At 40.8% G+C, this 125,082-nt stretch overlaps 1 long non-coding RNA gene across 1 annotated transcript; it reads right to left on the bottom strand.

Annotated features, from left to right (window-relative positions):
- Positions 1 to 7,323: 7,323 nt before the first annotated feature.
- LOC134809228 (uncharacterized) lies at positions 7,324 to 64,994 on the bottom strand. Its single transcript, XR_010154418.1, has 3 exons — positions 64,773 to 64,994; positions 39,917 to 40,716; positions 7,324 to 8,692 (listed from the first exon to the last, which is right to left on the bottom strand). It is a non-coding gene; the product is annotated as an uncharacterized LOC134809228 (long non-coding RNA).
- Positions 64,995 to 125,082: the final 60,088 nt, after the last annotated feature.

The following is a 125,082-nucleotide window of genomic DNA, read 5'->3' as shown; positions in this document are numbered from 1 at the left end:
AAGCATCTAAGCAATCTGTGACGCCATTCTGACAAAGAGAAAAATGTATTCGTCCATTTATTTCACAGGTAAAGTGAGATAGGCAGAAACAAGTTTACAGTCATTTGGAGACACAGCCATGTTGCTGGCCCACCTCGTGAGACTAGAGGATTCTTCAGGCCTTTGCCAGGTGATGCATAGCATGCTATTCATAAATCGACGTTTTATTCTTTCACATCAGACTCCTTCTTGAGGACAGGATTTTTTGGGTGATATATTTTGTTCATTTTTTTTTAAGTCAAGAGTAATGTGTAGTTTGGAAAGTTTTCCTGAGCAAGGGTGTGTTTAATCTTCTGCTTTTAGCCACCAGACTTCCAGCTCATCTCTCTCCACCCTCATCTCCTGCACGGTGTTATGGATGGGGTAATAGGCAGCTGCCAGCCTGTCTAAATCCAGGGACAAGAGCCATCTATGACAACACGATGGGCCCTGAGGCAAGGGAGGAATGTCATTTGTTAACTACCTTTCTAGCTATTTCTGCCTGATTCATTACACTCACTCTTTCGCAAAGAAATATGGACAAATAGATTACAATAAGCAAAACAGCCCATTAAAAAATATGTATGTGCTTGGAAAAAAATTGATTTCTTTTGAATGTTAGTTCTTGAGGGCAAAACCATCTATGATGCTGTACAGCACTCAAATGACATAAAGTAATTTGAAGCTTTGAAGGCCTCATTTAAAAAGCAATACAAAAATAGCCAGGGGAATGTAAAATAGTGCTACTTCTATGGACAGCAAGTTGGCAATACCCATCAAAACCTAAAATCCAGTAAAATGTGAGCCAAAAGTTAAACTTATAGGGCTTTATCATACTGGAAACTTGGCTCTGTAAAAGGTTAGCCAATAAAGTATTGTTTGTAAATAACAATTTTTAAAAAGAATTAGAAGCAACAAGAATGATGTGAATAGGGAACTGGTTAAGTAAAGTATAGCCATAGAGTACTTGGTGATCAGAGCAAAGAATAAGGAAGCACTTTATCCCCTTCGATATGGAGAAAGCTTCATAATATACAGTTGGTGACGAACTAAAATGACAGCACAATGTGATCAGTATTTTACAATTAAAAAATCAGAAAAAAATGTCTGTAATCTCAGTATTCTGGGAGGCCAAGGTGGGAGGATCACTTGAGTCCAGGAGTTCGAAGCTACAATGAGCTATGACTGCACTGCTGCACTCCAGCCTGGGTGACAGAGTGAGACCCTATCTCAAAAAGAAGACAAATCAGAAAAAAAAGAGTTTATACGTATTTTTATTTACAAAAAAATACACCAAAATATATGGCTACAAAAGAAACATAACCTTGGCAGCTTCCAAGGAAGACAACTAAGGGGCTAGGACATGAGTTGGGAAAGACTACATTGCATATCTTTTTTATTCTTTTAGATTTAGAGCTGCATAAGTGTATTATCTATTAAAAGGTAAGTGTATTAAAATGATAATTTTAAACAGATTTTTAAAAATAACCTGGGCAACAGAACAAGACCCCAACTCTAAATAAATTGCCTAAAATATAAACTAGAAATTCTAATTTATCTTAATCATTCTGAAGGACTTCAGTTTTGAAGTTGTTTTTCCTAAAAGCTCAGCATAACTTTTACATTCTAAAAAAAAAAAAAAAAAAAGGGATGATCCTGCTAAGAAAAATGGGATGATCCAAATATCCTTCTTTACCTTTACCCCAAAGAGACAAAGCCATAAGCCAGTTCCTTAGTTCATTTGGGCTGCTACAACAAAATACAATAAACTCTGTGGCTTTTAAACTACAGAAATGTATTTCTCATAGTTCTGGAGGCTGGCCAGTCCAAGAGCGAGATGTTGGCAGATTTTGTATTGATGGGGGTCTGCTTCCTAGTTCAGAAACTGCATCTTTGCACAACATCCTCACATGGTGGAAGGGGTGAAGAGTCTCTCTCTGACTCTTTTTATATGAGCATCAGTTCCATTTGTGAGGTCTCCACCCCCATGACCTAATCACCTCCCAAAGTTCCCCACCTTCAGATACTTTGGAGGTTAAGATTGGCATATGAATTTTAGGGGGACACAAACTTTTAGACCACAGCAGTCAAGGTAGAAAATCACTGACACAGTGATCACGAAAAAGGAGGACAATATGTAAAAGTGTGAAAGGGAAGGGTACATTAAGCCCAGTTATTTATTTTTATTTCCCTTGTTTCAGAAAAATAGTCATTGGACTTAGTAAATTATATGCAACACAAAAATGAGATGTCTCTAAAAATAAACCAGTTGCTCAATAAAAATTATTCACTAAGTGGATACACAATATTTTTATAATGAAATCAAAGAGAAAGTCAGCACATGTGACCTTGTAAAGAAGACACATGCCCTGTAATGAATAAACAACATCTTCACACTAATGATTATAAGTTCCCAGAGAGGTTACTTAGAATATGTTTAAATGTAGGCAGAGGTCATAATAACAGAACATAACTGAGTAAAAGCCACTGTACAAGGGACCAAAACAAAGGAATTCAAATGAGCAGCCCTGTGATTATCTGTTTAAGGATGGATTTCAGATCATCTGAGAAAATAAAGGACTACGTATTCTTTTAAACTGTCCTCCATAAATATTACTCTTCTCAGCAGACTTTTGCATGATACTGAGTGGCTGTGAATTAATGTTCTACTTCCCGACAAGTGCGTGGAGGTATTATCAGGTGCTGTTGTCGGACAGAATGATGGGTTTTAATCATCAGCAAAGTTAGCACTGAATTAGCATCCTTTAACAAAAGCTGAAGAGCCTTTCTGTCTGACATGGGAATAGAAGATGTAGCTACTTCTGCATAAAAGTGAACTGATGAGAGGGCCAAGCTTTCCCTTAAGAACATTTTAGGCTCATTTCAACATATGCGTAAATGAGAAATTGATCAAAATTTGACCAAAGTTTAATATTTTTGCCTGAAATAAATAAAGCCAAGCAAGTGTTATCAGAAGTCCACCTTAGTCACCTTTTTAAAGCCAGAACAGCACCCAGAGAACATTTAGATTTGAGCAAATGACTTTATGGTGAAGGAGTAAAAATAAACTGGTTACAAAATGTATGTCTTGATAACTAAATCAGTTGACTTGCAGTACATGGGTGTAAGCAAAAAAACAGTTAAATGTTAGTGGATGCTTAAATAAGAAAGCTGATTTGGCTATATTTTAGCTGAAGTTATTCTTTCCGGCAATATATCAGTTAGAATAAGCTTCACCCTCATTTAACAGAAGAACCAAAATAACAGTGGCTGAAACAAGAGAATTTTATTTCTCTCTTATATAAAAGAAGTCTAAAGGTAGGCCATTCAGGACTGGTGCAATGGCTCCATAATTATCAGGGACTAAGGTTCGTCCTCCCCTTTTTCTGAACGTGCTGGTTGGTTTCCATCTTCAAGGTCACCTACATGGTCCAAGATGGCAGCCATGGCCTTTGCAAACATACCTGCTTCACAAGTATGAAGAGGGGAGAAGAAAGTGGGCACAACTCTCAACTGAGTGTTGGGGAACTATAATTTAAAAAACAAATATTCTCTCAATCCAGAAATCCTCTCCACAAAAGTGATAGAGGAAGAAAGCCCTTTTATTTTTGAATAAGCGTGAAACCAGAATGTAATGCACATCACAGGCAATTTGATAAGAGATTGCACAGAGAGAAATCTCACCCTTCATACACCCAAGCACATACAACCTGTTGCATACACGTTCTCAAGATAAATCATAACTAGTCTTCAAGTGAGAGGTCTTGACAGCACCATTTCATTACACTTAGTTTATCCTAAATTTACCTGGTAATTGTGGTGATCATCTGCGTAAGTTAACTGGCTTTATACAAAGGAAAAATAAACTTCTCATATTGTTTGGACAGGAGGTAGTTTTACAACTTGGAGTCAGGCTAAAATTACTCCCCTACTCTCCTACTGAAACTAGGAGATAGGAAGCTATCTTCCTTGAATGTTTACATTCAAAGAAGATGGTTCCTTCCTGAGTTCTTGAGAAAGGCATTCTAGGGTCAAGTTGACAAAGGGCCTATCTACTTTTCAAAACAATTTACATACATTTCTAAGAGAGCAGAAAGTACTTGCAGTTATAAATTTCCAAAATAAACACTCTAAGGAAAAGGAGGAGAGTGATGTTATCTTCCCTTACTTTTAAGAGGGAGAAGCTAAGACTCTTTAGTCTGTATTTGTCTAAGATGAGTCAATTCCCTTTAAGGAACATTTTTAGAAACCTCACATAAAAATTTCCCTTTGGGCCAGGCACGGCGGCTCACATCTGTAATCCCAGCCCTTTGGGATTATATATTTCAAGACATCATGTCATACATGATAAATATATACAATTTTATCTGCGAATTTTAAAAAATAAATTTTTTAATGTGATGGAGAGAATGTTTTCCTAGAAATGAACTTGTTTTAATCTACTGTGTGGGATTAGCTGACCCAGTAAGAGGCCATTCTTACTGCTGCGCTACATAGGAGTCGCTTCTATTGACATTAGTAACCAGTGATCGTCCCATTTACAATAGCGTAGGGTCAGAAAGATGTGATACATTTTCTCACCCATCATAAGGGTCACAGCTGACACTCCTCTAACAAAAGGCAGGTTAACAAGAGAAAAGCATAACAAATGTATTTAACCGAAGTTTTAGGTAACACAGGAAACTTCAGAATTGAAGACCCAAAGACCCAGGGCTTAGGTCCAATGAAGAGTGGATAGCTGTGGAGAAATGTGATTAGACAATGGACACGATCTAATGGTAATAGAATGAGAGGGTGCCTTAATTCATTTGTGTTGCAATAAAGAAATACCTGAGGCTGGGTAATTTATAAAGAAAATGTGGCTCACAGTTCTGCTGGCCATGCCAGAAGCATAGCACTAGCATCTGCTCTGGCAAGAGCGTCAGGCTGCCTCTACTCACGGCAGAAGGCAAAGGGGACCCGAAGTGTACAGAGGTCACACACCAGGACAGGAGGCAAGAGGGAGAGAGGAGGCGGTATCAGGCTCTTTTCAACAAACAGTTGTTTTGGGAGCTAAGAGTGAGAACTCACTCACTCCTGTGAGAATGGAACCAAGTCACTCATGAGGGATCCACCCTCATGGCCCAAACATCTCTTACCACACCCCACTTGCAACATTGGAATCAAATTTCAACATAAGACTCAGTGGGGCCAAACAAACCATATCCAAACCACAGCAGGGGGGACACCAGCAGGCCTCTCTGTTCAGATACTTCTTGATTTCTCTGTGAAGGATGCCTTTTTCCCAGATATAGGGGAGGACCTGCATCTAATAAGGGTCTTAAGGGAGAAGGGAGAGAGTGACATTTATAGGTTTTATGATTTGATTTGGGGTAGAGGGGTTCAAGTTTTTATGACCTACCTGGGGGAAGAGGAATTCTGGTTTTTAAGACTCACTTAGATTTAGGGGAGACAGAGGAACAGGAGGATGGGAGAAGGTCAGAAAGAGCTTGCTTCTGAGGCCTTTCCAATTTCCTTCAGTCCAAAGTATTCAGCCTGCCAAGGTGCCATACTATGGGGTATTGCATTCCAATCCCCAGCAATAGCAACAAAAATTATAGAATACTTAGAAATTATCTTAATAAGAAATGAACAAGAGCTAAAGGTAGACAATTTTAAAACCCTCTCAAGGACACAAAAAAAGAATCGATCAAAACCAGTTATGGTGGTGCATACCTGTAATCCCAGCTACTCAGGAGGCTGAGGCAGGAGAATCACTTGTACCTGGGAGGCAGAGGCTGTGAGAGGTGACAGTGTGCTGGCAGCCCTCACAGCCCTCACTCGCTCTCGGCGCCTCCTCGGCCTTGGCGCCCACTCTGCCTGTGCTTGAGGAGCCCTTCAGCCCGCCGCTGCACTGTGGGGGCCCCTTTCTGGGCTGGCCAAGGCCGGAGCCGACTCCCTCAGCTTGCAGGGAGGTGTGGAGGGAGGGGCGCAGGAGGGAACCAGGGCTGCGTGCCATGCTTGCGGGCCAGTGCGAGTTCTGGGTGGGCGTGGGCTCCGTGGGCCCTGCACTTGGAGCAGCGGGCCGGCAGGCCAGCCCGGGCAATGAGGGGCTTAGCACCTGGGCCAGGAGGCTGCGGAGGGTGGGCTGGGTCCCCCAGCAGTGCTGGCCCACTGGCGCTGCACTGGATTTCTCGCCGGGTCTTAGCTGCCTCCCTGCCGGGCAGGGCTCGGGACCTGCAGCACGCCATGCCTGAGCCTCCCCCTCTCTCAGTGGGCTCCTGTGGAGCCCGAGCCTCCCCTAGGAGCACCACCCCCTGCTCCACAGCGCCCAGTCCCATCGACCACCCAAGAGCTGAGGAGTGCGGGCACACGGCGCGGGACTGGCAGGCAGCTCCACCTGCGACCCCAGTGCCAGATCCACTGGGTGAAGCCAGCTGGGCTCCTGAGTCTGATGGGGACTTGGAGAACCTTTATGTCTAGCTAAGGGATTGTAAATACACCAATCAGCACTCCGTATCTAGCTCAAGGTTTGCAAACACACCAATCAGCACCCTGTGTCTAGCTCAGGGTTTGTGAATGCACCAATTGGCACTCTATATCTAGCTCAAGGTTTGTAAATACACCAATCAACACTCTGTATCTATTATCATCTAGTGGGGTGGTGGAGAACTTTTGTGTCTAGCTCAGGGATTGTAAACGCACCAATCAGCACCTTGTCAAAACGGACCAATCAGGTCTCTGTAAAATGGACCAATCAGCAGGATGTGGGTGGGGCCAGATAAGAGAATAAAAGCAGGCTGCCCAGGCTAGCAGTGGCTCCGGTCCCCTTCCACACTGTGGAAGCTTTGTTCTTTTGCTCTTTGCAATAAATCTTGCTACTGCTCAAGCTTTGGGTCCACACTGCCTTTATGAGCTGTAACACTCATCGTGAAGGTCTGCAGCTTTGCTTCTGAAGCCAGCAAGACCATGAACCCATAGGGAGGAACGAACAACTCCAGACACGCCACCTTAAGAGCTGTAACACTCACCACAAAGGTCTGCAGCTTCACTCCTGAGCCAGCGAGACCACGAACCCACCAGAAGGAAGAAACTCCAAACACATCCAAACATCAGAAGGAACAAACTCCAGACACGCCGCTTTTAAGAACTGTAACACTCACCGCAAGGGTCCGCGGCTTCATTCTTGAAGTCAGTGAGACCAAGAACCCGCCAGTTCTGGACACAGCTGCAGCAAGCTGAGATCAAGCCACTGCACTACAGCCTGGGCGACAGAGTGAGACTCCATCTCAAGACAAAAAAAAAAAAAAAGGAAAGTCACACTTTTTGTTAGAATGAGAAAAAAAATTGATACCATAAAAATTTTAATTATCCACAGTTTTTTATTCTCTTAATACAACTTCAATAAAATACGGTTTTTTAAACCAGGCAAGTTAACACTGACATTCATTTGAAAAGATAAATGAGCAAAAACAACCAGGAAAATTATAACAATGAAGAGCAACGCAGGAGGATTGGCCCTTCTAGATATGGACATATAACACCTTAATAGTTAAACAGCTGACACATGAATAAACAGACAAGTCAAGTCGTAGAATAGGATGTCTAAAACTAGACCAAAATTCATAAGCAGGCCAGGCTGGGTGGCTCACGCCTGTAATCCTAGCATTTTTGGAGCCCGAGGTGGGAGGATTGCTTGAGTCCAGGAGTTTGAGACCAGCCTGGGTAACACGCTGAAATCCTGTCTCTACTAAAAATACAAAAGTTAGCCTGGCGTGGTGATGTGGGCCTGTAGTCCCAGCTACTTGGAAGGCTGAGGTGGGAGAATCACCTGAGCTCAGGAAGTCGAGGGTGCAGTGAGCCGAGATCATGCCACTGCACACTCCAGGCTGGGTGACAGAGCAAAATCTTGTCTCAAAAAAATAAAAATAAAAATAAGCAGCCTGGGCACGGTGGGTCATATCTGTAATCCCAGCACTTTGGGAGGCAGAGGTGGGAGCATTCCTTGAACCCAGGAGTTGGAGACCAGCTGGAGCAACATAGAGAGACCTTATCACTACAAAAAATTTAAACATTAGCCAGTCATGGTGGCACATGCCTGTGGTCCCAGCTACTCAGGAGGCTGAGTGGGGAGGATCACTTGAGCCCAGAAGGTAGAGGCTGCAGTGGGTTGTAATTACACCTCTGCACTTCAGCCTGTATGACAAAGTGAGACCCCTTCTCCAAAATCAATCAATAATAAGCAAATTTAGTAAATGTTAAGGATGGCAATTCACATCAATACAGAAGATAGAATATTTAATATATGCTGTTGGGACAACTGGGTAGCCATTTGGAAAAATGGTAAAATAGAAAACAAATTTTACAATGTACACCTGAAAAAATTTTTAAGGAATAAAAAATTGGGATTAAAAAAAGGAAGCCACCAGATGCAGTGGCTCACACTCATAATCCCAGCACTTTGGGAGCACAAGGTTGGTGGGACATTTGAGCTCAGGAGTTCAAGACCAGCCTGGGCAATAGAGTGAGACCCCATCTCTAGAACAAATTTTAAAAGTTAGCTAGGCATGGCCACACCTGTAGTCCTAGCTACTTTGGAGGTTGAAGTGGGAGGATTGCTTGAACCTGGGGAGTCGAGGTTGCAATGAGCCGTGATTGTGCCACTGCACTCCAGCCTGAGTGACGCAGCAAGATCCTGTATCAAAAAAAAAAAAAAAAAAGGAGGCCATCAACGTACTAAAAAATAAATAAATAAAAATAAAAATAGGCAGACATTTCCAACTGTGAATCCATTATCGAGAAGCTATACAAAATGGATAAACTCAACTCTGTAATCAAAACTTTTGTGTAAAAACCAAAACAAACCAAAAAATAAAAAATAAACACCTATAAGCAAAAATAAAACTAAATGACAAATTGGAAAGGATATTGCAAGTTTATATTGTAGACAAAGAATCAATATCTCTAAAATATAAAGTATGTTTCAACAAATAAAAAAATTCTATTTAAAGTGATAAATAAACGATAAAGAATAATTCACAAAAAAGGAAATATAAAAAGATCTTAACTATATGAAAAACATGTATAATCTCACCCATAAGTGATACAGATTAAAACTACATTAGGTTGCTCATTTTTTCCTGTTAAATGGATAAAAAGTCAAAAGTTTGAACATACATTGTGTTGATTAAACTGTGGAAAAAGTCAACACTCCCACAATGCTAGTGGGGCTGTAACTTGGCATATTTACTAATAGAATGTAATTAGACATCTACAAGAATAAAAACATTCATAATATACCTTTGGAATTAGCAATTCCAATTTCAAAATTTTATTCTACAGAAGTACTTGGGCATATGTCAAATAATATATGTCACAGTTATTACGTCATATAAAGCATTATTTGTAATTACGTAAAATTGGAAACAACTCAAAATTCTACGCAGCTATAAAAAGAATACAGAGGCCATTTATGTACTGTTATATAATTATCTTCAAGATATAGTAATAAATATGAAATAAAACAAGATGTAGAATAATCGGTATAGGATGCTGCCTGCCATTTGCATAAAAAGGGCAGAAAAGTAACATTAGTATCTGCTTATATATTAACCGAGTTCATTTCTATTTCTCTCCCACTCCCTATTTGTATTCCTGTCTCCCTCCCTCACCTCCTCCAGACACACACTCACAACATATGTACCTACATACATACAAGGCACATGTATATATGTTCACATATGTGTATGTTGTAGGAGCAGAAAGGTATGATACATTTTCTCACCAATTATCAGGCTGACATTTCTATAACAAAAGACAGGTTAACAAGGAAAAGGCATAACAGGTGCATTAATCAAAGTTTTATATGACATGAGAGTCTTCAGAAATGAAAACCCAAAGACCCAGGGAAAACTGTTTCTTTTTATGCTTAGTTTTGATGAAGTGTGGACAGCAGTGTGGAAATGTGATTGCACAAAAGGGTATGATTTAATGGTAGTAGATGGAGGCAGGAAACCCAGCCCGGCCTGTCTGTCCAGATTCTTCTTGACTTCTCCACGTAGCAATCCATCCTCCTGGGTATGGGGCAGGACATTTCTGGAATGAGGGTCTTCAGGAGAGAAGAGATAAAGTGACCTTCCTAGGTTTTATGGCTTGATTTGGAAGAGAGGGGTTCTAGTTTCTATGATCCGCCTTGGGCAAGAGAAATTCTGATTACTATAACTCAGTTTGGGGGAGGAAGAGGGGTGGAAGACAGGAGAGCAGCAGAGGGTCAGAGAGACCTTGGTTCTGAGGCCTTTCCAATGTCCTTCAGTTTAAAGTATTGAGCATGCCAAAACACCGTACTTTGGGGTATTGTGTTTTGAACTCCCAACAATCTACATATATACATACATGCATGCATATACACACACATAAATTTAAAATCTCTTAAGTTAATGGAATAAATGTTACCCTATTGGAAAGATGGTGACAACTAAGGCAGCGTAGGACAGGGGTGGAAAGGAGCCTGCTCACTGGATAGATTGTATAGGTGTTTCTAACCAGGTGGATTCATTAATATTTTTAAAGTAACAAAAATTTTAAAAAACAGGAAGTGTCTCCAGTGGGCACATGCAACTTAGGCCACAATTAAGTCTGTTATGAGTTAAAATTGAAAAATAGTCAATAAAATCATAAATGCCTACATTTCTCCTGAAACATTCCTACACCTCATTGTTTAAATGGCCAGTAGGAGAGGCTCTGTGCTTAAAGCCTTTTCATTGAATATTTATCTGGGAAGCTCAGATTTGGAGTATATCAGGAAGGGAACAGGCATATGATTTGGATGCAGTATTTGGATGCAGTACCATTTAGTTAACATATTTATAATTTAGTAAAAGGGCTGCCCTACTACCAAATGTGATCAATTACTTTCTCAATTAAATCAGATGGAGTCACATTGGTAGAACTGATCTTAAAATCATTTTTTTTTTATTGGACAGGATCTGGCCACTCGCATTTAGAATATTCCCAGGGTACATTCTTTGAGATTTTTAAATTATGTATGAAATAGAAAGGAGCATAAATGGGACCCTGTTGGAAAGCAGCTCAGAATCTAGAAAGTTCTGGCAATGCACTTAATTATTGGATTTGGTAAAAGCCTTCTGAAAACTGAGACTTTATAGACCCTTATAATTTATAATTCAGGTAACCATTTCACAGAATTTGCCCACATTACTAGATCCTATGGTCTTTCTTTGTGAATTATTTATATATGAGTTTCTGTCTTCTAAGTCCACACAAAGTTCCATGTGAAAAATGTGAATGCAGTAGGATCCCTGTGCAGGAGCCAACAGGATGCTTGACGTGGTATAAAAATAAATTAGGGAAAGTCACCAGGAAGCAAGCAAGTCTTCTCCATTGCAGGAAGGATTTGAGTGATCTTTCTTAATTAGTAAATGTGGAGAGAATAGGCCTGATGGCGTGGGTGCAGGGCTCCAGAGCGTGAAAAAGAGTTTTTGTTATTCCAGCAAAGGTCTAGTGATTCAAGGAAACACAAGGTAACCAAAGCTGTCGCTTGGGAGGAAATGGATCTGCTTACATAAAGAATCTAGAGCCTTCTGGGAAGGAAGATATCAACAGTCCAACTCTGTTCCCAGAACCTTGAAGTTAGGAAAATTCTGTCAGGGTCAACAGTCACCTGGAGGTAGGCCTGCCCTGCAAGAGCTCCTGAAGGAATCACTAAACATGGAAAGGAACAACCAGTACCAGCCACTGCAAAAACATGCCAAATTGTAAAGAGAGTTGAGGCTAGGAAGCAACTGCATCAACTAACAAGGAAAATAACCAGCTAACATCATAATGACAGGATCAAATTCACACATAACAACATTAACCTTAAATGTCAATGGGCTAAATGCTCCAGTTAAAAGACACAGACTGGCAAATTGGATAAAGAGTCAAGACCCATCAGTGTGCTGTATTCAGGAAACCCATCTCACGTGCACAGACAAATATAGGCTCAAAATAAAGGGATGGAGGAAGATCTACCAAACAAATGGAAAACAAAAAAAGGCAGGGGTTGCAATCCTAGTCTCTGATAAAACAGACTTTAAACCAACAAAGATCAAAAGAGAGAAGGTCATTACATAATTGTAAAGGGATCAATTCAACAAGAAGAGCTAACTATCCTAAATATATATGCACCCAATACAGGAGCACCCAGATTCATAAAGCAAGTCCTTAGAGACCTACAAAGAGACTTAGACTCCCACACAATGATAATGGGAGACTTTAACACCCCACTGTCAACATTAGACAGATCAACGAGACAGAAAGTTAACAAGGATATCCAGGAATTGAACTCAGCTCTGCACCAAGCAGACCTAATAGACATCTACAGAACTCTCCACCCCAAATCAACAGAATATACATTCTTCTCAGCACCACACCTCACTTATTCCAAAATTGACCACATAGTTGGAAGTAAAGCACTCCTCAGCAATTGTAAAAGAACAGAAATTATAACAAACTGTCTCTCAGACCACAGTGCAATCAAACTAGAACCCAGGATTAAGAAACTGACTCCAAACCGCTCAACTACATGGAAACTGAACAACCTGCTCCTCAATGACTACTGGGTACATAACGAAATGAAGGCAGAAATAAAGATGTTCTTTGAAACCAACGAGAACAAAGACACAACATACCAGAATCTCTGGGACACATTCAAAGCAGTGTGTAGAGGGAAATTTATAGCATAAATGCCCACAAAAGAAAGCAGGAAAGATCTAAAATTGACACCCTAACATCACAATTAAAAGAACTAGAGAAGCAAGAGCAAACACATTCAAAAGCTAGCAGAAGGCAAGAAATAACTAAGATCAGAGCAGAACTGAAGGAAATGGAGACAAAAAAACGCTTCAAAAAAATCAATGAATCCAGGGGCTGGTTTTTTGAAAAGATCAACAAAATTGATAGACCACTAGCAAGACTAAAGAAGAAGAAAAGAGAGAAGAATCAAATAGATGCAATAAAAAATGATAAAGGGGGTATCACCACCGATCCCACAGAAATACAAACTACCATCAGAGAATATTATAAGCACCTCTATGCAAATAAACTAGAAAATCTAGAAGAAATGGATAAATTCCTCGACACATACACCCTCCCAAGACTAAACCAGGAAGAAGTTGAATCTCCGAATAGACCAATAACAGGCTCTGAAATTGAGGCAATAATTAACAGCTTACCAACCAAAAAAAGTCCACGACCAGATGGATTCACAGCTGAATTCTACCAGAGGTACAAGGAGGAGCTGGTACCATTCCTTCTGAAACTATTCCAATCAATAGAAAAAGAGGGAATCCTCCCTAACTCATTTTATGAGGCCAGCATCATCCTGATACCAAAGCCTGGCAGAAACACAACAAAAAAAGAGAATTTCAGACCAATATCCCTGATGAACATCAATGCAAAAATCCTCAATAAAATACTGGCAAACTGAATCCAGCAGCACATCAAAAAGCTTATCCACCATGATCAAGTGGGCTTCGTCTCTGGGATGCAAGGCTGGTTCAACATACGCAAATCAATAAACATAATCCAGCATATAAACAGAACCAACAACAAAAACCATATGATTATCTCAATAGATGCAGAAAAGGCCTTTGACAAAATTCAACAACCCTTCATGCTAAAAACTCTCAATGAATTAGGTATTGATGGGACGTATCTCAAAATAATAAGAGCTATCTAGGACCAACCCACAGCCAACATCATACTGCATGGGCAAAAACTGGAAGCATTTCCTTTGAAAACTGGCACGAGACAGGGATGCCCTCTCTCACCACTCCTATTCAACATGGTGTTGGAAGTTCTGGCCAGGGCAATCAGGCAGGAGAAGGAAATAAAGGGTATTCAATTAGGAAAAGAGGAAGTCAAATTGTCCCTGTTTGCAGATGACATGATTGTATATCTATAAAACCCCATCGTCTCAGCCCAAAATCTCCTTAAGCTGATAGGCAACTTCAGCAAAGTCTCAGGTTATAAAATCCATGTGCAAAAATCACAAGCATTCTTATACACCAATAACAGACAAACAGAGAGCCAAATCATGAGTGAACTCCCATTCACAATTGCTTCAAAGAGAATAAAATACCCAGGAATCCAACTTACAAGGGAGGTGAAGGAACTCTTCAAGGAGAACTGCAAACCACTGCTCAATGAAACAAAAGGGGATACAAACAAATGGAAGAACATTCCATGCTCATGGGTAGGAAGAATCAATATTGTGAAAATGGCCATATTGCCCAAGGTAATTTATAGATTCAATGCCATCCCCATCAAGCTATCAATGACTTTCTTCATAGAATTGGAAAAAACTACTTTAAAGTTCATATGGAACCAAAAAAAGAGCCCGCATTGCCAAGTCAATCCTAAGCCAAAAGAACAAAGCTGGAGGCATCACGCTACCTGACTTCAAACTATACTACAAGGCTACAGTAACCAAAACAGCATGGTACTGGTACCAAAACAGAGATATAGAACAATGAAACAGAACAGAGCCCTCAGAAGTAATGCTGCATATCTGCAACCATCTGATCTTTGACAAACCTGACAAAAACAAGAAATGGGGAAAGGATTCCCTATTTGATAAATGGTGCTGGGAAAACTGGCTAGCCATATGTAGAAAGCTGAAACTGGATGCCTTCCTTACACCTTATACAAAAATTAATTCAAGATGGATTAAAGACTTAAATGTTAGACCTAAAATCATAAAAACCCTAGAAGAAAACCTAGGCAATACCATTCAGGACATAGGCACTGGCAAGGACTTCAGGTCTAAAACACCAAAAGCAATGGGAACAAAAGCCAAAATTGACAAATGGTATCTAATTAAACTAAAGAGCTTCTGCACAGCAAAGGAAACTACCATCAGAGTGCACAGGCAACCTACAGAATGGGAGAAAATTTTTGCAATCTACTCATCTGACAAAGGGCTAATACCCAGAATCTACAATGAACTCAAACAAATTGACAAGAAAAAAACAATCAACCCCATCAAAAAGTGGGTGAAGAATATGAACAGACACTTCTCAAAAGAAGACATTTATGCAGGCAAAAGACACATGAAAAAATGCTCATCATCACTGGCCATCAGAGAAATGCAAATCAAAACCACAATGAGATACCATCTCACACCAGTTAGAATGGCGATCATTAAAAAGTCAGGAAACAACAAGTGCTGGAGAGGATGTGGAGAAATAGGAACATTCTTACACTGTTGGTGGGACTGTAAACTAGTTCAGCCATTGTGGAAGTCAGTGCGGCGATTCCTCAGGGATCTAGAACTAGAAATACCATTTGACTCAGCCATCCCATTACTGGGTATATACCCAAAGGATTATAAATCATGCTGCTATAGAGACACATGAACACATAGGTTTATTGCGGCACTATTCACAATAGCAAAGACTTGGAACCAACCCAAATGTCCAACGATGATAGACTGGATTAAGAAAATGTGGCACATATACACCATGGAATACTATGCAGCCATAAAAAATGATGAGTTCATGTCCGTTGTAAGGACATGGATGAAGCTGGAAACCATCATTCTCAGCAAACTATCGCAAGGACAAAAAACCAAACACCGCATGTTCTCACTCATAGGTGGGAATTGAACAATGAGAACACATGGACACAGGAAGGGGAACATCACACACCGGGGCCTGTTGTGGGGTTGGGGGAGGGGGGAGGGATAGCATTGGGAGATATACCTAATGTTAAATGACGAGTTAATGGGTGCAGCACACCAACATGGCACATGTATACATATGTAACTAACCTGCATGTTGTGCACATGTACCCTAAAACTTAAAGTATAATAAAAAATAAATAAATAAAATAAAAAAGAAAAGAAAAAGAGAAAAAATAAAAAACAAAAAACAGTCACCTGGAGGGGAGGTCAGTCTAGCTGGGGACCAGGGTCCAAGAAAGAATGTGGTGCTGCCTCCAAATCATATGCCTGTTCCCTTCCTGATATACTCCAAGTCTGAGCTCCCCAGATAAAGGTGTAGGAAGTTGTTGCTGGGTGAGAGGGAAACACTGGTTTGAGCACAGTGGGAAATTGATGCTAGACACACAGGCCAGGCCCAGAATCTCACCTCAGCAGTTGTGTTTGGAAAATAAGCCCTAAGCCTGGGAGGTGCACCAAAAGAATTTTGTAAGCCAGTGGTGCCATCAGTGTCTAACGGTGCCTGGAAAATCTGGTGTTTGCAAATAGTACCTACCTGGCTGGAGCGGGTCATTAAGAAGGAGGTTCTAGATTGCCTGCTAATAGGGCAACTGGAAACCAGAGAGGCAAATTGAACAAATAAGAAGATGTAAGTATCTTCCCCTAGTTTAGGAAGCCACTTGATGTAGCGATGCAAGCTTGAAAACATTGATTTTGGGTTTTTTACATCAGCTCACTCAGCTAGCTGCGCTTCTTCGTTTCTCAGGTATTGAGAAAGGGTCAAACTCCAGTGCCTTCAGGCATAAGGCTAGCAAAACAATTGTCATATAATAAGAAACACTTGTGTTGCAGCTCAGAAAATGATACCCTCAAATATGCCGCTTTAAACCTCAAACTGAGAGCACCTGGAAAGCAGCAAATGCAGGTAAGGGCTTTCTCTGATCTTGCCTTATCTGACTCAGGGAAGTTCCCCCAGAAAAATAGCAACCACGAAAGATTAACTCACAGAAAGAGAATAATAGTCTGATACCTCCTTCAGAGAAACTTGTACCACTGGCTATCATCTATTCTTCTGAGGGCTGCTGCCATAGAGACTTGATCTGCATAATAAGACAGCTTTTACTCGCTGTACAGTTCCTCCTCTTGCCCCCATAGCTTGTTGCCACCACCCTCCAGGGCACCCTAGCTTCGATTCCTTTCCGTGTGGCATAACAACTTTAGTCATCTGGTCTTTCTTTGACTCTTATATTTTGTGAGGCTTCTGTTCAATTGCAAGTAATGAACTGTATGCTTTTCCTTCTGTGAATCTGCCTACTATCAGTTTGTTCCAGGGATCCAAATTATTGAACCTTAAGAGAGTGCAGAGAAAGTTTAAAACTGGAGAGTGTACTTCTCTTCCAAGGGAATCTAAATTTAATGTTTTACAATCTGAGCTGATTAAGACCAAAAAAATTAATTTGTCTGCAGCTTGAATTCAGCCCCTCAACTGTTAACTTCGATACTCTACAACCCCACTGTGGCTACAACCGGTTTTAAATTACTCAAATCTGTTTCTGGGAAGATAAAAAACTGCCTTCTCATGGTCACTAAGGAAGAATTTTAAAGGATCTTATAAGGAACAGTAAACACTTTATGAAGCTATAAGTCAGGTCTGAGCTCTAGGTCCTAAAGACCCCGAGATGACTAAGCCAAGTTCCCTCCTCAGTGAGCTTCTGGACACATATTCAACATTGCCAATATCATTTGTTCAGTTTCCTGTCCCCTTGAATCATTAGAAATGCTTCCCTGTAACAGTGTGGGATAAATCCAATTTTACCTTCCTTAAAGCCAGATTTTATGTAATATTTATGAGACATTTTTACTGTAAGAATTAGAAGCCATTGATACTGTTGTCCACTTTCCCATGGTGGGGTTAAACACGTTACCCCAAAGCTGAAGGAATTTAAGAAAACCACAGAAGTAGAAAGGTCACTCTGATCTTGCCCTACCCTTTTTCCCTGGAACAGGTCATAACACCCTCCCCATACCCACAGGAAAGGAACATCCTTATATCTGAAGACACAGAGACACAAAAAAGAATCTGAACAAATAGACTTTACTAAGTTTTCCTCCATTGGTTACATTTAGTTTAAACCCTCTTTGTCCTATCATATTTCTCCATGATTGTCTACTCTTGATCAAACCTACTGTAAAAAGCTTCAGGTTTGTTTCTTCGGGTCTTCATTTCCTTATGAAGGCTCCCACGTCATGTAAAACTTTAATTGGTATGGCTTTTCTCTTATTAATGTTAGGGCTCAGAATACAACACCCCCAAATAAGGGCCTCAACAGCAGCCTCAGACGCAAAAGTTTTTCTCTGCCCTACTCTCAGTCCCATTTTCCCTGGAGACTAGCCATAGAAACTAGAATCCCTCTTCCCCACGGTGGGTCTTAGAAACCAGAACCCCTGGCCAGGCGCGGTGGCTCACGCCTGTAATCCCAGCACTTTGGAGGCCGAGGCGGGCAGATCACGAGGTCAGGAGATCGAGACCATCCTGGCTAACACGGAGAAACCCCGTCTCTACTAAAAATACAAAAAAATTAGCCGGGCGTGGTGGCGGGTGCCTGTAGTCCCAGCTACTCGGGAGGCTGAGGCAGGAGAATGGCGTGAACCCGGGAGGCGGAGCTTGCAGTGAGCCAAGATCGCGCCACTGCACTCCAGCCTGCGTGACAGAGCGAGACTCCGTCTCAAAAAAAAAAAATAAAGAAAGAAAAAAAAAAGAAACCAGAACCCCTTCTCCCCAAAGTTAGTTACAAAGCCTCAAACGATTATTCTAATTTTCCCTCTGCCTTTCTGTGTAAAAACTGACCACAAAGAAATTATCTGACCTACCTTGTTTGACTACAGGTCATAAGATCCCCGTTCCAGAAAGGATCCTGCCCCACACCCAGAAGAAAGGAATGTGTGCTCGGACAGGCTGAGAAGAATCTAGACAGACGGGGCTGGCTGGGTTTCCCCACTCAGCCTATTTACGTTAGATTCTATCCTTTTTGTCGAGTCACATTTCTTTTTTTTTTTTTTTTTTTTTTTTGAGACAAACTCACTCTGTCACCCAGGCTGGAGTGCAGTGGCACAATCTCAGCTCACTGCAACCTCCACCTCCCAGGTTCAAGCAATCCTTCTGCCTCAGCCTCCCAAGTAGCTGGGATTATAGGTGCCCACCACCACACCTGGCTAATTTTTGTATTTTTAGTAGGGATTTCACTATTTTGGCTAGCCTGGTCCCGAACTCCTTTTTTTTTTTTTTTTTTTTTTTTTTCGAGACGGAGTCTTGCTCTGTCGCCCAGGCTGGAGTGCAGTGGTGCGATCTCGGCTCGCTGCAAGCTCCACCTCCCGGGTTCACACCATTCTCCTGCCTCAGCCTCCCCAGCAGCTGTTACTGCAGGTACACACCACCACGCCCAGCTAATTTTTTTTTTTTTTTTTTTTGTATTTTTAGTAGAGACGGAGTTTTACCGTGTTAGCAAGGATGGTCTTGATCCCCTGACCTCGTGATCCACCCGCCTTGGCCTCCCAAAGTGCTGGGATTACAGGCGTGAGCCACAGTGCCTGGCCCCGAACTCCTGACCTCAAGTGATCTGCCCGCCTCAGCCTCCCAAAGTTCTGGGATTACAGGCGTGAGCCACCACGCCTGGCCATCCAATCACATTTCTACATGGCTATCTAACTGTTAAATCTAAACATAAAAATGGACAATTTCTCCTCTATCTTTGGCTCTTCATTCTGAAGATTCATTTATACCCATTAAGTAAATTTGAAGCTGGGCACAGTGGGTCACACCTGTATTGCCACTAGTTTTGGGAGGCCGAAGCAGGAGGATCCCTTGAGCCCAGAAGTTCAAGACTAGCCTGGGCAGCATAGGGAGACCCCATACGTAGAAAAAATATAAACAATTAGTCAGGCATGGTCCCTGTGGCCTGAGCTACTTGGGAGGCTGAGGCGAGAGGATCACTGAAGCCCAGGAGGTTGAGGCTGCAGTGAGCCAAGATCATGCCATTGCACTCCAACCTGGACAACAGAGCAAGACACTGTCTTAAAAAATAAATAAATTTTTATTTTATTAATCAGTCTGCCTCACGTCAGAGATTTCAAGCAAAAATTTAGGGGGCCAACGGCCTTGGCTCCTGTAGTTTGGTGTTACAAACGGGATCATCAAACTGCTCTGCTCTTCTAGAAGCTACAAAGATGAGAACCCAAGAACCTGACAAGCCAGCAAAAGGATAAGAATTTTTCTACCAGTCAGACTCCCAGCCTCTCTCTATGTATAATCTGGTTGAGCAGCCAATGAAAATGACCACTTGTCTCCTCTGCAAAGTTTTCATTAGTGGAAGAAAAACATTTGCATATGACTGGTCTTGGTATAGTGACTCTGGTATACCTTTTGGTACTTTGTGGTATGATTATTCATATTGTCTGAAATAAATTTAATGACTTTTTTGTTAGAAACATTGCTGATTCTTTTAATGTTTGGTTTTCCAGGGTAAAGAGAACTTTTTTTTCTTTGAAGCTATTCATAACTTACAACAAATTGGGTAAAATATACTTTTGCAAGCAAAATGAAAGCATTTTTCTCTCTCTACCAGATTTCTCCAGAATTTGACAGGATTTGTGAGTATTCTTAATTTATGCAATATAGTTATTTGCATAAATTCAATAAGAATCTGTTTTCTTTTGTAACAGGACACAATTGGAAACACTGGTTATTTTACCAAGGCTTTGACTGGAGTGGCATATGACCAGACTGCTTTGAGGAACTGAAGTGAATTAATAGAACTGATAAAAAGCCCCTTCAAAATACTGGCCTCATACCTTGCCTAAGCAATTTCTTTACAAAATTTCTGACCTGTGGTAAGTAAAGAATGTTACTTTCTTGACAGGCCCAGGAACCTCAAGTTATTTTGGGAACTCAAGAAGAGAAGAATTTACCCAATTTATACAGGTATCTGCAGGCACAAATAAATTATCAGCTTGGCTAACCTAGAGGGTCTTTTAAAAGTCTAATTTGAGGTTTCATATTTTAAAAGTTTCAGCAAAGCCAATTTAAAGGAGCCTATATGACCAATCACTACTCTTGCTGCACTTTATGCAAATCATCAGGCCAAGTATAATAAGAGTAAAACTTGTTTTGCAAATAAATTGGTTGTATTATGATTCATCCTTAGTAAAAATGGGAAACCAGAGAGAAAGAAATTATATTTCAGAAAAAAACTATAGTACAGCTATTATTAGATTATAACCTCATCTATTGCTTTTCAGTTTTTATTGTTTATCTACAATTTGGACTCAATCCTGAACTCTCCTGTAGTTACAAGTCTATACCTAATGTTTCTCATTTTTCCCCATATGTCTGACTTGGAATCACTGAAATTAAAACTGCTTTTTCCTAAAGCCCCACGAGCTGAAGCTAGACAACTTGATATAAATTTTAAGAGAAATCACTATAGCAACTAAATATCTGAACAGTCTTCATGCTTGTTGATGTATTGACTGTGCAGAAAGTTTCCTGGAATATCTGATGTAAACTGCAAACTAGATTGCCACTATCTTCTCTGACTTCATCTGAACATGCTTCAAGCTCAACATCTAAAAATCCTCTCAACTGGCTGACCTCTGGACTAAAAAACTGAGTTTATAGTTTGTTCTAACCATTAACTCTGGTTTTTCTTTGATATGCATAGAAGTTCTTCTTACTAAATATCCAATTGCTCAAATCACATAGAGGACTGACTTTGGGGGAAGCCCACCAACAACAGCACTGCCTGATTCACTGTTAACTATTTAACTGGACTGGCCTATTCTCTGGGCTGAAAAACTGGTTTAACAGCTTATAAGACAATCCAGCAACTCTATTTCTGGACTATGAAACTTCTTGGGAAAGTTTCACGATGGGGAATGTTGTGGATCAGAAAACAACAGCCCAAAATGAAGGCCTCAGCAGCAGCCGCAGAGGCAAGTTTTTCTCTGACCTTCTCCTGCCCTGCTATCTCTCAGTCCCATTCTTTCCCAAGGCTAGCCATAGAAACTAGAATCCTTCGTCCTTCCAGTGGGTCTTAGAACCAGAACCCTTCTCCCCCAAATTAGTCATAAAACCTAAAACTATTATTCTAATATTCCCTCCACCTTTCTATGTAAAACTAGCCATAAAGAAACTATCTGACCTACCTTGTTTGACTGTAGGTCATAAGATCCCATTCCAGAGAGGGCCCTTCCCCATACTGAGAAGAACGGAATGCTTGCTCAGAGAGGCTGAGAAGAATCTATACAGGGCTTGCTGGGTTTTCTGCTCTGTCTACTAACATTAGAGTCTACTCTTTTTGTTCCATCCTGTTTCTATATGGCTGTCCACACTTTGTTAAGCCTAAGCGTAAAAATGGACAATTTCTTCTGTATCTTTTGGTCTTCATTCTGAAAGCTCTCTTGTATACATGTTAAATAAATTTGTATGCCTTTTCTTTTATTAATCAATCTGCCTTATGTTGGTAATTTTCAGCAAAACTTTTTGGAGCCAAGGGCCTTATAGGGGCCTCACCCATGAACCTAAGATGAGTAGAAAAAGAGATATTTTCTTCCCCTCCGCCTACTCACACCTTACCCTGTTTGTCCCTTCTGTCACTTAAACCTTTAGACACCCACACATGCCAACTTACCTCTCTGACTGTGTCTTCTGCACTATGAACCCAGAAGAGTTTCTGGCCCATGGTGTGTTTTCCAGGCACTCCATAATTGGAACTGAGTTCAGCTGGCCTGGAATTCTGGTTACCCTTCCTGGCCTTTTTCTGTGGGAGTCTCTTGATACACACTTGAATCTTTGAAAATTAAATTCATTAAATCCAGACCTAGTTTCCTGGATTCTGAATCGTGCCTTCTCTTTAGCTTGGCATGGTATTTTGACTTTGATTTCCTTTCTGTAAGCTTGGTGCCCCTCCCGCTTTTTTCTCTTCTGTGAACAGATGTTTCTGTACTAAGAAGTAATTTCTTTTCTGCACTCAGCTCCTCTTGTTCCCTCCCTGCCCTGCTTCTTCTCAGTTTGTCCCATCTTCTTGCTACTCATAATTCTCCTGATACTTTTGAAGGTACCCTTCTGTAGAGCTGCTTTTATTAAGTGAATAAATTTAGAGTGTAAAAGTCGAATAGTAAAAGACATGAATCATGTACTGAAACTTCATCTTTTAGAGAAAATGTAATCCTCATAATTCTTTCAAAAGGATAAGGCATCAATTGGAAGATTTTGGCTGCAGAATAAAAATCCTTCCTATACCTAGCTTGTTCTCCCCACTCTGTTCCCCCATTTTTAGTTCCCAAATCACCAGTTTTCCTTTCATCAAAGAAAAAATATCCATATAATTATATGGTTATATGATAGACCATTTTCAGTCACTTAATCACTTAATTCTTACCAAAGAAGTTTCTATTTCCCCTAACAATTTATTTCCTGTGTGATTTCCACTTTGAGTATTTCATTTTAATTAATGAAATTCATCTTCATTCCTGAAGTCACAGGACCTCCCCAACCACCTGTACCTTCTGTTTCACATCCAATTACTTGTTACTAAATTCCTGAAGAGCATAGTGATTCAGGCTCAATAGACAACATTTCCTTTAAAAATAAATTTTTAAGCATAGATAACCTGACAAAACATTGAATATTTCTAAATCTGCTTTCCAAATGTATGTGTTTTAGAGATGGGAGTGGTAAAAGGGAAAGGTCAAATTGAAAATTATTCCCAGTCATCTTGATTCTGCATTTGTCACATAAGTATCCTTTGGCAAAATTCTAGAATTCCAACACTTTTGTAAACATGGGACAGGGCTACTCAAATGCCAGTCGACCGAACCTTGTGTTTTACTTTTGAGTTGATTGCTATACTATTTTGCAAACTCAGACAATGATGCCCCAAAGTATGGCATTGTGGTATGCTGAGTACTTTGAACTAAAGAAAATGGAAAGACTTCAGAAGCAGCGCAGAACCAAAAATCTCTCTGACCTCCTGTCTCCCATCCCTCTTTCTGCTTCAAAGCAAGTAATAGAAACCAGAATTCCTCTTTCCTTTTTTTAATTTTTAATTTTAAAAAATATACTTAAATAGAGAAAGGATCTCACCATGTTGCTCAGGCTGGTTCTAAACTATTGGCCTCAAGTGATCCTCCTGCCTTAGCCTCCCAAAGTGTTGGGATTACAAGCATGAGCCATCACACCAACCCCAGGATTTTTCTCTTACTTAAGGTGTGTCATAGAAACTAGAACCTCTCTTCAAAGCAAACCATAAAACCCAGAAAGGTTACTCTCTGCCTTCTCCTTTCTTCCTTGAAGACCCTCATTCCAGAGGAGTTCTGCCCCATACAGTGGGGTTCAGGGGAAATGCTACCCAGAGACATCTAGAAGAATCTGAACAGACAGACCTTGCTATGTTTCCTCTCTCAGTCTATTACCACTAGATGTACTCTTTTTGTCCAATCACATTTCTACGTGGCTGTCCATTCTTCATCAAACCTAAGCATAAAAGTAGGCCATTTTCCCCAGCTCATTGAGTCATCATTTCTGAGGTGTTCTGTGTCACATAAAACTTTGGTTAAATAAATTTGTTATGCTTTTCTCTTGTTAACCTGTTTTTGTTATAGGAGTGTTGATTGTTACCCTTACAATTGATTTTAAAAAAAAGGGATCACATCTTTCTGCCCCTACACTACTCATAGAATAGTAGTTTCGCTTGTTTCAAAACTGATACGTTTCTTAAAATCATAATCCATTTTGTTACTAAATTAATATAGATACTACATAAATATGAATAGTGCTGGAGGCCCAGGCAATTCCAGTTTTTCACAAATTACTATCCACCCTTCCTAAGTCAGTGTTTAACACACTTTCCACACAACCATTATCGTGTAACGATTTAGTTCTAAGGCAGAGGAAAAAAACCATTCAACCTTCCACAATGAATAAGGTGGTTTACCATGTGAATTCCCAAAGGAAAACACATTTAGAGTTCCAGTTCGTACTCTATCTGGAATGTCCATAAGCCCAGAGTTATGAAACTCAACACTACTCCAGCATCAAGAAAAGAGGGGTGACAAGACCAATTAGCGCCAGCAGTGGCACTAGGAAAGGGGGAGGTGGCAGGCATGTGTGAAGGGTTTGAACAGCCACAGGATTTTGTTAGCTGGACCAACAGAATAAGAAAGTCCCCAACACCAGGGAGGGAGAGGAGCACCATGGCAGCAGCAACAGGAAAATGCACATAACAGATATGTTAAATCAAACTAAATTTAAGCTTTAGAAGTCTCCATATGAGCCCTACATGACAACCTGCGACTTAACTTAATAGGGAAACAAACAGAAAACCTGACTTAGGAATTTGCCTTTGTAACAAATAGCTGAGTCTCGGCCAATCACGGCAGCAGAGCTTCAGTCAATCACAGGTGGCCAGCTATTCAAACCAGGTTCAACAGGCAAATACCAAGCTTTAACTAGTTGAGCCGTCTGTATCCCTCCTTCCATCTTCTGTTCTTCAATTACCTTTTTTTTGTCTGTAAACATTAACCAGCCATGTGGCAGCCTCAGGAGTCTTTAAGAACCTGTTCTGGTTCTGAGGATTGCCCGACGCACAAACAGTTCTTTGCTCAATTAAATGCTGTTACATTTAATTTGTCTAAAGCTTTTCTTTTAACAGATGTTTATAAGATAGATGTTCATAAGCAAGAGAATGTAACTCTATTTGCCTTTAAATACTTGTTATGAAGAAGTTATATTTGGAAAGTTCTAAGAAAGCTGCAATCACTTGCTGTTGCCGGAAACTGCCTTGTGGCCTGGCGTCCTGGGAATTTGCTTGGCTTTTTGTGGCCGCCATCCAAAACTGGGAACCACAAGTCAAAGGTAAATATAAACTAAAATTACATTACTTCCCTTCCTTGTTTATGCATTTCTGCCGAATGGGGACATTTTAGCAGTAATATTGCATTTATTAGGAGGATAGACTGTCAGAGCAAGTCAATCATAGCCGTGATAAAAACACAGAAACATTCTTATGCGTTTTTCCACAATTCACTATGTTCAGTTGGGATAAAACTCGGGCTCCTAGTTACATAACACTATAAATAGGTATAATTGCACTTTATCTCTAAATGTGAGTAGATATACGTAGAGATGACAGAAATTTGTTAATTATATTCAATAGCTTCCAAAGAACAACATCTAGATTTCTAGCTCCAAAAGGAAATTTGTCAAGATTAAACTTAAAACCAGTTTTATAACTTAAAATGAAGACTATTCCTCTAGAAATTGTCAAGGGAAAATACATAATGTTTTCAAAGGCGAGAGACTCATAATCAAACATATCAACATTCACGAAAATGGAAGGCAAAGGAATAGAAATGTTAAGTGTAGACACACTGAAGGTTCAACATAAGAGTCAAGTGTTTAGAAGAAACCTTTATCACATCTAAATCAGAGATTCTAAATCTTTTTAAAATTTCTACCAAAATTGACAATTGTACTTTTCTCTTCATGTATAATTCATCGTTCTGGAAGCATGCAACCCTTCTCACAGTTGTTACAGTTAACTGCATTTGGATATCAATTTAAGAATATTACTGGCCAGGCACTGGTGGCTCATGCCTGTAATCCCAGCACTTTGGGAGGCCGAGGCGGGTGGATCACGAGGTCAAGAGATCGAGACCAACCTGGCCAACATTGTGAAACGCCATCTCTACTAAAAATACAAAAATTAGCTGGGCGTGGTGGCACACGCCTGTAGTCCCAGCTACTCAGGAGGTTGAGGCAGGAGAAACGCTTGAACCCAGGAGGTGGAGGTTGCAGTGAGCCAAGATTGCACCACTACACTCCAGCCTGGGCGACAGTGTGAGACTCTGTCTCAAAAAAAAAAAAAAAAAAAAAAAAGAATATAACTACTTATGCAGGCATATAACAAAATCGAGGTTGTTGGTTACAGCCAGTCATTTTTCTGTGAGTAATCCCAGGCATGCTTAATTCTCTACATAAGTATCATAACTTGTTAAACTACAACATCCAGTGCCTTCTACTATGGGCCCTCGCTTAGGGTAGGTAAGAGGAATAGAGAAAATTAAATTCCGAGTATACTATCAAAAAGAAACTGCTACATTTTCCTATAGGTTGCAGCTATTTTACAGTGCAATATGGAGCAGTCATCGATAATATGTATGTAGTAAAAGAAAACTTGTGCACTAAGAAGGAAAACCAGGGCCAAATGCAGTGGCTCATGCCTATAGTCCCAGCACTTTGGGAGGCTGAGATGGGAGGATCACTTGATCTAGGAATTCAAGACCAGCCTGGGCAACATAGTGAGACCCAATCTCTACAAAGCATTAAAAACTAGCTGGGCCTGGTGGTGTACACCTATAGTACTAGCTATTCAGGAAGCTGAAGTGAGAGAATCACTTCAAGAGTTGGAGGCTTCAGTGAGCCACGATCACACCACTGCACTCTAGCCTGGATAACAGAGAGAGACCCCGTATCAAAAACAACAACAACAGGTAATAGATCCTTCCACCATTTACTTGCCATATTTCATAACTCAAATGAATCTTCTGTTCCTCTGTAATGTGGTTCATGAGAGGTTCTAGGATGTGTACATCTTTGAAATGGTTAAGATATTTATTTACAAACTATTTAACAAGGAGTTAAATATCAAGAGAAATACAAACAAGCGCATGAACAATCACAAAAAAGGATGATTTACTAAAGGGAAAGTTAGAGTTCTATGGACACACAGTGGAGAAAACCAACCTAAATTAGTAGAAGAGGAGGTCAGGAAGATTTTCCTGGGGGTTGAACGAGAGCATAGTATCCTAAAGGAGGAAAAGGAGGGGGATTTGGAGAGTGTTGACTGAAAGCCTTGAGAAGAGAAAGCAAAACCAGGGAATCCTCCAGGGACTAAAAGGAGTGACTACAGTGTCAATGATGGAGAGAGATGGGAAGGACAAGGGGGAAAAGCAGCTGGAGAGATGGCGAATAAGGACAGCAGGAGGGAATGCAACGAGCTCTGACCGGGAAAATAAGGGTGAACCAGATCTAACAGGGCTACATCTATTATCAGCAATTTTCTCCAGAATTTTGACTGCCCTCAAGGAAAGAAAAATGAAGCCAATGAAAAGCTTAAAGCATGTAGAACTGATACAAAGAGAATTATGTCTCAGAAATAACACTCTAGCTTTGTTGGAGATTATGAATTAGTCCAGGAGAAAAGCAGTAGTGGCTTGTACCAGACCCTGCCAATAGAGATAGAAAGAAATGGATGGAATAGACATGCATTTAAGAAGGTTCAGCAGAGTGTGGTGAAGACTGGGCTGTGAGGCTGAAGGAAGAGAGAGTTGGGCAGGGGGATTATTGAGAAGTAGAGAAATAATGGTCAGTAAAAAGATACATGGTCAGAGGAAAGCCAAGTGTAGAGAAAGGAGTGTGTGGACAAAGATTAAGTTTAAATACATTAAGTGCCCTCTGAGTTGTTGTCTTTGGAGGCCAGGACAAGATTTGCAGAGCCGGACCTTAAAAGAAAGACAGATACTGAGAGCTACCCACAGATTGGATTTGAGCATTTAGCTAAAAGAGCTCTTGAAAGAAGGGATCCTGAAATTTAATGAAAATTAAGCTCTCTTCAGTCATATTTTTCTCTATTTAGATATTTTTTCATAAGTATAGGAGAGAGAGAGATGGAGTGTGTTCTGATGGGAATTTTGTATAATCAAGATCTTGGATAGCCAGAAAGAAATAACACACTAAATTTTTTTGTAAGTCTAATGCCATTCAAGATAGATATCTTTGTTTGAAATAGTAAAAATAAAACTTGTTAGCAGGCCCTTTCCCAGATCTTGCTCAACTTGAAAAGTAAATATAGAAAGAAATAGGTTAATTCCTGTCCCAGTCAAAATACTGCTTTCTCCTTATTGTATCTGGGGACTGAAACTATAGGTCAGCATCCAAGAAAAGATTTTAATCTCCCTGTTCATCTAGACTTTTCCTTAAGATTCTAAATTCACCAAGTCCCATCTCTTTTCTCATCTACAATTCACATTTGCTTTTGTAATAGTCCTCTCTTCCTCTTTCCCTCTCTCCTTTCCTTCTTACCTCCCTCCCTCACTCTAAAAAAACAAAACAATAACAATAAAACCATCCCAATGTGTTGAGGATTTGCTGATCAGTTCTCTGTGGTATGAAGCTGTCAATGGACAGTTTTTCTAAAATATACTCTTTTCTGTCCAACTGGACTAGACACTGGTCTATCTGTCATCAAGTTCCAGACTCACAACCCAGTGCTTTTTAGACATCTTTCCATAATGACTGTGACAAAGAAGCAGCAGAGAGCAGCTCAGTCTTCTCCAGAGGTATCAGGACAAAGACAGGAGGCTGAATGCATTGTGGTGATTCTCAAAGGTACCTCATAAAGCTTGAGTAAGCAATTCTACTCTATGACAGGAGCATGCTAACTAGAATAGCAGTTAGAGTTGACAAGGAAATCAAATTGGAAAAGGAGGTTTTTTTTCCTCTCTCACACACACACTGCATTTTTATTCTGAATTACCCTTTTCATTAAAAATAAAATCCTCCCCCAATATGGGTTGGATCTGTGTCCGCATCTAAATCTCATGTTGAAATGTAATCCCCATTGCTGGAGGTGGGGCCTGGTGAGAGGTGATTAGCTCATGGGGGTAGTTTCTCATGGTTTATCACCATCCCCCTTGGAGATGTCATTGCAATAGTGAGATCTGCTTGTTTAAAAGTGTGTGGCACCTCCCTCCTCTCTCTTCCTCCTGCTCTGGCCATGTGAAGCACTGGCTCCCCTTTGCCTTCTGCCATGACAGGAATCTTCCAGAGGCCTCCCCAGAAGCAGAAGCTGCCATGCTTCCTGGACGGTCTGCAGAACCATGAGCCAATTAAACCTCTTTTCTTTATAAATTACCCAGTCTCAGGTATTTCTTTACAGCAATGTGAGAACAGACTAATACACCTCCCCCCACCTCAATCACCCCAATCTAATCATGAAAACACAAACTCAAACAAAGGAACCTTCTACAAAATACCTGGCCAGTACTCCCTGAATTCGTCAAGATCATGACAAATAAAGAAAGAGTGAGGAAGTATTCAGAACAGAACAGACTAAAAGACATGGCAACAAATGCAATATTATCTCCTGCAATGGATCCTGGAAGAGAAAAAGGACATTTATGGAAAAACTAGTGAAATACAAATAACCTAAGTAGTAAAGTACCAACGCTGGGTTTTAGTTTTGACAAATCTGTCGTGAAAATGTAAACGGTTAACATTAGAGAAACTGAATGAGGGGTATACAGAAACTCACTACTTATTTTGCTAATTCTCTATTAATCTTAGCTTATTCTAAAATAAAAAGTTTATGTACAAAATAAGAAATAAAACCTTCATCTTATTTTCTCCCCTCTGGCAGCTGCAATACTAAAATATAAAATAACATTTTATATTATGCAATGTATTCATCTCTGATCTATATGATTTTATTTAATACTCAGAGCAGCTACATGTGTTGCCAGGCTTGATATTATCGCCCTTATTTTACATGTGAGGAAATGGAAGTTTTGAGAGGTAGTGACTTGCCCATATTTCAATGTGTTGGTTAGGGCACAAGCTAAGCTATTTTTACGAGAAGATTTTGAAAATGCAATAGCTCAAAAAAAATTATTCCTTATTTTTCTCTCCTGAAACAGTCAAAAGATGTCATGAAATTGAGGGCCCAGGCTGCTATCTTGCTGTTCCCTTGGGTTTGCTCATGTCATTAGGTAAAAACAGGATCCACCACATCTGCACACCAACCCAGAGAGAAGGGGAAAGAAGATTAGGAAGAAGCGTCTTATTGTTAAGGACATTGTACACAATTGCCCACATCATTTTAGTTTGCAACCCATTAACCAAACTTAGCCACATGGCTACTCCTAACCTAGAGAAGGCTGGCGAATGTAGTCCAGCTGGGGGGCTACAACTCAAGAAGAAAAAGAGAGATAATTATGGGGACAATTAACCAAATCTACCACATTTCCAGGCATCTTAGAAGTGGAAGGGAGGCTTTAATCAAGACCTTCTGATTTCAGGTTTGATGCTATGCCTCTTGCCTGTTGAATATACATTTGTACTCTACTCATCTACATATAAAAGTAAAACAAACAGTAAATGCTGCTAATTTTTTATTTTACTTAATATCTTTCTATAACTAAATTTGCCGCTTAATAAAAATATTGAATTATTAATCATGTCTTTCTGGGTCACATCCTTCTGATGTTCATGTATTTTGTGACATCAGTTTAAATATGTGAATACCTTCTGGAATGCATATCCAATGTAGCACTGTGTTTAACATTTCTTTAAAGCTAGAGAAAGACTAAGGTACTGGGCAGAAGGCCAAAGATAGCACAGCTGCTCTGTGCTCTGTTGGCTTCTTTCGTCAATTGCTATGTGACCTTAGAAAAACTATTTATCTGATCTTTTCAGGATTCAGTCCAGGTTTTGTAGGAACTAAAGATTATACATGATTTAGAGACCCTCTTTAAGAAAAATACCCAATTATTAATCTAAAATTAAGTATAAAGGGAAATACTTATATGATAAATAAAATCAGAGCAATTAAAAAAATTAAATACAAAAAATTAGCCAGGTGTGGCCGGGCGCGGTGACTCATGCCTGTAATCCTAGCACTTTGGGAGGCGGAGGCGGGCAGATCACAAGGTCAGGAGATAGAGACCATCCTGGCTAACACGGAGAAACCCCGTCTCTACTAAAAATACAAAAAAATTAGCGGGGCGTGGTGGCAGGCGCCTGTAGTCCCAGCTACTCAGGAGGCTGAGGCAGGAGAATGGCGTGAACCCAAGAGGCGGAGCTTGCGGTGAGCCAAGATTGCGCCACTGCACTCCAGCCTGGGCGACAGAGCAAGACTCCATCTCAAAAAAAAAAAAAAAAAAAAAAAAAAAAATTAGCCGGATGTGGTGGTGATGGGCCTATAGCCCTAGCTACTCAGGAGGCTGAGGTGGGAAATCACTCGAGCCCCCGAGATCAAGGCTGCAGTGAGCCAAGATCATGCCACTGCACCCCTGCGTGGGTGTCAGAGTGAGACCCGGTCTCAAGATAAATAAATAAATAAATAAATAAATAAATAAATAAATAAATAAAATATTTTAAAATAAAAAAATTTAGAAGTTGATAAAAGCCACAAATACCAAGAAATTCTGAAAAATAAGATGTTTTTATTCTGCCTGACACTTTTCACGCTACATTTTTTGCTACATATTCATTGATATATTTATATGGTAACAGTTTCATAATATTTTCTAAAAGGAGTTTAAAAATTAGTTTTAATATGACTGACTGAAATTGCTTTTCTAATATTATAGTTGGGATTTATTTTTAAAAAGTAACTTCACATTTAGATGTACTTGTATTTCTATGACTCGTTTTACTTTATAAACACAAGAATTATAGTAAATTCTGTTTTGTCGGATCCCCATCAAAAAAGGAAAAATGGGGTACTTATCATTACAATGTGCTGCAAAAGGGAAGCTCCACTTTAATGAGGCTTCAAAAACAAGCGAATTCTTTGCTTGCAATTTTGCACATTTGATGATCGGAAAAATTTTCCCCAAACTAGTTTCTAATGCCCTCCATTCCAAGCTTTCTTTCTCTTCTGCTAACAGAACCAGATTCCATGAGACACATCTAGGAATTACTCCCACCTCGGAACAACTAGCCACAACTTAACCATACATGGAAGTGACCAGAAGCCCCCAAATGTATTCTGCTCTGTCTAAATGCATCCGCAACTCAACTTCCCTCAGCCAATTGCCAAAAATGACCAATGTCACCCAGCATGAGGTGAACCATGATGAAGGGGAAGTCAGAAAGGAAAGAGATTGCACCAGTCTGAAGATTGTAGTTTCTCTTGTAAAGTTTACAACAATATGTGATGATGTAATCACATTCTTAGGGCCCCTCCCAGAGTCTTAGCTGGATCCTGTGCTACTGAAAACAGCATGGTACTGACATAAAAATAGACACATTGACCAATGGAACAGGACAGAGAGCACAGAAATAAACCCATGCATTTATAGTCAACTGATTTTCAACAAAGGTGCCAAGAACACCCAATGGAAAAAGGATAGTCTCTTCAATAAATGACGTTGAGAAAACTGGACACTCATATGCAGAAAAATGAAATTGGACCCTTGTCTTACACCACATACAAAAATCAACTCAGGATGGATTAAAGACTTAAACATAAGACCTGAAACTATAAAGCTACTGGAAGGAAACATAAGGGAAAAGCTCCATCACATTGATCTGGGCAATGATTTATTGGATACACAGAGGCAACAAAAGCAGAAACAGACAAATGGGATTGCATCAAATTTACAAGCTTAAGCTTTTTTTCTCTCTCTCTCTTTTTTTTTTGTTTGAGACGGAGTCTCGCTCTGTTGCCCAGGCTGGAGTACAGTGGCGCGATCTCGGCTCACTGCAAGCTCCAGCCTCCCGGGTTCATGCCATTCTCCTGCCTCAGCCTCCTGAGTAGCTGGGACTACAGGCGCCTGCCACCACGCTCGGCTCATTTTTTGTATTTTTTAGTAGAGACAGGGTTTCACCGTGTTAGCCAGGATGGTCTCCATCTCCTGACCTCGTGATCCGCCCGTATCGGCCTCCCAAAGTGCTGGGATTACAGGCGTGAGCCATCGTGCCCGGCCTCTTTTATTTTAACATATGAAAAAGGGATAATATTGGCCTATCTTATGGAAAGGCTCCAATGGGGTACATATAAGTAAACAGCTTGAAAATGAAACACTCTTGGGAAAATAGGTACAGGTCGACTTGCCACCTCCCAAACCTATCATCTCAGTAAATATAAACGTAAGTAACTTTCTGTAACTTTCTGGTTTATCACACTATCTGTGCTGTTTTCCTTTTATCCCCACTTTTTTTTTTTTTTTTTTTTTTTTGAGACAGAGTCTTGCTCTGTTGCCCAGGCTGGAGTGCAGTGGCATGATCTCGGCTCACTGCAACCTCTGCTTCCCGGGTTCAAGCGATTCTCCTGCCTCAGCCTCCTGAGTAGCTGGGATTACAGGCACGTGCCACTGCTACCAGGCTAATTTTTGTATTTTTAGTAGAGACAGGGTTTCACCACGTTGGCCAGAATAATCTCGATCTCCTGACCTCGTGATCCCCCCCTTGGCCCCAGAGTGCTGAGATTACAGGCACAAGCCACCGTGCCTGGCCTTTATCCCTACTTTTATGTAGAATTCTGTGATCTCCTTCCTCCCACTTGGCTTATTTTTTTTCTTTTTATTTTCTGCTTTTTCTCTTCCCTCTTTTTTCCACCCTCCAGCCCCTCTCCTCCCACCCAATCTCCAATTCCTATTGTTTGTGTCCACTTATGTGCTAGCAGAGCTGCTCCCTTGGCCTTTTCTAAGCTGCTTTTCATACCTTTAAAACCTCCAGATGCTGGGAAATGCCATCAATCCAGAAGAGAAATGCAGCCACGTGATGCCTCACTCACCAGGAGGGATTGCAGGGTGACCCTGTCTGATTACCAGCCTCGACTTAGGAAATACAGCCAATGATGAAATTCATGGCAGGCAAATTCCCTGTTCAAGGTGGAGCAACAGCATGATGGATGAGCCAGCAGTGATGGATAGCCCCTCTGAATTTTGGTTCATGGGTTTCCTCCAGCAAGGACCGAGTTGTCCCAGAGATAACACTCTACCAGGGGCTGGGCTCTGGGCTGAATGCTTGCTTAGGGATAACACCCTCATTACCCAGTAAAGCAAATTATTATTGACAATGTAAGGTTTTAGTTCCTTTCGGTAATTTTTAAATTAAGCAGACAGCCTGGCATATGGATCAAGATTCCTTGAACTCTAAAAGATTCTCTCTTCCAAAGTATTAGTGAAACATAGAATTAAAGTAAAATGAAAGATTTATATATAGGATTTATATATAGAAGCTTCATAATCCTATTTGTCATCTGTTCATTCTTTTTGGGAAATAACTATGACAGCTCACTATAATCTTAATCCTCCATAGTCGTTTGCTTTCTATTTTAATACATGACCCTATTTTAGTATTAGGAAATGATTTAGAAATCTAAGTATGAAAAAAGTTGAGTGACTTTAATATGCCTAATAACATTATCTCATTAATCCTCATGTTGTTTCTGAAAGATGTATGCGATATATTTTATCTCCACTTTACAGAATGTGAAACCAAGATATCCCAAAGCGTTTTAACATACTTAAGGTCACATAGTGGCTCAGTGATACAGTCAGAAATAGAAGCTAGTTTTTCTAACAAGAAAGCCACTGAAAATTAATCAGAAACACAGCACGTCCACTCTTTCTTTGATGACTAGAAAATTCGTCTGAAGTTGAATACTGATTTGGGAAGGAATAAAGTCTTCATGGCTGGTGACTTATTATCTTTAGAAGATTTTCAGTCCAAAAACCTGTAACATAACTTGTAATCCTCACTTAGATTTGGTACATTACAGCAAAGATAGCTTAAAAAAAAAAAACCCTATAAAGAAAATCTCATTCTTCCCCACCGATCTCATTTATAAAATTCAGAGAGTTGTTCCTATGGAAAACAGAATCCATAGATCCCAATTAAAAAATACGTAGCTAGCTGGTATGGTGGCATGCACCTATAGCTCTAGCTACCTGGGAGGCTGGGCTGGGAGGATCTCTTGAGCCCAGAAGGTCAAGGCTACAATGAGCTATGATCACACCACTGCACTCCAGCCTAGGCAACACAGCAAGACCCCATCAGAAAAAAGAAAGAAAGAAAGGGAGGAAGGAAGGAACGGAGGGAGGGAGGGAGGGAGGGAGGAAGGAAGGAAAGAAAGCAGGCAGGCAGGCAGGCAGGCAGGCAGGCAAGAAGTTCCAATTCATAGTTCCAGACTCTGTAAGAAGACAGTGGGACCGTGGAGTATTTTGGAAATAGGACTCAATTACATCCGAGGGCTTCTGTTCCTGGTTCTGGAGCTGACATCATCAAGGATGAATAATAATAAAGGCCACATCTACATAAAAAGGTTATGGCAAAAATCATTCCTTTATCCTCAGTGCTTGGCTTAGCCAGATGACCAGGTAATTAATGCATAATCATTGACTGTAAAGGGGAAGGATATGTGAATAATTAATGATATTCATATGTGTCATTCTCACTCTGCCCCAACTTAACTCTACCTGGAGACAATCCTAATATTCCTGGAGTATTTCAGGTTTTTTCCACTACTTACATGTTTTTTCAACCAGGAGATTTCTTCCACGTTCCTTTAACAAAAAGAATTTCTCTGGTTGGGTGTGGTGGCTCACGCCTGGTATCCCAGCTCTTTGGGAGGCCAAGGTGAGTGCATCACTTGCAGTCAGGAGTTCGAGACCAGCCTGGCCAACATGATGAAACCTCGTCTCTACTAAAAATACAAAAATTAGCTGGGCATGGTGGCACACACCTATAATCCCAGCTACTCGGGAGGGTAAGGCAGGAGAATCACTTGAACCTGGGAGGCAGAGGTTGCAGTGAGCTGAGATTGCACCACTGCATTCCAGCCTGGGCAAAACAGTGAGACAACATCTCAAAAAAAAAAAAAAAAAAGGAATTTCTCATCTTTATAAACAAGGTCATACATTTGCAACTGCCATCACATTGCTTTGATTGAACAGATAACCACCAGTTCAATGCTTTTCCAATTTTATTGAGTATAATGATCACCAACGGTATATGTTAAACACAGATTCTCAGGCCCCCAGTGATTCTGGTTCCGATAGAAGGACGAGACTCACCATTAAATAAGAACCAGGTATTTCAAGGACCACTTTTAGGGAAAGGAAGTTCTTTATAATGACCTTATTCCACAGATAAAGATATTAAGGCTCCAAAAGTTTCTCGTCCAAGGCAACCGATTCATCCATTTAGTCAGTCATGCAGCCATTCAACAAAAACTGATTATGAGTATACATGCTCCGATGCTATTGGTTTGCACAGAACTGGAGCTTGGTGTGGTCCCCAGCCCATTGCTATTTCTACTTTGCCTGCTGCAATATGTTATCGAACTTCAAAACAACATGCAAGGCTGGCAGGGGGTGGACTTAAGAAAGGTTTTATGGAGCAGGTAGTATTTGGAATCAACTTTAAAGGGTGGATAAAATTTTAGCCAGCACGATACATAACGGGGAACTGGGCCAGCAAAGATATTGACAACGGTACAAGGGCTAGTGTTCAGAACAGCAGATTGCACCCACAGGACCAACTAAGTGAATCAACTATAGCACAGCGGTGATACAGCTCAGTGTTCCCCACTCAGCATATTTCAGAAGGCCACATGTATCTCCTAAGCGGTTCTCACTGCCACATTTAAGTTTGTTGGAATTCCAGGCTGGAGTGCAGTGGCGCCGTCTCGGCTCACTGCCAGCTCCGCCTCCCAGGTTCACGCCATTCTCCTGCCTCAGCCTCCCAAGCAGCTGGGACTACAGGCGCCCGCCACTACCCCCGGCTAATTTTTTGGTATTTTTAGTAGAGACGGGGTTTCTCCGTGTTAGCCAGGATGGTCTCGATCTCCTGACCTCGGGATCCACCCGCCTCAGCCTCCCAAAGTGCTAGGATTACAGGCGTGAGCCACCGCGCCTGGCCGAATTGATTTTAACAGTAAATAAATAAATAAACAACATCTATTATACCAACTTTTCAAGTAAGGAAACTGAGTCATGCAGCGATAAAATTACCCAAGGCCGTTGCTCAAAAATAAACATGAACATTTACTAAATCGAACTGATTTCGATACATGCAATAGAACATATTTCAATTATAGAACACTGCCATTTTTGTAGGTCAAAATTGTTGCATATAGGGAATTCCATGTGGCTTATCCTAATACATTCCCATCCCATCTTGTCTTTACATGTGTTTCTTACTCAATTGTTGCTGCTTAGATGTTTATGCAGGAAGTATAACTGAGTCGCATCTTTCTGTTGCTCTGGAATCTTTTTCCAGATACTAATTCTAACAAACCAAAATGTTCTATATTAAAATAGCAACTTGTCTTTCTTTCTATTTGTTTCAATCAGTTCTGCTTGACAAAGAGTTTAAACCAAAAGAGGCTGGGTAAAAAGTGGCCCTCCTTGACAACTAAATTAGACTAACAAGCGTTTATAGGACTCAACCTTAGCAGGAAGAACTGAGATTGACTAACCAGCCTCCAGGCTTCTGTGAGAACAAGGACAGATCTTGCAGCAAAGTAACAGAAAAAAGTCTGTAAACTTAATCTCTAACTTCTTTAATAAAAGCAGGATCCAAGAGTAAATTTTCTCCCCTTAGAATGTTAGGGAATCAGAGTATCCTGAAGGAAACTATGCTGGCTCTCCCATCAGTTCAATAAGTAAGACTATACTAAGAAAAGTTTCATTTGATTGTCATCTTATTAGCACCATATCGCATTGAATGGGACCATTTTTTACTGTCCCACCAGATTGCTTTGAGTAAGTTCCATGATGCCAGGGCTGTCTCTGTCTTATTCAGCTCCTCATAACCAGTGACTGCCACAGTACCCTATATTAGATAGAGGTCAACAAATATTCTGGAAAGGATAAATATTGTTATTAAAGTAGGAGTTGATGTAGTCATAGTACAAACAATTGCTGGTTTTCTAATCCCAATTAACAAAAACTGGCTATGTGATTCTGAACAAGTCATTTAAATTCTCTGTGCCTCCTTTTACCTAATGAGTAAAAGAGGGATTGGAATCAAATCCCTCTTCACCTCTATAATTCTAATGCACATAAGAAAGTGTGATTGAGTTACTCTTGTGAACAGTGTAGTTAACATTTCTGTTCTATTTCCCTATGTGTTCATTCATCTTCTCCATGCTTACCTAAAAGCACACCAGGGAAGGGCAGGGAATGCAGAATTAGAAAGCAAATTACAAGAATTCTCAGGATTCTGCTTGAAGTATCTTTGCTTCTTTGACTACGTGAGATTTTACAATAGCAAGGCTCACAGGAACAAAGCCTCTGTATGCACAAGTTATGTTCTCTTTGTGCATTGTCTGATTTCATTTAGGGATAATTTCTCAATCCTATTTCCTTCCATAAAGTCTACATCATGTTCATTGTAATTTAGTAAAAATTATATTCTCTCTTTGTAAAAACAATAGAAATTTGTTATTGAAAAGTGATTTCTCCCCAGTGGAAGGAGATCGGATAATAGCATCTTCTTAGCAAGGTCAGACTTTTGGAGCTTTGCTTCAAATGAATAAACTTATTGTCCCCAAGAATTGAAAATCTAACCCTCTGTCCTTGTGGAGAGATACATCTCCCAAAGGGTAAATGGCATAAGTCCTAGGATTACACTGTGTTCTGAAAGGAGGGAAGGAGGCCCCAAACACCACAGCTTTTAACCCTCTATTCGTTTCTATAAGGTTATATATAAGTTGGATCAAAAGGACTATAATCCAAGGGAAAGGGAAAAGAGGGGAGAAAACACAAAGAAGAGTACCTGGCACTCTCCATATCTACTCATCTAACAGAAAAAAAGGCTGCCATCTCCAAACATACGTCTTTATGTCCAGGCACATAACAGAAAGAGAACTTAGCCTCTTAGTTTCTCAGTGAAGTTTGAACTACATATTTAAATTGGCAATACATTTTGGGACACTTAGTTGCAGCATTCATTAAACAATTATGAAGAAAATACCACCACGTTGGGAGGCCAAGGCAGGTGGATCACTTGAGTTCAGGAGATCAAGACCAGCCTGGGAAACATGGTGAAACGCTGTCTCTACAAAAACATACAAAAATTAGCCGGGTGTAGTGGTGCGTGCCTGTAGTCTCAGCTACTTAGGAGGCTGAGGTGGGAGGATCACTTGAACCTGGGAAGTTGAGGCAGTGAGCCGTGATTACGCCACTCCAACCTGGGTGACAAAACATGACTTTGTCTCCAAAAAAAAAACAGAAAAAGAAAAAGAAAAAAAATACCAGCATCATCTTGGTCAGTGATTTAGAATGCTATGTACCTGATGTTTCCATGATTTATTGCTGTGTAATAGATCAATTCAAACGTTAGCAGCTTAAAGCAGGACTTGTTTTATTTATCTTAAGATCTTGTGTATCAGGAATTCAGGCAGGACTCACCTGGGTGATTTTTCCACTCCATGAGACATTGATTGAGGTTGCTCAGGTATTTGGCTGGCAGATATGTTGCGCGGAGGATCCAATGTGGCTTCATGCCCGTGTCTGGCACCCTGGCAGGGATGACTGGCAGGCTGGGCTCAGCTGGGGCCATGGACCAGAGCACCCATGCTGGCCTCTCTGGCATGAGGCCTCAGGTAGTTGCACTTCTCACATGGCTTAGGGCTCTTAAAGAAAGTTTTCTAAGAACCAGAATAGAACCTGCTAATTTCTTAAAGGCTGAGCTCAACAGGTAGTACAATATTATTTCCGCCATTTTCTACTGTTAAAGCAGTCACTGAGCCACACATTTTCAAGGCAAAAGGCCATAGACGTCCCACCCCCATCCAATCTCCTGATGGAAAGAAAGTCAAAGAACTTGTAACCATCCTTAAAGTGCCATATCTGCCAAGGTTTCTCTAAGGTTACACTTCTTGGAAGGACCAAATCTGTAATTTGGCAAGTCAATCTACAAAAAAGTACAAGAGGCCTGCCAGAAAGGGAGGGGTGAGAAACATTAAAACCAATGCCAGGATGGAGGGGTGTGAAGGTAAAGGGAAAAAGTCTGCAGCATAAGCACTATGTAATCCTGAGTCTGTTACACCTAATGCTGAAGACAGGAATGCCCTGAGTGGAGAGAAGGGCAGAGTTAAGCACGGAAGATTAAGATAGGTAAGTGTGATACTATGAAATGTCAGTGATTTTGTCCTCTGATCCTCCTGGTGAGGAAACTGGGGTCACCGTATTTTCAGGAGATGAGGGCTCTGAAAAACAGAAAGATATAGAAGTAGAATTACAACCCTTAGAGATTTGTTATCAAATTATCAAAGCTTTCCTGCTCAAGAACTTAATGAAAACAACTTTAATATGTTCTAAAGAAACTTTAATAACTCTTATACTTTTTTCCCTTCATATAAGTGAATATGCATGAGCTGTACAGATTCCCCTTCAAAACTGAGACGCTCATTCCCCCAGGCACTGGGAGTGTTGGTGGCTGATGGTTCTCCGCCCAGAGTTTCTCCCTGGGACTCACTCTATTCTGAAGAGAGCTGCTCCGACAGGCAGCCCTCAGCCCTCATCTAACAACTGGTCCTCCTGATGGAATTGCCTGATGTCTTTTTTGGTGACTGCATAACAGCTGAACTCCTCCCTTTGTATAATCGTACCTCCACTCCCCTCTAAGAGTTGAACCCAAGAGCACTCCCTAATAAGATTCTGCACACAAATTCTCATCTCAGACTTTGTTTCCCAAGAAACTCATTCTAAAACATAAGTATAGCAGCAATTGGGTAGCAACAGCAATGAAAGGTGTCTGTGTCTACTTTGGAAGTCCTGGGAGTGACCATGTTAGACTGAACTAGCCGTGTAAGGGACTTGCTGATCATACTGCCCCATTAGGGAAGCCTTGGAATAGCAACCACATAACCAAGGGAAATGGCTCTGAATGCTTCCTTGGAGTGGAGCCTTGTTTTTTATTCTATTCATGTGTTGGGAAACTGGCTCTGTAGGGAAAAATGGGGCCCCGACATATATATCCTTTGCCAATTTCTGTGGTGTAAATTTTCCTACTTTGGCTGATTTCAAGCTACCAGCTGTTTAACTGGGCTCATCAATTTCCTAAATATTTAACAATCAGCTCTTGGGGATCTCCAGCACGCTGCTGCATGTAAGCATACTGTCCTTCTCAGGCCTGCTTGGACCAGGAGAGCATCAAGCTCATAGGCAGCAAATATGATGATATGGGCCTGTTAGTGGCCTAGGCTTGTGGCGTGAGAATCAGAAAAAGACCACATTGTGATTAAACAAAGCAATAAAATTTGAATGCAAGATATATGGAGAATACGAGCAGCAGACACCAGGGAGTAAAAGCTAAGAAGGCAGCCAGCAGATGCAGTGATGCCACAGAAACCAGAAAGTGATGGAAACTGTGAATGAGCACTTCATATTGGGAGAGAACAAGCAGTGGCAAAAACAGAAATTGAAGGATACTCCAAGTAATGCAGGGACAGGAAGAACAGCTGAGCTGTCTTAGTGGTGGAGCCAGACACCAGAGAGCAATCAACTTGCAATATTGACACAGTGACAAGAGCTGCCTCAAGAGCTGCATTTAACTCCAGGCAACCTTGTAGTGCTCTGTTGTCTGAGTGGACTGCCTACCCAGCTAAGATCCCATCTACCTAATTTCCACATACAACCTTACAATCAAGCCCCCGCTATTTGAAATAACCAGAGAGGCTCTCTCTTGCTTGCAGAGACATGATTTTATTAACCCCAGGTCACCATCTGAGCTCAGCAGCCACAAGGCAGAAACAAACCCAGAGTGTGTGCAAAGGTTGTTAACATCAGAAGCAACCCAGAATAGAAGCAGCAGAATCTCTGCTGAACAGTCTGGGGAAACCAAAGCCATTTTCTTATAGAGAGTCTAAACATCCACAGGGCAACTTAATTAAATCATCCTTTTACCCTGTTAGTAAAAGAAAAGCCTGTTAAGAACTCGGTACCACTGATTCATTCATTCAACAAATATTTATTTATTTATTTATTCATCCATCCATTTATTTTTAAGGAAACCACACACAGGGGTGAAATGCCTCCAGCCAAAGAAGGCAAGGGATAGAGGTGTCTTACCACTACGGAACGTATCTAAGTCATGTGGCAGCAGCGAATCCAAAGAGTTTGCAACAAACTCGAGTCTTGCCTCCTAAGAGGAAAGAATTCGGCAGAGGGGCATAAAACAGAGGAAGTGACCAAGGCAAATTTTAGAGCAGGAGTGAATGGTGACGGGTGCCTGTAGTCCCAGCTACTCGGGAGGCTGAGGCAGGAGAATGGCGTGAACCGGGGAGGCGGAGCTTGCAGTGAGCCGAGATGGCGCCACTGCACTCCAGCCTGGGCGATAGAGCGAGACCCCGTCTCGAAAAAAAAAAAAAAAGTTTTTACCACAAATGGCAGGAATTAACGTACAACTGGAAGAGGGCCAAGTGGGCGACTTGAGAGATCCAAGTGCCTCAACAAATATTTATTAAGTGTCTCATCTGAAAACCCCATGCTATGTGGACTCTGGGGATGCAATGGCAATCAGAAACAGTCAGACACTCCATCATGGAGCCAATGGTCTTGGGAGAGACAAATATATGATTTTTAAAATGTGCACAGAAAACATAGAACTTAACTATGCTAAGTGCTAAGGAGAGACAGAGTTCCCTGAGACTTCGCACTGGGAATGGGGGGATTTGGCCTAGTCAGGAAGGTCAGAGAAGACTTCCACGAGAAGAGATAATAATTGAGATCTGAACAACGGGTTCAAGTGAAGAGAAGAGGAAAGAGTGTTGAGGAAAGCCAGGAACATGTGCAAAAGCATATGCCAAGGGAGCACGGAAACTGGCAAACCTTCGGATTCAAACAGAGTTTTGGACCATCAACCTTTGTACCACGTGGGAGCTAATCAGAAACGCAGACTCTCAGGCACAATTCCAGATTGACTTAACCAGAATCTGCATTTTAACAAGATTCCCTAGCAATCTGTCACATTTTAAAATTTGAGAGACTGAAAGAAGACCAATGTGGTTGGAGCTGAGGAAGTGAGGGGTGGGGTATGGTGTGAGCCGAGGCTAGACAAGTGGGTAAAGTCCACCACCCAGAGTTTCATCAGCCATGTTGAGGAGTTTGGCTTTATTCTTTTTTTTTTTTTTTTTTTAAAGAGATGAGTTATGTTGCCCAGGATGGCCTGAAACTCCTGGGCTCAAGTGAATGGGCTCAAAAGATGCTCCTGCCTCAGCCTCACAAGTAGTTGGGACTACAGGCACATGCCACTGTGCCCAACTCAAGTTAGGCTTTACTCTAAAAATATTGGAAAATCATTGAAGTGTTTTAAGTCTGGGCAGGGAGGGAGGTTGTAGGAGGAAATCTAACCTTAGAGTAGTAACTCATTAGACAGAATGAGAATTAAATGTGATTCGCATTTAGAAGGCTATTACAGATGTCCAGGCAGGAGAATATGAGAATTTGGACTCCAGAGATGAAGGTAGAGGTGGAATTGGAAAAAAAAAAAAAAGGAATGGATGTGAGACGTATTCAAAAAATGAAGTCAGCAAGACTTGATCATTGTTTGGATTTGGGAATGGGCGGATGTGATAACATATAAAATGCTTTCAGACTTGCACAAATGATTTTCATGGTTTTTCTTGATTTTCACTGTCTTATTTTGGCACCAACAATTAAGCCTAGCAATGCTGAATAAATGAATGAATGAACTGAATGGAAAGTTTGACGCAGAGTTTTAAGGGTGAGATCATGATTTGGGCTTTGGAATTGTTGATGGGGACTACTATGAGTTGAAGTGGGCCTCCCAAAAACATATGTTGAAGTCCTAATCCCTGGTACGTGTGAATGTGACCTTATTTTGAAACATAACAGACAATAGATGTAATCAAGTTACGATGAGGTCATATTCGATTAGGGTAGGCCCTAATTTTTTTCTTTTTATAAATTTAAGGGGTATAAGTGCAGTTTTGTTATGTGAATATATTACATAGTATTGAAGTTTGGGCTTTTAATATAGCCATCACTTGAATAATGTACATAAGTAATTTCTCATCTGTCACCACCACGCCCCACCATTCCAAGTCTCCAATGTCTATTGTTCCACACTCCATGTCCATGTATACATACTATTTAGCTCCCACTTATAACTGAGAACATTTGGTATTTGACTTTTTTTTTTTTTGAGATGGAGTCTCACTCTGTTGCCCAGGCTGGAGTGCAATGGCACAGTCTTGGCTCACTGCAACCTCTGCCTCCCGGGTTCAAGCAATTCTCCTCCCTCAGCCCCCTGAGTAGCTGGGATTACAGGTGCCTGCCACCACATGCAGCTAATTTTTTTTTTTTTTTTTTTGTATTTTTAGTAGAGATGGGGTTTCACCATATTGGCCAGGCTGGTCTCGAACTCCTGACCTCATGATCCTCCCGCCTCAGCCTCCCAAAGTTCTGGGATTACATGTGTGAACCACCGTGCCACGGCCTTGACTTTCTATTTGTGAATTGCTTCACTTAGGATAATGGCCTCCAGTTCCATCCTTGCTGCTGCAAGAGACATGATTTCATTCTTTTTATGACTGAATAGTATTACGCTGGGTGTATATACCACATTTTCTTTATCTAATTATCGACTGATGGACACTTAGGTTGATTTCATATGTTATTGTGAACAGTGCTAAGATAAGTATGAGTGTAGGTATCTTTTGATATAATTATTTCTTTACCTTTGGTTATACATCCAGTAGTGTGATTGCTGGATCAAATGGTAGTTTATTTTTAGTTCTTTGCGAATTCTTCATACTATTTTCCATAATTGTTATACTAATTTATATTGCCACCAGAAGTGTATAAGCATTCCCTTTTCTTCACATTTTCACCAACATCTTTTTTTTTTTTTTTACTTTTTAATAATAGTTATTCCTATTGGTGTGAGATGATATCTCATTGTGGTTTTAATTCGCATTTTTCTGAGATTAGTGATATAATGAGCATTCTTTCATATGTTTGTTAGCCATTTGTATGCCTTCTTTCGAGAAGACATGTCTTTTTATGGTTTTTGCCCACTTTTTAATGGGATTACTTGGATTTTTTGTTGTTCTTGAGTCATGTGAATTCCTTGTAAATTTTGGATATTAGTCCCCTGTTGGATACATAGTTTGTGAATATTTTCTCCCATTCTGAAGATTGTTCATTCTGTTGATTATTTATTTTGCTGTGCAGCAGCTTTTTAGGTTAATTAAGTCCCATTTTTCTATTTTTGTTGTTGTTGCTTGTGCTTTTGAGGTCTTAGTAATGAATTCTTTGCCTAGACTAATGTCCAGAAGAGTTTTTCCTAGGTTTTCTCCTAATATTTTTATAGTTTCAAGTCTTACATTTATGTCTTTGATTCATCTTGAGTTGCTTTTTGTTTATGATGAGAGATAGGGGTCCTGTTTCACTCTTCTGCATATGGCTAGCCAGTTTTCCCAGCATCATTTATTGAATAGGGATCCTTTTTCCATTAGCTTGTTTTTGTTGACTTTGTTGAAGATCAATTGGTTATAGGTATGCTGCTTTATTTCTGCCTTCTCTATTCTGTTCCACTTGTCTATGTGTCTATTTTTGTATCAGTACCATGGTGTTTTTGTAGCTTTGTAGTGTAGCTTGAAGTCAGTTAATGTGATGCCTCCAGCTTCGTTCTTTTTGCTTAGGATTGCTTTCACTATTTGGGATTTTTTTTGGTTCCATATAAATTTTAAGATTTTTTTCCCCAATTCTGTGAAACTCGATGTTGGCATTTTGATGGAAATTGCATTAAATCTGTAGATTGTTTTGGGCATTATGGTCATTTTAATGATACTAATTCTTCTGATCCATTAAATAAGATAGTTTGCCATTTGCTTGTGTCGTCTACAATTTCTTTCATCAATATTTTGTAGTTTTCCTTGTAGAAATATTTCACCTCCTCAGTTAAATATATTCCTAGGTATTTTATTTTTTTGCAGCTACTGTAAATGGGATTGCCTTCTTAATTTGGTTGTCAGCATGATCATAATTGGTATATAGAAATACTAGTGATTTTTGCACATTGATTTTGTATCCTGAAACCTTACTGATATGGTTTGGCTGTGTCCCCACCTAAATCACATCTTGAATTGTAGTTCCCATAATCCCCATGCGTTGTGAGAGGGACTTGGTGGGAGGTAATTGAATCATGGGTGTGGTTACCCCCATGCTGCTGTTCTTGTGATAGTGAGTGAGTTCTCATGAGATCTGATGGTTTTATCAGGGGCTTTTCCCCCTTGTGCTTGGCACTTCTCCTTCCTGCCATCATGTGAAGAAAGTTGTGTTTGCCTCCCCTTCTGCCATGAATGTAAGTTTCCTGAGGCCTCCACAGCCATACCGAACTGTGAGTCAATTAAACCTCTTCCCTTTATAAATTACAGAATCTTGGGTAGTCCTTTTTTTTTTTTTTTTTTTTTTTTTGAGAGGGAATCTTGCTCTGTCGCCCAGGCCGGAGTGCAGTGGCGTGGTCTCAGCTCACTGCAAGCTCCGCCTCCCAGGTTCAAGCCAATCTCCTCAGCCTCCGGAGTAGCGGGAACTACAGGCGCCCGCCACCACGCCCAGCTGATTTTTTGTATTTTTCAGTAGAGACGGGGTTTCACCGTGTCAGCCAGGATGGTTTCGATCTCCTGACCTCGTGATCCACCCGCCTCGGCCTCCCAAAGTGCTGGGATTACAGGCGTGAGCCACCGCGCCCAGCCAGGTAGTCCTTTATAGTAGCATGAGAATGGACCAATATACTTACTGAATTCATTTACCAAGTGTAAGAGATATTGGTGGAGTCTTGTGGATGTTCTAGATATAAGATCATATCATCAGTGAACAGAAATAATTTGACTTCTTTTCCAAAAAATGTCTTTTTTTTTTTTTTTTTTTTGCCTTATGTCTCTGGCCAAGGCTTCCAGTATTATGATATATAAGAGAGGTAAAAGTGTGCATACTAATCTTCTTCCAGTTCTTAGGGGGAATGCTTTCAACTTCTCCTCATTTAGTATAATATTGGTTGTAGGTTTGTCATATACTGCCTTTATTATTTTGAGGTATACTCCTTCTGTGTCTAGTTTGTCAAGTGTTTTTATTATGAAGGGATTTTGAATTTTATCAAATGCTTTTTTTTGCATCTATTGAGGTAATCATCTGGTTTTCACCCTTAATTCTGTTTATGTGATGAATCACATTTATTGATTATGTGTGTTGAACTGTCTTTGTACCCCTGGAATAAAACTCGCTTCATCATGGTGTATTATCTTTTTTTATATATTGTTGGGTTGGGTTTGCTAGTATTTTGTTGAGGACTTTTCCATCTACGTTCATCAGGGCTATTGGTCTGTAGGTTCTTTTGTTGTTGTGTCCTTGTCTGGCTTTAGTATCAGGGTGATCCTGGCCTCATAGAATGAGTTAGGGAATTGGGCCAGGCATGGTAGCTCACTTAAATAATCCCAGAACTTTGGGAGGCCGAGGCAGGGGGATCACTTGAGGCCAGGAGTTCAAGACTAGCTTGGACAACATGGCAAAACCCTGTCTCTTCCAAAGAAAAAAAATGCAAAAATTAGCTGGGCATGGTGGCACATACCTGTAATCCCAGCTATTTGGGTGGCAGAGGCATGAGAATTGCTTGAACCCAGGAGGAGAGTGAGATTCTATCTCAAGGAAAAGAAAAAAAAAATTTAAAAGAATGAGTTAGAGATAATTTCCTCCTCCTTGATTTTTTAGAACAGTTTCTGGAGGATGGGTACCAGTTCTTCTTTGTACATTTGGTAGAATTCGCCTGTGAATCCATTCAGTCCTGGTCTTTTTTTATTGTTGCTGGGAGGGTTTTTCATTACTGATCTCACTACTCATTATTGGTCTGTTCATAATTTCTATTTCTTCCCGGTTCAATCCTAGAAGGTTGTATGTTCCAGGAATTTATCCAATTTCTTTAGGTTTTCTAGTTTGTGAGCATACAGTTGTTTATAAATCTCTGATGATCTTTTGTATTTCTGTGGTCTCAGCGGTAATATCTTCTTTTTTATTTCTGATTGTGTTTATTTGGATCTGCCCTCTTCTTTTTTTCTTAGTCTAGCTAGTGGTTATCAATTTCATCTTTTCAAAGAACAAACTTTTTGTTTCATTGATCCACTGGGTTTTGTTTTTGGTCTCAATTTCATTTAGTTCTCCTCTGATCGTTGTTATTTCTTTTCTTCTGCTAGCTTTGGGTTTGGTTTGTTCTTGTTTTTCTAGTTGCTTGAGATGTGACATTAGGTTGTTAATTTGTAATCTGTCTATTTTTGTGTGTGTTTTGTGTAGGCATTCAATGCTATAAACTTCAATAGGCCCTAAATCTTATGATTGATGTCCTCATAAGGGGAAAGGGAGTTGAAGACACTCCCTGAAGACACACATAAATGGAGATGGCCATGTGAAGTTGGAGGCAGAGATTGAAGTGATGTGTCTATAAGTCATGAACGCCAAGGATTGCCAGAAGCTACCAGAAGCTAAAAGACAGGCATAGAGCAAATTCTTTCTCACATCCTCCAGAATGAACCAATCCTACTAACACCTGGATTTCAGACTTCCAACCTCTAGAACCATGAAAGAATAAATTTTTGTTGCTTTAAGCCACCCAGTTTTGTGGTATTTTGTTATGGGAGCCCTAGGAAGCTCATAGGGGAATGCCATTCCAATATCCAAAAAGCAACGCCAATAATTAGTTTAAAATTTTGATCTGAAACTGAGGAATTACTCTAGTAAAGGCTCTTAGCCAGAACCTGTAATGATTAGGATAAATATCCTTGATTATATCCCTCCCAACCATCATCCCCTAGAAAATATGGGTATCCACATTTGTTGTTGAGGGTAGTCTATGAGGCCAGGCACGGTGGCTCACATCTATAATCCCAGCACTTTGGGAGGCCAAGGCGGGTGGATCACTTGAAATCAGGAGTTCGAGACCAGCCTGGCCAACATGGTGAAACATGTCTCTACTAAAAATACAATAATTAGCTGGGCATCTTGTGCCTGTAGTCCCAGCTACTTGTGAGGATGAGGCAGGAAACTGCTTGAACCCAGGAGGTGGACGTTGCAGTGAGCTGAGATCATGCCACTGCACTCTAGTCTGGGTGACAGAGCAAGTCCCTGTCTCAAAAAAAATAGTCTATGAGATCTCAAATATTCTCTTTGGCAATCTGAGAATTGAGAAAAGAAAGACATAAAATTAAGAGATGTTAAAAAGCAAACAAGATATGACAGAGAGCATTGAGAAAGTTGTTTTATCAGAACACTCCAAATTCTGCTTCAAAGGGCAGAGAAGCTTTTATTATGTTTGAGATTGGTGTGTTATTTGACCACCTGACTATTGTAGCTGCTCAGAAGTCTCTTAGAGATTTCCTCAAATTCAGTCATCACTTTTTAAGAAGGTCTGGAAGATAACCTTTTAGGCCTTTTCTGGAATGTAAACATCATTATCAATTGCCTGTAAGAATCTAAAGGTCATCCTAATTTATCATGGGCCAGTCTACCTCCCAGGTCAACCAAATTGTTGCAATAGGTTCATCATCAGTGTTTTTCTCTACCCAGCACAACCTCCAGTATAAATGAGCCTTGAACCCAGGGAAGATTAACTGACTGGAAACTCAGACTACCCAGAAATGAAGATGTCCATGTTCATTTCACTTAGGCTTTTGTGCATGATTCATAGCCCAGTCCTCTCCAGAGCTGGCCAACAGGAATTACACTAGGCTGGTCCTAAAGAGTTTTGGTCTTGAGCGGGACTATGTATTAATATGATCCATTACAGGGCAAGGAAAAACAAAGCTGTTTTACATGCAGATAGTTTCAATTGACCAGTGTGTCAGGAGTTCACATCAAGTACAGTTGTCCAAGATGTGAAATTGCATCTTTTTAGACAGAATTCAGGGGTGGTGTTAAGGGGTGCCAACTTAGTTCACCTAAGGTAAACAAACTCACTGAATGCAAGTATACCTGATAAATGATTACTATATGAAACTTTATCCAAAGCTCCCTCTTGGGATTCCTAGAACATACAGACTGGCAAATCAAATCTAAGAGTCCTCTCCCCCTCCTCCTGATCCTACCTCACCCACCAGCTGTGCAATTGGAAGTATTTTCACCACTCTAAGACACATCAAACACAAATTCTCAAAGCAATACACAAAGATGAGCTTGTGCCTAGACAACTCTAGATGGTCAGGAAGAAATGCTCAAGAGGTCTCTGGCCAGACCTCCCTCACCCACTGAATTCTCACTTCTCTCCTAGGCTACTCTTAAGGCTAAGTGCTAACTAAATTTTTGTGCTAAATGGCTCCCCTCTCCAGGCCTAGACATGAACCAAAACCTTCTTTTTTCCTCTTCCCCTGGCAAAGGCAAAGAAAGATGAATATTTATATAAGGAAACTTTATCAACAAAAAAAAGTGAATATAAGAAAGTACAAAAGCATGAGTAAATGTTCAGTTAACATATCCTGCCTGATATGATTTGGCTATATGGGATATGTAACTCCCACAATTTCCACGTGTCATTGGAGGAACCCTGTGGAGGTGATTGAATTATAGTGATAGTGAATGAGTCTCACAAGATCTGATGGTTTTAAAAATGAGAGTTTCCCTGAACCAGCTCTCCCTTTGCCTGCTGCCATCCACATAAGATATGATTTGCTCCTCCTTGCCCTCCACCATGATTGTGAGGCCTCCCCAGCCATGTGGAAATGTAAGTCCATTAAACCCCTTTTCCTATATAGATTACCCAGGCTAAGGTATGTCTTTATCAGCACCACGGAAACGGACTAATACAGTAAATTGGTACCACAGTGGGGTGTAGCTGAAAAGATACCTGAAAATGTGGAAGTGACTTTGGAACTGGGTAACAAGCAGAAGTTGGAAGAGTTTGGAGGGTTCAGAAGAAGACAGGAAAATATGGGAAAGTTTGGAACTTCCTAGAGACTTGTTGAATGGCTTTGCCCAAAATGCTGATAGTGATATGGACAATAAAGTCCAGGCTGAGGAGGTCTCAGATGGAGATGAAGAGCTTGTTGGGAACCAGAGCAAAGGTGACTCTTGTTATGTTTTACCAAAGACAATGGTGATATTTTGCCCCTGCCCTAGAGATTTGTGGAACTTTCAACTGGAGAGAGATGATTTTGGGTATCTTGCGGAAGAAATTTCTAAGCAGAAAAGCATTCAAGAGGTGACTTGGGTGCTGTTAAAGGCAATCAGTTTTATAAGGGAAGCAAAGCATAGAAGTTCAAAAAATTTGTTGACTGACAATGCAATAGAAAAGAAAATCCCATTTTCTGAGGAGAAATTCAAGCAGTTGCATAAGAAATGAGAAGCCAAATGTTAACCCCAAGACAATGTGGAAAATTTTTCCAGGGCATTCAAGAGGTCTTCATGTCAAACCCCCCCATCACAGGCCCAGAGGCCTAGGAGGAAAAAGTGGTTTCATAGCCGGGCACAAGGTCTCCATGCTGTGTGCAGCCTAAAGTCAAAGCTGGAAAAGAAAAAAAATAAGCCAGACACAGAAAGACAAATATTGCATGATCTCATTTATTTTGTGAAATTAAAAAAAAAGGCAAATACATACGATAGAGAATAAAACAATGGTTACTAGGGATAGAAAGTGGAGGTTGAAAGTTGAGAAAGGAGAAAACGGGGAGATGTAGGTCAAAGGATACAAAGTGGCAGATATAGAGGATAAACAAGCCTAGAGATCTAATATAAAATATGAGGACAATAGTTAATAATATTGTATTGTATTCACCATTTTTGCTAAATTAATAGATTTTAGCTGCTTTTGCTCAAGAAAAACAAAACACATTTTAAAAAGCAGGTTACTAAGTGTGATAATGAATATGTTGATTTGCTTTACTATATTAACCATTTTGCCATCTGTATGTATAACATCATGTTGTCTACCTTTAATATATACAATATAAATTATTTTTAAAAATCAACAAACTTTGGTCGGGTTGCAGCCTCTCAGCTCAATTGATCTATATTGGGGAGGGGATGTGAATCTGCAGGGAACTGAGAGTATAAAGATAACAAGAGTGTAGCAAAGACAAATGATGTTAGTTCCTCCCTATCTATTTTCTGTACACAGTGTCCATGAAGATTTAAGAAAAATAGCAGCAAGAAGGAAGAAAAAGGATGAAACAGAAAGAGGGGGAGGGGAAGAAAGAGAGAAGGAAGAGGAGGAGGAGAAGGGAGAAGGAAGGAAGATAAAGGTGGAGGGTGGTAGAAGGAAGAAGAGGGTGAGGTGAGTAATGAGAAAAGTTATGAGGTTTTGAGAGTGAATGCTGAAACTCTGCCTGGCTTTCCCAGCCCCTGGATCTCCTGCTGTCTGCATCTGAAGTCTCTGATGATTATCTCCCACTGCAAGCTCTTGCTTAATCCCATTTCATAGTCAGAGAAAGGAGGTTACTTAATCATAGCCTCCCTGCAGATACATGTCAGAATTAACTCAGACTGCTACAACAGGGCCTGGTGACAAAGTAACTCCACAGTTGCTGACTGTTTCAGATTCTTTGACTACTAAACCACCCCTGGACTTAGTATGATTTGTTTTTGTACCAAATGTTTTGATCCAGTTGGCAGCTTTTTCCTGACTGTCAATCGTTTCTGACTGGCTATTTTCCTAATTCTCCAGCTCCTTCTTCTAAACCTGCCATCTCCAACTCCCACCCAAGGACTAGAATCTCCATCCTTCCTCCAACCAGTTCTCATCCTGTTCCTGTCATCTGTCCTTCTGTGTTGGGTCTCAAAAACACAAATGAAATCCTCAACAGAATACTAATAAACCAAGTTTAACAGCACAGCACATTGAAAGAATCACATACCATGGCCAAGTGGGATTTATTTCTAGGATGCAAGGATAGTTCAACATATTAAAATCAATCAATGTGACCACTACATTATCAGAATAAATGAAAAAAATCACATGATCATCTTAATTGATGCACAAAAAACCTTCAACAAAATTCAAAACCATGATAAAAACACTTAATAAACTAGGAATATAAGAAAATTACCTGAACTTTATAAAAGCCATATATAAAAAGCTCCCAGCTAACATCATACTGAATGGTGAAAAGCTGAAAGTTTTTTTGATAAGATCTGGAGCAAGGTCAGGATGACCACTATCACTTCTATTCAACATAATTCTACAAGTCCTAGCCAGAATAAGGAAGAAAAAGAAATAAAAGGCATTCAAATTGGAAAGGAAGAATAGAATGATCTCTTTCTGAAGATGATATGATTCCATATGTAGAAAACACTAAAGATTAAAAATAACTGTTAGAAATAATAAACGAATTTGGAAAAGCTGCAGAACACAAAATTAACACAAAAAATCAGCTATATGTCTATATAATAACAATAAACAATATGAAAAGGAAATTTAGAAAATCATCCTATTTACAATAGGATGATTTGGCCTTTTGGCCTTTTGGCTAAGACTGAGTATACAATAGCATCAAAAAAAAAAAAAGTACTAAGGAATAAACTTGACCAAGGAGGCAAAAGACGTGTACACTGAAAACTACAAAATATTCCTGAAAAGAATTAAAAGGACACAAATAAAAAAGCATCTTCTGTTCATGGACTGGAAGACAATATTGTCAAAATGTCTATACTACCTAAAGCTATCTACGGATTCAATGCAGTTCCTATCAAAATCCCAATGTTATTTTTTTAAGAAATAGAACAAAAATTCTAAAATTTATATGGAATCTCAAAGAACTCTGAGTAGCCAAAACAATCCTGAAACAAACAAACAAAGCTAAAGGCCTCACACTTTATAATTTCAAAATATATTACAAAGTCACATTAATCAAAACAGTATAATTCTGGCATAAAGACAAGCATATATATTAATGGAACAGAATAGAGAGCCCAGAAATAAACCCTCACATGTATGGTCAAATGATCTTTGACAAGGGCACCAAGACTACACAATGGGGGAAGTGTAGTCTCTTCAGCAAATGGTGGTGGGAAACCCAGACATCCAATTGCAAAAGAAAAATGTTGGATACCCTATAACATATATAAAAATCAACTCGAAGTGGATTAACCACCTAACCATAAGATCTGAAACTATAAAACGACTAACTATAAGAAAACATAAGGCAGAAGCTTTGTGATCATGTATTTGGCAATGATTTCTTGGATATGACCTGATAACCCCAAGTGATAAAAGGAAAAATAGACAAATGGGACTATATCAAATTTAAAAACTCCTGTGCAGCAAAGGAAACAACTAGTAAAGTAAAAAGTCATCCTAAAGAATGGGAGAAAAAGAAAAAAAAAAGAATGGGAGAAAATATTTGCAAATGATATATCTGATAAGGGGTTAATATCTAGAATATATAAGAACTCCTACAACTCAACATCAAAAAAACACAAAAACATGATTTAAAAGTGAGCAAAGGACTTGAATAGACATTTCTCTAAAGAAGATATACAAAGGACCAACAAGCAAATGAAAAGATGCTCAATGTCACTAATCATTGGAGAAACGCAAATCAAAAACCACAGTGAGATATCACCTCCTAACTATTAGAATGGCCATTATCCAAAACTTAGAAAATAACAAATGCTGGTGAGAGTGTGGAGAAATTGGAAACCCTGTGCACTGATGGTGGGAATGTAAAATGGTGCAGCTGCTACAGAAAACAGTATGGAGATTTCTCAAAACATTAACAGTAGAATTATTATGTGATTCAGCAATCCTACTCCTGGGTATTTACCCAAAACAATTGAAAACAGGATCTGGAAGAGAATATGCACACTCATATTAATTGCAATAATATTCACGATAGCCAAGAGGTGGGAGCAAACAACCTAAATATCCATTGATAGTTAACTAGATAAAGAAAATGTGGTATATACATACAATGGAGTATTATTCAGTTTTTAAAAAGAAGGAAATCCTGTCATATACTAGAAGTGCATGAACCTTGAGGACATTATGCTAAGTGAAATAAGCCAGTCACAAAAAAAGACAAATACTGCATGATTCCATGTATATAAGGTATCTAAAGTAGTCAGACTCATAGAAACAGAAAGTTAATGTGGTCACTAGAGGCTGGAGGGAAGGGGAAATAAGTAGTCATTCCTCAATGGGGTATAGACTTTCAGTTTTGCAAGATGAAAAGGTTCTAGAGATCTGCTATACAACAATATGCATATAGTTAACACTACTGTAGTGTACACTTAAAAATAGTTAAGATGATATGGGAAACAGCTCAAATGTCCATCAACAAATGAACAGATAAACAAATATGGGATATATTATTCAGCCATAAAAAGGAATGCAGTTCTGATACATGCTGCAATGAAGGTAAACCTTGAAACTATTCAAAGTGAAGGAAACCAGACATAATAGGTCATATATTATGTGACTCCATTTATAGAAAATATCAGAATAGATAAGTCCATAAAGACAGAACATATATGAGTGGCTTCTAGGAGCTGAAGGGAAGATACGGGTTTTTCTTTGGGGATGAGAATAATGTGTGTGGTGGGGTTTTTTGGGTTTTGTTTTTAGAGATGGGGTCTCACTCTGTCACCCGGGCTGGAGTGCAGTGGTGCAATCATAGCTCACTGCAGCCTCTAAATCCTGGGCTCAAGTGATCCTGCTGCCTCATCCTCCTGAGTAGCTAGAACTACAGTCATGTGCTACCACAGCCAATTAAAGATGAAAATATTTTAGCACTGAATACACGTGGCAGTTGCACAGCAATTTGGAATGTACTGTAAACTAAAAAGTATCTGAAACAGTCTCAATCAATTTAGAAGTTTATTTTGCCAAGGTTAAGGACATGCCCATGACATGCCTCAGGACAAGATTAACGACATGCCCGTGACATGCCCGTCCTAAGGACAGCCTCAGGAGATCCTGATGACATGTGCCCAAGGTGGTTGGGCTACAACTTGGTTTTATACGTTTTAGGGAAATGTAAGACATCAATCAATACATGTAAGATGTACAAAGACTCTGTTTGAAAAGGCGGTACAACTGGAAGTGGCAGTTGCCAGTGGGGAGGGATTCCAGGTCATAGCCAGATTCAAAGATTTTCTGATTGGCAATTGGTTATTATCTAAAGACCTGGAATCAATTGAAAGGAATTTCTGGATTATGATAAGAGGTTGTGGAGACCAAGGTTTCATTATGCAGGTGAAACCTTCAAGTAGCAGGCTCCAGGGAGAATAGATTGTTTCTTACCCAAGTTGAAGAGTCTGTTCTACAGAAAATCAAATACTGCATATTCTCACTTATAAGTGGGAGCTGAATGATGAGAACGCATGGACACATGGGGGAAACAACACACACTGGGGCCTGTTGGAGGGTTGGGGGAAGGGGAGGGGGGAGGGAGAGCATCAGGAAGAATAGGTAAAGGGTACTGGGCTTAACCCATTTATGCCTGAGGTTGAAATTTTTTGAATTTTTGCAATCAATCAGACCTTGGCAATGACCTTGAGCAGTAGGATATAAATAACTCCCACATGCTTAGTGTTCCAATAACGGAACAATAGGCTAATACCTAGGTGATGGGATGATCTGTGCAGCTAATCACCATGGTGCATATTTAACTATGTAACAAATTTGCACATCCTGCACATGTACCCCTGAACTTAAAATAAAAGTTGGACATAAAAATAGAGTCTTTGCTTGCTAATGGTCTATCAATTTTATTTATCTTTTCAAAGAACCAGCTTTTTGTTTTATTTATCTTTTGTATTGATTGTTTGTTTCAATTTCATTTAGTTCTGTTCTGATCTTGGTTATTTCCTTTCTTCTGCTAGGTTTGGGTTTGGTTTGTTCTTGTTTCTTTAGTTCCTTGAGGTGTGACCTTAGATTGTATTCTTTCGGACTTCTTGATGAAGGCATTTATGGCTATGAAGTTTCCTCTTAGCACCACCTTTGCTGTATCCCAGGGGTTTTGATAATTTGCGTCACTCTTGCCATTCAGCTCGAAGAATTTTCTAATGTACATCTAGATTTCATTTTTGACCCAATGATCATTCAGGTACAGGTTATTTAATTTCCATGTATTTGCATGGTTTTGAAGGTGGTTCCTTTTGGAGTTGATTTCCAGTTTTATTCCACTATGGTCTGACAGAGTGTTTTTCTTAAATTTATTGAGGCTCATTTTATGGCCTATTATATGGTCTATCTTGGAGAAAGTTCCAGGTGCTGTTGAATAAAATGTATAGTCTGTGGTTGTTGGGTAGAATGTTCTGTATATATCTGTCAAATCCATTTGTTCCAGGGTATAGTTTACATTGATTGTTTCTTTGTTGAATTTCTGTCTTGATGACCTGTCTAGTGCTGTCAGTGGAGTACTGAAGTCCCCAACTATTATTGTGTTGCTATCTCATTTCTTAAATCTATTAGTAATTGTTTTATAAATTAGGGACTTCCAGTGTTAGGTGCATATATATTTAGGATTGTAATATTTTCCTTTTGAACAAGACATTTTATCATTTATTTAATGTCCCTCTTTGTCTTTTTTAACTGCTGTTGCTTTAAAGTTTGTTCTGTCTGATATAGGAATAGCTACTCTTGCTCACTTTTGGTGTCCATTTGCATGGAATGTCTTTTTCCATCCCTTTAAGTTTATGTGAGTCCTTATGTGTTAGGTGAGTCTCTTGAAGGCAGCAGATGGTTGGTGAGTTCTTATCCATTCTGCAATTCTGTATCTTTTAAGGGGAGCATTTAGGCCATTTACATCAACATTAGTATTGAGATGGGAGTTACCACTTCATTCATCATACTATTTGTTCCCTGTATACCTTGGATTTTTTGTTTTTTGAGTGTTTTTTTTTTTTAGATTGCATTTTTGTTTTATAGGTCCTATGAGATTTATGCTTTAAAGGGGTTCTGTTTTCGGGGGGATCGTGTTTCCAGGATTTGTTTCAAGATTTAGAGCTCCTTTTAGCTGTTCTTGTAGTGCTGGCTTGGTAGTGGCGAATTCTTTCAGCATTTGTTTGTCTAAAAAATACCATTTTTCCTTCATTTATGAAGATTAGTTTCACTGGATACAAATTCTTGGCTGATAATTGTTTTGTTTGAGGAGGCTGAAGATAGGTCCCCAATGTCTTCTAGCTTGTAGGATTTCTGCTGAGAAATCTGCTGTTAATCTGATAGGTTTTCCTTTATAGGTTTCCTGGCGCTTTTGACTCACAGTTCTTAAGATTCTTTCCTTCATCTTAACTTTAGGTAATCTGATGACAATGTGCCTAGGTGATGATCTTTGTGCAATGAATTTCCCAGGTGTTCTTTGTGCTTCTTGTATTTGGATGCCTAGGTCTCTAGCAAGGCTAGGGAAGTTTTCCTCAATTTTTCTCCCAAATATGTTTTCCAAACTTCTAGGTTCCTCTTCTTCCTCAGGAATGCCAATTATTCTTAGGGTTGGTAGTTTAACATAAACCCAGACCTCATGGAGGCTTTGTTCAATTTTTCTTATTCTTTTTTCTTTGTCTTTGTTGGATTTAGTTAATTCAAAGAACTTGTCTTCAAGCTCTGAAGTTCTTTCTTCTGCTTGTTGAATTCTATTGCTGAGACTTTCCAGAACATTTAGCATTTCTATAAGTGTGTCTATTGTTTCCTGAAATTTTGATTTTTTTATTTATGCTATCTATTTCATTGAATATTTCTCCCATCACTTCTTGTATTTTTTTTTTTTTATTTCCTTAGATTGGGCTTCACCTTTCTCTGTTGCCTCCCTGATTAGCTTAATAACTAACCTCCTGAATTCTTTTTCAGGTAAATCAGGGACTTATTCTTGGTTGGAATCCATTGCTGGTGGGCTAGTGTGATTTTTTCTGGGTGGTGAAGAACATTGTTTTGTCATATTGCCAGAGTTGGTTTTCTGGTTTCTTCTCATTCGGGCAGGCTCTGTCAGAGAGAAGGGCTAAGGCCAAAGGCTGTTGTTCAAATTGTTTTGTCCCATGGAGTGTTCCCTTGATGTAGTACTCTCCCCCTTTTCCTAGGGATGTGGCTTCCTGAGAGCCAAGCTGTAAGGATTGTTATCTCTCTTCTGGATCTAGCAACCCAGCAAGTCTACCAGGCTCTGGGCTGGTACTGGAGGTTGTCTGCACAGAATCCTCTGATGTGAACCATCTGTGAGTCTCTCTGCCATTGATACCAGCATGTGCTCTGGTGGAGGTGGTGGGGGAGTAAAATGGGCTCTGTGAGGGTCCTTGGCTTTGGTTGCTTAATGCACTATTTTTGGGCTGGTTGTCCTCCTGCAGAAGGTGGTGCTTTCAAGAGCATCAGCGGTAGTAGCATGGGGAGGAACAGGTGGTGGGGGGCACCACCACCCCCTTGAACTCCCAAGAGTATATGCCCTTTGTCTTCAGTTACCAGGGTGGGTAGGGAAGGACCATCAGGTAGAGGCAGAGCTAGGCGTGTCTGACCTCAGACTCTCCTTGAGCGGTCTTGCTGCAGCTGCTGTGGGGGATGAGGTTGAGATTCCCAGATCAACAGAGTTATGTTCCTAGAAGGATAATGGCTGCCTCTACTGGGTCATGCAACTTGTCAGGGAAGTGGGGAAAAGCCAGCAGTCATAGGCCTCACCCAGCTCCCACACAACCCAAAGGGCCAGTCTCACTCCCACCGTGCCCCCAGTAACAGCACCAAGTGTGTTTCCAGGCAGTGGGTGAACAGGACTGAGAACTTGCCCCAGGCTACCCACTTTCCAGCTGTGAAAGCAATTAGGGCTTTTATTCTTCACCTGCCTGTGGAGTCCGCACACTGGATTCATGTCCTCCCCTGAGTTCTGGCCAGGGGGCTTCTCAATCAGTTCAAATTGTTAGCAAAGTTCAGCTGGAGATTTTCTTCTCCCTGTGGCCTTTTCCCAGTGCCTCTGGCCACTCTCCCCAAGGGCCCCTGTGAGGCAGGGCAGAAATGGCTTGCTAGGGAACCCAACAAGCCCACAGGACTTTTCCTGCTGCTTCCTCTACCCCTGTATTTCACTCGGCTCTCTAAATTGACTCAGCTCCAGGTAAGGTCAGAATCTTCTCCCATAATCTAAGCCTTCAGGTTCTCTTGTGCAGGGGTATGTGTTCTGGGGTGGATGATCTTCCTTTCTCGCTTCCACAGTTTGGGCACTCATAGTATTTGGGGTGTCTCCTAAGTCCTGCAGGAGCAATCCACTTCCTTCAGAGGGTCTGCTGGTTCTCTTGGCTTTCCTAATGTATTCCTGCAGTCATTCTGGAGCAAAAGTTCGTGATGCAAGCCTCCACATGCTGCTCTGTCTGTCTGAGTGGGTGCTGCAATCTAGTCCTGGCTTCCATCTGCCATGATCCCTGGATTATACATTTTAAATAAGTCTGGTCTATCAGCCTTAAGGTCTGTGTTGATGTTAATGGTAATGAGGCATGTCCAACTCCTCCTTCCCATCATGGCCTGAACTAGCTTTTCAGTTTAACTTTGGAATGTCTTTGGCCTAGAGGAGGGTCCATTCAGATGGTTGGAGGCGCTTAGAATTTTATTTTTGATTTATAGTACTAAATTCCACTGAATTCTTCACTTTAAAATGGTAATTTTTATTTATTTTATTTATTTTTTTAAGGTCCTTCCCCTGCCCTTAAAAAATGATAATTTTTGTTACACAAATTTTACCTCAGTAAAAAAAGTAAAATGTTTTTTAGAAAGCAAGTACACACCGCCGGGCGCAGTGGCTCACGCCTGTAATCCCAGCACTTCGGGAGGCCAAGGCAGGTGGATCACCTGAGGCTGGGAGTTCGAGACCAGCCTGACCAACATGGAGAAACTCTGTCTCTACTAAAAATACAAAATTAGCTGGGCGTGGTGGCACATGCCTTTAATCCCAGCTACTAGGGAGGCTGAGGCAGGAGAATCGCTTGAACCTGGGAGATGGAGGTTGCAGTGAGCCGAGATTGCTCCATTGCACTCCAGCCTGGGCAACAAGAGTGAAACTCTGCCTCAAAAAAAAAAAGAAAGCAAGTACACACCACATACACACACACACACACACACACACACACACACACATTCTGTGTTAGCCAGTTCTCACATTGCTATGAAGAAATGCCTAAGACTGGGTAATTTATAAAGAAAAGAGGTTTAATTGGCCCAATTTATAAAGAAAAGAGGTTTAATTGGCTCATGGCTCCACAGGCTGTACAGGAAGCATGATGCTGGCATCTGCTTCTGGGGAGGCCTCAGGGAGCTTTTACTCATGGCAGAAGGCAAATGGGGAGCGAGGCACCTAACATGGCGGGAGCAGTAGTAAGAGGGTCAAGGGAGGTGCTGGACACTTTTAAACAACCTGATCTCACAATAATTCACTCACTCACTATCATGAGAATGACACCCAGAAGATGACAATAAACCATTCATGAAGGAGCACCATCATGATCCAATCACCTCCCACTAGGCCCCACTTCTAACACTGGGGATTACAATTGAATGTGAGCTATGGGTGGGGACACAGATCCAAACAATATCACATACATACATATATCTACATACATGTGTGCACACACACATGAGCTCTCAGACCGGCAACCTTTTACTATCTAACTAGATTGAATAAAACAGTTGGGACCATCTACAATAAATTCCCTCAGTTTTCAACTCATCATCTTGCACTCAAACATGTGGACATCCACACTTTTACTTGCTTCATTTCATCCTAAGAGAATAAACTATCCTTCCTATTTTAAGATAACTGCTCCAAATCCCTTCATTTTTTCTTCCAAGCTCTCACTCCTTCAAATTTCACTTTTTCTCTTGAATATTCCATCTTTTTGTTCTATTGATTTTTTTCTCTTTAGCCTATAAATAGTCCCAAGTCTCTCCCACCCTAAAAAAAACCCATTGACCTTTTACTACTCACTGTAATTTGTCTCCTTTCATTCTCTGCCAACTTTCTCAGAAAGCAGTCAACATTCACTTTCTGATTCAGTTTGTCTCCCCAAGGTCACCAATGCCTCCACACTATGAAATCTAGTGGACATATTTAAGTCTTTATTATAAAAACAATTTGTGATACTGTGAAATATATATATGATCTTCCACCCATTTCCCGGCATACAATTCTTAAAATCCTTAGACTCTCCAAAGTGATGACTTCTTGTATGCTAATGTTGACTGATGGCTGGCAGCCCCTATGTAGCTTCAGGATGGGAGCTGGTCACAGAACGACCAAGGCATGATTAGAGGGTTGGGATTTTTCACTCTACCTCCTGACCTCTAGGGAGGGAGAGTGGCTAAAAGTTGAGTTAATCACTAATGGCCAATTATTTAATCAATCATGTCCATGTAATGAAGCTTCCATAAAAACTCAAAAGGACCAGGTTTGGAAAGCCTCCAGGTAACTGAACACTTGGGGGTTCCTGGAGGGTGACTGCCCGGGAAGGAGATGGAAGCTCTGCATACCTTCCCCCACACTTTTTTCTACGCATTTTTTCATCTGTATCCTTTGTAGTATCCTTTATTTATTAATTTTTTTTGGAGACAGTTCCACTCTTCTGTCACCCAGGCTGGAGTGCAGTGGTGCAATCTCGGCTCACTGCAACCTCCACCTCCTGGGTTCAAGCAATTCTTCCTACCTCAGCCTCCTGAGTAGCTGGGACTACAGGTATGTGCCACCAAGACTGGCTAATTTTTTTATTTTTAGTAGAGACGGGGTTTCACCACATTGGCCAGGCTGGTCTTGAACTCCTGACTTCAGGTGATCCACCCGCCTCAGCGCCCCAAAGTGCTAGGATTACAAGCGTGAGCCACCGCACCGGTCATGAATGTATTTCTTAAGTAATAAGACTTGAAATTCTGTAATGTCCTCTATAATGAACCAGTAAACTGTTTCCCTGAGTTCGTGAATAAATCAAACCCAAGGGGAAGTTAGGTGATAGAACATTTAAGGACTAAGTTCTGATTTTTTTTATCTTGCCCAAATTCCTATCTAAGGAGTCTGGGAAGTCATGCCGTACAAACCATAAATTCTCATCACTTGGGTTTTATTTAACCCTATATATTGTGACTTACTTTCCAACCTGACTCTGGCATAACATTATGAAACAAGAAAGAAAATAAAAATATTTTACCCCAAAACATGTTTCTTTGCCATATCTTGAAATGGCCCTACAAAGCTGTCCTTTGTAGGGGAATATTTGCATCTGTAAAGAATCTCTATTAACATAGAATCTCTATTAACATAGCTAGGCCTTTTTCTTCCAGGCCCTCCCAATCCTAAAGAGATTAACTAAAAGTCTAGTACCTTTTAAAGATCTGAATAGGAAACATTTGTCATCTACTGTCTCTAAGGGCAGCCATGATAATAAGACTTCAAAAGAACCTTGGTCTTGCAATCTTTTATCTTAACCTGAGCATTTCCTTTCTATAGATCTAAGGTCTTTAGACAAACTGAACAAATTGCCAAGCAGAAAATGTTTACATTTACCTATAGCCTGGAAGTTCCCACTTTGAGTTGTCTTGCCTTTCTAGACCAAACCAATAGACCAAACCAATGTATTTCCTAAATGTATTTGATTGATGTCTCATGCCTCCCTAAAATGCATAAAACCAAGCTGCACCTTGACTACCTTGGGCACATGTTCTCAGGACCTCCTGAGGGCCATGTCATGGGCTATGGTTGCTCATATTTAGCTCAGAATAAATCTCTTCAACTATTTTACAGAGTTAGACTCTTCATTGACACATTATAGTTAAATCACATTATACTAATTATACTATACACATTAGTGTAATGTGATTTAACATGTCTCAAAATGGACTCACTTGTGACAAGTGAGAGCCCAGAGTGAAATCGGAAATTGCTGACCCCTCAAAGTGATAAGCATATGTATGGTGAACTGAGGTGATAAGATAACACTTGCTTGGCCAGGCACCCCCCCAGACCCAACAAGAAAGTGAAGCCAGATCAGGTGCAGTGGCTCACGCCTGTAATCCCAACACTCTGGGAGGCCGAGGCGGGCGGATCACGAGGTCAAGAGATGGAGACCATCCTGGCCAACGTAGTGAAACCCCATCTCTACTAAAAATACAAAAATTAACTGGACATGGTGCCAGGCACCTGTAGTCCCAGCTACTCGGGAGGCTAGGCAGGAGAATCACTTGAACCCAGGAGGCGGAGGTTGCAGTGAGCCAAGATCACAACACTGCACTCCAGCCTGGCGACAGAGCAACATTCTGTCTCAAAAAAAAAAAAAAAGGGAAGCCAAAAGGCAGCTGTGATATTGACCGTGGACATACCAGAGGAGGGACATCAAAACAGCAAAGAAACTGACCATGTCCAAGATGCTTGCAGAAGCTCTGCCTCAGAATTCTGTGGCCTCTTCTCCATTGGCAGTGGCCACCAGAAGCTGTGGGGAGAAAAGCAGCAGCCTCCCACCCACTCTGCTGGTTGGCGTTTCCAGGGAAATCCAGACCTGTCCTGTTCATCCCTCAGCATGCTGGTCCCCTCTCTCTCTTATTGCTGCTTGTGTGTGTGTTGAATATATTTGCATGATTGTTGATGTGTGAAAGCCTCACAATAAACCGTGAATTCAAAAGCATTTAATTGGCCACTGAGTCATCCTGATACCTCCCAGCTCCTAAGTCAGAGTTAGCACAACTAGGCTGATTCGAACCTGACACAATATTGTGGAAACCCTGGTTTACAGGCAGTCAGAAGCCCTGGCAGAACAACCAGGGGCTTGGGATTGACATTGGAAGTGGGGCCAGTCTTGTGGGACCAAGCCCTCAACCTGTGGGATCTGACACTATCTAAGGTACACAGTGTCAGAATTGAACTGGATTGGAGCCATCCAGCTGCGGTCCACTGGAGAACTTGATTGCTCACTTGTGTGGGGAAAAGCGCACCCACAATTGGTCACAGAATGTGGTTTTCTGTGTTGATCATTGCTGAATGAGAGAGTAGAGAAAGCCCTTTGCATTTTTTTGTCCACAGACAATTCCTTTGATTTGTTTCCACATATCCTGTGTTGGTACTGTTATCTTCATCCACTCTTGAAATATTTGTCTTCCCAAGAGCCCATCCTCAACCCACTCATGCTTCACACTCTGTGTAATTTTAGCCACTCTTGTCGTTCTAACAATGACCTATAGAATGATGAATCTCTAATCTATATCCTTGAACGAGATGTTTCCCCAAAACTTCAGACACATATATCCAATTTCTCACTTAACATTTCCACCTGCAGCAGGGCACAGTGGCTCACGCCTGTAATCCCAACACTTTAGGAGGCCAAGGTGGGAGGATGACATGAGCTCAGGAGTTTGAGACCAGCCTGGGCAACATAGTGAGACCCCACCATCTCTACAAAAATGTTTTTTTAAAAATCAGCTGGGCTTAGTAGCACACACCTGTAGTCCCAGCTACCCAGGAGGCCAAGGTGGGAGGATCACCTGAGTCTAGTAGGTTGACGCTGCAGTGAGCCATGATCACACCACTGCACTCCAGCCTGGGCAACAGAGTGAGATACCATCTTAAAAAACAAAAAACACATTTGGGCCGGGCATGGTGGCTCATGCCTGTAATCCCAGCACTTTGGGAGGCTGAGGTGGGAGGATCACCTGAGGTCAAGAGTTCGAGACCAGCCTGGCGAACATGGTGAAACCCCATCTCTACTGAAAATATAAAAATTAGCTGGGCATGGTGGCACACATCAGTAGTCCCAGCTACTAGGGAGGCTGAGGTGGGAGGATCCCTTGAACCTAGGAGGCAGAGATTGCAGTGAGCCGAGATCGCACCACTGCACTCTAGTCTGGGTGACAGAACAAGATCCTGTCTGAAACACACACACACAGTTTGCAATCAGATGCCCCATGGAAATCTCAGATTCAGCATGTCTAAAATAAAACATCAACTTCCATGCAAAACCTTCTCCTTCTGTAGCACCCATATCCACCCAATTAGCTAAGTTGAAAACCTGAGCATCACCATTGAATCTTTTTTTTTTTTTTTTTTTGAGAGAGAGAGTCTCACTCTGTTGCCCAGACTGGAGTACAGTGACATGATTTCAGCTCACTGAAACCTCTGCCTCCTGGGTTCAAGCGATTTTCCTGCCTCAGCCTCCTGAGTAGCTAGGACCACAGGCGTCCACCACCACGCCTGGGTAATTCTTGTATTTTTAGTAGAGATGGGGTTTCACCATATTGGTCAGGCTGGTCTCAAACTCCTGACCTTGTGATCCACCTGCCCCGGCCTCCCAAAGTGCTGGGATTACAGGCGTGAGCCATCACGCCTGGCCCTCACCTTTGAATCTTTGAACGTCTTCACCCCACTCTCTCCTTTAAATGTATTTTTAGAAATTACCTAATTCTGAGAATGTTACCTCTTTAAGATTTCTCAGAATTGATTATGCCACTCCCTGCTTAAAACTCCAATAGCAGCCAGGTACGGTGGTTCACGCCTGTAATCCCAGCACTTTGGGAGGACAAGATGAGCAGATCACCTGAGGTATTCGAGACCAGCCTGACCAACATGGTGAAACCCTGTCTCTACTAAAAATACAAAAAATTAGCTGGGCGTGGTGGCACGCACCTGTAATCCCAGCTACTTGGGAGGCTGAGGCAGGAGAATCGCTTGAACCCAGGAGGCAGAGATTGCAGTGAGCTGAGATCATACCATTGCACTCCAGCTAACAAGAGCAAGACTCCGTCTCAAAAAAAATAAAATAAAATAAAAATAAAAATACAAAATAAAAACACTCCAAGGTCTGTCCACTGCACTTGGCATAAAAGGAATATTCCAAGGCCCCACATAATCTGCCCTGTGTCTATCTCCACCCACACTCCCCACAGCTTGGCTCCTCACTTACTGGGCTCTTGCCACAGTATGTCTCTTTCTGCTCCCCAAATGCTCCAGCTCATTCATATCTCAAGGTTGTGCCATTTGAGGTTTCCTCTTCCTAGAACTGTCTCTTGCCAGCTCTTTGCATAGCTAGTTCCTTCCTTATGTCTGCTCTCAACAAAAGTCATCTCTGAGAGCCCTTCACCCCATCTAATCCTACCCCTTTGCACCCCCACCCCTTGATAAGTAGACCCCTTTGGAGACATTATCTCTTATTTTCTTCATAGCTCTTATCACTGTTTGAATCATCTGATTTGGGTATTTACTTATTCTCTGTTTCCTCTGCTAAATTAAGAACTTATCATTTTGGAAATACTGTATTTGTTCAAATTGGTTTGGCCCATCTCCCCTGCTAGAATGTAAGTTTTATGAGAACAGGGAACTTGTATATATCTTATACATTCAACTCCTGTCCCCATTCTAGCTGGTCATGGGTTCCTCCCTCCCTCACCCTCCAGGCCCAGTACTACTAACATCCCAGCATGCTTTATGTCAAGCCTCTGAGCCCAAGCTAAGCCATCATATCCCCTGTGACCTGCACGTATACATCCAGATGTCCTGAAGCAACTGAAGATCCACAAAAGATGACATTCCACCATTGTGACCTGTTCCTGCCCCACCCTAACTGATCAATTGACCTATGACAATACACCCTCCCCGCCCTTGCGATAATGTACTTTCTGATATGCCCCTGCCCTTAAGAAGGTACTTTGTGATATTCCCCCACCCCTAAGAAGGTACTTTGTGATATTCCCCCACCCTTAAGAAGGTACTTGTGATATTCCCCTGCCCTTAAGAAGGTACTTTGTAATAGTCCCCTGCCCTTAAGAAGGTACTTTGTGATATTCCCCCGCCCTTAAGAAGGTACTTTGTAATAGTCCCCTGCCCTTAAGAAGGTACTTTGTGATATTCCCCCGCCCTTAAGAAGGTACTTTGTGATATTCTCTCCGCCCTTGAGAATGTACTTTGTGAGATCCACCCCCTGCCCACAACAAATTGCTCCTAACTCCACCGCCTATCCCAAACCTATAAGAACTAATGCTAATCCCACCACCCTTTGCTGACTCCTTTTATGGACTCAGCCCACCTGCATCAGGTGAAATAAACAGCCCTGTTGCTCACACAAAGCCTGTGTGGTGGACTGTCTTCATACAGACACACATGACACTTTATGCCTGATCTTAACTGAAATATGACAAATAAAAAGAAAGACAAAACATTCTTTCCATTCACCTTCTAAGAGGAGTCGTGCTCCCAGTTCTGAGTGGTGCTAAGTGTATCTTGACACTCAAAATGGCAGCACCATGCTCACATGGACGCCCAACATTTATTAGACACCTTCTATTTCCATTGTACCATATTGAAGGTTGTGTGAGTTACACTGGTGAATACAGGACTGTCTCTGGCCTATAAGAGTTCATACTTTTATCAGGGAAGACACAAGCAACTGTAACTGTGGTAATCAAGGATCTTACATTATCTGGGGCAATTCTGATTGCAGGATTATGTGTCCTGGTTTGTGATTCAGAATGTCTTAACCTTATAACTATAAATCTGTGTGATAAATACTTACCAATGGTATGAACAAAGCTTTTTGAAAGCATAAAAGAAGCAATTAATTTTGCTGGTAGGATCATGGGAACTCTCACAATGAATCAGTCGTTGGATCTTGAAATAAATACAAGATTTTTCTTCCCAAATGAAGAAGATAGGAAACAGCATTCAAATCAAAGCAAAAAATATGAGCAAATGTACAGAAGTGCACAGGATTATCACATACCAGAGAGGAGAGGAGCAATAAATAAATAAATAAGTAACAAACCTACAAAGCTGAATGGCTACAGAATGATAGGACCTTGGTGGTAAACAGCCTTGGGTGTGATGGTGAGGAATGTTGATTTTCCCCCTCTTATTCACTGGTTCCCCAGGCCTTGTCAAACCGACTACGTGGGAATCACCTGGAAAACTAGATTAAAATACATATTCCTGGGGTCGGATCTGCTTGGGTAATCTGATTCAGACCATTCATAATGGGTCCCCAGAATCTTCCCAAGAAATTCATATGATTAGCCCATGTTGGGAACTACTACTTTAGAGAATGGAGTAAGTCATTCTTAGTCTTTACCCGCTTGCGTTACCAATATCTAAAATGGGAGCCAGGCACAGTGGCTCATGCCTGTAATCCCAGAACTTTGGGAGGCCAAAGCAGGCAGATCACTTGGGGTCAGGAGTTCAAGACCAGCCTGGCCAACATGGTGAAAACCCATGTCTACTAAAAATATGAAAATTAGCTGGGTGTGGTGATGCACACCTGTAGTCCCAGCCGCTCAAGAGGCTGAAGCAGAATGTGGGGAAAAGAAAAAGAGATCAGATTGTTACTGTGTCTGTGTAGAAAGAAGTAGACATAGGAGTCTCCATTTTGTTCTGTACTAAGAAAAATTCTTCTGCCTTGAGATGCTGTTAATCTGTAATCTTACCCCCAACCCTGTGCTCCCTGAAACATGTGCTGTGTCAGCTCAGGGTGAAATGGATTAAGGGTTGTGCAAGATGTGCTTTGTTAAACAGATGCTTGAAGGCAGCATGCTCCTTAAGAGTCATCACCACTCCCTAACCTCAAGTACCCAGGGACACAAACACTGCGGAAGGCCGCAGGAACCTCTGCCTAGGAAAGCCAGGTATTGTCCAAGGTTTCTCCCCATGTGATAGTCTGAAATATGGCCTCGTGGGAAGGGAAAGACCTGACCGTCCCCCAGCCCGACACCCGTAAATGGTCTGTGCTGAGGAGGATTAGTAAAAGAGGAAGGAACGCCTCTTTGCAGTTGAGACAAGAAGAAGGCATCTGTCTCCTGCCCATCCCTGGGCAATGGAATGTCTCGGTGTAAAACCCGATTGTACATTCCATCTACTGGGATAGGGGAAAACTGCCTTAGGGCTGGAGGTGGGACATGCGGGCAGCAGTACTGCTGTTTAAGGCATTGAGATGTTTATGTGTATACATATCTAAAGTACAGCACTTAATTCTTTACCTTGTCTGTGATGCAGAGACCTTTGTTCACGTGTTTATCTGCTGACCTTCTCTCCACTATTATCCTATGACCCTGCCACATCCCCCTCTCCGAGAAACACCCAAGAACGATCAATAAATACTAAGGGAACTCAGAGGCCGGCGGGATTCTCCGTATGCTGAACGCTGGTCCCCTGGGCCCCCGTATTTCTTTCTCTATACTTTGTCTCCGTGTCTCTTTCTTTTCCAAGTCTCTCGTTCCACCTAACGAGAAACACCCACAGGTGTGGAGGGGCAAACCACCCCTTCAGCAGAAGAATCGCTTGAATCCGGGAGGCGGAGGTTGCAGTAAGCCGAGATTGCGCCACTGCACTGCAGCCTGGATGACAAAGTGAGTGAGACTCCATCTCTAAATAAATAAATAAATAAATAAATAAAATGAATAGGTTTGGCCTTGTAGAGTTCCTGAACGAGGCAGGAAGTGGGCTGGTTATCTCGTATCCATCAGAGTGCAGGCTCTGGGCTTAGTCCTGCTATTACTGTGCACTGCCTGAGTGCTTGGGCAGTTCATGACCACTGGGGCTCCAGCCTTCTCCCATCCTTCCCCACATGTGCCCAGTGTACATAGCTGGGCTCCTGACTCAACATCATCAGCAGCGACCCAGTCTTCCCCAAAGCTGGCAGCTGCAGGAAGAACTCTTAATTACTTGACTGGGGCCTAACGATCTGCCAAACCCTGACACTCCCTTTTCTGTGGGCTGAGTCCTGGCCGTTAGTGAAGATCTTAACCCAAAATATGGACAACCCCAGAGAAAACAGTTGTTGCAAACGAAGAGTTATGCAAACCAAGGTTTTCAGCAGGTGGATGACATTTTGGGGTTTATGTTTCAGGAGGATGAATTATTTAAAAAATATATGGGGAAATGCAGCAAAGCATTTAGAAACTGGTGTCGGCCGGGCGCGGTGGCTCACGCCTGTAATCCCAGCACTTTGGGAGGCCGAGGCGGGTGGATCACGAGGTCAGGAGATCGAGACCATCCTGGCTAACACGGTGAAACCCTGTCTCTACTAAAAAAAACATACAAAAATTAGCCAGGCACAGTGGCGGGCACCTGTAGACCCAGCTACTCGGGAGGCTGAGGCAGGAGAATGGCGTGAACCTGGGAGGCGGAGCTTGCAGTGAGCCGAGATCCCGCCACTGCACTCTAGCCTGAACGAAAGTGCGAGACTCTGTCTCAAAAAAAAAAAAAAAAAAAAAAAAGGAAACTGGTGTCATAGTTTAGGGAAAAAGACAGTGAAGGAAGAATTTCTCAAAGTAGTGGCAGAGAGAATGGAGAGGAAGGGACTGAGAACTTGGTCACAGATTAGAGGCAGACGGGACAAAGGCAAAGATGGCGCCAAGATATCTAGTTTTTATAAAGCAACACTTTAGCTAGATCAGCTATATGGCTTTTGCATCATTTGTTACCTATTTTTTAACCATACTTAAAATGTTCACTCATAGGGAAGTACTATTATTAACCAGTGTCGCTGTGTGTCATAGCCCATCTCTAGAAAGCACTGTAAGGAGAGCAGCATCGAAAACCTTTCTTCTGGCTTAAAGAAAGTTCCTCCACCATGGATGTCAAAAGTGCTTGGAATGGTAAAGCAATCATTTAACCACCAAAAGTAACACTATTATTTTCACTTCAAAATAATCCCTTGAACTGCTATCTTGTAAAAATAAAAACCAAGAGGCCGAGTGCAGTGGCTCACGCCTATAATCCCAGCACTTTGGGAGGCCGAGGCAGGTGGATCACGAAGTCCGAAGTTCAAGACCAGCCAGGCCAAGATGGTGAAACCCTGTCTCTACTAAAAATACAAAAATTAGCCAGGCGTGGTGGTGGGCGCCTGTAATCCCAGCTACTCAGGAGGCTGAGGCAGAGAATCGATTGAATCCAGGAGGCGGAGGTTGCAGTGAGCTAAGATCGCACCACTGTATTCCAGCCTGGGCAACAGAGTGAGACTTTGTCTCAAAAAAATAAACAAATAAAATAAAAAATAAAAACCATGAATACTTAGTTCATCTTTCAAGGTGCGACTCTTTTTAATTTCAGGATTGCTAACGTGCAAATAAAATCAAATAAAAAATAGTGGCAAGTCACTAATCTTTGTGTTGCCTTTTATTTTTCAGATGTGTACTTTTTAGCTTTATTTAATAACTGTATTCCTAATTTCAACAGATGTGCATTGCTTTGGTATTTGGCTTGGGAGTTTTTTTTTTTTTAGTAGAAATAATACAAATCACATTTTATTCTTGGAATGTTTATTTTTTCTGAGATTCTGAGAAATGTGCATAGATTTAAAAGAACACTTTAAAATTTATATTTACTTTTGGACCTTAGAAGTGTCATTCCATTTATAGAGGTTCCATCCTAAAAAAACACATGAATATCCAAATGTCCAATTGTCATATCTTGATTCCCTGAAGGAGTATAGCTGCTCCCTTTACTCTACTTAAAGTTGCTAAGCAGAACCAAAAGCAAAATTAAGCAGTAAACCTGCTGAAGTAAGATCCTTCATTGCTACTTTGCCTAATGCCTAATTATAAATTAGAATACAACAAAACCCTCAGGTTTTCTTTGCAAAGAAACTTGACTCATATGCTGAGTCCACAACCTCCAAAATGCAAACTTGGCTTCCTAATGCACCGGCCAGAATCACTGGAGAAGCCACCCCAGAGCAGTAAACTGAAGCAACTCTTTCTTTACCAGGAATTTTATTTTTCCTGGCTTTCTTCATTTAACAAAATAATAAAATGATTGCTAACCTCCAATTTTCTTCTGTTCCACAAAAACTTTCCTACCATGGAGGGAGCTTTAAAAACGTGCACTATGAGGCCGGGCGCGGTGGCTCACGCCTGTAATCCCAGCACTTTGGGAGGCCGAGGCGGGAGGATCAAGAGATCAAGACCATCCTGGCTAACACGGTGAAACCCCGTCTCTACTAAAAATACAAAAAATTAGCCGGGCGAGGTGGCGAGCACCTGTAGTCCCAGCTATGCGGGAGGCTGAGGCAGGAGAATGGCGTGAACCCCGGGGGGCGGAGCCTGCAGTGAGCCGAGATCGTGACACTGCACTCCAGCCTGGGTGACAGTGAGACTCTGTCTCAAAAAAACAAAACAAAACAAAACAAAAACATGCACTATGAAATTATTTTCCTTCTGGTGAGTTCATTCAGCACAGCACGTGCAAGAAGGAGGAACAACTCCTCCTTCCAAAGAGCAGATAAATAATTGCTAATGAGTAAGAAGAAAACTCCTGGCCAGAGGAAGGAGAGTTGCCAGCTCCTGGCTCTCTTATTACGTCTCCTGCCAGTAACAATTGGTAGGTGGCCCTGTAATTTTCCACACTCAAGATTCAGAGGGGCTAACATTGTTCTGTTCTTCTTCCTTCAAATAAACCAGAGAGAAAATGAAAAAATAAATAAATTAAGGAGCAGCAGGGGTGGCTTACTTCACTGCTGCTTTAACCTCTAACAAAGGAGCAAAAACCTCCTACACCTGCATGTAAGAACACAGCTCAAGTGTAACAGGAATTTGGAATTGAAAGCCAGTTTCCGAGCAGTAAGTTTGGAATTGCCTTAAGCCAAGAAAGTCAGCACAAGCTAAGACTTGAAGGGATATCTGAGCGTTAACAGAAAAGGGTCTTGATCCACACTCTAAGAGAGGGTTCTTGGACCTTGTGTAAGAAAGAATCCAGGACAAGGTCATAAAGTGAAAGCAAGTTTATTAAGAAAGTAAGGGAATAAAAGAATGGCTACTCCATAGGCAGAGCACCCCCAAGGGCTTCCGGTTGCCTATTTTTATGTTTATTTCTTGATTATCTGCTGAAGAAGGGGTGGATTATTCATGAATTTCCCAGGAAAAGGGTGGGCAATTCCTGGAACTGAGGGTTCCCCCTTTTTTTAGATTGCCCTGACATTGCCATGGCATTTGTAAACTGTTGTTGTGCTGGTGGGTATGTCTTTTAGGATGTTAATACATTCTAATTAGTGTATAATGACAATTAGCATATAATGAAAGTGATCAGAAGTCACTTTTGTCGCCATCTTGGCATTGGTGGGATTTGGCCAGCTTCTTTACCACATGCTATTTTATCAGCAAGGTCTTTGTTAACTGTATCTTGTGCTGACCTCCTATCTCATCCTGTGACTAAGAATGCCTTAACCTCCTGGGAATGCAGCCCAGCAGGTCTCAGCCTTATTTTACCCAGCCCCCATTCAAGATGGAGTCACTCTAGTTCAAATGCCCCTGACATGAGGACTTGACATCTTCTGCTTGGTCTTCTCCCCACCTGGTGCTTAAGAGAAGAGATGGTAGGCATATTAACCCATCCATCACTCACACTATTCTGTACCTGCTCAAGTGACCTAAACCCAGAGCTCTGACTCTGCCTCCAGCTAAGAGGATCAGGCAAGACAGAGACCCAGGAGCTCAGTTCCAGAGCCTCAAATTCATCCTCATGTCTTTGTGATTATAACCCATGAATTGGGGATTTAAAATAAGTTGGACCAGAATTTTAAAAAGTCAAATACATTGACTGCAAAAACAAACCAGCAACACCGAGAGGACCTACAGACCCTCTGAAGGAAGCAGACTGCTCCTGCAGGACCTGGGAGACACCCCAAATACTGTGAGTGTCCCAACCATGGAAGTGGGAAAGGAAGACCCACCTCTCCTGGACACACACACCCACTGGAGAACCCGAAGGTCTGTTTGAGGGAGAAGTTTTCAACTTTACCTGGTGCCGAGTCCAATTAGAGAACCGAGTGAAATACGGGGTAGAGGAAGCAGCAGAAAGGCCCTGGGAGCTTGCTGGGTCCCTAAGCAGCCAGTTCCTGCCTGGGACCACACATCAGGAGGGTGGCCAGAGGAGCAGGGGGTGAAACTACAGGGAGAAGGAATTCTCTAGCTGAACTTTGTAACAATTTGAACAGGGCAAGAAGCCTCTGGGCAAGAACTCGGGAGGGCACGAATCAGGCATGCAGACTTCACAGGCAGGAGAAGAACTAAAGCGTTATTCTCTCCCAGCTGGGAGGTGGATAGCCTCAGGCAAATTTTCAAGCCCATCTCACCCTCCTCCTGGAAACAGATTCTGGGCTGTTGGCCAGGGCATGGTGGGAGTGAGATCAGCCCTTCAGTTTGCATGGGAGCTGGGTGAGGTCTGTGACTGCCAGCTTTCCCCCACTTCCCTGACAACCTGCATGACTCAGCAGAGGCAGCCATAATCCTGCTAGGTACACAAGTCCAGTGACCTGCGAACCTCAACCCTATCCCCCACAGCAGCAGCAGCAAGACCCGCCCATGGAGAGTCTGAGCTCAGACACACCCAGCCCTGCCCCAACTTGGTGGTCCTTGCCTATCCACCCTGGTAGTGCAAGACAAAGGGCATATAATCTTGGGAGTTCTAGGGCCACACCCACTGCCAGTCCCTCTCCACACTACTGCAGCTGATGCTTTCTGGAAAGCGCCACCTCCTGGCAGGAGGCCAAACGGCACAAAAATAGAGCATTAAACCACCAAAGCTAAGGACCCTCACAGAGCCCATTGCACCTTCTGCCAGTTCCACCCGAAAAGGTGCTGGTAACCACGGCTGAGAGACCCATAGATGGTTCACATCACAGGACTCTGTGCAGACAAACCCCAGTACCAGCCCAGAGCTGGGAAACTCGCTGGGTGGCTAGACCCAGAAGAGAGACAACAATCACTGCAGTTCAGCTCACAGGAAGCCACATCTATAGGAAAAGGGAGACAGTACTACATCAAGAGAACACCCCATGGGACAAAAGAACCTGAACAACAGCCTTCAGCCCTAGACCTTCCCTCTGACAGAGCCTACCCAAATGAGAAAGAACCAGAAAACCAATCCTGGTAATATGACAAAACCAGGCTCTTCAATACCCCCAAAAAATCACACTTGTTCACCAGCAATGGATCCAAACCAAGAAGAAATCCCTGATTTACCTGAAAAAAGAATTCAGGAGGTTAGTTATTAAGCTAATCAGGGAGGGACCAGAGAAAGGTGAAGCCCAATGCAAAGAAATCCGAAAAATGATACAAGAAGTGAAGGGAGAAATATTCATGGATATAGATCACTTAAAGAAAAAACAATAAAAAATTCAGGAAACTTTGGACACACTTTTAGAAATCTGAAATGCTCTGGAAAGTCACAGCAATAGAATTGAACAAGTAGAAGGAAGAAATTCAGAGCTCAAAGACAAGGTCTTTGAATTAACCCAATCTAACAAAGACAAAGAGAAAAGAATAAGAAAATATAAACAAAGCCTCCAAGAAGTCTGGGATTATGTTAAACAACCAAACCTAAGAAAAATTGGTGTACCTGAGGAAGAAGAGAATTCTAAAAGCCTGGAAAACATGTTTGAGGGAATAATTAAGGAAAAATTCCCTGGCCTTGTGAGAGATCTAGAGAGCCAAGTACAAGAAGCACAAAGGACACCTGGGAAATTCATTGCAAAAAGATCTTTGCCTAGCCACATTGTCATCAGGTTATCCAAAGTTAAGACAAAGGAAAGAATCTTAAAAGCCACAAGACAGAAGCACCAAGTAACCTACAAAGGAACACCTATCAGATTAACAGCAGATTTCTCAGCAGAAACCCTACAAGCTAGAAGGGACTGGGGACGTACCTTCAGCCTCCTCAAACAAAACAATTATGAGCCAAGAATTTTGTATGCAGTGAAACTAAGCATCATACATGAAGAAAAAATAGTCTTTTTCAGACAAACAAATGTTGAGAGAATTTGCCACTTCCAAGCCACCACTACAAGAACTGCTTAAAGGAGCTCTAAATCTTGAAACAAATCAAAATAGAACCTCTTTAAAACATAAATCACATAGAACCTATAAAACAAAAATACAAGTTAAAAAGCAAAAACAAAAAAAAACCACCAAAGTACACAGGCAACAAAGAACATGATGAAAGCAATGGTACCTCACGTTTCAATACTAACGTTGAATGTAAATGGCCTAAATGCTCCACTTAAAAGATAGAGAACCACAGAATGGATAAGAACTCACCAACCAACTATATGCTGCCTTGAAGACACTCAACTAACACATAAGCACTCACGTAAGTTTAAAGTAAAGGGGTATAAAAAGGCATTTCATGCAGATGAACACCAAAAGCAAGCAGGAGTAGCTATTCTTATATCAGACAAAACAAATTTTAAAGCAACATCTGCTAAAAGAGACAAAGAGGTACAAGGCCTTGTCCAGTGGGAAAATATCACAATCCTAAACATATATGCACCTAACACTGGAGGTCTCAAATTTATAAAACGATTGCTAATAGACCTAAGAGATGAGATAGACAGCAACATAATAATAGTGGGGGACTTCAATACTCCACAGACAGCGCTAGACAGGTCATCAAGACAGAAATTCAACAAAGAAACAGTGGACTTAAACTATATCTTGGAACAAATGGACTTAACAGATATACACAGAACATTTCATCCAACAACCACAGAACACACATTCTATTCAACAGCACATGGAACTTTCTCCAAGACAGACAATATGATAGGCCATAAAATGAGCCTCAAAAAATTTAAGAAAATCGAAATTATATCAAGCACTCTCTCAGACCACAGTGGAATATAACTGGGAATCAACTCCAAAAGGAATCTTCAAAACCATGCAAATACATGGAAATTAAATAACTGGCTCCTCAATGAGCATTGCGTCAAAAAGGAAATCAAGATGGAAATTTAAAAATTCTTTGAACTGAATGACAATAATGACACAATCTATCAAAACCTCTGGGATACAGCAAAGGCAGTGCTAAGAGGAAACTGCATTGTCATAAATGCCTACATCAAAAAGTCTGAAAGATCACAAATAGACAATCTATGGTTACATCTCAAGGAACTAGAGAAACAAGAACAAACCAAACCCAAACCCAGCAGAACAGAGGAAATAACCAAGATCAGAGCAGAACTAAATGAAATTGAAATAAAAAGACAAGACAGAAGATAAATGAAACAAACAGCTGGTTCTTTGAGAGATAAGTAAAATTGATAGACCATTAGCAAGATAACCACAAAAAGAAGAAAGAAAATCTAAATAACCTCACTAAGAAAGGAAACAGGAGATATTACAACTGACACCACTGAAATACAAAAGATCATTCAAGGCTACTATGAACACCCTTATGCATATAAACTAGAAAACCTAAAATAGATGAATAAACTCCTTGAAAAATACAACCCTCCTAGCTTAAATCATGAAGAATTAGATACCCTGAACAGACCAGTAACAAGCAGTGAGATTGAAATTGTAATTTTAAAATTACCAACAAAAAAAAGTCCAGGACCAGACGGAATCACAGCAGAATTCTACTAGACATTCAAAGAAGAATTGATACCAATCCTATTGACACTATTCCACAAGAAAGAGAAAGAAGGAACCCTCCCTAATTCATTCTGTGAAGCCAATATCACCCTAATACCAAAACCAGAAAAGGACATAACCAAAAAAGAAAACTACAGACCAATATCCTTGAAGAACATAGATGCTAAAATCCTTAACAAAATACTAGCTAATCGAATCCAGCAACATATCAAAAAGATAATCCATCATGAGCGAGTGGGTTTAATAACAGGAATGCACGGATGGTTTAACATACGCAAGTCAATAAATGTGATACACCACATAAACAGAATTAAAAACAAAAATCACATGATCATCTCAATAGATGCAGAAAAAAAAATTTGACAAAATCCAGCATCCCTTTATGGTTAAAACTCTCAGCAAAATCGGCATATAAGGGACATACCTTAATGTAATAAAAGCCATCTATGAAAAACCCACAGTCGACATAATAATGAATGGGGAAAAGTTGAAAGCATTTCCTCTGAGAATGGGAACAAGACAGGGATGTCCACTCTCACCACTCCTCTTCAACATAGTACTGGAAATCCTAGCCAGAGCAATCAGACAACAGAAAGAAATAAAGGGCATCCAAACAGGTAAAAAGGAAGTCAAACTGTCACCATTTGCTGACTGTTTACCTTGAAAAACCTAAGGATTCCTCCAGAAAGCTCCTAGAACTGATAGAAGAATTCAGCAAAATTTCCGGAGACAAGATTAATGTATACAAATCAGTACCTTTTCTAAACAGCAACAGCGACCAAGCAGAGAATCAAATCAAGAACTCAACCCCTTTTACAATAGCTGAAAAAAAACAAAACAAAACAACAAACAAACAAACAAACACCTTAGGAATATACCTAACAAAGGAGTCAAAAGACTTCTACAAGGGAAACTAAAAAACACTACTGAAAGAAATCATAGATGGCACAAATGGAAACATATCTCATGCTCATGGATGGGTAGAATCAATATTGTTTGAAAATGACCATACTGCCAAAAGAAATCTACAAATCCAATGCAATCCCCATCAAAATACCACCATCTCTCTTCACAGAATTAGAAAAAACAATTCTAAAATTCATATGGCACCAAAAAAGAGCCCACACAGCCAAAGCAAGACTTAGCAAAAAGAACAAATCTGGAGGCATCACACTACTTGATTTCAAACCCAAACCCAGCAGAAGATAGGAAATAACCAAGATCAGAGCAGAACTCATACCATAAGGCCATAGTCACCAAAACAGCATGGTACTGGTATAAAAATAGGCACATAGACCAATGGAAAAGAAAAGAGAATCCAGAAATAAACCCAATACTTTCAGCCAACTGATCTTCAACAAAGCAAATGAAAACATAAAGTGGGGAAAGGACACCCTTTTCAACAAATGATCCTGGGATAATTGGCTAGACACATGTAGGAGAATGAAACTGGATCCTCATCTCTCACCTTATAAAAAATCAACTCAAGATGGATTGAGGACTTAAACCTAAGACCTGAAACTATAAAAAATTCTAGAAGATAACATTGGAAACGCCCTTCTAGACATTGGCTGAGGCAAGAATTTCATGACCAAGAACCCAAAAGCAAATGGAGCAAAAACAAAGATAAATAGTTGGGACCTAATTAAACTAAAGAGCTTTTGCACAGCAAAAGGAACAGTCAGCAGAGTAAACAGACAGAATGGGAGAAAATCTTCACAATCTACACATCTGACAGAGGATTAATATCCAGAATCTACAATGAACTCAAACAAATCAGTAAGAAAAAAATTAACAATCCCATCAAAAACTGGGCTAAGGATATGAATAGACAATTCTCAAAAGAAGATATACAAATGGCCAGCAAATGTATGGAAAAATGCTCGACATTACTAATGATCAGGGAAATGCAAATCAAAACCATAATGCGATACCACCTTACTCTTGCAAGAATGGCCATAATCAAAAAATCAAAACACAGTAGATGTTTGGTATGGATATGATGAACAGGGAACACTTCTACACTGCTGGTGGGAATGGAAACTAGTACAGCCACTATGGAAAACAGTGTGGAGATTCCTTAAAGAACTAAAAGTAAACTACCATTTGATCCAGCAATCCCACTACTACCCAGAGGCAAATAAGTCATTATTCAAAAAAGATACTTGCACATGCATGTTTATAGCAGCACAATTCACAATTGCAAAATCATGGAACCAATCCAAATGCCCATCAATCAACAAGTGTATAAAGAAACTGTGATATGTATATATACATACACACACACACACACACACACACACACACACACACATTGGAATACTACACAGGCATAAAAAGGAATGAATTAACAGCATTTGCAGTTACCTGTATGAGATTGGAGACTATTATTCTAAATGAAGTAACACAGGAATGGAAAACCAAACATCATATGTTCTCACTGATGTGTGGGAGTTAAGCTATGAGGACACAAAGGCATAAGAACGATACAATGGACTTTGGGGACTTAGGGGGAAGAGTGAGAGGGGGATGAGGGATAAAAGATTACAAATATGGTGCAGTGTATACTGCCTGGGTGATGGGTGCACCAAAATCTCACGAATCACCACTAAAGAACTTACCCATGTAACCAAATACCACCTGAATCCCAATAACTTATTGGAAAAAAAGAGTTAAAATAAATAAATAAATAAATAAAATCAAAAGTCTAAAAAATAAATAAACCCAGAGTTCTCAGGAAATTCAGGAAGAAATGCTTCAATGGAACAAAGCTAAAATAATATATTTTCTCCAAAGGCTCTCATTTTCAGTAAAATTCTGTATATTGCTGAGTGAAGCAAATCCAGTTATATTGTTCCCAGGAAGAAAGAGGAGAAGGGTGTGAAAGAGATAAAGCATGTATACTTGAAGCCCACACAGAGTCACATTCTCAGATTTTCCATCCTTACCTTAGGGACAAACACTGGCTTCATGTCATGGGGATGGTAACTGAAGCCTTAAAAGAGTACATCACCAGCTCAGGGACAAATGACTAATACATGGCAGGGTGCAGCTTTGAACTCAGCATAGTGAAGGAAATCAAAATATTTTAACGCAAATATATTTAGTTGACATATTTTGAGATGGCTGTTACAGAGCCAGTAAACAGAAGTTGTCCTGCAAAGCTGTCTTTTGTGAGGAAGATTCACATCTGTAGAGAATCTGCATTGGTGCACCCAGGCCCTTTCTTGTCTGGATCTAGGAAAGATAAACTGAGAGTTTGACACCTTTAAAGGCCTGAAAGAAACATTCATCATCTATTCAGTCTGAGGTCTGCTACATAACAAGACCACCTTTTCTAGCCAGGCCTCCTCTTCTCTCCCTCTTGGAGGGCTGCCAGCTGTGAATTTTCACCTACATTAACAAGACCACCTTTGCTAGCCAGCCATCCTCTTCTCTCCCTCTTGTAGCCTGTCTTATCACTATAACCTGATTTACCACCGTAACCTTTTATTGGCCATGCGCTGAGCCTCTATCCTTTCTGTACTTCAGAATGGTATATAAGCTTCTGCACCCCATTAGGGACTGGAACTGGCTTTCAATTCCAAATTCCTGTTGCAGTTCAGCTTTGTCCTTGCATGCGCTCTGTGGTTCTCCCCTGTGTGCACATTAATAGATTTTTATGCCTTTTGTGAGTTGATTTTTCACCAAACCTTCAGAGGGTGAAATAGTTTTTCCTTGGCCCCAACAATGGTCAAAATCAAACCCAAGTTTTATACTTTGTCCTTTTCTTTCCTAAATACCAGTCCCTGGACTGGTGCTAGCCTGGTTTCTACCAAGACTCACCTGGGAAGTGTCATAAAAATGCCTGTGTCACACACAGGCTCCAGAAAATCCAATTCAGTGTTTGGAGTAAAATCTGGGAAGCTGTGCTGCTTTTTTTTTAAAAAAAAAAGTAAATCAAAGTAAATCAAAAAATAAAATTCTAAGGCCCCCCCACAACCAACAGAATGGACCCCTCCTCTCAGCCAAGGGCATTTCAAAGTTAACCTGAAAAAACTAGTTCAGGCCACGATGGGAGTGGGGAGCTGGACATGCCTCATTATACCCTCCTCCATTTTGGAATTATTGACAGAACAGACTCTTTAAATCTGATAAGAAACATTTACAATCTATTCTCTGAAGGCTGCTACCAGGAGACTTCATCTGCATGATAAAACCTTGGTTTCTACAACCCCTTATTGTAACCAGACCTTCCTTTCTATTGATAATAACTCTTTCAACAAATTGCCAATCAGAAAATCTTTAAAGCTACATATAACCTGGAAGGTCTCCTGCTTTGAGTTGTCCCACCTTTCTGGACCAAACCAATATACATCTTACATGTATTCATTGATGTCTCATGTCTCCCAAAAATGTATAAAACCAAGCTGTACTCTGACCACCTCGGGTGCGTGTTCTCAAAATCTTCTGAGGGCTGTGTCAGAGGCCATTGGTCACTCATATTTACCTGAGAATACATCTCTTCAAATATTTTACAGAGTTTGCCACTTTTCATTGACAAAAGTCTCCTTGACATTTTCCTACAGCCAGACTTGGGCACCATTGCAGTATATACTCTTTTAAGCCATTTTTTCCCCCAGCAATTAATTAGTTGATTTCATGAAAAACTTAGCTCATCTTTCAAATCAAAGTAGAATGCATGTGTCACTCTTTGAAAATTTGTTCTTTCTACAAATGACGAAATAAGTTTTCAAAATTTTTAAATTTCCAGTGGTCTTTTAGAAATGTCTGTGAGGTGTAATTTATGGGATGTTTCCTTACACTCAGAAAATGAGGGTGCTTTTTGGAGCGAATTTGTCACCCACAATGGTCTTGCTGCAAAACCCTACTGTTTCCTGCAAGATTCAAGCATTTCCTTACTTCTTGATGGCTCAAAATGCCCGGGCTTCTGATGCTCAGGACAGAATCCCCAGCTCATACATTTTTAGATTTACTTCACTTTCGGGATTTATATATTTTAAGCATGAGGCTATGGATGTGTTTCAACCAATTTTCTAAAATACGCTTTTTCCTAAGACAATTTTTGCTTCTTGTTAAGACTCTCAGTGTTGAACATCTCTTGGGACCTGAGGTGGAGATTTTTATAACCTTCTGCTCTCAGTTATAGGTTATTTGTGTCCCTACGTCCAAGTCTCAAGTTTATTTCTCCTTTTCATTTACTCCTTTACTATGAAGGGGTCCACAGCTAGACTAAAGTGGGGTTTAACGAACTGCAACCCAGGGGCCATTCTAGCCTGACATCTATTTTTGTTAACTAAAGTTTTATTGGAACACAATGACATCCATTCATTTGCTTGTCTCTGACTGTTTTTACACTACAGTGGCAAAAAGGAGTAGCCAGAAGCAGACAGAGACCAGATGGCCTGCAAAACCAGAAGTATTTATTATCTGGCTCTTTTTTTTTTTTTTTTTTGAGACGGAGTCTCGCTCTGTCACCCAGGCTGGAGTGCAGTGGCGCGATCTCGGCTCACTGCAACCTCTGCCTCCCAGGTTCACACCATTCTCCTGCCTCAGCCTCCTGAGTAGCTGGGACTACAGGCGCCCGCCACCACACCCGGCTAATTTTTTTCTATTTTCAGTAGAGACGGGGTTTCACCGTGTTAGCCAGGATGGTCTCGATCTCCTAACCTTGTGATCCTCCCACCTCGGCCTCCCAAAGTGCTGGGATTACAGGCGTGAGCCACCGCACCCAGTCCTATCTGGCTCTTTAAAGGAAAAGTTGCCAACCCCTGGACTAACAGAACATTCCTAGTGAAAATATTTATAAGTTTTCTTTCAATAGGGAAACATCACATTACTTCTAGCATCACTCTAAACTGCATGTGCTGTGAGGATTTTGCAGTTTGCCAATGTTTCTTTATCTTTTATCGTTATCTTCAGGCCACAACATACAAAGAACCTCATTTTCAGATTGCACTCATTATTAAAAAGACAATTTAGGGCCTAAAAATTAATGGACAGTCTTGTTTATAAATGCTTTTTTTTTTTTTTTTTTTTCTGAGACAGAGTCTTGCTCTGTCGCCCAGGATGGAGTGCAGTGGTGGGATCTCGGCTCACTGCAGCCTCCACCTCTCGGGTTCAAGCAATTCTCCTGCCTCAGCCTCCTGAGTAGCTGGAATTACAGGTGCCCGCAACCACACCTGGCTAATTTTTGTATTTTAGTAGAGATGGGGTTTCACCATGTTGGCCAGGATGGTCTCAATCTCCTGACCTCGTGATCTGCCCACCTCGGCCTCCCAAAGTGCTGGGATTACAGACGTGAGCCACCGTGCCCAGTCAAATGGCATTCTTTAATCTACAATGAATCACCTAGTTACATGTGTAAGGGGAAGCGTCAGGGAGAACTGTCTGAATCTCTATTCATTTGCCTCAATTCTCTGCCATAATTTATTTATCATATTAACCTTAACCTTGTTAACCTTTCTCCTGTCTGCTAAAGTGAACCCCAATTTCACCTATTTGTAGCTTGTTTTGCTATATTGCTGTACACTGCTGATAAAAAAGAAAATAATTTTTTCTTTTAATTTTCCCCAAATTTTCTTGACAATTGGTGATGATACAAAGTATGTATCTAATACAATATTAACCCAGGAAAATATATTTTTAGAGACAAATCTTATTTTTTTCAATGAAAGTAAAAAGCAGTGTGCTTTATTTACTAACTAGTAAGACCTTATTACTTTTCTCAAATACCACAAAAGTTACTAAAGAAAAGCTTTCTGATTTGATCTTTGAATGATTGCAGAAAAGTAAACTGGCTTGGATCTGACATCACCTTGTCTTTCGTTGCACTCTTTGCAGCCAAGTTACTGATATTCAACAGTACCAGTTTGCCCTCTTGTGGTGTATTGCAGTTACTGTTCTTTTCTACCATTAAGAAGTTTTGTATAGACCCGTTTAATTTTATGTAACTCATTGTACAAGACACCACTCTATCTTACATTTCATCTGTGATTAATTCATATAGAACAATAATCAATAATATATGCTGGAACTTTCAGAATGAACTTCTAAAATTACTCTAGACCATAATGAAATATGATTATCACTGTTTGACACCCATCCTGAATTCCCAAGAACAGTAATAAATCTGCCATCCACCTTTGGTCCATAGGACTACTTTGTAGGACAAAAAGTCTAAAATTATCATATTCTTGCATATCAGGTGTTATAAAGAACTTCCACCTATTCTGCTTTCCAACTCGGCGATGTGAATACATACATAAGTGTAAATATTTTTATCAAAGGACACCTGAACATTCTCCTAAGCAGGAGAATAAAAAGTTATTCTATTCAAAAGAATTGTTTCACTTTTGTAAAAGTAAAATCTACACCACAGTTTCTGGTTGCTTCCATTCAAGGAGAGCTTTGGAAACCCATTCTGACTCCTTGACTTTGTGAATTCACTGGTTTAGGGTAAAGTACAAGGCTCATGGATCCCATAGAGCAGTGGTCTCCAATCTTTTTGGCACCAGGGACCAGTTTCATGGAAGACAATTTTTCCATGGACTGGATGCGGGGATGGTTTCAAGATGATGCAAGCACATTACATTTATTGTGCACTTTATTTCTATTATGTTCCATTGTAATATATAATGAAATAATTATACAACTCACCATCATGTAGAATCAGTGGGAGCCCTGAGCTTGTTTGCCTGCAACTAGACAGTCCCATCTGGGGGTGATGGGAGACAGTGACAGATCATCAGGCATTAGATTCTCAAAAACAGCATGCAACCTAGATCCATTGCATGTGCAGTTCACAATAGGGTTTGCAATCTTATGAGAATCTAACGCTGCTGCTGATCTGACAGGAGGCAGAGCTCAGGTGGTAATGCTGACTCGCCCACCGCTCACCTCCTGCTGTGTGAATTGGCTCCTAATAGGCTACAGACAAGTACCAGTCCCTGGCCCAGTAGCTGGGGACACCTGCTGTAGCGTATATTTTGGCACTTGTGAGACCAATTACCTGTAATGTCTCCTCCACATACAGCAGGAATTAATTTCTCTTTTGTTACATATTTTCTCTTTTTTATATTTATACTTTTCCCTCTCTCCATGATACCCACTACGAGTTCAGATTCTGGAGTCCAGACAGCTTGGGCTTTTTTTTTTTTTTTTTTTTTTTAATATATGCAAGTTCTACCACTTACTTTTTTTTTTGAGATGGAGTCTCGCCCTGTTGCCTAGGCTGGAGTGCAGTAGTGCGATCTCGGCTCACTGCAAGCTCTGCCTCCCAGGTTCACGCCATTCTCCTGCCTCAGCCTCCTGAGTAGCTGGGACTACAGGCACCTGCCACCATGACCAGCTAATTTTTTTTTTTTTTTTTTTTTTTTGTATTTTTAGTAGAGACAGGGTTTCACTGTGTTAGCCAGGGTGGTCTTGATCTCCTGACCTCGTGATCCGCCTGCCTCGGCCTCCCAAAGTGCTGGGATTACAGGCATGAGCCACCAAGCCCGGCCCACTTACTTTCTTACTGGGGATTTCTTGTGCAAATTGCTTTAATGGACTCACCCTTGATTCCTTGTCTCTGAGGGCGGAGGATTACCCAGGTGCCGAGGCAAGAGACTGAAGGCACAAACTGTTTCAGTATAATAAAGAAAATAGTTAGAATAAGACTAGTCATAATACAAATTAGATATAGAGATGATCATGGACAATTATCAATCATTATTATAAACATTATTAATCATTAGCTTTTAATATTACTCTTTGTTGCATTACTAATATAACCTAGGAATAACCAGTGGGTATAGGGTCAGGTGCTGAAGGGACATTGTGAGAAGTGACCTAGAAGGCAAGAGGTGAGCCTTCTGTCACGCCTGCATAAGGGCCGCTTGAGGGCTCCTTGGTCAAGCGGTAACGCCAGTGTCTGGGAAGGCACCGGTTACTTAGCAGACTGCGAAAGGGATTCTCCTTTCCTTGGAGGAGTCAGGGAAAACTCTGCTCCAGCAGCTTCTTGTGGGAGGCTGGATATTATCCAGGCCTGCGCGCAGTCATCCGGAGGCCTAAACCCCTCCCTGTGGTGCTGTGCTTCAATGGTCACGCTCCTTGTCCACTTTCATGTTCCTCCCATACTCTGGGTTCCTCTTTGAAGTTCGTAGTAGATAGCGGTAGCCGAAATGGTGACAGTCTTAAAGTCTTTGATCTTTCTTATAAGTGCATAGAAGAAAACACTGACCTATGCTGCCTTCTCTCTGTGTGCTTTGGCTACCTAAGAAGGAAGGGCCACCTGTCCTGTGATCATGTGACTTGCTTCACCTTGTCAATCACTTAGAAGATTCACCCTCCTTACCCTGCCCCCTTGTCTTATATGCAATAAATATCAGTGTGTCCAGCCGTTCAGGGCCACTACCAGTCTATGCGTCTTAATGGTAGTGGTCCCCGGGCCCAGCTGTTTTCTCTTTATCGTTTTGTCTTGTGTCTTTATTTATTACAATCTCTCGTCTCTGCACACCAGGAGAACACCCGCCAAGCTCCATAGGGCTGGACCCTATATTTCTGTAATATGGAAATATTAATAGTGGCAAGCCCACATAGCTGCCACGAGGACTTCATACAATAATGAAGGTAAAGTGCTTAGCATGAGCCTGGGAATAAAGGAAGAGTTTAACAAATGTTATAATCAGTATTACTTTCTGATTTCTGAATATAACACTTTATTTTCGTCATATCTATCTCTCCTTTCCTTTTTTCACTGTCTACTTTTCTAGTGTACTTTTGGTCTGCTTTTATTAATTTTTTGTTTGTGTTCCCCTTTGCTCACTCCATGGCAATGAAAAAGTTAGATTTTAAAGTACGGGTTCTTAGTTCAGGACCCTGCATTCGAATGGATTTATTGCTATTTCTAACACAGAAAACTGCATTGTAGGACTGTTCCCAGATGAAACTGACTATCAGGCTGCTATTTCTCGTGGCCCAATAACGAGATGCAGATGAACTGGGGAGAAAGAGAGTTTTTATTTCTGCAGCCGTTTACAGGGAGAAGGCCTGGAAATTATCACCAGACCAACTCAAAATCACAAAGTTTTCCAGCGCTTATACACCTTGTAAGCTATATGTCTACATGTAAGTGTGCATTCATCTAAAGACACATGTGATTAACTTTTTTCCTTTTTTTTTTTTTTTGAGGCAGAATCTCACTCTGTCACCCAGGCAGGAATGCAGTGGTGAAATCTTGGCTCACTGCAATCTCTGCCTCCCGGGTTCTAAGCAATTCTCCTGGCTCAGCCTCCCGAGTAGCTGGGATTACAGGCACCTGCCACCACACCCAGCTAATTTTTGTATTTTTAGTAGAGATGGGGTTTCACCACGTTGGCCAGGCTGTCTCGAATTCCTGACCTCAGGCAATCCACCTGCCTCAGCCTCCCAAAGTGCTGAGATTACAGGCTTGAGCCACCATGCCTGGCCATGATTAACTTCTTTTAATCTATAACTAAGGTCTGAGTCCTGAGACCTTCCCCTGGAACCTCAATAAATTTACTTGATCTAAAGGGGTCCAGGTGCTGGGGTGATTACCCTTATCTTGTCTCCTGCTAAATCATGGAGGTTTGGGGAGTTCCTTCAGAATCCCAATAAGCTTATTTGTGAAGCCTGGGGAGTTTCTTCAGACTCCCAATAAAACTTGTTTAATCCTAAATGGGTCCCGTTAAGGATTCCTTCGTTATTTTGTTATGCTTTAAGGCTCAGGAAAAGCCTAGGCAAAACTCTTGGTGGGCTTTTGTTACATTCCAGTCTTTGTATAAGGGCACTGGCTTTTAAAACTTAGCCACTCAGTCAGTACCGAAGCAGGTGTTATGGAAGCCTGCATTAGTGAGACCTGGCCTGCAGCAGGACCAATACCTGGAAATAGTGGGGTATTTTTGTGCTCCTCAGGTATGCGTTTTTGGACACCCTTTTATTGGAGAGCTGAAAGAGAAGGCTACCATCTTTGGACACCCTTTTACTGGAGAGCTGAAAGAGAAGGCTACTGAGAAGATATTTTTAAAGTATGTATGTAAGTATACTTACATGATGTATGTATTAGGTTTAGTGCAAAAGTTAATTGCGGTTTTGCCATTAAAGTGATGCAAAAACCTCAATTACTTTTGCACGAACCTAGTAAGTACTTACTCTGTTTTTCCAGTGGTCAGAAGAGTCTTTCATTTGGAAGTTTCTAATGCAAGCTAATTTTGTGAGAAAAAACTCTCACATCATGTATCTGCCCATTTTAGAGGAAGGATAAGCATATGGTACAACATCAGTGGATGGAACAGAAGCCGCAACTAGTTGAGGGTATTTCCTTGCCTACAGCTCCATCAAGCATTAAGAGAGACTTTCCAGGCCAGCTCCAGATGAAAAGTGCTTATTTCAGAATCTTTATTTTGGGGGTCTGTGCCATTATGTCAAGATTCTAACACTCAAAATTGGAGCCTGAAAATTCTTCTTGGTTCTTCTTGTACAATTTATATTTTAGTTGTAACCCAGCCCAAAATCTGCTGGGGTTGTGGGGGAGATGTTTTTTCAAGCAAGTAACTCCAGATAATATTTAACAAATAGATTTTTGCCTATTCCTTCCCTGGTCGCCACGATTGTTGTCTGTTACCTAGGAATTAAATGTTGAGTGGCAAGGTAGGATCACTATAGTAACTCGAAGGGCATTGGAGCAATGAGAACGTGGGAAGATGTTAAATTTAGATCAGAGTGAGTATATGTCACATTATCAATCCTATTCCTGTAGGAGCTAATTTTCTTCAACAGATCTTCCTTATACAACACATAAAAGGCCCTTTTCTCTCCTTTGTGTCAACTGTCAAAACTGTTCAAATTAGCAAGCTTGATGTTTTTGCTGTTTTCAGAAATAATTGTTTTGTTTCTCTTTTTTCAAAATGTAACTTAGAATAACCATGTTCCTATGCTATTTAGCTCTTGCTGAATGATAAATAGCACAAATGTCTACTGTCTTTTGGAAACATACTTTCAAAGAATTCTTTTTGTATTTTTTAAATATCAGAAATACAGCATCTGATCTGCATTCTGACTTTGCTGTGAATCATTAAAGTTGGAATGTTTTTGAATTTTAGTACATTTTGTGGCATTAACTTTCCTACCCACAAACGAAGAGCCTTCAAACTACCCAGATGAGATCAAACAGTCGATGACATTTATATTTTTCTAGGAGTCAGGAAGAAAAATATAATCCCACAACATTAAATGCCTTTCAAGGAAAAAAAGTGAGCACGTGGCTGGATGTTTGACATGAAAGACAGAAAAATCTTCTGTCTCTGTTTAGTGTTCCCAAACGTCAGGCATTCTTCTTTTTTTTTTTTTTTTTTTTACTTTTTTCTCTTTCCCCGGGCTCTCTGAATTATAATTAGGGACCTGGTGAACAGATCTGACTTTCACTTGTGCTCATTTTTATTAATATATAAAGTCTAATGGAGGACTGTTCTGCTTCTTCACAAATGATTGATTCTAATTCTTTGGTGTTCCCGACACAAATCTGTGGGGTGTTGCCAATTGTCTTACAAACAGCAAACCCCCGAAGGCAAACTGCATTCCAAGTAGTGCAAACCACGCATTCCTAGTTACAAACTTGCTTCATCCATCGCCTATTGTTGTCTAAAAATAACCAAAGCCCATGACCCAGCTTTTTACTAAGACTTTCAAAGAAGTTGACCATCCTTGGATTGTGTCTCTAGGAAGAGACGGGTGAAGGGCAGAAAGACCATAATTTCTTTCCAACCAGATCCCATGATAAAGCAGGAGATTCACTAAGGAGTGGATGAGGGTAGTGTTTCCATGTTTCAATATGACAAGCAAGACACAGTTCATAACAATCTAAATATATTACTATCTCCCTCTGTTCTGTCCAAAAAGTTCAAGGAGATTTAGAGACAATTCATTGCCAAAAAAGAAACAACCATACTAGTAACTGATCCAAACACACAAAGAGAGTTCAGAGGAGTCAAGAGGCAAAGCATTTATTTTCCAACCCACTGCCTGACAGTCCTTACAGAGTCTGTCTTGTGTAGGCACTGGGGAGTCTCTTTCTTCTGCAGTCTCCCTTCTCTCCGTATCTCCTGAACGATGGAACAGAAGCTTCAACTACTTGAGGGTAATTCCTTGTCTACAGCTTCATCAGACATTAAGAGTGACTTTCTAAGCCAGCTCCAGCTGAAAAGTACCTATTTTAGAACCATCTCCTCTCCTTGGGCTCGGCTCCATCTTGCAGGTGGAGGGAGCAGTAAGATCCTTGAGGTCCTGAGGACTGTTTTTCCTAGACAGCTCAACCTTCATTGTGCTTGGATTTTCCCCCCTAAGAAGAAGCTTAGACATTTTAGAATCTTCTGATTAGAGCATTTAAGATAAAGATGAACGCTTTTTCTTAAGACATTGACCACTGCTGATAGCATAACATATTTATTCATTTGTTTGTTTATTTTTGAGACAGAGTCTTGCTTGTCACCCAGACTGGAGTGCAGTGGTACAATCATGCCTTACTGCAGTCTCCAACTCCTGAGCTCAAGTGATCCTCCCACCTCAGCCTTCCAAGTAGCTGGGACTACAGGTGTGTGCCACCACACTCAGCTCATTTTTAAATTTTTTCATAGAGACAGGGTCTGCCCACGCTGGTCTCAAATTCCTAGGGCTCAAGTGATCCTTCCACCTTGGCCTCCCAAAGTGCTGGGATTACAGGCGTGAACCACCATGCCTGACCAACATATTTAATGTATTTAAAATTTCTTTCCCTTACATCTGTATTATAAAACTCCCTTCACAGAGGTATAGAAGAAAGAAAGAAATCAGAAAAAAAGATATCCACTCAAAAAATCCAAATATAAATTTATGCCTTCTTTGAACCACTAGAATTGTAGCAGATGCTGGGGTACCAAAATGAATAATTCATAGCCATAATCTCAGTGTCTATGAATTCAGAATTTAACTGGAGATAGGGTTGAGGTGGCAAACAGGCACATAAAAAAATTAATGGTGTCACAGTCCTGTGAGAACTTTCATCTAGATATGAACACAGTGTTGTGTTAGCTCTGAGGAAGGCACCATGCCCTGGGAGAGCATGAGCAAGTGGGAGTCAGGCACAGGAACACAAAGGAGAGTACACATCTTGATTAATTTTCCTGGGACTTAGCCTCCCCAGAGCCAATTGCAGTGTGGACCTGTGCCATTTTACACAATGGGTTCTCATTCCACACCTGGCGCTTAACTACTGGGAAACCGACACAGTGACAGAATGTCAAAAGTGAAGAGGACTGGAAGAAAAGGTGGCATGGGTTTGAACAGAGCCATGGTGCTCAGGCCGCTGTGCAGTGCATTCATTTTCTAGGGATGCCATAGCAAAGTGTCACAGGGGGGCTTAAATAACACAATTTTATTGCCTTATAGTTCTGGAGACTAGAAGTCTAAGATAAGACTTCAGCATGATTGGTTCCTTTGGAGGCCCCTCTCTCCTTGGCTTGTAGATGGTTGTTGTAGGGGCAAAAAGGTATAATACCTCTTCCTCACCCATCACAAGGGTCACAGCCAACACTCCTAAACAAAAGATAGGTTAGCAAGAGAAAAGTATAACACATGTATTTAATCAGTGTTTTATGTGACATGGAAGTTTTCAGAAATGAAGACCCAGGCTGGGTGTGGTGGCTCACGCCTGTAATCCTAGCACTTTGGGAGGCTGAGGTGGGCAGATCACTTGAGGTCAGGAGTTTGAGACCAGCCTGACCAACATGGTGAAGCCCCATCTCTACTAAAAATACGAAAATGACCCATGTGTGATGGCGGGCACCTGTAATCTCAGCTACTTGGGAGGCTGAGGCAAGAGAATTGCTTGAATCTGGGAGGCAGAGGTTGCAGTGAGCCAAGATCACGCTACTGCACTCCAGCCTGGGCAACAGAGAGACTCCATCTCAGAAAGAAAAAAGAAGAAAGAAAAAAAGAAATGAAGGCCCAGAGAACTTGTGTATAACCCTATGTATTTTTATGTTTAGGTTCAATGAAGAATAGAAATGTGATTGGACAAATATGGTATGCTCTAATGGTAATTAACTGAGGAGGCAACTTAGCGAGGCCTGTTTGTTCAAATTCTTTTTGGCCTCTCTGTGTAGCATTCCTTTCTCCGGGTACAGGTCAGGACACCTGTCACATGAAAGCCTTCAAGGGAAAAGTGAGAGGGTCAGAGAGTGACATTTTTAGGTTTTACAGCTGCCTTTGGGGAGAGGAGTTCTAGTTTCTGTGACCTGCCTTGGAGGGAAAAGGAGAGAGAGAGAAAGGAAGGTAAGAGGTTGGAGAGACCTTGCTTCTGAGCCCTCCCTATCTCTTTCAGTTCAAAGTACTCAACATGCCAAGGAGCCATACCTTGCAGTATTGTGTCCTGAGCCCCAACACTGTTGTCTTGTAATGTCTTCACATGGTATTTCCTTTGTGTATGTCTGTGTCCTAATCTGTTCTAATGAGGACCGCAGTCATATTGGATTAGGGTCCAACCCTATCATTTTACCTTAATCCTCTCTTTACAAGTCCTGTCACCAAAAACAGTCACATTCTGAGGTAGTAAGGGTTAAAATTTCAACATATAAATTGAGAGAAGGGGGACACAATTCAGCCCAAAACATAGGGTCTTAAAACATTGGGGAAAGTATGGTAAGGAAGTTCCAGCTATAAATTTCTCCTTTGGGAGACGGAGAGAGAGAGAGAGAGAAAATTCCTGGTTTTCCTGGAGTTTTGAAGAAGGACTAAGATTAGGTGGGGATGACCAACAGGTTTTAACTTAAGTGCTATCTGCCATAGATTGGTTGGAGCAGCCTGGAGCTCTGCATTAGGGAGTCAGGAGGCGAAAACAGAACAATTTGGTTGTCATCCTATAGGATGACACTTTCCTCCATGTCCATTGGGAAAAATAAACTTAGGAAATGAACAAAATCAACAAATGCTATGACATTCTGCCATACATATAGCGTGGCAATCCAAACTTCCACTATTTATTATTCTACCACCATTTTTGTAATCATTACCAGTTATTGATTGCCTACTAGTTCAGTCCAGCAGAGACGTTAAGGGCGTGGGCCCTAGAGCTAGATAACCTTGCATTTGGGTTCCAGCTCTACTACTTTCAATGTGACCTTGAGCAACTCAACTTCTTTGATCCTCATTTTCTCATTGAAAAAAAGGAAATATTTTGGCTAGGCGTGGTGCCTTATGCATGTAATCCCAGCATTTTGAGAGGCCGAGGTGGGCGGATCACGAGGTCAGGAGTTCGAGACCAGCCTGGCTAACATAGTGAAACCCCGTCTCTACTAAAAGTACAAAAAATTAGCCAGGTGCGGTGGCAGGCTCCTGTAATCCCAGCTACTCGGGAGGCTGAGGTAGGAGAATCGCTTGAACGTGGGAGGCGGAGGTTGCAGTGAGCTGAGATTGCACCATTGCAGCCTGGGAAACAGTGTGAGACTCCATCTCAAAAAAAAAAAAAAGTTGTTATTTTATTTAAAATTACTATTCTCAGAGGTATGACTGAGCAGTTGCTCAAGTGATGTTAATCTTCTGATAGAATTCTAGAATATGTCTCTTCCTTCCCCATGTCCAAACATGATTGAAAATAAATTTTTGTATCCAAAAATAGTTGGAAATAATGACTGTGCCTTCCTCAGATTGCTCTAGTGAGAATTATATGAGATAATAAATGTAAAAATTATCATTTCTATTAATATTTTCCAAGGACTATACATAGTGGGTGTTTTATGATTGTTATCTATTTAATTTTCTATAACAATCCTATGAAGGTTTTTGTTTTTGTAGACGGGGGTCTTGTTATGTTTGTTACCCAGGCTGGTCTCAAACTCCTGGCCTCAAGTAATCCTCCCGCCTTGGCCTCCCAAAGTGCTGGGATTATAGACATGAGCCACTGCACCCAGCTGAGGCATATATCATTAGCCCCAGCATCCTTCTATTCTACCTACCCTTGCTGTCACTGAGGATGATTTCCACAAAGACATTCATTAAGAGCTTTACACTCTGAAACTGATAGAAAGGGCAGCTTCACAATAATGTCCATCCTCTCTTCTTTGGAGGGTGCATTTTACCCTGTGTATAGCTGCTCTCCAGCACAGTTTCTATGACAACCTCTCCCTGGGATATCTGACTGCTCTCCCCAGACATCCCTAGTACTCACGGTTCTTCTTGTTTATCGAAAAAAAAAATTACATGCAATTATAAGTAAAGGGCTACCTTTTGTTAATGGGGAATCTCTAAAAGAGCCATGATGCTACAACCATCAAGACAGTAAATTATTTCAAACTGTTTTATTAAAATGTTGCAAAGCCCCATATATGCTCATGCCCTCCAACACAATAATTGGTGGCTCGCGCAATTGAATCTCCGTTATTAGGCAGCTATAACTGATACAATGTAAAGCACAGGTACAGTCATTTTGATGTTGGGGACTTCTTAAAATTTTCTTTTTGATGTTTCCTTTGATTTCATTGTGTGTTGTAATTCACTTTACAATACTACGGTATATAAACACTGGGAACTCTGTGTGCAGCAATTAACTCTAATTTGTACCCTAGGGATCGATTAGCACATGAAGTAACCTAATAGAATTAACACCCTAAGAATTGGCCAAGTGGGGCCGGGCGCGTGGCCTGTAATCCCAGCACTTTGGGAGGTTGAGGTGGGCAGATTACCTGAGGTCAGGAGTTTGAGAGCAGCCTGGGAAACATGGTGAAACCCCATCTCTACTAAAAATACAAAAAGTAGCCGGGCGTGGTGGCAGGTGCCTGTAATCTCAGCTACTTGGGAGGCTGAGGCTCACTTGAACCCAAGAGGCGAAGGTTGCAGTGAGCCGAGATCGGGTCACTGCGCTCCAGCCTGGATGACAAGAGCAAAACTCCATCACAAAAAAAAAAAAAAAAAAAGAATTGACCAGGTGGCATTAAAAAGTATTTGTATGAAGTCAACATACAGAAGGTTTATTATTTAGCATGTTAGAATTTTTCGTTGGTGAAATTAGTGGGGTTTAAGTTGTGTGTGATTGTTGGAAGTTAGACATCTCCATATTTGCAGGAGTTACATATAAATAAATACCTGTCTGGGCCAGTTGTTCATACCAAAGGGCAGCTTCTAGATTGAAGGCCCCAGTGGCCGTGTGCTCCTTCTCTTAGCAGACAATCCTGTCATCAGATCTGACCAAAAGGGCTGCCCTTTCATCGATCAGAACCTACCTGCCTCCATCATGCAGAAATCCTTTCATGAAGGTGATGTTCAAGGGTTGAAAGTGAAAATATTCCAAGTCACCACAGGCTGTAAAATTGTGTTGTGCCTGCTTACAAGCAAATATTTGTTTGCTTAGAACAATATGATCTGAAATGGCATTTGGTATATTAACATTAACATACCCCCAGCTGACAGATGAGATGAACTCTCTGTGGCTGAGACCCTCAAGAGAAAATTAAGCGGCCATAACAGAGAAAAAGGTTTGGTCATGTACCTGTACATTGTTAACTACCGATAGATCCAGGAGACAGATAAGGGAATTTGCCCAGGATCTTGCCTGGGCATGCCTGCAATGGACTGGGGGCTCACGTGAGCACTGGGGGAATGGGGTGGAGCCACCAGGAATTCTGCCTAATCAGGGGAAAGAGTCTGGCTTCTTCAGCTCGTGTGTGGTGGCCTGGTATTCAGTCTGTGAGGTGGGAGCCTATTGGCAGGACCCCCTCTTTTTGCTGAGAGCTTTCTTTTAATAAATTCCGCTCTCCTCACTTTTCAATGTGTCCGTGGACCTGATTTTTCCTGGTTGTGAGACAAGAACTCGGATTTTAGCCGAGAAAAGGAGCAAAAAATCCTGCATCACTACTAAAAGGCTTGTTAACTGCTATAAAGTTTTCTTTCTGCAGTTAGACTGAAACCTGTTCTAGGAAAACATTGCCAGACTCATTTGGGTGGACCCCCACCTTGGGGATCCTGCCAGCAGCACCCATTGTACAAGAGAGCTGCCTTACAAACATTGTTTCCTGATAAGCAGCTACAGACCCTAATCCGGTCCCAGCCAGCTTTCAGAGACTGTGCACAAATGTCTTTGTGCCCTATAATTCACTTTTTGAGGTAAAAAGTCAAATTCCACCTCACTTTAATGATAAAACCCCACCCCAAAATGAACATGGAATGTATATTACATACATGTGAACTCACTGGACATGAGCTTGACTTTTCCCATAAATATCAATAGCTATTTCCCAAGCCTGATGAATAAGCATGTAAGACAGACCCTGGAAGACCTGAATTCCACTGTTTCCTTCCCTTCTGCATGCTTTTGGTTTCCTTGAAAGCACATTTCCCTAATCTGCAAATTGTTACTCAGAAAATAAAGTTGTTTCCTTTTTCCTTCTTCCGTAGATCTCATGGTCATATGTTAATAGCTACAACTGCCCGGTAGTAAGCTAGAGCATAGGAAATTCACCCCCTCTAACTAGTAGAGAGTTCCAATGAAGCCCAAAGTCATTTGACATTCATAGAACTCTTGGTTCAAATTCTCATACCCTCTTCTTCAACACAGACCTCATAATGATCCGTTATATCTCAGTTTCCTTCTGCCACACTAGCATTTGTTTTTCTGATCATGTTCATTGATCTTTACACAAGTGCAGTCTACTGGTCAGAATATCAGCTGCAGGTGACTTAGAAGTGAAGTTTCCATAACCACTATTCTGATACTGAGTCACAAATTCTCATGTCACTTTGAGACTCATATTTTTTCCTTTTAAATAGCCTTTTTGTTTTGTTTTGTTTTTTGAGATGGAGTTTCGCTCTGTTGCCCAGACTGGAGTGCAGTCGTGTGACCTTCGCTCAGTGCAACCTCCACCTTCTGGGTTCAAGTGATTCCCCTGCATCAGCCTCCCGAGTAGCTGGGATTACAGGTGCACACCACCATGCCTGGCTAATTTTTTGTATTTTTAGTAGAGACGAGGTTTCACCGTGTTAGCCAGGATGGTCTCGATCTCCTGACCTCGTGATCCACCCGCCTCAGCCTCCCAAAGTGCTGGGATTACAGGCGTGAGCCACTGCAGCTGGCCTAGACTTTTATTTTTAGAGCACTTTAAGGTTCACAGAAAAACTGGGCGTAATGTCCAAAGAGGTCCCATAACTGCCACATGCATCTCCCCCACCAGCCAACACACACACAGCCTTCCCCGCAATCAACATCCTGCCCCACAGTGGTACATTTGTTAAAACTGATGAACCTACATTAACAAATCACCATCACTGTCAAAAGATCAAATTACCCCAAATTTAGTTTAAAAATCTAACTGGCTTCTATTTGAGATTCTAGAATCAGGCAATACCACATTCTATAAAACAGAATGAGTGTTCTGATAAGCTGAGCAGAGGAGATTGGCTTTATAGACAGGAAAGTGTTGAAGAAATCAGAAACAGAGAACAAAAAGTGTATTGGTGGTTTCAAAGTTACTTTCTTTGTAAGGTTGAAACAGAGGGCACTCCCTTATTCATTGACTCAGATTGCCTGGAATCTCCTGGGCTGTTTTTATTTTTTTAAACTGGCCCATTTTAAGGTTCCGTTTGATAATGTGGAACATAAGTGACTCCATCCTAGTTTGGTCTGGTCTGCTGGAGCCTCATGTGGAAAGCTAGCTCAAAACAATGGCCTCCCATAAATTGTGTTTATCACTCAAAGTCTATAGTTTACATTAGGATTCACTCTGGGTGTTATATATTGTATGGGTTTTGACAAGTATATGATGACATGTATCCACCATGATAATATCATACAGAATACTTTCACTGCCCTAAAAATCCTATGTGCTCTGCCTATTCATCCCTTCCTTTCCTCCAGCCCAGCAAGCTCCAATCTTTTTACCATCCCCATAGTTTTGGCTTGGAATTGTACAGTGTGTGCCTTTTCAGATTAGCTTATTTCACTTAGTAGTTTTCATTTCAGTTTCCTCCATGTCTTTTCATAGCTCTTTTCTTTTTATTTTCTTTCTTTCTTTTTTTTTTTTTTTTTTTGGAGACAGGGTCTTCCTCTGTCGCCCAGGCTAGAGTGCAGTGGCCCAGTCACAGCTCACTGCAGCCTCCACCTCCCAGGGTCAAGGAATCCTCCCACCTTAGCCTTTGAAGTAGCTGGGACCACAGGTGCACACCACCATGCCTGGTTAATTTTTGTATTTTTTGTAGAGACAGGGTTTCACCACGTTGCCTAGACTGGTCTCAATATTAAGCGATCCTCTTCCTTAAGCTCCCAAAGTGCTAGGATTACAGGTATGAGCCACTGTGCCCAGCCAGCTCATTTCTTTTTGACGTTGAATAGTATTCCATTGTCTGGATGTGCCACAGTTTGTTTATCCATTCACCCAGCTGAAAGACATTTTGGTTGCTTCCAAGTCTTGGCAATTATGAATAAAGCTGCTAAAAACATCTGTGCAGGTTTTTGTGTGGACAGCAGTTTTCAACTCATTTGGGTAAACATCAAGGAATATGATTGCTGGATCATATGGTAAGAGTATATATAGCCTTGTGAGAAACTGCCAACCTGCCTTCCAAAGTTACTGTGCCGTTCTGCATTCCCACCAGCAATGAATGAGAGTTCTTGTTGCTCCTCATTTCCATAAGCATTTGGTGCTGTCACTGTTCTGGATTTTGGTCATTCTAGCAGCCATCTAGTGATTAGGAATCTAGTGGACAGGCGTCACTGTTACTTTGATTTCAGTTCCCTAATGACATATGAACTAGAGCATCTCTTCATATGCTTATTTGCTATCTGTGTAACTTCTTCGGTGAGGTCTCTGTTCAAGTCTTTTGCCTCCTTTTTAATTGGGATGCTTTTTAATTATTGCGTTTTAAAAGGTTTTTGTATATTTTGGATAGCAGACCTTTGTCAGATCTGTCTTTTGCCAAGATTTTTTTCTTAATCTGTGATTTGTCTTCTCATTCTTTTGACTAGTCTTTTAATGTAATAAAAACATGCCTAGTTGTTTGTGCATTTGACTTACTCATGTATTTGCTCTTTCATTCATTCAATATATATTTATTGAGCACCTGCTAACTGCCAGGCCTTGTGCCAGGCAGAAAATAGAGCTATAACCAAAATAGGCATGGGGCTTGCATTTGCCTCTAAATCACACCACTCATATTTTAAATCCTCAAAGTTATATTGACATCAATTGTGATTTATCCTCTGAAATATTCTGGAGTCTATCCTCTCCTCTTTTTTTCCTAGACTACCCTGGCTACTCTCCTCACCATCATAGATGATTGCAACAAGCTCATCTGGTTCTCCCCTTTCCAATTCCTTCTCTATGCAGGTGGCAGAGTTATCCTTCCAAAATTGAGATAAAATCAGGTCATAATTCTGGTTAAAACATGTGTATGACTAGCAGGTATCAGTTTTACCCTATAACACTAGAGTGCAAGGAACTTCACTTCCCTTAAATTCTCTGCACTTGTTAAATTATATTCAACCCTCTTCCACTCAGCCAGTGAGAAATTCAATTTCAGTCTTTTTATTGTGCTCCTTCCTTTTCTATCAAAGATCTTTTGAAATTTACAGGGCTCTCATCCAGAATGTTCAGAAATAGGCCCTCTGGTCTTTGCCTACAATGCTGTCTACTGTTCTTCACCTCTACCATATCTACAAGGTGCTATGAAGATAGGTAATGCCAGCCTTATTTCTTTAAAATATTTGGTTTCTGCCCAGCAGTACAAAAGACCCTGAGACAAGAAAAACAGAAGTTAGGTAACTTCTTTGGTGAGGGAAAGTAAAAATATATAAAACAAGAAAAATAAAAGCACTAATTAGTATTTCAAATTATCCTGCCTTGTGGAATGAGTCCAACCTCCTTAGCATGGCAACAAGACATATCTACACTTCCCAATTTCACCTTCATCCCATGGTGTTGTGGAGCCAGTTTTTATCAGCTCATGAGAGTGGAGTGTTAAATTTTCAGAAATTTTGCAGCCAATTGTTAAACGTGGCTATTATCAACAATTAAATTATATAGCCCTCTCTTCCTCCCTCCCTTTCATCTCCCTAGAGAGGTCTCCCATTACTGTCTGAGATTCCAAAGGGCTATGCACTTCCTTGCATTACAACAAATCTGACATTGTTTCTAATTATTGCTTTTACTAAAATATCCTGTAGACTATGAGCTTGTGGATTACACTTGTCATTCATATTTGTTTCCCTTGCTAGCAGAGGGCCTGCCGCGTGGTAAGAATTCAATAACTGTTCTATGAGTGAGTGAATGACTCTTGCAGGTTAAAACCTTGTTCCTTCCTGATATCTTTTTTATTTTTAGAGACGGAGTCTCGCTCTGTCACCCAGGCTGGAGTGCAGTGGCTCGATCTCGGCTCACTGCAAGCTCCGCCTCCCGGGTTCACGCCATTCTCCTGCCTCAGCCTCCTGAGCAGCTGGGACTACAGGCACCCGCCACCACGCCTGGCTAAATTTTTGTATATTTAGTAGAGACGGGGTTTCACCGTGTTAGCCAGGATGGTCTCGATCTCCTGACCTCGTGATCTGCCCGCCTCGGCCTCCCAAAGTGCTGGGATTACAGGCGTAAGCCACCGCGCCCGGCCCCTTCCTGATATCTTGAGATCATCTCTCTACCCAGCAGGACTCAGTTTCCCAAGCCTTATATTCCTAAAAGCCTGCATTCTTCCATTCTTTAATCAATTACCACATAGGAAAAGCTTTGTGTGCCTCCCAAAGAGATACAACTTTCATTCTCCAAGGCCCTTCTTCCAGGGGGGGCTTAAAATGAAGTCAAATACAAGAAGTTAAGAAACAAAGACTCTTTACAAATTCCCTCAGGTACAGAAATCTAATTTAAAGTCTCAGCATCTATGTATAATATCCTGTGGTACTTGAGCCTGAAATGGAATATTCATGTGGGCTTGTTGGTAAACCAGTGCAAGATGCTCTTCAGCCCAGCTGACATTCTAGAAGCAGAGGATGGATGTGAGAATGGTTGATGTGTATCATTGTTAGTGGGCTGACAGATAGACAAAGTGGCCAGCAGAGTTGCTCATTGCATAGATACACCTTCTATGTTTATTATTTATTTATTATTTTTGAGAGACAGTTTTGCTCTTGTTGCCCAGGCTGGACTGCAATGGTGTGATCTTGGCTCATTGCAACCTCCACCTCCCAGGTTCAAGCGATTCTCCTGCCTTAGTCTCCCAAGTAGGTGGGATTAAAGCCATGCACCACCATGCCTCGCTAACTTTTTGGATTTTAGTAGAGACAGGCTTTCACCGTGTTGGTCAGGCTGTTCTCAAACTCCTGACCTCAGGTGATCCACCTGCCTCGGCCTCCCAGAGTGCTGGGATTACAGGTATGAGTCACCATGCCTGGCCAATATACCTTTTAGAAACAACCTTTATTTGTTTGTTTGTTTGTTTATTTATTTATTTATTTGAGGTGAAGTCTCACTCTGTCGCCAGGCTGGAGTGCAGTGGTGCGATCGTGACTCACTGCAACCTCCGCCTCCTGGGTTCAAGCAATTCTCCTGCCTCAGCCTCCTAAATAGCTAGGATTACAGGTGCCCGCCACCACGCCTGGTTAATTTTTTTATTTTTAGTAGAGACGGGGTTTCACCATGTCAGCCAGGATGGTCTCGATCTCTTGACCTGATGATCTGCCCGCCTCGGCCTTCCAAAGTGCTGGGATTACAGGCGTGAGCCACCACGCCATACCATAAACATCCTTTTCTATCTTCCCAAGCATATTGGAAGGTTTATGACAGAAATGTCCCAAAGACTGGAGAAAAACAAAGATTAAAAACCATTGCTTTTGATTTTAGACAATGCAACCCCAAGTATAGAACTGCTTGACCTAATTTCTAATCCCTCAGGCAGTTTTGGTGAAATAGTCATTGCTTTGCCCTAGTCTTCCCAGAACAAGAACCAAACGTCCCTGAGGACACCAAATGACACCACCACCCCACCGCCAAGCTGGCACCAGCAAAGACGTAGGCTATTTGCAGAGAGCATGCCGCCTCTGCTGTGAGTGGGCTGTAAACTACCAGGGAGATGCGTGCTGCCTGCCTGGAGACAGGGTTGCTAGGTGCCTCTGAAGTAGTGAGACCGAGAGGTGTACATTTTTCCCCCACACTTCTTATTTTACACAGTGACAGTTGTAGCCTGGAAACAGAACTGAAGAATAGTGCCTGTAGTGTAGGGTATAATGGCCAGCCAAGTGCCCTATGGGGCAGAAGGAGTGGGGTTGAAGCTTTTATCAGGAACAGGAGAAAAAAGTAATGTGATTTGGTTTCACCATAATTACTTAAGCAGGCTGCGTGAGAACTAATTATGAGTTAATCTGGCTCCAGAGAAACCCCACCTCTTCCCTTTTCTAGAATGGTACTAAAATATCAACATTGCATCACCAGAAATCATTCCCATTGGTGGCCTTTCTTAAGAAAAGCAGCATGCTCTTTCCCTCGGAAAGCCACTGGAATCTGTATAGACCCAGGAATTTACATCTTCCCAAGACAAATAAAATACCTCTGACACTCACTTATCACTTGAAAACTCAGAGTGCTTGCCCATAATTATATCATAGAGAGAGTGTTGTTTTTAAATCTGGGGAGTAAGGAATGCAGAGAAGGAAATGAAGAATAAGTTAAGAGCTTTCTGCCATTGTTAGACTCAGGAGGGGTTCTGAATTTCAGAACCAGGCTGCTCATTGATGATATCTTGACTGTCCCAGGTTCTCACCAGGATCCAATGGCCCTAAGGAGACAAGTACATTTGCTTGGAAAACTGGTCACCTAATTCCCAAAAGGACAGAGCTAACATTATATGTCTCAGCATCCAGTCCATCCTAGATGGATTTCGATTCTATCTAGGTTAGTAGTCCACATTACAGTTCTAGATGAAAATTCAATAATGCTGCTAGAATATGCTTGTAGAATAAGCTTATCTGTAATATGCAGACCTTATGTGAGTTCTGAGAATGAAAGGAGTTGGTATACTACAAGTGTAGAAAGAGCATGGATTCAAATGCTGGGTTCAACCTGGCTTCAAATCCTGACTGATGCTTTCTAGCTGTATGGAATTTACTGGCCTTCTCTGAGTCTTAGATTCAACTGGGAAAGGAAGTAAAAATATCATTTCCCTTGAAGGATCTATGTAAGAATGAGAAATAATACATGAAGTGCTTTCACAGCACTTGAGACAGAGGATGTACACTATAAATGGTAACACATGCGATAGTCATGTCTCTCGCTATGAGAGTGTTGGGGCTCAGAAAGCGATACCCCAAAGACTGGTGCTTTGAAATGTTGAGAGGACTTAGCAGCTGCCTCAGAATCAAGGTCCTTCTAACCTTGACTTGTTCCTCCACCTCAAGCACAGGGAGTGATTCTTTCCGGAATGTCCTTATCTGACCAAGAAAGTTTCTTTCCAAAAGAATTGTAATTGTCTTAAACCCCTTTTCTAGGGAATCTCATCAAACAACCAGGGAGGATCAACCACCAGAGAAAAGAAGAGACTGGGAGTCATCACCATGTCCCCAACAGAATTTTCATCTATCCTTCTGAGGACAGCTCCAAGTGATTACCTAGAGGACTTTGCTTCATAATAAGTCAACCTTCGTTCCTGTGCAGCCCCACCTCTCACCTTCCCAAAATGTCTGCCTCCCATCTTCTGGGTCCATTCATTCTCTCAAATGATTTGCTGCCCCTCAAAAGAATTTTCCACGTTCCTCATCTCTCTCCTCGCCTGGGAAAAAGCATATATAAGCTTCTATACCACCCTGGGTTATTGGGTAATCATTCTCCAGCAATTCTCCCATCCTGTGCACATCAAATAAATTCTGTATGCGTTTTCTTTTATTAATGTGCTTTTTGTCTGTTGATTTTCAGTGAGTCTTTAGAGGGCAAAGGGGAAATTTTCTCCCTGCAAGAGTCTTATTATCCGAGTGTCTCTGCAAGCAGCACGTGGGGGTTACAAAGACAGACAATGCCTGACTTTTGTCTTCTGAACCACCACCGTTTAGTTAGATGGAGGCGGGAAGGAAGGAGGTAGGGAGAGTGGGACTACCTGCAGCAAGTAGCAACAAAACGACACTATATAATTAGATAGAAAATTGTGTGTTACAAATTCTGGGTGGGGTAGGAATTCAGGGAAAAGAAAGAACAATGAGGGTGCAGCAATAGCTTCAACCACTGAACAGAAAAACAAACATAAGCGTGATTTGCCAACTGTCAAGATTTACACAGAAGTCATACAGTAGGTCCAGCAAAAACAGAAGACCAGTACACTAAGGCTCATTTTTAGCACCCAAAGGGCATGCAAGCAAAGGCAGCTAGCTCTGGTTACTTTTTCCCCAAAGAAACATTCTCGAAGACTGGTGGGCTTTGAAGGTTCTAAGTATGGGCCTTGACTGGGTCCACCCGTGGTGTTTAAGAGATGAGCCGCCATCTTTATTTTGCAAGAAAAGTCAGTTTACAGTTAGAAAACAAGGAGCAGAAATAAATCATACCATTCCAGAAAAGGTACAAGCTGAAATGTAAGCTTCAAACTGTAGTGCCTTGTAAGGTTAGAATGGCTTACTCCTCCTATGACTCTGCTTATCCCCCTCGTCAGATATTCCCTTAAATATAATGGGCTTATGCCCAATCCCGTGAACATGGAGGTACAATCAATGGCACTTTTATAGCTAATCAGAATCTTTATGTTCAGGAAAATGTACAACTGTAGTCATTATTGATGACCACCCCTATAGTGGGAGAAGAGAAAAGAAAACACAGTAGCAATGAGTATGTATTTAAGTCACACTCATGCTTTATATTTTGTGCAGATTTGCCTAAATACCATAAATACTTCAACGTAAGATGACATTATCCCTGAACATTTTTTCATACAAATAAAATGAATTCCCTTATATTGGAGTCTTTATAAAATCTATCCAGTTATAGGAGTCCTATTCAATTATTTTGAACAGCTAATTATACATGTATGAATATAAAGCATAGTTTTTCCCATTTTTTTCTTAGAGATACAAGAATTCACCTTATATTTTAATCTGTACAAAATATTTCCTGTTATGAGAGGCCTATCCAATTATTTTGAAAAGCTCATTGTGAGAAGACACGATGTTCTGATTCAGTCTCAATCAGTGCAAGTTTAAAATGCTTATAGGGGTCAGCTGATGGCGTTGGTAAAAAAATAAGACAAAAATATTTTACACGGATTTGTAATGATTCCTGGAGGTATGAATTCTAAATTATAACAGTTGGGTAACAGTGTAAATGTTCCATTTAAAGGACAACTTAAAAAACAGTAGACTAAGTGATTATATTGGAAAGATTATAAATATAGATTCACATATGAAATAAACCAACGCTGGAGTAAAGATGGCTAAATGAACATATTCATTTGTGTTTCGAACCCCCATTAAAACATGATAAAGAGTTTTTTTTTTCCAGAACATAAAATTATAGGGACCAAAAATGAGGGAAGAGACAACAGCATCAAAACTTGGAAGTTGGGGCCAGGTGTGGTGGCTCATGCCTATAATCTGAGCACTTTGGGAGGCTGGGGCAGGATTGCTTGAGCTCAGGAATTCGAGACCAGTCTGGGCAACATAGTGAGACCCTTGTCTCTACAAAAGATAAAAGCAAAAATAAATTAGGCATGGTAGCTCACACCTGTAGTCCCAGCCACTCAGGAGGCTGAAGCAGGATGATTGCTTGAGTTTGAGAGTTCAAGGTTGCAGTGAGTGTGATCGTGCCACTGCACTCCAGCCCATGTGACAGAAAAAAGAAAAAGAAGGCCGGGCGCGGTAGCTCACGCCTGAATCCCAGCTCTTTTGGAGGCTGAGGTGGCTGGATCACGAGGCCAAAAGATCAAGACCATCCTGGCCAACATGGTGAAACCCCATCTCTAAAAATACAAAAATTAGCTGGGCGTGGTGGTGCGCACTTGTAGTCCCAGCTACTCAAGAGGCTGAGGCAGGAGAATCGCTTGAACCTGGGAGGTGGAGGTTGCAGTGAGCTGAGATCGCACCACTGCACTCCAGCCTGGTGACAGGGCAAGACTCCATCTCAAAAAAAAAAAAAGAAAAAAGGAAGTTGGAAAGGACATAAATGAAAGAAAACTGATGTAGCATACAGAAAAAGTGCTGGCTCCCAAGATGGTAGGAGAAAAGCTGAGAAGCCATTGATTGCAACACAAGTCTTGGGAACTGGCAGTGCTGGGTGGCTCTGAAAATGAAATTGAAAAGAGCAAAAACAAACAATTAGAGCCTCAAGTCTCCTATCTACTTTCAAGAAAAGCCTGGAAATTTATTTTTTGGGCAAAGCTAACACAGAGGGTGCTGGGAGAAGTGAGAACTGCAATACTGAACAGAAAATTAGGATTAGGTAGATGTTGACATATTAAAAACTAAAATTCATTCATGCTAGCAATCAGGCCTAAATCTTCCAGAAAGGAGTTAAAAACTCTTTATCTAATGAATCCACCAAACTGGCTATAGAAAAAATTCAGAGATAGCCTAGATCTGTGTTGTCCGATGAAGTAGGAAGTAGACACTTGTGGCAATTTATTCTAAAACTTAAAGTAATAAAATTAAGTAAAATTAAAACACCAGTTCCTCAGTCACACTAGTCACATTTCAAGTGATCAATAGGCACATGTGGCTAGTAGCTATAGCATCGGACAGTGCAAATATATAACATGTCCAACATCATATAAAGTTATATTGTTAGAGCAGGTAGTCAGGCAGACATGAGCAGGGCAGAAGAGGGTTGCCCCCCAACCCTGAGGAATGTCAGACGACCATCAGGTGATGGTCAGGCAGTTGTTAAAACTGTCTCTCTAAAATAATAATTGGTTGCAGCTGGTGCCAAGGAACTAGCCAGAAAATAGCTGAAGCTGTTTATCAGCAGGTTCCCAATAAAATATCAGAGGTTGAGCAAGTGGGCTCAAGCATGTGGACTGAGGCAAAATGGCAGGACATAAATGGTATATGACTTGCCTCTAAGTACGCTCGATTGGTAAGGGAAAAACACCTCAAGTGAACATGTGTACAACTTCAGTAAACTCACTGTGCATGCAGCCGTGCTGGCAAGCCACTGCACATGCGGAGGGCCCACCCCAAAGGAAGAGTTAGGGAAAAAGAAATGCAAATCCCAGAATCACAGCAATGTATAAAATCCCAAGTCAAGGGTCAGACAGGGCCCTTGGAGCTCTCAAGTTGCCCACTTGGCCCTCTTTCAAGTGCATTTTACTTCCTTTCATTCCTGCGCTGAAACTTTTTAATAAACTTTCACTCCTGCTCTAAAAGTTGCCTCAGTCTCTCAGTCTATCTTATGCCCCTTAGCCAAATTCTTTCCTCAGAGGAGGCAAGAATTGAGTCACTGCACACCTGTACAGATTTGCCACTGCTAACAATATTACATGGCACTGACCTACACAAATATCCCCACAACAAAGTTCACAATCTCCACGTACACACTCTAAGTGAGCCATATTCTTAAATATATGCAAACAATGAAGGATCACTAGATACTTAAGACATCTAATACAAAAAATAGAAAACAAAGTTAAAGTGTAAGCAAACCAAAAGAACCAGAGATGACACAGAGGGAAGAAAATGTATTATCATTAATATCCTCAGGGAACTATGAGAAGATATTGTTTCCATGAAACAAGTATAGCCTGCCATAAGAAAAGGCATATCCAATAAATAAAAATATAAAATATTAGATTCTTTAAAAATATAATGGTGAGACTAGAATGTGCTGAGTGAAAAGAAAAATATACGTAATGGCATAAATGAAAAACTCAATAGAAGTTTCACAAAATAAAATTGGAGAAATCTTCCAGAAAGCAGAACCAAAAATAAAAAATAAAAAAGAGAAGAAAGAAATCAGAAACTTAGAGGACAAGTTCATAAGTTCAATATTCAAATAAGAGTTCTCAAGAAATAGAACAGAGAAAATAAGGCTGAGAAAATTATTTAAGAAGTATTTCAAGTGAGTTTCTCAGAACAGAATGACCTAAGTATTCCGATTAAAAGAGAATTCATAGTGTGCAGATGATGGCTAAGAGTAAACCATACCGAAGTCACATCATCACAAAGTCTTAAAACTGAGGACAAAGGCAAGCTTCCAAAGAGGAGGGGAAATGGTCACCTAAAAAGACCAAGAATCTGAATAGCCTTGGATTTTTCAGCAGCACACTGGAAGTTAGAAAAGCAACATCTTAAAAATTCTGAAAGAAAGCATTTCTCAATATAGACATCTATATCTAGCCAAGCTATCAATTGAGTATGAGAGAAGAATAAGAATGTTTTCAGACATTCAGGTATCAAGAATTTTACATCACCTGCACCCTCTCTAAGATAACCACCTGGAGAATGTGCTTAAGTAAAGTCAGTGGGTAAACCAAGAAAAAGGAAGACATGAAACCCTGGAGACAGGGGAGAGAGGTGAATGAAATGGGAGGAGTGTGGTCATAGTCAATTCCATGAATACAGCTGTGTGACCAGCTCTGAGATCAGCCTTTCCAGATTAAAACAAATTATCATCTTCGAGAAGGAGTGCATCAGGGGTATGCAACACCAGGAGAGATTTAGGCAATTGGCAGAAAGTATGAATTAGGATTATATAGAAAACTAATATAAAAATATTTAAGGACAGCTATTTAATTTAGAGAAAACCAGGCTTTAAATAGGAAAAATAATCATATTTGTATAAACCATTGTATTCTACAAAGCATAGTTGTGAATAGCATTTGCATCATCATCATCATCATACAATAATTTGTTATAACTTAAATAATAATATAACCACCTTAGAAAGATGAGGAGCAAAGAAGAATTCATGAGATGGGATGGGGGTGGAGTATAGATATGAGAAGTAAAGAGGAGTCACCATTTTCCAAAATGGGAAGCTATACCACTATTTTGTATCCATAATTAAGAATAAAAAATTTTAACAAAACAAAATGGGATGTAAATATTAATAGATAATGGCTGGGGGAAAACAAGACTGGAAATATTAGCACATTATTTAGAAACATCAAGGTCATATACCTGAGAAAGAAACAAAACAGGTAAGAGTTGAAAGTGGTTGATCCTGGGTAGAAAAAAATGGATCACAGGAGCTAAGGAGTATTTGGAATATTCTGTTGAATTATTTTATTTTTTAAACTTTGTGCACCTATAACTTTGATTTAAAACAAATGAAAAGCTGGGTCTTCATTAAACAGTATAATTCAGGCTGGGCACGGTGGCTCACTCCTATAATCCCAGCACTTTGGGAGGCTGAGGTGGGCGGATCACCTGAGGTCGGGAGTTCGCGACCAGCCTGACCAACATGGAGAAACCCCATCTCTACTAAAAGATACAAAAATTAGCCAGGTGTGGTGGCGCATGCCTGTAATCCCAGCTACTCGGGAGGCTGAGGCAGGAGAATCGCTTGAACCCAGGAGGTGGAGGTTGTGGTGAGCAGAGATCACACCACTGCATTCCAGCCTGGGCAACAAGAGTGAAATCCCCTTAAAAAAAAAAAAACAACCAAAACAGAAAAACAAAAAAGGCAGTATAATTCATGTTAATGCAAAACATGGCTGAGAACATTTGCCTTCTTTAACAAATAGAATAGAGCCAGTCAACCTATATCAAAGTAGTTATTAAAATAAATGTAATGAATATGTCTACAAAGTATAGTTTAGTGCTTTATTTTGCAAAAATGCATATATATATTTGATATAATTTAGTTTGAGAAGTTTAGCCAGTTTTTCTCATTTGTTTTACTTTATGGATGTCTATCTGGTTTTTGTTTGTTTGTTTTGTTTTTTTTAAATCTTTTTTTATTATACTTTAAGTTCTGGGGCACATGTGCAGAATGTGCAGGTTTGTTACATAGGTATACACGTGCCATGGTGATTTGCTGCACCCATCAACCCATCATATACATTAGGTATTTCTCCTAATGCTATCCCTCCCCTTTCCTCCAAGCCCCTGACAGGCCCCAGTGTGTGATGTTCCCCTCCCTGTGTCCGTGTGCTCTCATTGTTCAACTCCCACTTATGAGTGACAACATGCAGCGTTTGGTTTTCTGTTCCTGTGTTAGTTTGCTAAGGATGATGCTAAGCTTTATCCATGTCCCTGCAAAGGACATGAACTCATCCTTTTTTATGGCTGCATAATATTCCATGGTGTATATGTGCCACATTTTCTTTATCCAGTCTATCATTCATGGGCATTTGGGTTGGTTCCAAGTATTTTCTATTGTGAATAGTGCTGCAATAAACATACGTGTGCATGTGTCTTTATAGTAGAATGATTTATAATCCTTTGGGTATATACCCGGTAATGGGATTTCTGGGTCAAATGGCATTTCTGGTTCTAGATCCTTGAGGAATTGCCACACTGTCTTCCACAACGGTTCCACTCCCACCAACAGTCTTGTTTTTAAGGGGCTGAGCTTTTCTTATACATGGAAGGTTTGTTTTGTTTTCTTTAGCTTTTAAGCAAAGCTTTTCAGTTTTTAACTTGCTGAGTATTTTTCTTTTGAGAATAACTGGAGAAATATTGGCCACTGATTTTTATGTATAATACAGGTGTGTTTTTCCAGTTTGTTGGTTCCTGTCCCCTCTCTGTTAACTGTTTGACTATTGGAACAGTATGTCTTCAATAATGCAATGTTATTTTGAGATATGCATATTAGTATACCCTTAGTTATTCTTGAAATAAAATCAATCTCTTAGCTTATCGTTGCAGTGGAAAAAAATTGAAGAGAAAAAAGATGAAGAAAATCTAAACCTGCTGCCCAAATGTTGTGTGTTGGAGAAGATTTTCTTTCTCTCTGTTTATGAGATTTTCTAATGATAGCATCACAGACAAATTCCTTTCACCTTTAGTGTTGCTATCTTCTCTCTTAAGCTTCCCATAGGTTTTCTGTCTTACATCATGACTTCTGCCTCCAAATTCTTCCATTCAATTTACTTATGAAATTGAATGGAATTCAATTTCCCATGATTCACCTGCCTGTATTTCTTGCTTAGAGATATGAACCTAGTACTTCTAGATAGCTTTATAATTATAATATAAAATTCTTGAAAACTAGAAGTATGTCTTGTGCTTTAAAAACCTAGCACCTGATTCCATTTTTGCAACACTATGAACACATATAATGTAAATATTTCCTAGTGACAATTTATTGAGCACCTTCCATTACGGTGGTGATATAGTCACTCTACACAGGTCATTTGATTAAATGCTAGAAACAACTCTGCAAGGTGAGTACAATAATCACCATTTTGCAGATGAACAAATGGTAAGGGAAAGAAAAAGCAGTGAAAATTTCACCTTAGCTCTGAGTAAAAGAAGTATCACAAATTTTGTTTAAATCAAATTGAGCTGCGTCAGCCAGTAGGAAATTGCATTTTAATCATTTCTGGACTTCCCTCCTCCAATTCCACTTCCAGGTGACACAGAAATCGGGAGTGGGGATGTCTTCTTAGGTCCTAAATCCTGAAAGAAAGGTGTATGGCCTCCACTGGTCCTCACTGATATGCTTATTGTCCAGGCTCTCATGATCTAGTCCCTGAGGGAAGTGGTACTCACCGATAAGCTTGGACAAAGGTCTCTGACTTCTCTATCAAGGCAGTTCCTGAGACCAGGGCTCCTAGAGGTCTTCCCTTTGTCCTGAGGCAATCCACCCAACTAGGAGTTAACAAGCAGGACCTGGGGGCTACTTTCTTTGCAAACCACCCAAACTCCCTTCCTTCTTGTCTCGAGGAATTTGCTACCTGAAGTCAATTCTGCCTCCACCTCCCAGCACCCCCTAGAAGACCTCATCTTTCTTTTCCTCCACTCTGTGTGATGTGGCATAATCCCTGCAGTAGGTCTAATCATCCAAACAAAACAAAACAAAAATGGAATGAAGCTGTTCTTGCAAAACACCTGCTTTCCATTCGACCATCCAAAGCCCATGGAACACAACGGTGTGGCTATTTTCTTGGAATGGGAAGGGGGAAAATACCTTTGAGCAGTGAAAACGAAACACGTATCTGTGGAGGAAAACAAAAAGATGTATAACTTCCTATATTTTGTGGGGGCAGGGAATGACGAGTTGGTGGTCAAAGGGCACAAATGTATGATCAGGAGGAATAAGTTTCGAAATCTATTGCACAACAGAGTAACTACAGTCAATATTGTATAGTATATTCCAAAATAACTTAGAGTAAATTTCAAATGTCTCACCACAAAAAATAATTATAAGTAAGTGAGGTGATGGATATGTTAATTAGCTAGATTTAGTCACTTCATATTGTATAGATACATAAAACATAACATGGTGCCCCATGAATGTATACAATTATGATTTGTCAATTAAAAAATAAATACGTACATATATTTATATACTCCAATATAAATACACATATACATATGTATATAAACATAAATAAGCAGGTATGTATATAATTACATTTATAACATACGCAGTTGAATGAATGTCTGTGAGAAAAGGAGATTTTCACTGTAAAAAAAGTTAACTTCCATTAAGAGAACCTGTCTCATCCTCTAGTCTTCTGCTATTGCCTTTGAACCACATTCCAAAGCCAGGGAAAAAACATGTTTATAAAACTGCAAAGGTCAAGGCCAGTAATGGAAATTGATTTTACATGCTCAGCTGAGTGTTTTTAGAACCATGGAACAGTCTAAGGGAAAGGAAATCTATTTAATTACTCGACAGTCTTTTGTAGTCCATTAAAAAGGCTCCACAAAGGTCTACCTCCCCTGAACCAACTTAACATAAATCCCTCCCATTAAAGAAGCACTTCTTAGAAATTGCACGGAATGTGCCCTTCTGAAGAGGTGAAAACTCCAGAGGATGAACTCAAACTGGGAATAATGATTCCTACATAAAGAAAAGCTGCTTCCTTTAAATGTTTTTAATGAGGCAGAAATTTTCACTTGAAGCTCCTGCCTGTTACCTGAGTAGCTGGTGTCTTTGAACTTGTATTTTTCTCCCTTCACTTTCTGTGTGATGAGATAATGGGCAAGAAATCAATAGCCTTTGCTTCAGGAGCAATTATGGTGCATTTTTGACTTTGTTCTTTTTGAATTTCAGTCTACCGTGTTCAACACTAAAAACTGTCTCTACACTTCAAAGCAAATTCATGGTAATTTAACATATGATTTTATTACCATTAACAATTAACTGCCTTTAAAATTTTTACTGTTTTAGATTGAAAGTAAAGAAGAAAACAGTATAAAAACTGGATTTAAGGAGCTGTATATGTAAATGACTACTTGATAACATGAGGAAGTATGCTTACCCCGTGATAGGTCAGGGCTCAAAAGAGTCTCCTGGGACAATTGTTCTACAGCTATGTGATGTCAGACTTCTAAAGATCACTATGTTCATTAGATGATCAATTCAATTAATTCTGTTTAATTATAGTTACTGAATAAGTGCACAGTTAAGCACTATTGTTTGGAATTTGAATAGTCTTTCCATATCAACAGTAATTAATTACTGATGCATTAACTATACAGTATCTATTCTAGTGGTTTCTGCTACCACTATATAAATTTGAAATAAATACTATTTCAAATTAACTTATGGTAGTCTCTCCCTACACTAACAAGATTTCATTTTATCATAACTGTTATATCAAGGTCAATATTCACTTAATGCTACTTCTACCTTTGTTATTTTTGTTTTTCAGAGGCAGGGTCTTACTTTGCTGCCTGGAGTGCAGTGGCTATTCACGAATCATTGCACACTAGAGCTTTGAACTCCTGGGCTCAAACGATCCTTCTGCCTCAGCCTCTCAAGTAGCTGGGACTACAGGAGTGCTCCAAGCCCCCCCACACTACCTTCCTGTCCTAACTGAAATTTAGCTTTCTCCTGATTTCTTCCCTTGAAGCCCATTTCAGTGACAGCCACTTCCTTCTACTAGTCTTAAACCTGCAAGAGAGTCACCATTTTCCTCTTCCAGAGTACAGCTTCCAGTCTTTTCTTAAAACAAACAAAAAACACTCTGAGTGATTTGTACTGATCTTTTGAAATTCATGTATTTGTTTACACTAGCTAGATTCACCTCAGCCAATTATCCATGACTTTCAAAATAGTTTGGAATTCCTAGGTCAGTTTTCTTCTCCAATATGACACTGAAAAATAGTTCTCTGAAAGATATTCATGATCTAATCCCTGAAGTCTATAAATGTCACCTTATTTGAAAAAATGTCTTTGCAGATGTGATTAAATAAAGGATGTCAAGTTGAAGAGATTGTCTTGGATTATCTGTGTGATCCCTAAATGCTGTCACGTGTGTCTTTATAAGAAAGAGGCAAGAGGAGATTTGACACACACGGAGAGAAAGCAATATGAAGATGGAAGAGAGAGAGAGATGTAAGGTGCTGGCTTTGAAGACTGGAGTGATGGACCCACAAGCCAAGGGATTCTGACAGCTACCAGCAGCTGGAAGTGGCAAGAAACGGATTGTTTTCTGGAACTTCTGGAGGAAACATGGCCCTGCCAACACCTTGATTGCAGCCCACCAATGCTAACTTTGGACCTCTGGCCTCCAGAAGCATGAAAGAACAAATTTCTGTTGTTTTAAACCAAGTTTGTCGTAATTTGTTCTAGTAACCGTGGGAAACTAATACACTATCCTATTCTTTATTTTCATTCTCTAAGACTTCACCATCCATATTGTACCAAGAAGTCATACGGAAAACTAAGATTCAGAAAAGCCCACAAATAGTTTCAAGAACAGGGGAGTGATCAATATCTTTAAATATTATGAAAAGGTTAAGATAAAGGTTTTAAAGTACCTATTAGATTAGACAACTGAGAAGTCTTTAGTGACCAAAAAAGAATAGTTTCAATATGGTGATGGAGGTCACATAAGAGACCCACAATAAGAACTGCCCCGCCGTGCTGTCAGTACACAGACTCTTGAAAGAAAAATAAATTTTGTTTTAAGCCACTACATCTTGGGTTATTTTGCTACTTAGCCAGGGCTAATCAGAATATGAAAGGACAGGGAATTAAGATAATTTACACTATTTTCTCTTAGCTGGGGAGACTGCTAAATGATTTGGAATGATTAATTTGAGGAATGAAACAAAAAATTCATCAGGGACAAGTAGAAAAATGGTTAAGCAGTGTTGAGGGCCCAATTCATGTCATAGACCCTAAATCTTTGATAGCATCAGCCCTCTTTATAATTTTCTCTAGTAGAGCTCAACAGATTTATCTAGGGTTGGAGGTGGGCAATGCAGATACACAGGGAAAACAAGGGCCAAGGGAGAAGAGGGCCAAGGGAGAAAAGTGGTTCGGGCCAGGCACGGTGGCTCACGCCTGTAATCCCAGTATTTTGGGAGGCCAAGGCAGGCGTACAGCTTGAGTCCTGGAGTTTGAGACCAGCCTGGGCAACACTTTCTCTACCAAAAATACAAAAAAAACTACTACTTGGGAGGCTGGCTGATGTGGGATGATTGCTTGAGCCCTGGAGGCAGAGGTTACAATGAGCTGAGATCGCACTACTGCACTCCAGACAGTGAGACCCTGTCTCAATTTTAAAAAGGTGGTAGTAAATCAGTGCCTAGGAGCAGAGCTGACTGATAGTTTACACATAGTAAGAATGGAACCTGGGGTTCACTAGGCTTCTGGGGCCCACAAAAATGTTTTATTTTATTTTTAGAATCAGAATAAAAAAAACTTTCACACCAAAAAAATGTTTTATGCATAGTAATATATTTATCTTTATAAGGTAATCATAAAATGTACCTTTTAATATTCTTTTATGGAGGAAGGGGCCCCAAAAGGCAAAAGTGCTTAAGTAATGATGTGGCCCTGCCTAGCAAGGGCAGACATATGAGAGAAAAGGGAGATTTGAAACATCTGAGGTTTAAATGAAACTATTACAAATATGTAACAGAACTAAGAGAGCAAGAGACCAAGAAGGATAAGAGATTATGTTGAGGGAGTGAGAATAATAGAATGTGAGAGTTTTACAGTTTTAGAAATGGAGAAGCACCACACAAGGGATAAGACACTCCAGGATGTTGTCATGAGAGGTGAGAAGGGAGGTGGTTGTCTGAGCAGAGGAGATCCAGGAACATGGTGGGTGGGGTTTGTGTAGGTGACGTCAACACTGAAGTGATCCACGATCGAGGCAAGAGTTGGAAAGAAGACTAGGATTTCAGGTGGACCAATGATTTGTGTTAAAAAATAAAAAATAAAAAAAAGATGGAAGTGTTAAAATAATTTTTAAAAAATTATCCAAAATAGAACAAGTATAAAGTATGATATAAAATATAGATAGCAAAATGAAGAGATTTATAAACTAAACGACATGCAAATAAAATTGTTCTGCATGACAAACACCAAAATGACAATTCAACAAGCTAAGAAAAAATTATTGCAACTCATATTTTAGTAGAAGTCTATTTTCCTTACTATGGAAAGATTTGCAATAAAACGATAGGAAAATAGGCAGGGGAGATGTCCAGGAAAGAAAGTACAGTGTTAAACATTTGCAAAGATGCTCAACTTCACTCAACATAGGAAAAACGTAAACTAAAATTTCAATGAAATATTTTCAATTATGTTCTTGGCAAAGTAAAAAAAAAGTGTAAAATATTATGTTAGCAAGGCTAATGGGAAACTGGTTCTTTTAAACGTAGTTAATGGGTATATAAATTAGTGCACAGCTCATGCAGTATAATTTTTTCAGTATCTATCAAAACTTTTAAAAAGCAAATAACTTTTGACCCAAATAACTTGTAAAAGTAAAAGGTGACATCAGTAGAATGTTATTTATAGAAGCCTTGTTTGCAATAGCAGAAGACTAGAAACACTAGAATGAATCTAGTTGTTCATCAGTAGGGGACAAGTTAAATAAATTATTGAACATCCACATAAAATATTATGCAGTAATATTTCTAAAAGAAAAATTTGTATGCATTGATAAGAAAAAGCCTTTAAAATATTTTGTTTAAAAAAAGAAAGGTTTTAGAACAGGATATATAATTTTCTACCATTTGTTTATCTTTAAGAAACCAAAAATTTATATAAACATGCATTTATATGTGCATATCTATGCATGTGATTATATTTGCACAAAATACCTTTAAAGGATATCCAAAAGCTGGTGATAAAAGTTGCTTCCAAAGTAAAGTAATAAGCGACTGGAAGACATATGGGGAAGGCCATTTTCATTTCATAATCTTTTTGATGAGGAACCACTTGTCTTAGTTCTAATTGATTGTGGAAGTGACCAGATTAGTTGATGCAGGTAGTGCATGTTAGACTTAGATGTCATACAACCAAGGAAAGAGGGCTTTTTGGATAAGATTGTAGAGTTAAACTTTGGAAGTGACCATGAAGGTCTAAGTCACTATCATCTCCTGGCCCAGAGATACAGAAAGGAAGAATGGCCAGCTTTTTCAGAGAAAACTGCCAGAGAAGTGATGACATCAAGGAAAAGCCAAATTTCCATTAGGACAAGAACGTAGTAAGTTCTGCAAAGACACTGCGGATGTCATAGAAAATAGAACGAAATTTCTAGAGAGTAGTCGAAGAATTGTGAGAGAGGTCAGCCATCGGAAGTGATAGGAAGATGACCCAGAGAAATGAATCATAGAGCATGATGGAGAAGAAAATACGAAGGAGAGAGACCGCTGAGGAGCCTGCATTCCAGACCTGAGGGTGACAGCCATGAGAGACATGAAAGGAATTAATAGCCAATAAGTTTCTGTGGTTTTGTCATTTCACCCTGGGCTCAGCTGCCAGGTGACCATTTATGTTAGTCTGTGGCCCAGTCTGTAAGTGCTGAGATTGGCTCTGGCTAGATCCCACATGCTGTCAACTGTTTTGACTATGGCCTTTATTCTACAGATTCTTTGCATAATATCCCTGTATTAGGCCATTCTTGCAGTGCTATAAAGACATACCTGAGACTGGGTAATTTATAAGAAAAGAAGTTTGTCTCATGGTTCTACAGGCTGTACAGGAAGCATACTGGCATCTGCTTCTGGGGAGGTCTCATGAAGCTTCCTGTCATGGCAGAAGGCAAAGGGGGAACAAGCATCCCACACGGCAGAATCAGGAGCAAGAGAGAGAGAGAGCAAGAGAGCAAGAGCAATGTGTGTTGGGGGGAGGTGCCACACATTTTTAAACGACCAGATTTCATGTGAGCTCAGAGTGAGAGCTCACTTATTACCAAGGAGATGGCTCAAGTCATTCATGAGAAATTCACCCCCATGAGCCAAACACTTCTCACCAGGCCCCATTTCCAACACTGGGGATTACATCCCAGCATGAGATTTGGAAGGGACATCTGAACTCTATAAGTTCTTCATGGAAAAAGAATAAAATCTATTTCTGTGCTGCCACAGCATTTAACCCTAGGTAGTGTTCGCCACCCACATGGAAGGCCTTTCCCCCAACCTCATCATTGCCCTGACATTGCACTTTCTGATCTATTTTTTCAACATTTCTTATCACTCACTGCACTTGACTGAATGTTTATGTCCCCCAAAATTCATATGTTGAAGCCTAATCCCCAATGTGGTAGTATTTAGAGGTGGTACCTTTGGGAGGTGATAAGGCCATAGGGAAAAGCCCTCATGAATGGGATTAGTGACCTTATAAAAGGGACCCTAGAGAGCTTCCTGACCTCTTCTATCACATGAGGACACAGCAAAAAGGCAGCATCTATGAACCAGGAAGTGGGCTCTCACTAGACATCAAATCTGCCAGCACCTTCCTCTTGAACTTCTCAGGCCCCAGAACTGTGAGAAATAAATTTATGTTGTTTATGAGGCAACCAGTTTATTCTGTTATAGCAGCCTTAATGGACTAAGGATATCCACTATTACTGAATTTGATTTTGCCTCTGGTCTTTTACCATTGTCTTTCTTGGAGAATCTAAAAAAGACTAGAAAGAAAAATAAACTTTAGAGATCATCTTTCCTAGTTGTCCTCAACCCTGGCTATCTAATAGAAATCACCTGACATGCTTTAAAAACATAGATATCCAGTTGACATCTCCTAATCTGATTTTGTTGTTCTAAAATAGGGACCAGGAATAATATTGTATAAACATCCCCAGGCAATTCTCTGCATAGCCAAGGTTGTGAACTGATTTACGTCAACACTTTTGTTATGAAGGTGAAGGGACAAAGTCAGCCATCTAGAAAGTGGAACTGGAATTGGAACCTAAGTCTCCTGGTTCTCAGTCTATCAGTCTGGTGTTCATTCTTCTGTATCACGTTGCTTTGAACCACTGATTCTTCCCTCTCTCCTGGTTTCACTTGGCTCTTTACCCAACTGTGAAGCAACAATCAAAGATATTAAAATGTGAGCAGCATGACTTTCTCGTGTTGTCCATCTCCCAACACCTGTATAAGCCCAGCCATCTACTTCTGTTTCATTTGTAAGCATCTGTGCATTGCTTGAGAAAGTCATGTAATGGTGCCACTTGGCATCACTATGAATTCATGCTATCTAGCCTCAATGTGTCCTCATTCTGTAGGGCCATCTTTATTTCACTCTTCTTTGTTTTTTGTCATGTCACCCAGAAAGACTATTAGAAATATTTTCTATGCTCCTTGAATCACCTGTCTTAGTTCTGTACTCCACTCTCAGCAGATAAAATTATTGAAAATTAATGCATCTATTTCCTAGCCTCTCCTCTGCTTGAAATCATCTCTGTATTTTTCACCTATCCTCTTTCCAAGTCTAATTTTTGCCTGTGATTGGATTTAAGTCCTCCTTTTGTTCTCTAGGGCATATTCTGTCTGTCCTCCTCTCTTCTTTCTCTTTTCTTCTCCACTAGAGTATTTTTGCTCCTAAAAGCAATACTTCTCATAAAGTTACTACCCTATTGAGCTACCAGCCACTACCCATCTTTCTTTCTCTGCTGAATTTTCCACTGGCTGGTTTACAATCACTGCTCAGTTTTTCTACCTGCTATCTGTAATCTGACCTCCATCTTTCATCTACTTAAACTATTCTCCCATTTATACCTTTTGGCTTAATTGCCAAAATTAACAACTTCAATTATTGTCCTTGCACTAAGAAGCTCTCTCTCTCTTGCTCTCTCTCTCTCTCTTTTTTTCTTTTTTGGAAACTTTCTTCTCCATTTATTAATTATATTGCATTCTCAAGTTCCATTTACTCCTACTCCACCCTGGCCCTGAATTTTCTAGTCATGCCTCAGTACACCAGGTTGGAGGGCCTTGCTGCTCTGTGGCCATGGACTAACAATATGGCAGTGATCTGCAAGCTTGTCAGAAATATGGCATCTCAGGCCCCTTCTAAGAACCTGCTGAATCAGAATCCCAGGATCTGAATTTTAAGTACCTGCTCAGATGATTCATGTACATGTAAAGCTTGAGAAGCATAGCTCTAAGGGTCTGCCCTTGAACATTTTCTCTAACCTGCTTTCTTTCTATTCTTGATAGTCTGATCCAAAACTTCAACTAACCAGGCTGAGCATAGCAGCCCACACCTGTAATCCCAGCACTTTGAGAGGCCAAGGTGGGAGGATCACTTGAGCCCAGGAGTTTGAGACTAGCTTACGCAACGTAGGGAGCCGTTATCTCTACCAAAAAAAAAAAAAAAAAAAAAAACAGTTAGCTGGGTGTGGTGGTGCACACGTAGTCTCAGCTACTGGGGAGGCTGAGATGAAAGAATCAGTTAAGCCTGGGAAATTGAGGCTATAGTGAGCCCTGATGGTTCCACTGCACTCCAGCCTGGGTGACAGAGTGAGGCCCCGTCTCAAACAAAACAAAACAACAACAACAAAATGCTTTAATTATAAGCAAAAATCCCAAGATCTATTCTTCTGACCATGAGCTCCTTCCATCCTGTATATTATGTCTCCATTTTCAACAAGCTTTTGAACACTTGATATGTGTTTTTTATAGACAAGCTATCATCTTCAAAGTAAGTCTTAATCTTTTCTAAAAACTGTTGTTTCTTCCCTATCTCAGTTAATGAACATTCTCCCAGGCACTCTGTGTTACAATTTTTTGTTAACCTTGATTCTTTCCTCTCTGCAAATGGCCGTCATATAATAAAGCATATAATCTTGATTGGTTTCATCATTAAATGTCTTTTGCATTTCTATTACTTGGCAAACATAGATGGATAGGTAGATAGATTGATGTGTACATATAATCACTTATTTTGAGTTATCATCCAGGTGATCTTCTAAGAGCTTTATGAATATAAACCTGATATGGTTTGGGTCTGCGTGGCTGCCCAAATCTCGTGTCAAATTGAGGGCCCTCCCAGGTGGGGCCTGTTGGGAGGTGATTGGATCATGGGGGTGGTTTCTCATGAATGGTTTTGTACCATCCTACTAGTGCTGTTCTCATGATAGTGAGTGAGTTCTCATGAGATCTGATTGTTTAAAAGTGTGTAGCACCTCCCACCTCTCTAGCCTCCTTCTGCTGGGCTCTGTAAGATGTGCCTGCTTCCCCTTCACCTTCTGCCATGATTGTAAATTTCCTGAGGCCTCCTCAGAAGCATAAGCCACTAGGCTTCCCAGACAGCCTGCAGAACTGTGAGCCAAGTAAACCTCTTTTCTTTATAAATTACCCACCCTCAGGTACTTCTTTATAGCAGCGCAAGAACAGACTAATACAGAAAATTGGTACTAAGGAGTGGGCCATTGCTATAAAGATACCTGAAAATGCAGAAGCAGCTTTAGAATCGGGTAATGGGCAGAGGTTGGAACAGTTTGCAGGGCTCAGAAGAAGACAGGAAGATGAGGGAAAGTTTGGAACTTCCTAGAGACTTGTTAAATTGTTGTGACCAAAATGCCAATAGTGATATGGACATGAAGTCCAGGCTAAGGGGGTATCAGATGGAAATAATGAACTTATTGGGAGCTGGAGTAAAGGTCACTCTTGCTATGCTTTAGTAAAGAGCTTGGTTGGATTGTGCCACTGCTCTGGGGATCTGTAGGACTTTGAACTTGAGAGTGATGATTTAGTGTATCTGGTGGAAGAAATTTCTAAGCAGCAAAGCATTCACGATATGGCCTGGTTGCTTCTAGTAGCCTTTGTTTATATTTGTGAGCAAAGAAATGACCTGAAATCGGAACTTATATTTACAAGGGAAGCAGAGCATAAAAGTTTGGAAAATTTGGAGCCTGACCATGTGGTAGAAAAGAAAAACTCATTTTTAGGGGAGGAATTCAAGCAGGCTGCAGAAATTTGCATAAGTAAAAAAGAGCCAAGTGCTGTTAGCCAAAACACTGTGGAAAAGGCCTCAAAGACATTTTAGAGACCTTCACAGCAGATCCTCCCATCACAAGCCTAGAGGCCTAGGAGGGAAGAATGATTTTCTGGGCTGGGCCCAAGGCCCCACTGCCCTGCACAGCCTCGGGACCCTGCTCCCCTTGCATCCCAACTTCTCCAGCTCCAGCCTTAGCTAAAAGGGGCTAAGGTACAGCTTGGGTCACTGCTTCAGAGGGTGGAAACCATAAGTCTTGGTGGCTTCCACATGGTGCTAAGCCTGTGGGTGCACAAAGTGCAGGAATTGAGGCTTGGGATCCTCTGCCTAGATTTCAGAGGATGTACAAAAAAGCCTGGCTGTCCAGGCTGAAGCCTGTAGCCAGGGTGGAGCCCTCACAGAGATCCTCTACTAGAGCAGTGCAGAGGAGAAATGTGGGGTTGTAGCCCCCCACACAGTGTCCCCACTGGAGCACTGCCTAGTGGAGCTGTGATAAGAGGGCCATTATCCTCCAGAGCCCAGAATGGTAGAGCCATCAACAGCTTGCACTGTGTGCCTGGAAAAGCTCAGGCACTCAATGCTAGCCCATGAAAGCAGCTGCAGGTGCTGAACCCTGTAAAACCACAGGAGCGGGGATGCCCAAGGCTTTGGGAGCCCACCCCTTACACCAGTATAACCTGAATGTGAGACATGGAGTCCAAAATATTATTTTGGAGCTCTGAGGTTTAATTACTGCTCTGCTGGGTTTTGGAATTCTGTGAGGCCTGTAGCCCCTTCTTTTGGCCTATTTCTCCCTTTTGGAACAGGAGTATTTACCCAATACCTGTACCTTCATTGTATCATGAAAGTAACTAACTTGTTTTTTATTTTACAAGCTTATATGTGGAAGGAGTTTGCCTGATTTCAGATGAGACTTTGGATTTGAGACTTTGGAGTTAATGCTGAAATGAATGAAGACTTTGGAGAGTCTGTGGGGAAGCCATGATCATATTTTGCAATGTGAAAAGAACATGAGATTTGGGAGG

This window comes from Pan troglodytes, chromosome 22 (assembly GCF_028858775.2).
Source record: "Pan troglodytes isolate AG18354 chromosome 22, NHGRI_mPanTro3-v2.0_pri, whole genome shotgun sequence".
Classification (NCBI taxonomy): Eukaryota; Metazoa; Chordata; class Mammalia; order Primates; family Hominidae; genus Pan; species Pan troglodytes.
Note: the sequence above shows the minus strand (reverse complement) of the source record. Positions and strands in the feature narration are given on the sequence as shown.